Source organism: Rhinolophus sinicus, linkage group LG13, assembly GCF_036562045.2.
Source record: "Rhinolophus sinicus isolate RSC01 linkage group LG13, ASM3656204v1, whole genome shotgun sequence".
Lineage (NCBI taxonomy): Eukaryota > Metazoa > Chordata > Mammalia > Chiroptera > Rhinolophidae > Rhinolophus > Rhinolophus sinicus.
The window spans coordinates 13,913,979-14,035,874 of NC_133762.1; the positions used below are offsets into that span (position 1 = coordinate 13,913,979).

Consider the following 121,896-nt stretch of genomic DNA (forward strand, 5'->3'; position numbering starts at 1 on the left):
GAGCCACAGCGTGGTCTCAGAGGCTTTGCAGCCTGACTCCCAAACATTGCAATGGATGGATTGTAGGTGTTTGTGGGATGACACCTATCCACCACCCTGCATCGTCTCTGTATTCCCTTTATCTTTTCTGGCATAGGGAACCTTAGGCTTTGAACACAACTCTCCAAATCTGTGGCCCTCGCGCATTTCTTCCCTGTTGCGGGTCGCATCTGCAGCCATCGCTGTCCTCCTTCTTGAACAATGAAGACTCTCCTAACATCAACAGAAACATTGATGGCAGGACAGCCAGGTGGGGAATTTCTGTACCTGCAACAAATCACCTGTATAGCAGTCTTTTCCCAATCTGAGGAGAAAGAACTTGAAGAAACCTTTTCCCAAAATATTCCAAGAAAGAACTTGAAGAAACCTTTTCCCAAAATATTCCTAGCTGTGGGATTTCCTAAAAAACAAACTTTAAGTATAAACAACAGTAAAGAGATGGCCCTGAAATGGCCCCAGCCTTCTGGCACAGAAAGCTATTCTTTACAAAGCTTCTGTTTGAACTCACACCAGACTGTTTACATTGCCGAAAGAGTGCATACGTGTTTATTGTAAAAACAGCCCCCAAATATAAAGGAAAAGGCAAAAGTCCCCATTCTCCTTTCCAATTCCCTAAGGGTCATTACTGTTAGATCTTTAAGACAGTCTTCTATGCACATATCAATCTATGTCTTTATGTGTAGTGAGAACATTTTTTTTTTTAAACAAGAATGACGTTATTCTGAAATTTGCTTTATTGTCTCCGTAAGATGGTCCCTGTGTGGGTGCATAGGTCCATAGCCTTCCAGATCAATCCTTATAATTCTACCCCATTCTTTTAGTAGCTGAATAATGTTTCATATAGGGATAGGCCACAGTTATGGAACTATTCTATAATGACTGGACTTTGGCACTATTACAAAGAATGTTGTAAGGACCAGCTTTATACGTGTGTATAATTACGTGAGCACTCACGTGACTGTTGTTGTAGGAGAGTGAACCAGAAATGACATTTCTGGATCGAAGGATATATGTTAGATGATTTTATGAGCGTATGCCACTCACTTTTACTAACACTGGCTATTATCAGTCTTTTTGATTTTGGCCAAAATAGGAATCTTTAAAAAAATTTTCCATGTCCCTGATCACTAGCAGGGTTAAACATTTCCTCACATATTTATTCGCCATTATATAATATTTCTGCTTGTTTATAGGCTTTGCCTGTTTTTCTATAAGGTTGTCTTTGTATTGATTTGAACATGCTTGAATGTGTTTGTTTAGTCCAGTGGTTCTTAACTGCGGTGGTTCTATTGTCTTTGACTCTGGTAAAACTAAAACGTTGAGAATTTAGCAAGTAATAATTCACAAAATGTGGAGTTGTCTCTGTACAGCGAAATGGCTAGTTCCCATATCAACTCAGCATCTCTTCAAGACTGTGCTAATGACTTTCAGACAACTTTAATTCATTCTTTCATCTTTTTCCTTGGCGAACAGTCTAATCACAGTACAATTAGAAATGTCTGTACGAAGTGTTAACTTATAAAGCACTTCGGCTGAAGTGTGATGGATATACACGTTATAAAGTACAGTGTGGTAGTTGGCTCACAGTGAATGCAGTGGGGTCCCCATTTTAAAGTATGTGCACCTCTCCCATCTCATTTTGTGTTCACAGCCACCCTGGAGGTAGGCGAGACAGACAGTATTACTTCTAGTTCACGGCCAAGCAAACTGAAGCTCAGGCAGGTTAAATGGCTTGCGCAGAATCCCTCAGTGAGTAAGAGGCACAGTTGGGATTTGAACCCTGGTCTCTTGGCTCTCACTGTCAACCTCTGGTCTCCTTTTTTTAATGCTGGAGTAATGTATAAAAAGGAGAAAGAGTGAGGGAGAGGGAAGATGGAAAAGACCTTACTAAATCACAGTTCTGGGTGATGGGGCACCAAGGAGAATAATTTGTTTTCAGGAAACAAAAAAACTGGATATTCAGCACCATTGGACTTAACGTCAAAACCTCTTTCATTACATCTCACCGTTTTCTATAAACAGTAATTTGTCCTCAAATGTTCCCAGGGTGGAAGAGACACAGAACAAACACAGATGACAGGGACCAAAAAAAAAAGTAAGAATGCACGGGTTTTTTTTTCATGGAGGACTTAAAATTTGTAATGAGATAATATACATATGGCTGCATTTCAAGAGCAGTGTGGGGCCAGAGAGGAGGAAGAAATCACTTGCAGGGATATACCGTCAGGGCTCTGGAGGGGGGCTAGCGTGTGGGCTGGGCCTGAGAAGCATTTAATCTGAGAAAGTGGGGCAGGAGGTGGGGAAAGTCATGGGGATGCTTGTTATACAGCAGTGAGGGGTCAGTTTGGCTGAGACTCTGGGCTAACGAACACCGTGCTTTGGTTCTTCGGCACATTTGATTGCTTTGCGGGCCCTTGGGCTGGAGTTGTCTCTATACAGACCTTTGTTTATGCACTCTACCTTCTCCCAAGAAGCTCCCTGAGGGAACCGTGAAATTATGTACCTGGCAGTTTGAGAACAAAGGTAAACAGAGGGCAGACACAGCCTGAGGTCAGAGAGTGAGCTGGTAATCACAGATCGCAGATTCCTAAAGGGAAGGGTAGTTTGCTTGCAGCTGCAAACATCTATGGGGAGGAGACAGGCACTTGCCCGGGTTCCAATATAGTCTGTTTAATGTTTTTCTGACCATAGCAGGACATCTGGGTGTACAAATGGGTCCTTCCGTGCAGGCTGACCTGATTCTCAGTCAAGAGTCAAACGTACAAGGGTGCACCTGTCAGGGACCCGAGGACACCTGCAAATGGCCAATGTCATGGGCAAACAGGCTTCCTCCCCAGTTAAAACATCCTGCAATGGTTGCTAATTCTGGCTCCTTTGAGAAGATCACAATCTTTCTGGATGAAATTTGAGAACATCTGTACAGGTATGAAGGGAGTGCACGCAAGCGAGATAACAATGTATGTATATACCAGGCAGTGTGCGTTTCGTTTTAAGAACAGAAACTACCAGAGAACCCAGAGCTCAGTCACGTGGCCCATAATAAAATGTTAGCATGTCGAAGTTTTAACAGCATCAGAAACCAGATGTGGATAGCTTGTGTCTGTGTTCACAACAGAAAGTAAGCATCATGGGAGCCTGGCCTTCATTACCTGGTTTCCTACTGTGTCGCCAACGCCTAGAATAGTTCTGCTTCGTTTTTGCTTGAAATCCTGAGTAATGTAGTACGTAGAAGTGACCGGGGCTCTAGTCCTTTCCTGACTCCTGAGGCTGGCCAGAAGGTTTCAGTTAGAGTGGAACACATCCCCCTAGTCCCCTCACTCATGTTTTAACTCAGGGGTTTCCAGGCTTTTCCATGAGGAAACCGGTGTTTAGGAACATAAAAAAGCGTGTACACACAGACCTGCGTTCCCTCACTCTCCCCAAAAGGGTTTCAGAGACTGGTGTTATTTAGTCCCTCTGCTTCCAGGTTTGCATTACATTCTCCACGGCCCCGTGGGGGAAGCCTGCCTGGGATTCTTGCAGCGCTTGCTGCAGTCAGAGAGCCTGACTTGTGTGGTGACAAAAGCGGGAACACTCCAGAGCCAGAGAAAGTTCCCCTGTGCTTCATTCCGGGGTATGTGGGACGGAGATGCTCATCCGTGTTCGAGAAGCCACTTCTTCAACTTGGTGTCCCCAAGCCCAAGAGGTCCCCTGCTCTTTATTTTAAAACTAGTACAAATAAGTACACGTCTCACTGGATGTGTTCGTCTCTCACGTCATCCTGCAATTTGAGTTAGTGCACACAGCACAGCGTAATTACATGCAAAGTCAGCCCATCACCTCTCAGCTCAGCTGACACACCTTCCCCAGGTGAAGGGCCCACCAGGAGGGCTGAGGCAGGAAGGTGGAGAGGCATGGGTCTGGGGCTTTACCGTCAAAACCCTCACTTCCCCCTTCCCTCCTCCACCACCCTCTGTTCTTGTTGGGACTCTCTTAAAGCAAACACGTCTTCTATGGAAGGCAAGGCCTGTCTGGACACGAAGCAGCCACGGAAGGTCCTCCAGGCAAGGCTTCCCATAGACAATTTGGCTAAATTCATAAATTAAGTTGAAATTTGATCCTGCTTGCTGCCAAGTGGGGCTAATTAATTTCTATAGAGACTGATGAACAGGAAGCACATTATTCACATTATTTCATCAACAATTAATTCACTAAGCTCAGATTCATTAGTTTCCTGGCATTCGCCACTACACAGTGTTGGAAGGTGTGTGTGGAGGGAGCCCGGCTATTTTAAGCCTCCTGAAGAACACCTGAGGCTTAGCAGCCTCCTTGCAGGTGACTTCACCCTCCCCTGGAGAGGACTCATTAGGGAGTGTTTTGCAGCCCCGGGAGGCAGGCCTGGCGGGTGCTCCATTCCTCCCTGGGACGTTCTGGAACTTTGTGGGCTCCCTGGCAGGGAGAAGCCGTGCTCTGGGCCTCACAGTAATCTCTGCTTCACTAGTGAGCTTCACAAATGCCCCAGGCTGCTCCCAAGGACAGGAAGCTGGAAGGGGCTTCAGGTTGGTCTCCTCAGCCCCCCACCTCCGTCCGTCCCCCAACCCCATGTTATCTCCAGACCGAAGGCCCTGTGTTCTAGAGCAGAAGGTCCCAAGTCGGAGCCATTCATCAGCCAATCAGTAGGCACTGGATGCAGTCATGGGTGCAGACAGGAAGGCTTCCTGGAGGAAGGACAATATAAATGCTCCACAAGAATGTCAGCTCCACAAGGGCAGGGACCCTATCTGTTTTACCCAGCTCCTAGCACAGGTCCGGATGTATATAGTTAGGTGCCCAATAAATGTGAGACAAGAAGAAAGGCAGGGAGGAAGGGAGGAAAAAAGGAAGGACAGAAAGAAGAAAGGAAAAGTAACGACTAAGTCAAAAGCGGAGATGACTATGAGCTACCCCCTGATAGGAGAAGTGGGGGTGAAGATGTCAGTTAAAGCCATGCTGTACAGTTGTCCAGGTTGTGTACTGCACATTTCTGCACGTTCACATTGATGTAAATAGATCTAGAATTCTGTAGTCCACAACCTGCACAATTGTACACAGCAGTCCTAGCAACGGGGATAGAGAGAGTATTTCAGGCTAAGACCACAGCTTGGGCACAATTCTGGAATTAAAAAAAGGACAAGTATTGAGTAACTAAAAGAAGCTCAGATTACCTAGAAATCTCCTTGGGGGCGGAGACTGTATTTTCTACATCTTTGTGTCTTCCCCATGGTAGTTCACACACAGTGGCGGGTGAGGGGCGGTCCCTGGATGTAAGTAAACTTCAGGTTTCCTGCCAGAACAAAGGGAACCAGAGGTTGAGCCTCATGGCGATGCCCCTTTTAATTTCAGGTCAGCCTAAAGGTGGGCAAGGTGTGCTCAGTGGTTCTAAGCCTAGAGGTGCTGTCTGTTCTTGAGCCCTAAGGGACGCCATGCAGCTCCATCCTAGCCATGTGGCCCCTAGAACCTTCTCCTGCAAGTCTCTCAGTCTGAAAGAGCCTATGCAATGCGGACTGGCTGGATGTGCACTGTTGGAGAAAACAAGGTGAAGTGGTTTGAAGAGAGCCACATCCCCCCTGCCTTCCGCCCAAGGAGGCTGTATGTTGTGTGTCTACACAGGACAGGGACTTTGCCTGCAGACTTGGCTTGGTGACAATAGCACCTTTCATTCAGGCTGAGAAAGAAGCATAAAGAGCCCTGCAAAGACTCGCTTCCAAATGCCAGCCGTGGACGCCCACACCCAAAGGTGGTCAGGTCGGTTCACCTGGCCGGGCTCCTGCTCGTGAACGAGCAAAGGCCGAGAAGAACACCCGGCCAGGAGATTCTGGCTCTCATTCTTGGCAGCAGCCACACACTTGACAGTCTCTCTGTTCACGAATTTCCTTTTGAATCTGCACATAGTAAACTGTGGCTCAAGCAGGCTTTGGCCCACAGGGCAGACAAGTCAGCCTTTGGCGGCAGCCTCCTCAGAAGCCCTGACTTGCTGGGGCCCTGTATCACCCAGGAGAAACCACTCACATTTCAGCCTTCTGTGCTCTGATCCCAGGATGATTTTGCTCATTACTGCTTCCCTGCTTCCCCTGGGTGTTACCAAAAGCAGGATTTTACTGAGACTCCGATATTTGAAACATTTTGCCCAAAAATGTTAAATATTGCCCTCTCTCACAACTGCAAACAGGAAGAGAGATTTCGAAGTTGAAATACTTCACTTAAGAGTGTTTCCAGGTTGAACAAGCCAAACAAAATAACCCTACACTCAGTTTTTAGGGTAACATGGCCTCCTGTCACAACTCTAGATTAAATTATGGAAGATCCATAAACATGGGGGAAGTCTGCATTCATGCTAGAAGCTGGATAAGGGTGCCAAGCCCATGTCAGAAAACTTCAAGGAATTTCTGTTCCATTGAGAATAAATGGTACAGAATGAAAGTTGACCAAGTCCAACCTATAACTCAGCTTCTGGAGAAGGCAGCAAAGCCTCATGGGACAAGGGGAGCAGATCCTGAATGTCATGAATGTCTTCTGGTTTAAAAGGCTGAGAGATGGAGGAAGAGGCAGACCAGGGCTGGGGCCTGCGGTTTAGAAGCAGCACTAAGTTGGAGGCTTGCGGGAGTCGGGGAGGTGGGGAGGGTAGGTACCTGCTAAACAGCAAATGTGCAGCCAACAGCCCCTGGAGGCGAATCTGAGGGCTGCTGTGCTGGAAGTTCTGGTTCAAAGGCAGATTCTTCATCCAGCCTTAGACCCCTGGTGGCACCGGGGTGTAGTGAGAGCTGCTGGCAGAGGCCCAGGGTTGGAGGGTCCAAGGAGAGGCTCATCGTGAGGGCAGGAGGGGAGGGCTGTCTGTGAACTAGATGAGGGTCCGAGGTGGAGACTCTAGTAACAGAAACATCCAGATGCAAGGATCGCTGCTCTCTTTCCATGTTCTTGGGTGACTGGGCCACTGAACTGTCCTCTGTTTCAAGATCAAATAGAAAACCAAATCAAATAGAAACATTAAGGCCAAGCTGGGCAGGAGAGAGGATTCAAGAAGCACTGACCATCCAGTCTTGGTTTTTGTTTTATGGGGAGTGGGGAAATAGGTCTGAAGAAAACTCTCATTGTATACAGATGAGAAATACCCTAAGAAGAGAGTCAATGAAAAGAGTCTATAAAATAAGGATCTCCGTGACTGTAATAATATAAGAATAGCAACAGTAGTTAACATTTGTGAAACAGTTACGAAATGCCAGATACAAAGTTCTAAGTGCTTTCCTTCTCAGGAAAATCCCTTATGAGACTTACAATTATTATCCCGTTTTATAGATAGGGAAACAGAGGCTCAGAGAGATTGAGGAACGTGTCCAAGGTAGGAGAGCAAGAACACATTTCTGAAAAATATTTACTGCAAAAAAATACGTTTTATATGGCATCCGCTTTATTCTCTCTATAAAATTCAGGAATGCTTTCAAGACACAAAACCTGAATTAAGATGAAAGAAAAAATAGGAAGGAAGCCGGATGACTAATGATAAAATGATGTGAATCTAAAATGTTATGGTGGAATGTGAAGCCTTCGAAGCTGTAAAGAGCAGAATTTATACTGGAGAAAATGAAAATAGAATCTACCTCTTCATCTGTTGAAGGCATGGAGAGAAGGAGGGGTGAGAGGGGGTATTGTTAAGGTCCAGAATTATTAGATACCCAGGCTCAAGGCCTGATTCTTTCATTGGAAACATTTACACATTTCCATCCACCTGGAAAGCTCTGGATTTGATCCTGCCAAAAGAAAGAGGGTCAGACCAGATGACTTCTCTCCTTGCTTCCCAGCAGCCCCTTCCAATCTGTGAGTTTCTCTTCTATCAAACCACATAAATGGATCCTATCAGAAGTGAGGTTTGGGGTGTAGTGATTTTTGGAGAGTGAGAATCTTAGATCTGGTTATTTCTATTAAAAAACCCCTCTGGGACCTTGTTTTTTTTTTTTTCTGTGGGGTCCATACCCCACCCCCCTTTCTCAGCCTTGTACTTTATGCAGGTCTCCTAGGGTCGGCTATGGTGGTCTTCACTCTCTTTTCACTGTGGGATTTAAAGCTGAGCTGCAGCAGCTGCCTTCTGACCCCGAGGGGAGATACCGTCTGACAACAAAATCAACACACTGGAAGAACAGAACTCTACTGATTGCTAATAATATTGTGTGTCCCTGCATTCAGTTGCGCTGACACTTAGCCCTATGGCAGGACTGTCCAGGAACTAAGCCAATAAATCCCTTTTCTGCTTAAGCCAACTTGAGTTGGGGTTTCTAGCACTTATAACCAAAAGACTCCCAACTGCTTTGGTTAGACAGAATAAACCAACAACCATGCACTCTGAAGGCACCCCGATTTTCCTGAGAATCCGTGGGTGTTGGGTATTGCATTAATATTTACATCTTAAGATACTTTTGAAGAACCATCAACAGTTGGAAAATCAATAATCTGTACATAAAAGGCATGTACATAAACAGACGTTCTTCATTCCTGTGTACTTTTCGTATTTTAATTGTCCCGAGGGTTGCCTTTATAACCAGGTGAGTGACCCTCAGGGCTTCCAAGACCAAAGGAAAATAGAAGCTGAGTGAACTGAAGATGACATGACTTGTTTCCCTACCCCAACGCCAAGCCCACCCAGTCTGAAGACGAGCCTGCTGGGTTCCCAGACCGGCAGAAACACTCTCGGGAGACGTTCTGGCTACATTATGAGGGAAAGGTAAAGAGGAGAAAATCTTTTGTTCATCTAAGAACATTCCTGACTCTGTCACGGGGCTCTGGCCACACTGGCGCCTTCCAATTCCTTAAATTTGCCATGCTTTTTCCTGCTTTTCCTTCATATATGCTTTTCTTCAGAGCACCTGCCTCTGTCGGTCTTAAAATGCTTCCTGATGTTTGTTTGCTGAGCGTTACTCTCCCGTGGCTGTAAGGTCTGCCAAGGCAGTGGCCGTATAGGTTCACAGGGCAGCCCAGCAACAAAAGTGCTTGTTGGATAATGAATGACTGAAGGACTGAATGAATGAATGCGTGCTCGTTGCTTCTTTGAAGTAAAGAGGGATGAAGGCACGAGTTTGCTCCTACGTTACTTTGAACGGAGGTTTCTTTTTTTTTTCTTCTGAAGCTTTTTAAAAATAAAAGGTTGCTATATCATCAACTGATTTGTATCTTTGATTTCTTCAGAGGAGGGGAGGGCAGGTGGGGTTGTGGAGGAAGGAAGTGGAGATTTCGTGCTGCCTAGAAGCTGGTTCTGTGAGTTTACCTTTCGTTGGATGCGGGAGTGGGTGATGTAGAGGTGGGAATGAAAGCTAGGGTGGCTCTACGTCTGGGTGGGAGTCTAAGAGGTGCTGCCAGAAATCACGCAGGGATGGGTTCTGGTGGATGGCTCAAAGTCTTATTTCAGGTAACAGAACAGTAATACATCTCTCATGCCTAGAATTTTCCAATTTGCCATTATCTGGAGACCTTGGAGAACCACGAGGGGAGTGGAACGTGAAGCAAAGAAAAACAGGCTCTTTCTCTCTCTCTCTCTCTCTTTTAATTATTTAAAAGATGTGTCATCTGTGGGGGGAGTATTATGTCTCCATTACAATTGTTTATAATAATGTAAAACATGATTAGGCTATAGTATTAAGTCCAAAAACAAAAAAACTAACAAAAAGAGGCAGGAGCCAGTATGGTAGCTGCAGAATAATAACAATTTGGTTGATAAATCTTGCCTGGCAGGGCCTGGTTTACCTCCCCCAGAGCCTTATCACCCCTCCTGCTGGTGGCCCCTGCCCTCTACCCTCCAGCCACCCTAAACTCACATTTCACTCATGCCTTCCCCCCTTTACCACCCTCCCCTCTCCTGGACAAAGCCCCTGGATTCTTCAGGTCACTCTGACACTCTGTCCTAAACCCACAGTCTGAGGAAGTGCCCCAAGGTCACGTCCCTTCCCCCCACACGTACTTCCAGGTCATCACACGCAGTACAGGGTCTCTTTCTCTCACTAGGCTGTGAGTTCCGTGAAGGTAGCTGCTGTCACTCACAGCCCTGTCCCCAACACCCAGCCCAGGGGCTGGCACAGGGTCTTAGTAAGTATTTGTTGAACACATATCTGAAGGAAATAGGCCCAAATCGTTGCCTCTAATGTGAGGCAACTAATGCTGATTTGTTTTCCTTCTTACTACTTTTCTGTACAGCTCGGATTTTCGACAGTAAGCGTGGATTCCATTTATGATAGAAAATAACAGTAAACTATCTGGAGAGGGCAGACGAGGGGCAATATCAACCGCGTCTTCTTTTTTTTCATGCAACTTTTTCATAGGGATTTCATCTGCATTTTTGGGTCTTCTAGAAGCAACACATACAGGTGAATGAGGGAGTGTGAAGAGGTGAGCGGCCCCGCAGTGCTGGTAGACATTCTCTCAGGAAGCTTCCAGGCGAGCCTGGCGCTGGCAGGGACAGGCTTGGCACCTCCGCGTTTCCAGCAAAGGCTCAGGGCCTGGCACAGGGCAGGCACTTCCTTCGCAAATGCCTTGTGAATTCCTTGATACCAGTGTTAGGAATGAAACGAACATAGCCCGATGCCAAGAACAGTACTTCATGTGTTTCGTGCCATTGTCCTGGAAACTTGGGGATGCGTCATGGGGGAAATTGCGCTCTGCCGCGGGAACAGTAGCACAATTGGTAGGTGTGTAAATGCAGTTACACTCCACGCATCTAGAGGTACGACTTCAGGCAACCTCAATCTTCCAGATGATGATGAGAAACGTGCAGAAAAAGAAAGTAAGAAAAAGAAAGGACACTGCTTTGCATATCCTCAGAAGCTCACAAAGGCCGTCGTCTTCATGCCCAGGAAATCCCCAAGACCTTCGCAGAACCTCCCTCCGGGGAGCCTGTCTGTGGGGACATTGGGTATAGTTCTTTTTCTTTTCTTTAAAGTTTATTGGGACGACAATTATTAGTAAAGTTACATAGATTTCAGGTGTACAATTCTGTGATACATTATCTATGTCTCATATTGTGTGTTCACCACCCAGAGTTAGTTCTCTTTCCATCACCATATATTAGACCCCATTTTACCCTCTTCTAGAGCCCTGCTCCCCTCTACCCCCTTACCCTCTGGTAACCCCTAAACTATTATCTATGAGTTTTTGTTCTTTCAGTTGTTTGTCTTGTTCTTTTGTAGTTTTCGGTTTATATACCACATGTCAGTGAAATCATATGGTTCTCTACTTTTTCTGTCTGACTTATTTCACTTAGCATAATAATCTCAAGATCCATCCATGTTGTCACAATGGTCCTATTTCATCTTTTCTTACCGCCGAATAGTATTCCAGGGTATAGTTCTAATAAGCCGTCTTGAGCCTGGCAGGAGCCCCAAATTGTCATATACTAGGGTTATTTACCACAGGGACATACTACCTCCCACCTCCAAGGCTCCTGGGAGGTTGCTGATAGCACAACATAAAGGACACAGAAGTAGAAAAGGCCCTTCAAGAACACCTAGTGACGTCCACCCTCCTTTTACAGCCGAAGAAGAAGCACAGTTAGGAAACTTGATGAGTTTGCCCCCAGTCACACAGCAGTAAAAGTAAAACTGTGATATAAAATACATAACAAATAAACAAAAAACAGCCAGGCTCCGGGCTCCCTGTGCCCAGGGAGTAACTGTAACTGAGGGTCAGCATGACCAGGTAAGATCAAGGACGTCCAGGGACTGAGCCGTATATTTTAGACTGATTCCCAGCAAAATTTCTTTTGTAATTTTTAAATTGGTTCTGAAGAGTGATTATCCTCAGTTATCTGAAGTACTGATTTCTGGGCCCAATATTGCCAGACAGAATAAGAACTCCTTAACCGTAATTTATTTTTTCCATCTATTACTGCAAAATGGATTTGGTACCCCCTACCTGCCCCCAACAGGTTTCCGTGTCATTCCATTGGGCAGACTGGGCACTTTGTGAAGGCAGGCTCCAACTTGCCCGTTTTTTGTACAGTGCCTGGGGCAGTACTTTTTCTGGATGAATGAATAAACGAATGAACAAATGAATGAATGTTCAAGATGTAGTAGCCAAGCTGTCCTATTTAACTTTCAAGGTAGCACACCCATGTTTTGAGGCCAATTCTTGAAATCCACATTGTAGATGCATTCGGTATGACAGGAAGTAATTAAAACAAACCATAAGCACTGAGGGAACGGTTGTCAACGCTCATTTCTATAACCAGCCAACAATGTGGAAACTGCATTTTTGCCTGTAAATGGGGGCATGCTGACACGCGGAAATGCAAAGAACTCCAACACAACGTGTAAACTCTAGTCGAGAAGAAAGAAACCACAGAAAGTCGTGATCCTACTATTTTTGGTGCCAGATTTACGTACATGGAGTTTTGCGTTTCTTTTGCTAACTCACCTTCCCCTCCATGGACAACTGTTAAAATTATCCTCCCACTTAATTTCCTTATCTAGCACGTCCTTAAAAATTCAAGCTCTTGTTTCTTTCGGTGAGCAAAATTTGGGGGTATTCTCCTCCTCTGGGCACCTTCTCTGAGACTACAAATTAGCAGGATGCGTCTCATGTCTAGACACCCACAGGTGTCATTGGAATTGTGGATTTAAGCTGTTTACACCCCGCATTGTTTTATTTATCCTTCAACATCAGGTCTCTGTTTAATTAAAATTGATTTGGGTCCTCCTGGCGAGCGCAGACACTGTCTCCATTGCAGCACAGAAGTGGTTTTGCTCTTATTAATTCCATCTTTGCCTCTGTCTGCTTCTAACACAAGAACACTCTGACCACCCAAATCCCGAGCTTGCTTTCCCTGAGTCTTGAAAACCACAGGCGATTGCCAAGGATACCTCCCATTTACAAGCTGTTCTCCAGGCTAACGCTGATCTTCCCCAGACACTAAATCATAATCTTCGTGTTTTTCGTATTTCACATTCTAGCCACAATTTCAACATCCCATCCCCGTGACATTAGGGAATGATAAATCAGCGGGCGGGACAGCGCCCCTGCACAGACTGGTACCGGCGGACTGGGCTTTGCCAACGCCCTCACTCCTGCCAGATGTCAGCGCCCCGTGGGGTTAACCCTTTCCCGAAGCTCTGCCTTCCCCTGCGGCCAGAAGCTTCCCCAGGCAGCTATTTTTAACAGCGTAAAATAGCTTTTATCTATTTTCTTTTAAAACTTTCCTCCTTTTTTTCCTTTCCGTGCCTTTCCTTGCCTTGCCAAACCTAACAGTACTTTAAAGCAGCTAAAAATGCTGTCAAACCATAGACAGGATAAATGTATTTTTTTCTTAAATAAGTCTGCATTAAAACTTTTTGCTCCCTCCTCTTCACTGTATATTATTAGAGGAGGATGAGGGTGGAAAAAGCTTATTTTAGGGTGGAGAAATATTTAAGGCTGTGTTTTGTTGCTGTTGTTATTATTTATTTTTTTTAGCTTTATTGAAGTAAAATTTACATACCCTGAAATTCATCCATTTCACCTGTACAATTCAATGGTTTGGGGTATATTTATAGAATTGTGCAACCATAGCTGTAATCTAATTTGAGAACATTTCTATCGCCCCCAGGCCTCCCCCCAAATAACCCCTCAGTGGTCATTTGTAGTTACTTCTCCCTTCCGGCCCAGGTAACAACTAACTCACCTCTGTCTCTATAGATTTGCCTTTTCTGGGCATTTCATATGCATGGACTCGTACAGTTGGTGGTCTTTTATGTCTGGCTCCTTTCACTTAGCCTAATGCTTTTGAAGTTCAGTGCTAATGGCTTTTATCACATGGCAAAGCCGTTTGGAATGGCCAAACGGTCCCAGAAGACTACACGGTCTAATGTGTACATGCTAAGTGTGTGTGCTCTCAGAATACATGCCGCATAGACGTGTACCATACGTCGGGTGAGAACCTCCCTCTTCCGTTTAGGGTCAAGTTCTGAGGTGTGTGTACTGGGGAGGAGGAGGAGGGTCAGTCAAGGGCCATATGCAAATACAAAATATCTTAATTAGTAGTTGGTATCGGCCTTGTTGTAGAGAGAGAAAAACCCAAACCATTCGATTCAGCTGTGACTTCAATAACAGCTCAAGGTCATGTAACGTCATTAGATAAACACAAGGGCTTTTAAACTCTCTCCTTTTCATATTATCTAATGAGAACACGTATGTTACTTTGCATACGGAAATGATATGCTCACAGGGAAAGTATTTGTTTTATGGCAACTGACATTATCATTAAGGGAGCGAGAAAGAGAAAGTAAAAGATAAAGGCAAATCAAAGCAAGGTGAGTGAAAAAGCGACAGAGACTTGCGGGCTGGGGGAGCAGGGAAAGGCATACAGGAGAGTAACCTGTCTGTCCCTGCCCTCGTTATATTCGCCCCAGTTAGTGATACCTTTGCAGCTTTTTGGCAGCTCTTTCAAACTTTCATCACGGAATATTGACAAGAGCTGCCGTTGACAAGGAACCCTTCTCCTACCTGAGGATTATGGCGAGAGCATCGGTCTGCTGCCCTGGCTGCACATTGGAATCCCCTGGGGAGCTTTTAAACTACACCCATGCCCAGGCTCCCTCCTAAATCAGTTAGATCCACATCTCTGAAGGTAGGGCCTGGGCACAAGTGTTTTCGAAAAACTCTCCAGGTGATTCTACGTTAGGGCCAGGACTGAGAACCAGTGGGCTCCACAGAGCAATGCGTCCGGATCACCTAAGGATCTTGGGAAACTGCAGATTCCGAGTCAACGTGTCTGAAACCGAAGCCTGAGAGTCAGCTTTTAGAACAATCTCCCAGGTAATGCAGATGCCGCTGGCCCAGGACCACACTCACAAGGTGAGGAGCTAGAGAAAATTCCAGTTTTGTTTTTGGCATGCATGGGGTGTTCTATGGTCTGTTTGAGAAGCAGCATTAGCATCCTTTGAGAACTTGCTAGAAAAGGAACTCCTTGGACCTTACCCCAGATTTATTAAGTCAGAATCTCAGGGGGCACAGCCCAGTGATAAATTGTTTTAACACTCTCTTCCGGTGACACTGGTGCACCTTGAAATTTGATAGCCACGGATCCACTCGGATTTCCTAACCATGGGATGCCCCCCAAATGTGTATTGATTCTGGCTGGAGTACTTTTCTTCCCCCGATCTCCTCCATCCAAGGGTCTCCATCAAACTCTTATTCATCCTTCAAAACTCTTCGCTTCTGTGATACCTCCTACCCAGTGTTACCCTGCTAAAGGTTCGACCATCATCCCCTCCCGAACTCTGATTGATTGGCGTTTGTCAATTTCAGTCTTTCAAGTTCAGTGTGTTCATGTGAAGAAAGCAGTCAGGACGAGATGTACACTCACTAGCAAGAAAGGAGTTCTTGCCCACTGGCTCCAGCACCGTCACCTCTGTCCTATACTTAGCCCGCTGTGGGGACAGAGCCAGAAGTGCAGTTTTCAGGCTCTCAGCCTCATGTGGAAAGGTGCTGGCTCAGGTAGTAAATGGCCGTCAGCTGTGGCTAGTTGGCCGTCAGCTGTAACCAGTGAGCCACTGGCCACTAATATAACTGCCGAGGCTACGCTAGCAAAAAAATGGGGGCTACCAAGAAGATGGTGGCTGAGCTAGCAAGAGTGGATTGCAGCTAGCAAGTGAGGTTGGTTGGCAGAGAGAAGTGGACAGCAGGTTGCAGATCATGTGGCTCCTGCTTCCTGTGTCTCCAGCCCAGCCGCCAGTGAGAATAGAGTAGTATGACTCTCCTATGTATGACTCCGTGGGTGTTCCTTTTTGGCCTCACCATATCTTGCGTTCTTATGCGGGGAGTGGGACCAGAGACCCCAGATGGCACCTGCATGACACCCACTGTCTTAAGCATTTGGCTAGCTGGCTGTCTTCTCGCTGGATGGTGAGCTCCTTGAAGCCTGGGTCCATTCCTCTGCCTTCCTCCAGCATCTCTCCAATGGGGACTGCTCATAGAAGGTCCTTCTTAGATCTGTATGAAATTGAATCCAATCTCTCTATTGTGATAACATCCTACACCTACACCCATATACACAGCTGAAATTTTCAAAATGAAAAGTGTTCAATAGTGAGATAATTGTTTTAACCTTAAAAAAATTAATTGTAGATCGAGCATGATAAAATATATACCATCGATTATATTTTATTCCAGGATTTGGGCACATGGTGAAGTTAATTGGGATGGTGTCCATTAGAAACCTTGTGAATTAGAAATACCGGTTTTGTTTAGTTTAAAAGCATGCACAGAAGTGGAAGGCTCTAGATGGTGGCCTCACATCGGGGAGGGACCTGGGAGCCCCTGGGACGTGCTCCCAGCTCTGCCACTGACCTGGTCTCGGGGCTCCCCATCCTCAATACTCACCTGCAAAGGAAGGTGCTGTATTCCGTCGCTGGCTCTCAAGATCTATTCTATCTCTAATGGTTAAATTACAATTTAGGACTCCAAATGCTCTTTACCCTGAGAAGAAAACATCAATTCAGAAATTTTTTTTTTCCATTAAAAAAAAAAGCCTTTTTCTGTTATTGGAAAGGGTTAAGTACCTAATGTGCCCTAAAGACTTAAGGGCTTGTCTTGGCATCTTGTCCTCCTTTGTCCTGATGAATTGCCTGATACTTTCCTGATCCTGAAGCTCTTTTCTTTGGAAAATAACATTTGGTTCTAGTCATGGCAGAAGCCCAGGCTTTGCTGATTTAAGGCCATAAAGGAATGTGACAGCAAATTGAAATACTTTCATATCTATGAAAGCATGGGGTCCTGATTACACAAAACACTCTGCATTGGCTCCTTATGTATAATCATCAGTAGCTCAGTAATTATTTGTTTGTCTCTAATTCTCTTTGGGATAAGCAAACCTGTTATAATTTTCTATACTGCGAGACCATGTTAAGACTGAACTGTAATTTCAGGGTTCAGATTCCAATGGGTTAACTTTACAGCAGGAATGATTAGGAAACACTTTTTCTCTTATTACTATGATCTTGCATTTCAGTGATCACACCATGTTTCCCCGAAAATAAGGCCTAGCTGGACCGTCAGCTCTAATGCGTCTTTTGGAGCAAAAATTAATATAAGACCTGGTCTTGTTTTACTATAAGACCGGGTATAATGTAACGTAATATAATACTGGATCTTATATTAATTTTTGCTCCAAAAGACGCATTAGAGCTGATTTTCCGGCTATGTCTTATTTTGGGGGGAAACACAGCAGTATTGGTTCTGTAGAGAAGAAATTTATCAGTACATTATATTGTGTTACTGTAAGATACAAATAAAACAACGATGCCACTAAAAGAGACCCTTTTCAAAAGACTCTCCAAGAAGGCTTAAATCGTTTTGGCAAGTGGGAGGTAGGAGTTCAGAGGTAACTATTCCTTTTGCAATTCAAAAACATAAATTAGGATAATTGTTTTAGAAAATAGAGGAGATGTGCTGATAAATTTGAGCTCTAATTAGTAGCTTCTTTTTCAGCTCATGCTTTAATTTAACTCCAAATACTCTTCCCTTTTGCTAGTCAACACTAACACAGACCCATCTACTTTACGATCATTTATGTTATCCCTTCATTTGGGTTTACAACTTGGGTTTTAACAGTAGACAGAAGAAAAGAGTAAAAGATAGTTTTGAATTTAAACAAATAATGAATTTCAGAAAAATCTCAGCAATGTTTTTATTCATCTCCTACTGGGGTCTCTTTACCATGTCCAACTGAAGGTGTGACAACTGAATTAATTACCTTTACCCACAAAAATCCGTGAAGGTTCCTATAGTTCACGCACTGGTAAGTCCTTCTTCCAGGTTCAAACTCCAGACGGCTTCTCTTTCTTCCCTCTCCCTCACTTTCCCTCTCCAGACAATCATTGAATCCCACCAACTACTGCTTGTATGGTGTCTAGAATATATTCTCTTTTTCTCAACTTGACGCTGAACTTGGGAGTGCATTGTAATCACCTGGGGAGCTTCATAAAAGTGCACAGTTTGAGGACTTTCCCCCCATTCTGATTAGGTTGACTGAGGTGGGCCTTGAAAAACCTGCATTTCTAATAATGCAGCCAGGTGACTCGGTGACCTGGGAGGATGAACAGGAACCAGATTAAGAGGGAAGAAACCTGTTCCAGGTAGTGAGACCAGGAGTGAGAGCCCAGGGCAGGAGAGAGCTGATGAAAAGGAGGGATAGAAAGAAGGGCCGAGAGGCTGGGGACAGCCTGATGGCGCAGATCCAGTGTGGCGACCTCCTAGGACATATGAAACAGGTCTGCTTCGGACAAGTGGGGTCCGAGATGCCTGTAAGTCCCAACGGAAAATGTCATTTGGAAGCAGGAAATGAGGATTGATAGCGGAGGAGAGAGAGCTTGGCTGGATTTGATCATGAACTCTTGGGGAAAGAGCCTCTCAATTGTGATGAGAAGGGAATCAACATGAAACTCCATTTAAAGCAGGAAGATGAGGCAGCAAACAAGATACCGTGTTTCCCCGAAAATAAGACCTAGCCAGACAATCAGCTCTAATGCATCTTTTGGAGCAAAAAGTAATATAAGACCCAGTATTATATTGTATTATATTATATATTATATTGTATTATATTATATTATATTATATTATATTATATATTATATAAGACCCAGTCTTATAGTAAAATAAGACCCGTCTTATATTAATTTTTGCTCCAAAAGATGCATTAGAACTGATTATAATAAGACCAGGTCTTATATTAATTTTTGCTCCAAAAGACGTATTAGAGCTGATTGTCCGGCTAGGTCTTATTTTCGGGGAAGCAGGGTAGGAGGAAGAAAAAACAGCCAAGAAAAGAGAATTTTCAGAAAAGAGGAAGAAGTTGACTGTATCATAGTCACCCTAGTTTTTTCTTTTTGTGCCCCGAACAGAGCAGTTACATAATAATCATTTTCTGAATGGAATGGAAAGGCTGCTCAGGCGAGGGAAGGTAGAAATGGGTGACGTTGCTGAATGAAGCCATTAGAGGCGCCCTGTGTGACCTTGGCAAGGGCCGCCTCCACGGGGGGGGGGGGCAGGTGGGTGAGAGGGACTAAATGGTGGGATGTGTAGATGAGGGAGAGAGGGATGGGATGGCAGGTGGATAGGGCAGCAGGGGGTGGGGTGAGCGGGCTTTGCAGATAACGAAGCAGAAATGAAGGCTCCTCGATTTGTCCCTGGCTAGGTGACCTCCTTCCTTCTGAGATACATGTGATTTCAACACCCGAGCTATTGAGAGAGCTTCCCATCTTTGCGCTCTTTGGGGTTGTTCAAAATGTCATCGTCAAGATGTCCTTTTTTTGAAGAAACAGTTCCTTGTAGGGAAAAGCCGTGGTTCAAACTGTGCTTTCTCCAAAGTGTTTGGCACCTGCTTTCCTGACCCAGTGATTCATGCGCTCATGTTGTGCGATCGTGAAGTTGCTGTGTGAGCGGCCCTGTCTGCACGACCTCCTGTAGGTGGATGTCATTCTCCACACCCCTCCCATGAGGAAGCTGACCTGCAGTGTCCCCCCGCTGATAAGTGGTCAAGCTGGGAGGCCAGTCTCGTTCTGTCTGACTCAGAAGACTTGTTTCCCCACCCAGGCTGCCCTTGCTTCAACTGTATAAATTCCAAAATGACATGGCTGTTTTCCGCCCAAAGTTCCCGACCTTTCCACATTCCAGACGGTTCTTTATAATGGAGGTGTAGGTTCTTCAGTGGCTAAAAGCAGAGCCCTCGCCACTCTGCCCCCCAGCCTTTCCTGTCTGCCTCAGCCCGTCACAACCACACAGAGTCAGCAGAGAGGGGCTGCTGGCTGCTCAGCTCCCAGAACCACATGTCTGCCCTGCACCGGGCCTCCCGGATGCAGGAGCACGCCTAGGCCAGCCTTGTGTGTGGTCCCCCGGCTCCGACGAAGCCCCTTGCATCCTAGGGAGAGATCACATCCACGTAGCACCCTGTGGAAAGCCTCGGCAGTGGTGGGTGCCTGGTGGATGGTGCCTCGTTTCCTCCACCCGGTGCTGCAAGCTAGATGCTGGCATCTCCAGTGTGCAGTTGAGGTAACTGTGCCTCAGGGAGGGGAGGGGACTTCCCCGACAACGACTCAGGGAATGTCAGAGCTTGGACTTGGCCCGGGTCTACCTGCATCTTCAGACTTCCCTCCTCTCTTCGTCACAGTAGACGCCTCTTCAGGCTTAGAGCTGGACTGTTCCAGGAAGGAGGCAGACAGGAAGAATTAGGAAAAGTGGTTAAAATCATCCTTCATTACTTTGCGTGTTTTGGCGAGAATGTGACCATTTAAATGCGAACTCTATTAAATCCCACATATCCTGTAGAAAGGGTCCCACTTAGCGGTGCATGTCTTTGTGCCCTTTTTATATTAGTGTGTAATACCGTCACTAACATTTATTGGGTGTCTGGACCTGGGCTGAGCATTTCCCAGGAATTCTCTCAGTGTTATCCTCACACAAAACTAGGAGGAGGGCGTCACGTCCCTTGGGTAGACGAGAAATGAAAGCATAGGCGACGTACCTCACCCAGCTTCACACCAGGGTGGGGCTGGGATTCAAGCCCAGAGCTGCCTGGGACTCGCCAAGTCCTGCTCCTCAGCACTGGGTGACATGTCCTCGGCTCAGCCGGCCCCGGTCACCTGTGCCCTCCTGGGCATGCACACACCTCCTCTTGCCACACAATCAGCCCACTGACGACATCTGCCTCATTTCTTGTCTGTTTTCCCCACTGGACTGGGAGTTCCCAGAGGGCAGAGATTTTGCGGGGGAGGTGTTCTCCCCGGCACCTGCCATCCCTGTTGTGTTGGAGCCACCAGTGGTGTTTTAGTCACATCTGAGGGCATGAGAGGGAGTGAGACCCAGCAGAGAGCTGGGCTGAGTCGAGCACTGTTCCCAGCAAAGTGAGGTGTGCAGTGGCAGGTTTGGGGTTGACCTTCCTGCCCCATTCATTCATTCATTCATTCATTCATTCAACAGGTAGCTATTGAGTGTCTTCTGTGTGCCAGGCAATATTTTAGTTGCTGCAGACATAGCAGTGAGCAAAGCAGACAGGAAGCTGACATTCTAGGGGGTGCAGGCCAATGCTTTCTCTGGGCACTTTGCTCAGTTTCCAGTCCCTTTTTTTCCCTATTTTCCCTCAGTGCTGGGACATTTATAGGTGTCCATTGTCAAACTTTGTTGTATCTCCTGAGAATTATATCTTCTGTGTTCCTTCCTCAAGCTAAGTAGCTGAAGAACCACAAATAAAGACAAGTCCTGAACAGACAAACCTTGAAAGTCACCTCCCCCAAGCCCCTGCCAACTGTTGTCCTTCTCTAACCAGGCGCGTCCTGATCGGGTATCCCAGAGTTACAGGGAAGTCCCAGGTCTGGGGCAAGGGCTGAGTGTGAGCCCCACGTGCCTGGGGTCCCCACATGTTACCGACAGGCACCTGCCCCGCCCTCTGGTGAATTAGGGCCACTGTGGCCAAATCTGCTCCTCGACGGTGGGCCACCCCTCCCCCCTTGCATCCACGCCGCCAGCCCAGGAAGCCCACCCTGCCTCCACCCCATGTTCATAACTCCGTCCAGGGGCGGCTTGTGCTGGTGTGCGGACCTGGGCTCGAGGGGAACGGCTAGTTTACCGCCATGTGGGGCATGGGGTCTAGGCCCAAAACACCTAACACAGGGGATATAGGAAGGGGTTGGAAACTGTGTGGCCTGATGGTGAGGGATCCAGGCCCTGGAGTCTGCAAATTGCTTCAGACTTTCTGTGTGCCTCTCCCAGGGACCCCAGGTGGCGGCCTCAGGTGTCCTGAGATGGACATTGTGCTGCTCCCAGATTCAGCCCAGGGCAGGCTTTCCCTGCTCTGTCAGCATGAGGTCATCATACCGCTAGGAATTTCCTGTCCCTAAACACTGACTGGAGACGGTCCCACCCTCCCTGCCGTCTGTGGGCTCAGACTCTCACCTAATACCTTTGGTGTCCGTTGCCAGGTGCTGCCCTGCAGGCCTCCCCAGCACTGCAGACCTGGGACAGTTTTCACTGTCAGTTACAGAAAAGAAGCCACGTGGGGTGGCATGTTTGGTGAGAGGCGCTCTCTGCTCCAGACAAGCCAGCTTTCCTGAGTGGTGACCCCACTATGTCCCGTCTCGGTTTCATGCTCCCAGTGCTCTGTGGAGTTGGTGCAGGAACCCGGATCTCTGGGGAAACTGAGACCTGTTGATGACAAGGTACCCTAAGGGCCACTAAGGAGTGGGCCCCAGATGCCGTGAAGCAAGGAGGCTTCACATAGCAATTAGCAGGTGAATCTTAGGCTAAGAATGTGGGCACTCACCGCAAACTCTGTCTCTCCCTGGTCAGATGACGGTGACACAAACCTCCCTGCTGGGATGTGAGCCAGGGTGGCAGTGTCTGGGTGTCATGCCCATGTCAAACACGGTCTGCACACACAGGAGTGCAATAGACCTCTGTCCATTGTTAAAGCTGGGAAGACTCATCGTCTGGTGTTTCCCAGGGCGTGAGCCCAGCATACCTGGCTAAGGGCAGAGGAGGGGTCTTGAGCCAAGATGCGTGTGTGTGTGTGTGTGTGTGTGTATGTGTGTACAGCGGGGATGAGGGAGAGAGGGAGGCTAAGATGGGCTCAGAAACAATAGACTTTAATGGAACTGGATCAGGACCCCGTGCGAGGTTCACTAAGGGAAGGGCTGACAGCAGGAGTGGAGGGAGTGTTTGGGGAGGGATGAGGATTCTGGGGCAGACGGGGGTCTAAGTGTCAAAGTGCGTCCATGGCAGAGGGGGCTTCTCACTGTGCCAGAGGTCTCGCGCAGGACTTGCTATTGGGAGTTCTCAGGGATACTGTCCTGGGGTGTGAAGCCTGTCTGGGCAGGTCCCCTTGGTCACAGGTGCCCTCAAGTGGCTTCACAGCAGCAGACCTGAAGGAAGGGGATGGAACTCAAGAGGGTGAGCACCTGTGACACCCCTCCTTCTCCTTTCAAAACTTTTGGCGAGGATTTCAGGGAACCAGAAAGAAGGATAATGGGTCCTCATTTGTACCACAGGCTGGAGAGATCTGAGGGGACTGGAGGATTTAAAACTATGATATTTTATTTCTTGTAATTCTCATTTGTTCCCACCTGAAATAACATTTATCATGCGCCTTCTGATTACAAATCAGTATTTGTTCTCGAACAAAATTTGGACACTATAGAAAAACCACAAAAGGAAAAGCAAAATGAATCAGAAGCGGTTCCTCAGAGGTCACTATTCTTTATAGAATATTTACACGTATTGTTTTGTAATTTGCTTTAGCCACTTAAAAGTATATCATGAATCATCTCACATGTCAGTAAATGTTCTTTGACATTATTTTTTTTAATGCTAGTTTAGGATTCCTTTCTAGTTTAGGTCTGCCCCAAATTACTTAACCAGTTCTCCGATTGGAAGGCAGCTTACACCTGTTAGCCATACAATAAAGCTGTAAACTAATATACGCACACATGCCTACTGAGTTTCTTAGGATAAATTCCTAGGTAGATAATTAATTGCTGGTCACGTGGCGTGACGTTTTTAAGGCTTTAATATATGTTGGCAAATGGCCTTGCAGGAAGGTTCTTTCAACTTACATTCCAACCTACAAAGTATGAGAATGCCCGTTTCCTCAGACCCTCACCCAAATTTGGTATCACCACTCGTTGACCATCTTTGTCAATTTGAAAGTAGAAAGTGATAGTATTTAATTATTTAAATTCCAATTTCTTTGATTTTTAGTAAGCGTAAGTAAACATCTTTTCACTCTTCATTTCTTCTTATGTAAATTGTCTGTTTATGTCATGTTTATTTTATTGAAAGCTTATTATGAACCAGACATTGGGCATTTTTTAGCTTGGTGTGTTCAGCTTTTTCTCAATAATTTTCAGGAGGTCCTTATATAATGTTATTAGCCTCTTGCTAGCACATTATGAAGACTTCATTCCTGTTTGTCACGAAGCTTTTTTTGTGTGTGTGTGTGTCACAGAAAGTTTAAATGTTTATAGTCAAAATTGTCAACATTGGTGTTGCATCAAAAAAGTTTTTCTCCTTTTCAAAAATATAAAAACATTTATAATTGTCTCATTTGCATTTAAATCTTTAATTCCTCTTTCACGTCTGACATAGGTAAGGACCTAGTTTCAAAAGTTGGACTTATTTTCCTAACGTTGTTGATTGAGCACTCTATCTTTTCTCCAAAGATTTAACTATGCTTGTTTTGATTAATATTTTCTTGATTTTTCATATGTTTATTAGTCATTTGCATTTCTTCTTTAGTGAATGCTTTTGTCTTTCCTTCTTTAGTACCTTCCTCTCTTCTTATAGATTAGAAAGGACACTTTATATATTGAAGCCACAAATCTTTTGTGCTCATTTATCTTGCAAATAGTTTTCACCAGTTTTACCCCTATTTGTTAATTTTCATGCAATTTTTGGCATCAGAGGCTTTACATTTTCTCTAGTCATATTAATCTTTTAATGTATGTTTTCGGATTGGTTGTTGTGCATGCAAAAGCCTTCTTCGTGCTAAGGTCGTATAAATTGTCACGTGTAGTTAATTTTGTTTTCTTCCTTCTTTCGTTACTTCCTTTCACTTTCACCTCCAATTTACTTATTATGTATTTTGCTATGTTGCATTTTTTTCCCCAAATGAGTTACCGAATGGTCCTCCTATTGTTTATTGAATAATCTTTTATTTTCTTACTTGAAATGTCACCTTTATCATAAACTAAATTCTTACACGTGCCAGGCCCTGTTACTCACCAATATCCTGTCTCTGCCTTGTTTTTTCTATTTTTATTTTTCCATGATAGTTGACACACAATGTTAGATTAGTTTCAAGTATACGACATAGGGATGAGCATTTCTATAAGTTATGAAGTGATCACCCCGATAAGTCTAGTACCCATGTGACACTATCCATAGTTCTGACAATATTATTGTCTATATTCTCTGTGCTGTGTGTTACATCCCTGTGTGCTATCTCTATAACTAGCAATTTGTACTTCTTAATCCCTTCCCGTTTTTTATCCATCTCTCCAAACCGCCTACCCGCTGGCTACCATCAGTTTGTTCGCTGTATCTATGAGTTTATTTCTGTTCTGTTTGTTTATTGTGTATTTCAGATTCCACATATAAGTGAAATCATACAGTATTTGTCTTTCTCTGACTGAATTATATCACTGAGCATAATATACCCTAGGTCCATCCATGTCGTCACAAGTGACCTCTGCCATGTTTTTATTTCTGAGATTGCCACCCTACAAAACCCCAGTTCTGGATAGATCTGACTCTCCCCGTTCCTTCTCTCTGGCGCTGAGAACTGCTGGGGAAATCATTCAACTCTGCTGGTTGGTCCTGCTCCAAATTCACTGTCTTCAGCCTCAGCTGGGCCTTCCGCTTTGCCTTGCAGTCACATCAGCTCCGTTTCCCTGTTTTGTGACAGCCGTTTCAAACCTCCCACCTCCTTCATCCTCTACCCCATCACCAGCAGATAACCTCACTTTCTACCTGAAGACAAAATATAAGTTCCGTTGGCTCTTTCTCAATCTCCACCCACCTATCAACCTTCCCACCTGGAGGAACAATAGTCACCACTGTTTGCTGAGGGCTTACTCTGCTCCGGACACTGTTTTGACCACGTCCTCACGCCAGCTCTATAAAGTGGGCCCTATTAGTATCCTTCAATAACAGGGAAAGAAACGGAGGCCAAGTTATGTCAGTTGCCTCAAGTCACACTACTAGTAAGAGCTGAAAGGTGGGGTTCACCTCCTGGTAGTGACTTGAGAGCCCAAGTTCTTGACCGTTCCTCTGTGTGATTTTTTTCTCCCATCTAGTTGTGTCTCCACAGATGGGGAGACTGGATGACCTTGTTTCCCTCCTTTGTTGTCTGAAGTGGTACTAAAATCATTCACTTCTTCAGTTACTCCACTCTTTTACAAATATGTGATCCCCTCTATGTGCCAGCCACTGTGCCGGGGACATAGATGGCGGCAAAACCAGACACAGTTCCTGTCTTCCTGCAGCTGAATGGCTATTGGGGCTGCGACAGAAATGGACCGAAGACTCAGAACAACGCAAAACCACAGCCCCAGTAAACATTCTAAAGGAAAGGCATATAGTTCTATGAGAGTGGACAGTACAGGCTTGAGGCGTGGGCCAGAGGGTGTTAGGAGACAGCCTACCCATCTGTTTCACATGGCTTATATTTATCAATTGGTTCCATATTTGGGAGAGAGAGAAATAAAAAGGAACATTATTTATCGACTGCCCTTCCCCCCTACCCCCCACCTGGAGGACACATATTGAGAATATTTTCTCCGTTTAAGGCTTTGTGGTACTAAATCAACTTTGCTAACCAAATGCAGGTGGAGCCATCTTGAACTCAAGGCCCACTCCCGCCTTCCATCCCCTTACTTGGGAGGTACTGGAGGACCCGAACGGGTAGCCCGCTGACCTCAGTTCTAAGCTCCAGCAGTATGCCTGAGGCTAATTTCCAGGGCACACACCATTGCAAACATAGCAACACATGCATTAGCCCCACACAGACATTCCCTCCCTGAGCCACGATTCTGTGTCACCCATGCCTCTGCCGCCCTCCGTAATGCAGGCAGGGGGGAGACGCTATCTGTGGAGAAGGTTCCGGAGCTCACATTAGGTACAGAGAGTCCAAACTCACTGTGGCTGGGGATCCATCATCTCCACAGTGAAGCCCCCTGTCCAGTGACCCAAAGGTGTCATATCATCACTCAAAGTCCCCGCAGGTGTAGAAAGACCCGTCCCATGCCACTTGGTCCGACCTCAGCAGTTGCCAGCTGCCCCTCAGAGTTCTTACGGCTCCCATAGCAGAGACGGGGGCTGGCACTAGTGGCAGTCACCCCTCTGGGCACAGCAGCTGCCAGGGGAGGAGAATAAGACATGGTCCTTGAATAGAATCTTATGAGAAGGAGTAGGCACAGGGAGTCTGGATTCAGAAGGTGCTGTAGAGGGACAAAGGCGCCCCAGTCTCCTTCGTCAGTACCACCAGGTGCAGATGGGGCAGGAATAGCACCGAAACCTGGAGACAGCATTGTCTTGGGGCCCCTTTGCCAGTCTGCCTTTTGGTGATGTATTGTCTAGGAGAGGGACATTGAGGAGTTGAAGATGATTGTCAAGCCTGCATGCTTGGGAAAACCGTCTGTGTGGAAGTCGATTCTTGGTGATCTCCAAAGCTTTTGTGTTGGTACAGCTGGCAAGTGCAGACACATTACAGTAGTCATGGCTGGTGTTTCTGAAGCCTTAACAGTGTGCTAAGCAACGTCCTAAGCCATAAATTCCTGAAGGGATAGGGGAAGACGATGAGGGCTGAGGCCGAGGTTTAGCTGAAAATGCACTTTCAGGAGCAAGGATCCTGGCTTCTGCCCAGGGTGTCAGGGAAAGCCTGTCACTAACTCTTTATAGATGTCCGAACAGCTGCCAGTTCGAGGTGGCATGAAGGAAGGGCTCTGGGGACTGGCAGGCAGGGCTGTGTGATTGGAGGCCACAGAGGGGACCGTTAGAGGCATCTACTGAAGCTGCCAGCCTGTGCTCTACAATCCTGGAGGTTCTGAGTTCTCTCCCCACCCTGTCCCCTCCCAGACAGAATCAACGGGCCCACTGGCCCAGCAGAGGCTTGTCAGCTCCTCTCTTCAGCTTGCTGCAAACTCTCCCACTCTGGTACCTGTTTGCAAGCGTGCTTTCGGGAAATACAGAGTCTACTGCAGTTATCTTGATGCTACCCCTACCGTGACTGCCGAGGCCTTTGATAATCCCAGGATTCCCACAGGCCCCCCTGAATTCCTTCTTGGAAGAGAAATTTCTACCCCCACCTCCCCCGCCCATGCTCTGGAGGAAATGTGACCCTGCATTTCTGGAACCTTAACAAGCACACTTCGGTTCAAATTCAGGTTCAGGATTCAGCTCATCCTCTCAGCCAGAGAAGATAAAAGAGTCAAGATGGCAGGGAAATAGCCATGTCTTCGCTCGTCTTTATTTATTTTACAAACAGTTATCTTGGACCCCAGTGCTTATATTTTTTGAATCTGCTGCAAGGCTCTGGCATGGTCCCGGGTGTGCAAAATACACATGGTGGGAGGTTGTCTACAGAAGTGGGAAGTCATCTTAAGGGATTTAAGGAGAAGGTAGACCATAGGCCTTCTGAGACCTTAATTATCATTTATGGCTGGATTGCTGACGTGTCTGAGAAACAGCAGGGCTGCTGCTGCCAAACAAAGCCGAATTTATAAGCAAACGGGGCATTGCTATGACAATGTCAAATACTGGGCAAATGAAGCATATTGGGGAGCACTGAGTATCGCAGACCTTCGCCAAGGCTCCTCCCTCAAGTGTCTGCTCCCCAGACTCCGTCCAGCGCATTTCGCAAAGTGTACGTACGAGGAGGAAGTACTCCTAGTGCCCATCAAGGCTAAATGTCTAGTTTTGAATTTAGAGTTAAATATGTGATTTGTTTGCTTAGCACTGGTGTTTGATGGGCCTATTTATTTTGTCAGTGAAATGTTTGGAGGTATGAAATATCCTCAGAAGTCAACTGGACCTGTCTGTCTTCCAGGAAAGGAATCCCCTCTGCGGAAGTTCTGTTCAAGGTCAAGACACAGAAAACCCAACTCAAAATAGCTTAAACAATAAAGGGATTTACTGGCTCTTGTAACTTGACCAGAAGTAGTGGGGTGGGCTTCAGGACTGGTTTGATCCAGTGGCCTAGTGAGCCCATTAAGGATGGTGTTTCTTGCCATCTCTGTGCTCTGGCTTTATCCTTTCCAAAAGCTGCATCTGAAAGCTGGTCTCCCTCAGGGTGGCAAAATGGCTGTAGCAGTTCCTGGCTTCACATGGATACATCATGGCACCCAGAGATGGGAGTGTGTCCTTTCCCAAAGTGCTCTCAGAAAGGTCAGCATGCATTTTATTTTTCCTAAGTGCCTCACCTTGTGGCCCAGAGAACTGAATTCGGTCACATGCCCATTGGAGGACGCTCTCGGCTGACTGGCGCAGGGTGGCTTAGGCCAGAAAGAACCCGTCCTTGGAACGTTTATGTCACATGGCTGCTACACAGTGGAGTGTGGGTAAGGAGTGAGTGGGGAAGACATTAGCCCACAGTCTGCCATATCCCTTAGCATCCCTGGCCACTGGGTATTCAAGCTGTCATGCCCAGGATAGAAAGGCACGTCACTCCTGAGGCAGCTCATGCCGTCATAGGTCAGTGGTCACACGGTCCCTTCTTGTGTGAGACATAGCTGTCTCAAGAATCTGCTCCCACGTCTGGCATGTGAAGCCTCACACAAGAAAGCCAGTTCCTCTTTTAAGAGATGTCCATTCTTCTGAGCAAAGGAGGGCAAGATTTTTTTAGGCTCCGGAGGAAAATGAGTTGACTGTCCTTCTGTCCCCCAGGCTTTCCTCAGGGCTATGCCACAGAAGACCATTCTCGGAGCTGTGTCTTAAACCAGCAGCCGTGACAAAAGGAGGCGTATTCATGAGATCCTCAGAGAGGGTGGAGAAGATCTTGAAGACGTTTGCCTGCGGCTGATCTTTGTGGTTTCTCGTTCCAGTGCTGGCCGCCCTTTAGGATGCGATATGTCTTGCTTGTGTTTGAGTTGGAGTTCCTCTCCCAGAGGCAGGTCAGTGTGCATGAAGTTGTGGTGTCTTTAGATTATAAGTGTCCCCAAGGGGCAGGTCTCACCAGGCCTTGTATGTGCCATGTGAGCGGAATGTCTTCACTGTATTGTGAGTACTATTAATATAACTTCAGCAACAAAATTAGCTACTTCTTGTCCCAAATATCAACATACTGGCCTCGTGGTATGCCTGACCCCCTGTGCTACTGTGTTTCCCCGAAAATAAGATCTAGCTGGACAATCAGCTCTAATGCGTCTTTTGGAGCAAAAATTAATACAGGACCTCGTATTATATTATATATTATATTATATTATACCCGGTCTTATAGTAAAATAAGACTGGTCTTATATTAATTTTTGCTGCAAAAGACGCATTAGAGCTGATTGTCCGGCTAGGTTTTATTTTCGGGGAAACACAGTAATAACAAAGCATGCAATTAAGCCACCTGAAAATAATGATAGAGCTCAACTTTTATTTGTCTTCATTTCCCATTTCTTTTTCATGTCTCCTATAATGACATTAGAAGAAACTATCTAAATTAATAATAATGGTAAGTATTAGACAGGAAACTCCTTAAGAGCAGTTCTCATTTATGACTTTGTATCCCAGCACCTTGCATCGGGGACATAGTAGGGACATAGTAGAGAGACTGAACATACAAATGGACAATGGCCAGACCAAATATAAAACTAGAAGTCTGACCCACAACCCGCTCCCAGCTGCCCAGGAAACAACCCTTTTATCTATAATGATGAACCCAGGAAGCTGTCCTGCTATAAGCCGGACTTGCTCTCTTTAGCAACACTCCAAGAAGCTAAACTATAACTCTGTAACAATCTGTCCCAAATGGCCAGGACTTCATTAATAACTCACCGCTGCCATAGTTTTTGTCCTCGTTTCCCACTTAAAACCAACCAGAGAAAGTCAGATACATGCCCCTAACAATCACACAGGACGCCCCACCTCTAGCTAGCCACCCCCCCAGCTTCCCTGGCCCACAGCCTCCATCAGGCCACACCTGAGCCTTCCCTTGTCCACTGTGAGTTCCCCACTCCCCTGCTTGCCCTGGAGCCTCTGCCAAAACACAAGGGATGGTGGCCCTTACTACAGCAAACTCAGAATCAACAGCCTTTGCTTTTCTCCTTTGGTTGGGCTTCGTTTCTTTCCACATAGTAAATGCTCAATGATTATTGGAGGAAGAAAGAAAAGAATGAACAGTATTTAGGAAGCCTAAATGTATACGAGTGTTTCCAGCTTGATTGAGATGTAATTGACATGTAGTGTGTATTCATTGAATGTGCACAAAATGATGATTTGATGCACGTAAATATATACAGTTTCTATGTGTCCATCATGCCTCAATAAAGCTGGGGGTGGGGGGTGGGGAATAACATTTAAAGAAAAGAATGAAGAAGGGAAATAGAGAATCTCTGTTTTGTTCCTTTGCTTAGAGCAGGGGTGTCAAAACTGCGGCCCTCCAGTGAGTGGCCCGGCTGTTTGTATATTTTACCGCATATGGCCCTTGGTAAAAGACGTTGAAAAAAAAGTTTGGGCACCCCTGGCTTAGAGGGACTACTTCTTGCTTTTTGCCATTTGACATGATTTCAGCTTTAGTTTTGAAGTAGGCATGCTATAAAGTGTTAAGAAGTGCTTTTCATCATTATTTATTTATTTATTTAAAGGGAGTCCCTTGACTCCTGTAGAAATTGGCAGAGTAAAGTAAAAGCACCTGGGTTTCCTTTCTCGTATTTCTATTCAATATCCATGAAAATATGCAAATAGAAAAAGGTCTCCCCCAGCTTCAGGAACTCAGAATAAAATCAAGCATGTGGCAGAATCTGGGAGGGATTGGTATTGAATACAGTTCCAATGGGGCTGGATGAAGAGCTAATTCCTCTGTGCTTTTTAGTGTAAAACAACGCTAAGTGACCCCTCACCAACAGCCCCCCCACCCCAGGCACTGCTTCCCCGCAGGACTAACCAGAAGCATCTTGCCCCCTGGCTTCCCAGCAATACATAAATAGCTCCCCACCTCCCTTCCCACCCAAGAGATCCGGGAGATGGGAGGGGAAGACCCATCTCTTCAGTAGAGGACTCCAAGGCTGAGATGAAGGAGACAGCTCAACTCTCTCCTCGAAGCGTCCTCGCGGCTCCATGCACAGGTAGGACTTAAACTCTGGACCTGTGTTCTGCTTTCCTGTTCCTTATCCTCTGAAACAATGTGCGTCTCTCTTAGGTGTGCGGTCTTGGGGTTCTTGGAACTGCCTAGCGAACTGGGATGGGGCCCACCTAGAACATAGAACAGAAAGCCTGCTCTCAGCCACAGGTGTGAAAGGGGGCGGGAGCCTTCTGAGGACAACCCGTGCACACGAGCCACTCCACCTGCAGCTCTGTTTGTGAAAGGGTGGCACACCAGAGAACAGAGTGGATACGAGCTGTGTGGAAAAAAACTAAAATCTGCAGCCTTAGAAGACTGACAAAAAAGGCTTTCTCTGAATTCCATCTATTGCCATAGAATTTAGATCCCAAGGGGACAGACCCTTTTCCATTCACTGTTTCAGCCTAGCTCCCAGTGCTGGGTGTGACATGTGCTTGTCACTTAATTAATATATTTTGAAGAATGAGCATAAAACAGAAACAGTTCATGAGCTTTGAATTTTTAATCAATAGCAAGACATCATTTGTTCTGTTAAAAAATGATCAGGCTATGTAGAGCAAGAATCCAGAGCCTGAGCCCACCAGAACCATGACGTTAAAATGTGGGTTCTGCTTTGGTAGGGCTGGGCCCGGGCCTGGGAGTCTGCATTTCTAACAAGGTTCCATGGGAGCCCAGGGTGCTGGGCCCCTCACTTTAAGTAGTGAGAATTTAACAGTCTGGGAAGTAGCCTGCCCCATCTCTGAGCACCAACCTGGACAGCCGACATCTCATGAGATGCAGGAAGTACAAGTGACGGGCCCGTGTGGAAGCCGATTACTCTAGAAGTTCAGAAAAGAAAAAAAATAGAGAAAACAATGTACATTTTTGATTCAAAAAAAAAAAAAAAAGGAAAAGGAAATGATACTCTTGGGCAGCCTTGCTATTCAGAAACAAAAGCTTTTCATCATGCTTTGATTAAAGGTACGGCACGTTCTTCATCTAGATCCATCGACCCAACAGCTGACAAAACCCAGTTTGGAAAATGATTGCCAAATGTTGTGGAATCCCCCTCGCCATGCTGGTTCTACAGTTTGGTTGGAATTCTGCGCTTGGGACAGATGGATGTTTGGGGAATTACTTTGCTTCACTGAATGTTGCCGACCCTGTGACTCGTGCGTGATTATTACCCAAACCTCCGTTAACGAACACTTTTCCACATTATGACTCATTGCTCCGATCTGACTCTTCAGAGCGTCTGCTCCACTCTACCCGTCCTGATCACTCCTTTTGTCATCTGACGCGAAGACGGGTGCCTGATCTCCTTTGATATACTGTACATGACATCCTAACAAACCCTTCCCTTTAATCAAAGGAATCAGACATATGCCACCGTCAGAAGTCGGGTGGGGCGAGCAAGGAGCAGATGTGTTCCTGCAGGTCAGATGGAAGAGGTGGATTTGGAACATGCACTTGGCATAATCTTTAAATTAACCCTAGCATCTAATTTTAAAATAAAACCCCACATTTTTCACAGGCCAGAGACGTCGTAGCCAGCAGCTTTTAACAGCAGCAAGAAAGCAGAAGCCCTGAGATACCTTTCCATAAATCCATTTAGAAGGATAGCATTACCTATGAAAATTCTTGGCCCGCAGGGTCTCACATTTTTAAATATCTGAAGACAAAAACACCTCCATGTTCAAACACCAAAAGGGACGTATATCTATGGATTTCAAAGCAGCCTTGCCAATTAAGGCAAATATACAACTTGCCTGCACATATTAGTTTTGAAAACCTGTATATCCAGATGCATGCCCTCAGTGGGATAACAATCCATTAGCATTGTTTTTCTAACAATTGTGCAGGACTGTTTTCTTTCACAAGGGGATTAGGTGCTCAACAAAGGGTCTGTATTGATGGAAGTGCTCAAGAAGTGGTGGAATGAGAGGCAGATGGTGGGCCAGAGTGGACTAATTAGCTAGGAGTGGCGCTTTTAAGCCTGAGATGTCTGACACATCCATGCATTTCCTCCACTCTGGCTCAAGGCTGCTGCACCTGGCTGAGGAAGGGCCATGCCCGATGTGGCTACTTGGGTCCACTGCTCCCCACCCCCGAGTGCTGGACCCCCAGTGCTGCCTGCCATGCCTGTTCATAGCAGACATTTATCTTGCCCTGCACTGCCTCTTCCCCAGCCCAGCTTTCCTGCTAAATGCCACCTGCTTTGTCCCAGCCCTCCCTTTTGGCCATCAGTGTCATTTCTGGAAAATGGGAGACCAAATGAACTGCTCTGCTAGTAATAGAATTCCTCTCCCTTATCCACAAACAACCTTCTTCTTTTCATCGTTTTCACTTTGGGGAGTGAGAAAATGGAAAGTCTATGTTCTTTGTTTACATAGATTTGAATCCTAGCTCTGCCACGTACTGTCCAGTGCCCTTGAGAAAGCTGGTAAGTCTGTGGTGGTGGGGGTTTGTAGTCTGAAGAGCACCCTTTGCTCCAATGTGGAAACTAGATTTGGGGTAGGAGGTGGGGCAAGGGGTGTGGGAGGAGGCTGTTGTGTAGTGTAGGGGAAGAATCCTGGGGACTTTTTCAGGTAGACATGTAATGGAGTTGGAGAAAGCAGGTGTGTCTAAGAGAAAGTGAGGTAAGATCAACAAACCATTCCTGGAGTGTTGGAAGAAGAAATGAAAAGAGAAGCCGCTGACTCAGACGCCTTTGCTAAATTCACTCAGTCTCATAGGCAGAGTAGCTGCTAGGCATATATTCTACTTTCTTCTCTAAGCAAACTTGAGGGAACCAGCTTCTATCACATGGAAGCATTCCCAGGTTGCAAATGATTCCACGTAAACAAAAAGCGATTTGCTAATATAGCAAAATGCAATGGGGATTTCCCAATACTGCTAGAACTGCAAAACCTGTCTGAAAGGAAGTACCCCTATGATTTAAAGAAGAAAACCCATTCCCAGTGGAAGAGAGGAGGTAAGAAACAGGACGACAATCCTTCCGCTACTCTCAGCCCAGTGTCCGCCTCCTGCTGTATTTCTGTCCTATAGCAGCACCAGGAAGAGTTGTCTGCTCAGCGTCTCCGTGGGATTAAAACTGCAAACAAATGAATACAAACTCTCAACGCTCAGGTATTTTGTAGACAAGATGACACCTCAAGCTTTGGAATGGAGTGGGAGACCCAAGCATACTCATGTAAAAGCAGCGTATTTTTTTCTAGAAGACCACGGTCAATACTGGGAAATGCCCCCTGGCAGGAAGCTTTTAAATTCCCGAGGCCATTAGATACAGCAGACATGATTCGAACAAACATCTCAGCGTCAAAATATGAATGGATAATGGAATCTATGAAAGGAAGGATCAATGAGGCATTGCAATTTGCAAATAGAGAGATGGGCAAAGGCCTGGGGAGACAGCTGCCGGAGGGTGTGGGGGGCTGGGGGGGGGGTGTTACACCTCACCCAGGTTTTTACAAAAGCCTTGAAGTGGGAGAAAACAGACTGGCTATAAAGTGTAGCAGTTATAAAATACTTGATGTCTTTTGTAAGATGTAAGTTTAAGACAGTGGTTCTCAACCAGAGGCAATTTTGCCCCTGAGAGGACATCTGGCCCTATCTAGAGACATTTCTCTGGGGGGTGGGGCTGGAGAGCTTCTGGGAAAAGCCAGTGATGCAGCTAAACTTCCTACAACGGACAGAATCCCTTCCACTCTCTTACCCCTGCTCCCCACACACCCAACAACGAAGAATTATCCGGTCCAAATATCAGTAGTGTCAGGGTTGAGAAACACTGGTGTAAGAGAAAAATCTCATGAAAGATAAAAAGGGGCAATAATCCGTAATTCCTTGAAGCAGCATGAAGTTGGACTCTCCTGAGGATGAGGGAGGGAAGCTGTATTCGTGCTGTAAAACTTGCCTTCAAGACAAAGCAAGCAGGGAAGACTTGGCATCTCAGGCAGTCCTGTTAGCTGAATTCATCTAGTTCATCTCAGTCACCCTTTTTGTTGCTAGCTGGGTCTGATAAAATCAATGACTTTGAGAATCTTAAGTATGCAGTCAGGTGAGAGAGAAAAATGTATTAATAAAACATAAGGAAGGTTTCCGTCAGTCCACGTGGGCTGCTACAAATCTCTGGGGTCCAGGTTCAAAGGCAACGGAAGTGACGAGCTGGGTTACTGCCTTGCCCAGATTCCAAGACAAGTTGCGCATGGGCCATGGTATGGCAAAGGCTCACTGTTTTGGTGTTTGGTTCAGGGGCCCAGCCTAGACCTGTGACAAGAGCACTCTTCCTCCAACAAATGTCACGGGGTCTGCCCAACGCCACCTCTGGCTAGTACTGTCTTCTCTATCATGTGAAAGAAACTCATCTATGTTTACAAGTCATAAGTCAAACCAGGATGGGAAACTGCAGGCAGTTTTCTCCCAATTCAATATTTTACATGTTCAGATGTCTGCAAATAAGTTGTCTGATTTCACTGCTTCCTATTTAAAACTGATTTATCTACACTTTCCTGCTTAGCTCAGAAGAAGTGTGTGTACATCTTTCTAAGTCTACTCTCACGCGTGATTCTGAATGGAGTGTCTCTTGAGGCCTGTTATATGAACTCTTCTCTTTTCTGTAACTTCTCTTGTCCCCTCTCATGTCTTGGCCCTCATCCAGTGATTGGTTCGTGCAGGGACATAAAGGTCCAACCCCCTCGTCTGAACTCCGGGCATCTCTGACGGGCCATCCCAGCTCCTGAGTTCCCCAGGGGAAGAACTGAGGCTTTGTCAAGATAGCATTATGGTTCATTTCCTTTCCCTCCCTTCCACAGGTGTTGCTCTCCACTCCATGATAAAAGTCCTGCACCTTCAACTTTGTCTCAGATTCTGTTTTCAAGAAACCCAACTGGAGAAGCCTGTTTTGGCTCTCAGCATGATCTCTTGTCTCCATCCAGATTTCACACATTTGTGCAGCTTTGACTCATCAAAGATCACACCTGTTCTCTGTTTCCCATGAGTTTTGAAGTATGGGAAAGGAGTAAAAATACTTTCTTGCTTTCTATATTCCATAAGAATTCAGAGTCAAAATAACTAATCCTTAAAACTTAATTTGATAGAATTTCAAACTTGTAGGCAAGTTACAAAAGTAGTGCAAAGAATGTCTGTATACACTTTATCTAGATTCACCAATTGTTTGCGTATTGCCCCAATTTACTTCTTTGTCATTCTCTTTCTCTCTGTGTGTGTATACACATACATCTATATCACATATGTACGTGCATATTATTATTATTTGTGAAAAATTTGAGAGTAAGTAGCAACATTGGCGCCTGACGTAGACTGAATGTTTGTGTCCCTCCAAAATTCATGTTGACACCAAATCCCTAATGTGATGGTATTTGGAGGTGGGGCTTTGGGAGGTGATTAGGTCATGAGGATGGAGCCCTCGGGAATGGGATTAGTGCCCTTAGACGGAGACCCGAGAGGGTTCCCGTGCCCCTTCCACCATGCAAGGACACACTGAGAACTTATTCACTCCAGCCTCGAATACACAGACAAGAGCTTATGAATTGCTACCATATCCCACTGTGAAAAAGAAAACCTACTAACTAGAATGCAGTAGTTGTTCAAAGGTCGATTTCTTTTTTGAGTTAAAATTTACATACAATAAAATGCATAGATCTTAAGTATACAGTTTGTTGAGGTGTGATCAGTGTATACACCTACGTATACAATCAAGACAGCGTATTTCCCAGAAAGTTCTCTCATGCTCCCTTTTAGTTAATCCTGCACCCCAAGGGCAACAACTGTATTTCGTCACCTCAGATTCATTTTGTCAATTCTCAAACTTCAGATAAATGGAATATATAGTACATATGCTCTTGTGTTTGACCTTTTTTATGCAACATAATATTCTTGAGCTTCATTCATATTAGTGTATCAGCTCTTCATTCATTTTTATTGCTAAGAAGTAATCCATTCCTATGTATAGTAATATATTCACAACAACCTGTTGGGTATTTGAAGAGAGGTACTAATCTATGTTTTACAGATGAAGAAATTAAGAATTTGAATGAAGTGCGCCAGGCCCCATGGTTAGCACACGGACAAGTCCTTGCTCTACCCCCCACACTTCCTGGTCTCTCTGCATAGCACTGATCTATATTCACTTTAAATCTCACAGTCTTCATGCCCTTGAGACCTCATCATCCTGGGGAAAGCCCTGTTGATGTCTCATTTACCTTCTTGGCAACTTCTCTTCTCCATAAATCTCGACCAAGGCCAGGGTGAGCTTCTCTGTCAGATTCTGTCTCTGCCGTGCCTTAATTAGCCCAATGGAGATGGAACACCATGGCCATCAGGTCTGGAAATTAGACTTGGGAAATCCCTCGTGGTGTTTAGGCCATTATTACTCAGCCTGGGCTCGCTCCTGGGCTTTTAAGTGCATTAGAGCACTTTGCATTGACTTGACTGGCTGCTCCGTGCTGGCTGACTTGTCAAATTACCTCTCATTTGTACAGCTCACCTGATATTGTTGAAGCACTTTCCTGGCATTGGGAGCTGTTGGATCTTCCTGAGGGATCTGCGGACTAGTTCTACGGATGGGAAGCTGAGACTGGCTGTATTGAGTAAGTGTGTGTTTGGTCTCCTTCAAATGCTTCATGTTTGCAACTGGGGTGACTTTTTTCACATGGCTGGATCTAACGTTTCAATCTGGCAGTTTCATGAGCCTCTGAGTGAGGCTATGTTTGGGGCAGCAAAGAGGGTACTGGTTTCTTATTGTATATGGGCTCTGTAGACCACCCAAAGGAATATGTTGGATTTGGGGGTTGACTGTTTTTGTCTCAGTTATCTGGGTTCATGGGCTGGCGGTCTAAAGTTACACAGATGTCCATGTACTCTAACGGAAGTGGACCAGAGGCTGTGCACAAGTGACAGCAGACCCAAGACACACCTATGGTTTTGAGACTTTGCCTTGGATCAATATACTTCTCCACTCAGTGAAGAGAGGGGCAAGATGGAAGGGAAAGAACAACCCATCCATCTATCCATCCATCCATCATCCATCCATCATCCATCCACCCATCCATCTATCCATCCATTATCCATCCATCTATCCATCCATCCATCCATCATCCATCCATCCATCCTCATAATACCTATTATGTGCTAGGTTTGACTCTAGGCAGATGTGGGATGATGCTGATTGGATGGAATCTGAAAGAGATATGCTACCAGGCAGAGTCTCTAGAAGTGTTTCAGGCATAAAGAATCCCAACAGCCAGCAGCTGGGGCAAGGATCTCAGTCCCCCTGAAGCACTAGGAGAGACACACTTAAAGTGGGAGTCAAGGCAGCCCACCCTGTGAGCTGGATCTCATATTGGAAATAGAGCCAAGGTTGGCGAGACAGCCTTGTCCTGGGCCAGTTGGCCAGGAGCAGTGACCTAACTCCAAGTCCCTACCCACTGAGGACTTCCTACTTTGAGACTGTCGTTCTGGGGTGTAGGAGTCAGGCTGATCTTTTGAGTAGGGTCACCAGGAGACCAGGAATGGGGAGCTTGGAAGGGCCAAGGTCAGGGCATAAGACGGGCTCATGTGTAAAACTTCCCAGAGCTACTAAGTTTGAAAAATATTGCTCTTGACTGCTGTTCTGATGTTAAGAATCCCCCTCCAGCTATTATAGTTCTATCTACCTATCTCTCTCTGACGGCACAAACCTCCACTTCAGTCAAGTTCTAAAAATATTCTAAAGTTCTAAAAATGTAGGTATGTAAAAAGCATTGTGGGAAGCTGTGAAAATGCTCTTTCTTGAGCACTGGCCCTACAGATTTAGATGCAGTGGGTCTGGTGGGGGGAGGAGGCTCTGGATGAGGGGTAGCTAAAGAATCTGTATTTTAAACTCGCCAACCAGGAGATTCAGAGGCAGATGGAACTGTGGAGGCATTTTTAGAAACCACCAAATCCCACTGGCCCTCAGCTCTGGCCAGGACCAGATGCAGAAGGGCGACCCAGCATAACAGCCTCAGCCCAGGGTCGTCAGCCAGGTTGCTGCTGCCCAGACCAGTTACCCAGGCCCTCCCTAGACACTGGGCCAGTCTGAGGGTGCAGATTCTGCAGTTCGGGTCTCTTTCCTTTGTTCCTCAAATTCTTAGCCTTGATTCCTTTGGCGCAACCCCTTGCCCATTCCCCACCCTCCTTACCATCACCTGCCCCAGTTGCTCACCTGGAGCCTGACCACCTGTTGTCTTTATCTGTTCTTGGCCCCCTTCCCATGACTCCATCCTCATGGGTGACTAAACCACGGGAGGTTACGCTGCTCTTGTTTTTCAAGTAAAACCTGGAAATTCAGAAACTTCTGAAAGCCAGTGACCTGGGGGAAATAGGGCTTTTCTCCCCAGTTTTAAATTGGTGGTAGAACACGGAAGCTAAAATTTTGTGATGTTCCTCTGCCTTCCGCCTCTGGGGAACATTAGTTAAATTGTGGTACCAAGAGAGGGATAATTTCTAAGAATGTGTAAATCTGGCACTCCCTGGGTCCCTAGTTTGGGTATCGTCTAAATCAGAAGTCTCCATATTTATCTTGACTCCACATTTCCCATGAAGAGTTCCTTTCTTGGAACTCAAAGGCAGACGCAGCCCAGCAAAAGTTTTACATGTGTGAAACTCGTTTCTTGCCCCTCACTTCCCTCCGTTAGAACTATCATTTGGATTTTTCACACTCTCAGGACCCTCTGCTCGTTCATCCACAAAGAAAAAAAGGAAGCAACCAAGGCATGAAGAGCATAGCAACAATTAATTCAATGTATAGCTAGTATCAGGAGCATGTCTGTTTTTAAAGGGAGTCCAGGGTCCTTCTGGATGTACAGAGCCCATTGGGGAGTGTCAGCACATCTCGCATACAAGTGGCTCTGCTCAGGGTGACATTTGGGAAGGTCAAGAAGTGAGGAGCTTTAGGTGGGAACTCTGGCTCACTTTACATTAGCAAGATGGGTGGCAGGCAGCACCTTTGATCCGTCGACGGTGAGCCCATGATTCTGTCTGAGCCCGTCCTTCGAGACCATCCTCCTGGCCTCGCGTAATTGGTCCATTGATGGAGACTTGACTCATGTTGGGCCAATCTGAGCCCTTCCTAGTGGCCGTGTTTCTAGCCCCTCCTGAAGCTGGGCTGAGAGAAGGAAGCCAGCAGTTGGGAGAATCGTGAAGACGGAAGGTAACATAGAGTCTTCTGTAATTCTCTGGGTACAGAGGTGCTTCAGAGCTGTTTGGAGTTTTGCTAGGGCTGCCATCACCAGGTACCAAGGACTGGAGGCTTAAATAACAGACATTTATTGTCTCACAGTGCTGGAGGTGGGCAGTCTCAGATCACTGTGTTGGCTTCCTCTGGAAGAGCAGGTTTCTTCCAAGGTTTCCCTTTTTGTTTTGTAGACAGCCGTCTTCTCCCTGGGTCTTCATATGCTCTTCCTTTTCCATTTGGAATGCCTGTGTCCAAATGTCCTCTTCTTATAAAGACGTCTGTCAGACTGGATTAAGGCCCACCCTACCTAATGACCTCATTTTAACTTGATTACCCTTTTAAAGATCCTATCTCCAAATACAGTCTTTCTGAGGTGTCGGGGGTTAGGATGTCAACATATGAATTTGGGGGACACAATTTGGCTGATAACAAGGGCCTAGAGACAAAGCCTAGCACACAAATTTCCCTATTTGTACCTACAGCCCGCCTTTCTCTGGTACCCCAACGATCAGTGACTGCTATAAACGGTATCTTTTTTCCTAGTGTACGTCTACATGGATATTGCTGGTACATAGAATTTTGAGGGTCTTGCTGTATTAGGTATAGGAGCCCATTGTTTATGATAAAAGCTGTAGATGTTTTTTCCCAGTTTGTCATTTGCCTGTTTACTTAGCTCATTTTTAAAATCCTACAAATAAATAAATTATTGTTTCTGGATTTTGAGTGGTAGTTGAGTTTTCCCTTGTGATAGAGAGAAACGAGAAGGTAGGGAGATTGGCGTAGCTGGGGTGAGACTACCCGATGGACGCAGACCCGTGGCTGAAGCAGGTAAAACTCTTGGGGCCCCAATTTCCCATCTCCTGGATAGATGCTGTCCCCGCCCCACCTTCCCGTCCGTCTTCCCAAGCCCAGACTAAGAATAACCTTTGAGAAAAAAATAGCCCTAAACTTTCTAGTGCCCATATACAATTCTACATGGGAACATATAGAAAATCTGGGGATACAAACCACAAAGAACAATACAGTTAACAAGATGTCTAGATTTCCATCCGAGAAAAGTCTCTAGTTTTCCCTCCAAGAAAGCGTGGCCCAGAATACAGATCCTCTAATGCTGGGGTGGGGGTGGGGGAGGGGGAGGGCTGAGACTGAAAAATCATTAGTTGCCCTCTGAGATCGTCAGATCTGAGCAAAACTGGCCGGATGCCCTGTTCTCTGAAGTGGGCTCAGCTCAGGGAGAAATATTGATTCCGACCACGGCGATCCCTGTTTCAAAGTTATTGCATGTTTGAAAGGAGGGATAGAGTTGATGAAAGAAGATAAAAAATGCCTCTACATGATATGACTTAGTGTTCCTGAAACTGTGACCTTAACAGAATAACAGCCTGGAGTTTCGGTGACTGCATCTAAAACAGTCCCTTGGGAGGGGTCTGGATGTTAATCCCCAGAGGCTGGTTCATTCCTAAAATGCCTCCGTGAGAGTCATGTCCTTTGAATAATGTCCGTCCCCTTGGTGGGTGCAGGAGAATTTCTGAAACCACCCAGAGGCCTTTGGTAGCAGGTCGGCAGTCAGTCCTGCTCTTCTGAGTGGCAGAGGGAGCTGGTGGTGAAGTTAATGAAGCTTAAGCCTCAAAGCCCCTTGCTAGTGGGGGGGCGGTGGGCGGCGGCGGTGGGGGGGGGAGAGGCCCCTTTGCAGGATCAGCCGGTCCCCTCCAGGACAAAGGATGTCCTCCTTTACAGTGTCACACCCACTGTCCTTGCCTGCTTCCCTTCCACCTCCATGCCCCCCACTTAACAGCCAGTAGTACCCCATCCTGAAAAGTACCGACCCGACACCAAAGAAGATAGGAAAAGAGGAAAAAGGGAACAAAGAAAGAACAGATAGGAGAAATAGAAAACAAATAGCAAGATAGTCGATTTAAACCCAACCAGGTTTGCGCTTACATTCAATGTAGGGTCTAAGCAGTCAGAGGCTGTCAGATTGGATTTAAGAAATGATGTGCTATCTACAGGAAACCCACTTCAAAATAAAGACCCATATGGGGTTAAACCTAAAGGGTGAAAAGAGGGACCGTGCAAACACTGAAGAAGCACCCCAGAAGCCTGCCTCGTCTTGACAGCAGCAGGTGTGGCAGACCGGCTCCATTTGTCCCTGGATTTGCCATCCGGCCAGGCGCACCACCCAGTACCCAGTGAAGCTGTAGCCCCTGGTTTTTGTGGGCCACCTGCCTCCAGGTGGCCTGTGTGGGAGCATCTTCTATGCTGCAGAACAAGGTGTGAGCCCTGTCTGCAGGTGACCCATGCATTCCAGCAACTATGTCATCTCTTCTCCCCTCCAAGCAACGTTACCCCTTATGCTGGGGCCACTTTTATCCTCTGAAAACCATCCAGTGCAGCTGCCAAGGCAGACACCTCTTGGCCCTATTTTTATGGAATTCAAATGGGCGTTGCAAGGCCCTGCCTGGTCCCAGCAGCTGTGGCCTCTCATTGGAGGGGAGCGTGGGCAGCCACTAAAGCAAGTCGAGCTCACTGGTCAGCAGCGAGGTTGGCTCCAGGCAGTGGTCTGTTCTCATCCTTCTCTTATACTCTGGAGAAACCCACACATCTGCTGGTGATTAAGGGGGGCAAAGGGGTGGTCTCCTCGCTTCTCGACCAACAGCATGCACACACCTAATTCCAAAGAATGCCCAACGAATTCCTTTTAAAAATGTAATTTACTTCTTTCTAAAGCAATATGCGTACGTGATTGTTCAAAGCAAGTGATACGTCACAACTTAAAGGAGGAATTGGTTTCGGAGCCTCAGTTTCTGCTTCCCAGCTTCTCTAAACCTTGATATTTCTCCACACCATGCTCTTACTGCTAGTTACAATTTTTAAAATTTTAGAAGTCATCTATTGAAATCCTAGTCTGTTTTCTAAATGGCCATATGGCCCCCTTCTTCCCAGCTTCGCAATTTAGTTATATCATGGTTGTTGTTGTTTTTTTGTCAAATTAGTATTTTGCATTGCCACCATTAGGGTTATGCAAATATGTCTCACAGCTATAACATACCCTGGATTCTGATTTTATTTCCCTTATTGTACCACTTTTAATCATTACCTTTTTTTGGTTTACTTAGTTTTATAGCGACTCATTAGCACGGATTCAGCCCCAAACATCATGAAAGAATTCTAATGCTCCTCGTATGCAAACACACCAACTGACCTCTCAGCTCCTTGGTTCTGTCCACCCCCCCCCCCCCGCCATCAAGTGGGAGGGGGCGATGCAAGGAGGCCCTTTCTGTGCTGAGCTGCCTTTCACTTCTCCACTCTCAACCAGAGTTTCTCTGGTCCAGCTCCTGGAGAATAAGTCTTCTCTCTTCTGCAAAGAGAAGCAGGGTCATTCCATGGCCGCGTGGGCTGGGCTTGGAATCTGGGGCCGTACTACTCCTTCTTCGGACTTTCAACCACTCCTGCTTTCCGCCCTGCGTGACTGAGCAGTTCTCTCTCTTTGAAGGTGCCTGGGCCTTGATTCCCAAAACCCCCCAGGCTTCTGGACCCCCGAATCAGCTTTTTCACATTTCAGGCGGTCAGATTTCTGCTTTCACAGCTAGGTCAGCACCATTTATTCAACTGTTTTCAATTTTACCCAATTTGGTTGACATCTCTGGTCTGTCACCTCTTCTCTCATTCCCTTCCTTATACCTTTCGTGTCCTTCTGTGTGATTTGGGGAAGAGGTGGAGATAAACGTGTTATGTCGACCTTGTTTAGCTGAAAACATCCTTCAATCAATTCCTAACTTTATCTCCAAGGGATAGATAGGATCGATCTGTTTGGAGTAAAAAGGGGTGGTAGGGATTAGTCTACCCAGCTCATCCCCACATACCATCCCTGAGGGGCAGGTCTTATTCCATGAGTTTTAGGGCACCCTTTAGGGACAATCACGTGTATGTGTCTTCTCAGTCTCTCTTCCACACTTGTCCTCAGCCTGTAAGAATCCTGCTCAGCGCACGTGCAGGAAGCGTTCCCTTTGGAATTCTTCCCTGCCACTCAGCACCCCCAGGCCAGTCCTTTTACAGCCGTTATCTTCTCCCTGACATGGCCGCTTGTGGCCGTGGCCTTGGGGACGTACTGTTGGTGTGTGGACGGGGCCTGTGGAGTGGATTTCTCCCTTTCGCCCAGACCTGATGCTGGAGACAGAGTGGAGGGAACCTCAGCTCATCTGGCCTCCAGGTGGATTATCTACAATAGATCAGATAGCTTGTGCGGTTGGCACATCTCCTGTATTTTATTATCCTGAAGACTGTCTGCCTTCTTCCCAGGCTTGGGTGACGTGAGGAGCACGTTTTGCAATGGTCTTAGCTTTGGAAGGCACAGGCTCTAGGAAGAGAACGGAGGAGAGAAAAACCGCAAAAAAAATTTCTTAAACTCAAGCAAATAAAGTTGGATGTATTCATTAGCATTATGTGATCCCTAATCCTTTATTTATTTATACAGTTTTAAAAACAGTGCAGTGGAGCTTAACACACTTGTGTTGTAGCTCTTGCCTCTTTTCATTCTAACCATCTGGGCAGGTCTCGCTAATTTAGCTTAAACCCTCTGTATGCTATAATTTGCTTAATAATTCCCTGTGGTGTACCAAGATCTGTAAAACCCAGTTTTACACAGTAAAGTAGAATTAAGACATTTCAAAGTGATAAATCTGATAGCTTGGGTACAAATTCTGGGAATTTGTTAAATACATACTGGAAACAAGAAAATAAAGTTGAAATGTCCTTAGAAGGAATGGCTGAAAAATAGGTACTGATGTGATCAAAAGTAGAGGAAGCAGAAAGCTGTCAAAAGCTTCCCAAAGCATCTCCAGACGTGTAGACAGGGGGCCATGGACAGTTGTGCCGGCTGTGGCCTCCCTCTTCTGAGGGAGCTTGTACTCTGCTCCCCAGGTTAGGTGCCCGTGGGATGGCTCAGATGCTGGAGAGAGGCTGAAGGCAGCCCTGAGAGCAGAGGCACTGTATCTCCTGTGCACTGGACCAGAGCATACAACTATGAATTCTGGGACAGGGTACTTCTAAGGGATTGATGCTTTGGCTTTAGGCAAATGGAGCTTCTCCGGGACCCTCCAGCAGTTGGGGAACCCGGTGGGGTGGCACCTGGTGCCTCCTGGTAGACACTTTATGTGTGTCTTGTGGGGGACAGAAAGGCAAGGCCTAGACCTCCCACTCTCAGACTGCATAGCTGAAGGTTCTAGAAGGTTCTAGGTATTCAGAGAAACTCAAGCGTTTCCATCTGTTCAATTAGAATATTTGCAATAGACTGAACATCTAACCTTCCAAAGGCACTTAAAATTAGGCCCCACATATGTCTGGAAATTAAGGAAATGAAAGACAACTTGCCAAGGGTCAAGATCAAATAAAAGGATCTCACCAACCTCCTGTTCTTTTACGAAATTGAAGACCTTGGAAGTGACCGGGGCCAGGTCTGGAATATCCAGCCTTTGCTGCCTGGGTGGGGGCAGGGAGGGCCCCCTCCTGGAGGCTTGTGTCAGGGTCACATGGTGGGGAGTTAGCTGCACCAAGGCCAGGAGGAGAGAGGGCCCCTTTCCTTCCCAAACAGAGGGAAATATGGAAGGAAAATGTGGGTCCCCGGATTTATTCAAGTGGAGATGAGGGGGTTGGGGGAGCTAACACCAGATGGACTCAATTTTCTATGTAAAAATCAGGTGAGGTCATCCAGCAAGTGTCAGTTGTGGGGGGGAGGGCAAACGCAGAATGGAAAACAGAGAGAAGACGGCTGTTTTTGAAGTTTTTAGCCTTAAATGTGTTGCATGGGGGGTGGCCAGGATTAGGTAATTGGCGATTTGTTTTGTTTTTAAGCAGAAGTGATGGATCCACAAAGGAGAAAATTCAGGCCATTTGTTCATCGTCACTGATCTAAGCATTATAATTTCATTCCTGTTTTTAAAATCACTGCTATGCATAGTCAGAATCTTTCAAAGTATGACTTCATGTAATTTCTTCTTGCATCTAGAAAAGTGCACATAGTTTAAGGGTATGGCTTAATGTACTTTTCACAAAGTGAACGCTCTCACGTGCCCTGCACCCGGGCTGGGAAATAGAACATTAGCCGTCCCCAGAAGCCTCGTTTTGACCCCTTCCAGTCATGACGGCTCCTCCCAAGGGGGACCAGAGTCCTCATTTCTAACAGCTTAGATCAGATTTGCCTAAAACAAAATGAATTTTAAATGCTCAATCCATTCCTGCTCCATAAACCCACGGAGAAGATCTTAAGTCATTCATTTATGTCTCAGATGTTGTGGGGTGGCAGAGCTCATCGGATTCTGTACCCAATGTGTGTGTGTGTGTGTGTGTGTGTGTGTGTGTGGAAATGGGCCAGACAAGCTTCGTCTTGCAGGAGCTTGATGGAGGTGAGCTCAGAGTCTAGGAGGAGACCCTGTGACAGGTGTGCACATGTCGGTGGCTCCAATCGTTCTCCATCACTTCAGCTGCATCGGCGCTTGTCCCCCACATAGATGGGCAGAGGATGCATGCACATAAGAGTCAGGAGTCAGGAGAAGTCCCAGGATGGGATGGTGCCAGTTGAGACAATACGTGCTCACTAAGCCGTTTTCCCAGCTCAGAGTCTGGTAGGGAGAAGAACGGCACAACTAACTAAAATGAAATAAGGGCCACAGTCGGGCACAAAGTAATCCCGTCTCCATGTACACACCATGCAATACCAAACACATAGTCCTGCATAACCTGGCTCAGGGAAAAGCATCTCAAGAGGCCAGTGGAAGAGACATTATAAATTGAGAAGTGCTGCTCTAGAGAGCTGGGGAATCACACAGCCTTGTGGCTAATGCTGCTGTTTCATTTTGTGGTCTTTGCTGCCATTTAGTGGCCATATTCATAACAGCATTGAACTAATTTTTAAAATACAAGTCAATCCAGGGAGTGATACTGTATAAAGTTTTCTTGTGGGAGTAGAGAGGCACATACAGGACAAGTGGGAGAGTCTTGAAATGCCACATGCGAAGGGCATTGCTGCTACATTTGTAAACACAGCAAAATCCTACACTTAACCGGAATCGACCACCGTATCTTCTCACCAGGGCAGTAAAAAGAGAAATTGGAAGTCAATGTCTGTGTCTTCTTTTTTGGTTTTCTTAGAGTCACTCAGTGATCTATAATTCCACAGCTATTACCTCTAAGTCCTGAGAATTGATGTCTTTAATGTATTCATTTAGCCCATTTTATAAAAGGACTTGGACATGTTTTCTTCCCCAAGGGGCACGGGGACAAGGGGCACCGTTAGAACATTAATCCCAGTTGGTACCTGGAGACAAGACATGTACAAACTTGGACTGATGGGCTCTGGAGCCAGAATCTCCTGGCCAGTGAAGGCTCTGATGCAATCCTGAGCGGGGACCACAAGAGGAATCCAGCATGTGTAATAGTGATACGAATAGAAATATCTCGTGTATTTAAAAAACCTTCTCTGTATCCTGTGAGGTCAGTGCTATCAAACTCATGGTCCCCTTAAAGGAGCTGGGGCTCTCGAAAGATCAAGGACAAGGCCACACCCGGTAGGAATTCGCTGTCCACTGTGACAGCACCGCTATGGACACCCACCAGATGTGCCCCTGGGGAAACCCTGTTTCCTGTGCTCCCGCCTCTGCTGGCCATGCAAGCAGGACTCCTGGCCCGTAGTCCAACCTCTGGCTGCAGAGTTGACTGACACATTCCGTGGAAGTCAGTACTAGTAGGACCCTACCTCCCTTCACCTTCAAAATGCAACGTGACCGACCCCTCACATGTGCTTGGCCCTTTAACTCCATCTTCTTTTACCACAACTCCTGCCTCATCATCACCCCCAGCTTCTTCCTAATCTAGGTCCTCATCTGCCATCTTCATAGTCTCTTACTTATTCATTAAATGAATATTTGTGTTTATGAGGCGGCTCTGACAATCCAGGTGCTCTGCTGGTATGGGGGGCAGAGTAAATACACAGAAGAATCTCTAGTCCTGCACTGCACGCACAGTAGCCACCAACCACATGTGCTATTTATGACTTAATTAAAATGAAATAAAATTAAAAATCAAGAGCTGCAGTTGCCACCTTTTAAGTGATTAATAGCTACTGTTGGCTACAGATACAGAAATTTCCACTTATCGCAGAAAGCTCTATAGGGACAGAGCTGCCTTAGAGCTTTCATTCATTCTGGTAGTGGGGGTAAATGGCAAAAAATGTTCTTAAATAGATATTATTAAAATATAGGTCGATAAAGAGCTATGAGGGAAAATAAAGGGATACATAGTGATGGAATCGGGATGCAGGGCCTGCTATTATGACAACTGGCTCTGAGGGCCACTTCTCCTTTCTTGAAATTCCTCCTTTGGCACCATGACATAGTTCTCTATTTGTTCTTCTCCTACCTATCGGGCCAATGCCATGGTGGTGGTCAGCCCTTCTTGACTTTCTTACATGACATACAACAAGCGTCCCCCTGATGAACTAAAGTCCAGATGGGATTCAGGACCTTGAGATATCCAGACTGTAGCAACATTTGTACACTCAACGCCATTCAAATGAGCATCGGTGACAAGACTAAAGGTGCCAGTGTGCTTTTCAAAAAACGTTAAAATATGAGTAAATATTGTGCAACTAACCATTGCCTAGCTTGCTTACGATTGCTGCAGGATTGCCTCTGCCATTCCTCAGTATCACCACGAGGTGGCAGCATTAGTTTACAAATGGAACTGGCTGACAGAGCTCACCGCTGCTATGTCTGTATATGACCACGAGGTGGCAGCATTAGCTTACAAAATCTGCCCTCATTGATTACTAATACCCAGCACAAGCTTCGAGCATGAATTTATTAGAAGTCAAAAGTAAATCCTCTGGGGTAACTGTGAAAAATGAAAACAGCCCCTATGTAATTAACAAAGGCTCATTAGAATTACAGCATGACCCAGAGTTCTAACTGAATGTTTATAGAGCCCAGAATAATGGGGTCGTGTATGGCAGTTAACTCTGACCTGCATTAATTCACTAGTGAATTATATTTCCTTTCACTGTTGAGATGGTGCCGTTCCCCCAATGCTCATTTTAACATACATGAAAATACTTCAGTTTTTTTCTCTGCATTTTAAAATGAAAAGATTCCTCCGGCCTTTACTTGGCTGATCAATTGATTTTCCATCAGCTTCAGGTAAAACAATAAGTGAAAAAAATCTATACATTTGTCCCCAGTGGTGCTCCTGCAAGTTCAAGGCAAATTGCCATGTTCAGCATCTGGGATTTATTATGTCTGGTCTGTTGTTACCTCATCGATGGGCACACATCTTTCCCAGATGTGCAAATTATAAAAGACCCATGGAGTTACAGGACAGCAATTCAGGCTTAACATAAAAAAAAAAAAAAATCCAATTGAAAAATAGGCAGAGGACTTGAATAGACATTTCTCCCAAGAAGATATACAGATGACCAAAAGACATATGGAAAGATGCTCAACATCACTAATCATATGGGAAATGCAAATTAAAACCACAATGAGATACCACCTCACTCCTGTCAGAATGGCTATCATCAATAAGCCAACAAATAACAAGTGTTGACGAGGCTGTGGAGAAAAGCGAGCCCTCATGCCCTGTTGATAAGATTGCAAATTGGTTCAGCCACCATGGAAAATAGTATGGAGGTTCCTCAAAAAATTAAAACTAGAATTACCTTATGACCCAGCAATTCTACTCTTGGATATTTATCACAAGAAATCCAAAACACTTATTTGAAAAGACATATGCACCCCTATGTTCCTTGCAGCATTATTTACAGTAGCCAAGAAATGGAAGCAACCTAAATGTCCATCAATAGACAGCTAAAGAAAAGGTGGTATATATATATACAATGGAATATTATTCAGCCATAAAAAAGAAATCTGCCGTTTGTGACAGCAGGGATAGACTTGAGGGTATTATGCTAAGTGAAATAAGCCAGACAGAGAAAGACAACATATGTCTTCCCCTATATGTGGAATTTAAAAAACAAAATATATGAACAAACAAAACAGAAAGAAACTCATACAGAGAACAAACTGATGGTTGGTTGCCTGATGGGGGTTGGAATTGGAGTCATAGGTGGAAAAGGTGAAGGGATTAAGAAGTACAAACTACCAGTTATGAGAACAGTCACAGGGATGTAAAGTACAACACAGGGAATGTGGTCAATAATATTGTAATAACTACTGATGATGTCAGGTGCGTACTAAACTTATTGAGGTGATCACTTCCTAAGTTACATAAATGTCTAATCACTATGTTGTACACCTGAAACTAATATACAGTAGTACCTCGATTTTTGAATGTTGCTGTTGACGAACATTTCAGTTTACGAAGGCCGTACACCCGGAAGTAAATGCTTCGGTTTTCGAGCACGCCTGGGAAGTCGAACATGTCACTCGGCTTCCGCTGAGTGCAAGATCCTGAGGCCTAGCTGTCGGCTGCTTTCAAACGTTTCAGAACTCGAACGGTATTCCGGAATGGCTGACTTTCAAAAACCGAGGTACCACTGTAATATTTAATGCCACTGTAATTAAAAAATAGGCCAAAATCTAAAACAACAGAAAGATCAACCAACCAAGCAAACAAACAAAATGGCATCAAAGTGACCACGGTCTAATAATGCTTATGGTTGATGCAATGTTGTCTATGCCATTCCTCAGAATCACCACGAGGTGGCAGCATTAGCTTACAAATGGAACTGGCTGACAGAGATCACCGCTGCTATGTCTCTGTATCACCACGAGGCGGCAGCATTACCTTACAAAATCGGTCCTCATTGCTCAATACCAAGCATAAGCTTTGAGCATGTATTTATTAAAAATGAAAAATAAAACACTGGGGAAAATACGAAAAATGAAAACAGCCCCTATATAATTAACTAAGACTCATCAGAATTACAGCATGACACAGAATTCTAACGGAATGGTTGTAGAGGCCAGAATAATGGCATCATGTATGGTAGATAACTCTGGTCTGCATTAATTTACGAGTGAATTATATTTCCTTTCACTGTTGAGATAGTACCCTTTACCCAACAATGCTCATTTTAAAATACATGAAAATACTACCTTATGACCCAGCAATTCCACTCCTGGGTATTTGTCACAAGAAATCCAAAACACTGTTTTAAAAAGACATATGCACCCCTGTGTTCCTTGCAGCATTATTTACAATATCCAAGATACGGAAGCAATCTAAGTGTCCATCAATAGACGTATGGCTAAAGGAAAGGTGGTACATATATGCAATGGGATATTATTCAGCTATAAAAAAGAAACCTGCCATTTGTGACAGCATGGATAGACCTAGAGGGTATTACACTAAGTGAAATAAGCCAGCCAGAGAAAGACAGATACCATATGTTTCCCCTCTATGTGGAATGTAAAAAACAAAATATATGAAGAAACAAAAGAGAAACAAACTCGTAGATACAGAGAACAAACTGATGGTTGTCTGATGGGAGGGAAATGGGGGCATGAGTGGAAAAGGTGAAGGGATTAAGTACACATTGCCGGTTATGAGAACAGTCACAGGGATGTAAAGTACAGCATAGGGAATATGGTCAATAATACTGTAAAAACTATGGATGGTATGTGTAGGGACAGAGCCAGAAGTGCAGTTTTCAGGCTCTCGGTCTCACAGGGTAACATGCTGGCTCAGTAGTAAATGGCCATCAGCTGTGATTGCATGGCCATCAGATGTGGCTAGTTGGCCATCAGCTGTAACCAGTGAGCCATTGGCCAGTAATATAACTGCCGTGGCTACGCTAGCAGCAAATGGGGGGCTAGCAAGAAGATGGTGGCTGAGCTAGCAAGTAAGGATTGCAGTTAGCAAGTGGGGTTGGTTGGTTGGCAGAGAAGCGGATGGCAGGTTGCGGATCGTGTAGTTCCTGCTTTCTGTGTCTCCAACCCAGCCGCCAACGAGACTATAGTGGTGTGACTCCCCTACCTATGGCTTCGTGGGTGTTCCTTTTTGGCCTCACCATATACTGCGTTCTTATGTGGGGAGCGGGACCAGAGACCCTGCTTGACACCCTGCAGGACAGTGTCTGATGGATACTAGATTTATTGAGGTGATCACTTTGTAAATTGCATAAATGTCTAATCACTATGTTGTACACCTGAAACTAACATAATATTGTATGTCACTGTAATTGAAAGGTAAAAAAGAAAGTTATTTAAACAACAGAAGGACCAACCAACCAAGGAAACATACAAAAATGGCCTGAAAGTGACCACTAATATATTTATGGTTGCTGCAGGATTGCCTCTGCCATTCCTCAGTATGACCACGAGGTGGCAGCATTGGTTTACAAATGGAACTGGCTGCCCTAGCTCACCGCTGCTATGTCTCTATATCACCACGAGGTGGCAGCATTAGCTTACAAAAATCGGCCTTCATTGCTCATTAATACCCAGCACAAGCTTTGAGCATGTATTTATTAAAAATGAAAAACAACCCCTATGTAATTAACAAAGACTCACTAGAATTATAGCATGATCCAGAGTTCTAACTGAATCGTTGTAGAGGCCAGAATAATGGCATCATGTATGGCAGATAACTCTGGTCTGCAGTAATTTACTAGTGAATTATATTTCCTTTCACTGTTGAGATGGTACCCTTTACCCAACAATGCTCATTTTAAAATACATGAAAATACTTCAATTTTTTTCCCCTCTGCATTTTAAAATGAAAAGATCTCTCTGGCCTTTACTTCACTGATCAATTGATTTCCCACCAGCTCAGGTAAAACAATAGTGAAAGAAATCTATACATTTTTCCCCAGTGGTGCTCCTACAAGTTCAAAGCAAATTGCCATGTTCTGCATCTGGGGTTTATTATATTTGCACATCTTTCCCAGACGTGCAAGCTATAAAACACCTATGGAGTTACAGGACAGCAATTCAGGCTTAACATAAAAAACAAACAAACAAACAAAAAATGATTAAAATGTGGGCAGAGGTCTTGAATAGACATTTCTCCCAAGAAGATATACAGATGACCAAAAGACATATGGAAAGATGCTCAACATCACTAATCATATGGGAAATGCAAATTAAAACCACAATGAGATACCACCTCACACCCATCAAAATGGCTGTCATCAATAAACCCATGCACAACAAGTGTTGGCGAGGATGTGGATAAAAGGGAGCCCTCGTGCACTGTCAGTGGGATTACAGGTTGGTGCAGACACTATGGAAAACAGTATGGAGGCTCCTCAAAAAATTAAAAATAGAACTACCTTATGACCCAGCAATTCCACTCCTGGGTATTTGTCACAAGAAATCCAAAACACTATTTTAAAAAGACATATGCACCCCTGTGTTCTTTGCAGCATTATTTACAATATCCAAGATATGGAAGTAACCTAAGTTTCCTTTAGACAGATGCCTAAAGGAAATGTGGTACATATATGCAATGGGATATTATTCAGCTATAAAAAAGAAACCTGCCATTTATGACAGCATGGATAGACCTAGAGGGTATTATACTAAGTGAAACAAGCCAGCCAGAGAAAGACAAATGCCATATGTTTTCCCCTCTATGTGGAATGTAAAAAACAAAATATATGAAGAAACAAAAGAGAAACAAACTCGTAGATACAGAGAACAAACTGATGGTTGTCTGATGGGAGGGAAATGGGGGCATGGGTGGAAAAGGTGAAGGGATTAAGTACACATTGCCCATTATGAGAACAGTCACAGGGATGTAAAGTACAGCATAGGAAATATGGTCAATAATACTGTAATAACTATGGATGGCGTGTGTGGGGACGGAGCCAGAAGTGCAGTTTTCAGGCTCTTGGTCTCACAGGGAAACATGCTGGCTCAGGTAGTAAATGGCCATCAACTGTGATTGGATGGCCATCAGCTATGGCTAGTTGGCCGTCAGCTGTAACCAGTGAGCCATTGGCCAGTAATATAACTGCCGTGGCTGCGCTAGCAGCAAATGGGGGGCTAGCAAGAAGTTGGTGGCTGAGCTAGCAAGTGCGGATTGCAGCTAGTAAGTGGGGTTGGTTGGTTGGCAGAGAGGCGCATGGCAGGTTGCGGATCGTGTAGTTCCTGCTTTCTGTGTCTCCAACCCAGCTGCCAGCGAGACTATAGTGGTGTGACTCCCCTACCTATGGCTTCGTGGGTGTTCCTTTTTGGCCTCACCGTATCCTGCGTTCTTATGTGGGGAGCGGGACCAGAGACCCTGCATGACACCCTGCATGACAGTGTCTGATGGATACTAGATTTATTGAGGTGATCACTTTGTAAATTGCATAAATGTCTAATCACTATGTTGTACACCTGAAACTAAAATAATTTTGTATATCACTGTAATTGAAAGGTAAAAAAGAAAGTTATTTAAACAACAGAAGGACCAACCAACCAAGGAAACATACAAAAATGGCCTGAAAGTGAACACTAATATATTTATGGTTGCTGCAGGATTGCCTCTGCCATTCCTCAGTATGACCACGAGGTGGCAGCATTGGCTTACAAATGGAACTGGCTGCCCTAGCTCACCGCTGCTATGTCTCTATATCACCACGAGATGGCAGCATTGGCCTACAAATGGACCTGGCTACCCTAGCTCACCGCTGCTATGTCTCTATATCACCACGAGATGGCAGCATTGGCCTACAAATGGAACTGGCTGCCATCGATCACCGCTGCTATGTCTCTATATCACCACGAGATGGCAGCATTGGCTTACAAATGGAACTGGCAAGCCTAGCTCACCGCTGCTATATCTGTATGTGACCACGAGATGGCAGCACTAGCTTACAATTTCTGTCCTCATTGCTCAATACCCAGCACAAGCTTTGAGCATGTACTTATTAGAAATGAAAAATAAATTCTCTCGGGTACATGTGAAAAATGAAAACAGCTCCTATATAATTAACAAAGACTCATTAGAATTACAGCATGACCCAGACTTCTAATGGAATGTTTATAGAACCCAGAATAATGGCGTCATGTATGGTTGATAACTCATATCTGCATTGATTTACTAGTGAATCATGTTTCCTTTCACTATTGAGATGGTACCCTTCACCCAATGCTCCTTTTGACATACATTAATATACTTCAGTTTTTTTTCTCTGCATTTTAAAATTAACAGTTTTCTTGCCTTTTCTTAAACTTATCAACTGATTTTTTTTTTTTTTTAATCTGTTTCAGGTAAAACAATGTGAAAAAAAGCTATACATTTGTCCCCAGTATCCTGCAAGTTCAAGGCAAATTGCCATGTTCAGCGTCTGGGATTCCTCATGTCTGCTCTGTTGTTACCTCATCGATGGGCACACATCTTTCCCAGATGTGCAAATTATAAAAGACCCATGGAGTTACAGGACAGCAATTCAGTCTCCACCTTCTCAACTTTCTGCAGCAGCCAGGTATGTGGGGATATTAAACCGAGAGAAAGAATGCTTTTAGATCTGCTTTATCTAAACACTTGGCACACTGCAGAATTTCTATGTACCGGGCCCAAAACCGTTCTCTTTTGTGCATGAGCAACCCAGGATACCTCCCCAGAAGGGAATTGGGTGAGAGCATTTTTTTTAAAGGGGACAATAGAGAGACAAAGTTACCAGCTAAGAAGTCTGGTTACGCTGACATTTTAGGATTAGTGAAGACATCAGTATTTGACCTCAGCGCTCCAAGGACTGCCCAGAACTGCCCTGTGGAGCTGTATCAGCCACAGGTTTGATGACAGAGACCATCACAGCCTCCCTCCTGCCATCGCCCTGTGATGACTCCCGAACCCAAAGATCCTTCAGGTTAGAGCGATGCTTGTTTGTACCTCACCCCCAACCCCCCTCTGGTTTCATTCCACGTAGACGGCTCTGTCCAATAGCTCAGGACATTGGTATACTCCTTCCTTCCTAAACAGACTGAAGAGCTACGGGTCCTTGGGTCACTGAAGGGGTGACAGTGATGTGAAGGGGAAGGCTTCAACAGGCCGACATGGCTCCAGCTCGCAGGGGTTTAAATCTCCCTCGGAGCTATTTGCTGTGGTAGAACACATCCTCCTGTTACACATGAACTGAAAACTGTCCCCTAGACACTCAGAATATACCTGATTTAAATGGTACAGTCGTAAAAGGTAACATAGTAGGCCATGTGAAAAAGAAACTTCAAGATGTGACAATGGTACCACACGTCTAGAATTTAATAGACAATGAATAGAAGAAATCAAACCACCTAGAGAAGATTTTAAAAAATCGTCCCAAATAACATTTGGATCAAAAAGGAAATTAAAACTGCAATGACAAGTTTATTAAGAAAATCATCAGGAGAACTACATACATTGCATGATGAAAACGAGGTATGATGAAAACAAAGCCATACTCAGGAGGAAAATTCATAGTAATATAAGTGCTGTTTATACAACAAAGAAGAATAAAAATAAACCACACATTCCAATGGAGAGGTTCGGGAGCCCCTGACCAGTATTTGTGTTGCTACTGTTTTTAGGTCCGTTGTTTGGCTGCCTGGCCTCCGAAGCTTCTTCCTCAGGTGTGGATCTGACACATCCAGAGCCTGGGCAGGTCATCTAGACTGAGCCAGTCAGACGCAGCCTGGGACTGGAGTCCTCAGTGAGTACCTGAAAGAAGCAGGAACAGTTTAGCCTTCCTTCTAGTGCCCGAAGCCAGTGTCCGGTGGCTGAGCCAGCACCTCCCATGAGTGGGCACGGGACATGCTGGGGATCTGACCACTCAGATTCCCGGTTAGTGCTCAAGGCCCCACCTGGCCCCCTAATCCCTAATCCCTCGGAGTCTCTGAACTTCTGATATCCTCGCCAGACATTCTTTTCCAGTTTATGTTAACCAGGGTCAGTTTCCTTTGTTAATAACTTCGATCCCCTGAACAAAAGGGAAGGAATGTATCATAAAGAAATTAATGAGACAAAATAAAAACGATGGCAATGATGAATATGCTCATGAAATATCTTAAAAACCAATCAAGTTGGCAAATCACTGAAAAAAATTAAGAAAAACAAATAGTTTTGCAAAAGAAAAAAAATGTCTATGAAAGATTTTGAAGTTTAGAATTTATGAGATTCTAATGTGCAACTTTACACTTGATTAAATGAAGAGATAAATTCCCAAAATTAATTGAAGTAGAGAAGTTGAATATTCTATCAACCATGGGGGGAAAAAATGCCAAAAAGTTAAAACAAAAACAAAAACAAACCCACCCACCCTCTTCCCAAAGTGCACAGCAGACTGGTTTAGGGGGGAGTTTCTTCAGACCTGTGCTGTTTAAACAACTCTTGGACATAGAGAAGGAAGGCAAGTGAGCATGCTCCAGGCGGCCCTGGACCAGCCCAGGACACGGGGGACCCTGACCCCAGTCCTGGAGCCCAGCTGCCTCTGCCTTAGTGCTGCAGTTGCCCTGGGGGGAGCCTGCTGTTGTGTGGACAGGCCAGCTTGCTGTGCTGTTCTGACGCAAGCGTCATCACCCTCACATCTTCCACTTACCTACCTGTGGCTGGTGTCAGCCCCAAGCCATCATAGTTAATTCTCCGATGGCCACTAAGGTCATTCATTTCCTCCCACATCGGGGGGAGAATGGTTCTGCTCGCTCCTGTCTACTCTTTCTAAGGGAAAGTGAGGAAACTGAGGCACCGGGCGGTGTAGTTACCAGCCCAGTCCTCACTTGATGAGGCAGGAATAAAGGACGTGGGAGCTAAGGAGAGGCTGTGTGACTTCTGTCCTGGAGAAAAGCAGATGCCAGCGGTGGACGCCAGGGCACAGGCAGGAACCGGGGCAAACCTGGGCTTTTGGTCGCCACAGATGGCATCGGTGGAGGGCCCAAAAGGGGAGCGTCTTTCTTTTAGGCGGAGCCTGGAGTTGCCACAAGTTTCTGCCTGTGAAGCGTTTCTAAGAAGGGGCTGTAGGTCTTGGGAACCCTCGGGGCCTTTGGGGGCCAGATGAAGCACGGATGCCGACGTTCTGGGAGCAGCTCGAATGGACGGGGCAGCAACGGGAGGCTCCAGGCCCCTCCCTGGCTGGGCCTCGGCTGTGGATACACAGGCTTTTGGCCCCTGTGCAAAATGACACTAACTGACACAGCTGGTAGGAGTTACCCAGGCAGCTGGGTCTCGCGTCTCACGAATTCCCCAGGGACGGAGCGCGCTGTTGATGGCTCCTTGGAGATAGCTGCTGTTAATGCCGAGTGCTCCGGGGAGACAAGAACCATATTTACCAGCAAATTACCCGGTGACTCGGCCTCCTGGAGGACCCAAATCATTTGGGCAGATTGTACCCAGAGCACGGCGTGGGGCGCGAACAAACAGCCTCGCCGCCCACAGGCCGCTTCCTCCTACCACAGGTCCCCGGTCCTGTTGCATTTCTCCCCCTACGCGCATTTTGGGGCGTCCCTTTCTTAAAGCAGAAACCTACCCAAATGCGCCAGAGGGAGGCGATGTCGCCTGTGCGTAAAAGCAGGTGACGTACAAGTGCCAGAAGCTTAGCGAGATGATCCCTCTCCCACCACCCGAGGCCAATGGAAAGCCGGGCGCCTCTCATCCTGCGCGCAGCCAGAGCGCGGTGCGGCTCTGCGCTCTGCCCTCGCCGACCTCCCCACGCCCAGCTCCGCAGGCGGCTCTTCCCTGCAGCTGGGGTCCTCCGGGTCTCCACGCAACAATGAAGCGTGGGCGGCCCCGGCGGCCTCATTTGCATACCGCCGCGGCTCGGCCAATGGGCTGTGCGGGGGCTTTGGCACGCCGTGTTGCCAGCTGCGTGCGCGCGTGTGTGCGAGTGTGACAGCGGCTGTGGCCGTGGCCGTGGGAGGCGGGCCCGGCGGAGCCCTGCGCGCGGGGACCGGGCTCCCCCAGCGCGTCGTGGCCGCGTGGCCCGGCCGAGCCCAGAGACCGTCCACCCCCGGCCGGGCGCCGCCGCGATGTCGGTGGCGGGGCTGAAGAAGCAGTTCCACAAAGCCAGCCAGGTAGGGGGCACGGGGCAGAGAGGGCAGACTGGGCACCGCGGTCCCCGAGGCTCCGGGGCCTCTGGGGCTCTGGCGCCCTGAGGGACCTGTCTGGGGCTCCCTGTCTTCCCGCCTGGGTGGAGCGCGGGCCGCCGGCTCGCTCCCCGGCTGCGTGGCGCCTCGTCCTCCCCAGCCCCCGGCCCGCGCTCCACCCCCGCGGGAGCCGCTGTAATTCTGAGGGTCTGAGCGGGGCAGAGGAGGTGGCGGCGGCGGGGTCTTCGCGCCGGAGAGCTTGGGCTTCCGGAGGCCTGGAGGCTCGGCTGGTGCCTCTCCCGCCCGTCGCTGGAAGGAGGACCCGAGGAGCGAGGTGCGTGCGCGGACGCCCGCAGGCCCCGGGATGCCGTGTGCTCGGCACCGGCTGGGGCCCCTGCGCTCCCGGCGCGCGCCTCGCAGCGGACCCGCCGGACGGCGCCCCGCTCCGGCCTTCCTCCCCCACAGCCTTCCCGGGGTTCGCTGGGACTGGGCACCAGGCTCCTGGAGCTGGCACAGGGCTGCCAGTCTGGTGGAAAGACACCGAGACAGACACGTAAACAAACAGTGCTATACATACCTCCACGCGCAGAGGGTGGCAGACAACACCGTGGGGGCCTCTGGGAAAGCTCCTTGGAGGAGGAGACCTCCTTGGAGAATTAAATAGGAGGAGGAATTACGGTTGGAGGTTGGGAGGAAAGGAGGAAGGGCGTGCTGAGCAGAGGAAACGGGAAAACAGGGAAGGAGGCGTGAAATTGGGGTGTGTGTTGAGAAACAAATTTGTATTCCCGGAGAGCAGCCTCCAGCTGTGGCACAGCGGCCATTGTAAAACCCATCCTACACCCCATGCCTGCACCCCTGGACCTGTTGCTCCATCCCTCCTTCAGCCCCAGTTTTGCTAGAACCAGGTGGACAGATGAGGAGGTCTCATCCTGCTCTTCCCACAAATTAGCGCCCCCGAAGCAGCTGGAGTTAGAGGAGTCTCTTCTTGTTGCCTCAGCCCTAGGCTGAAAGGCACGGCTGTCCCCTCACTCCCCTTCCATGAAGAAACTGGGTGATGGCCAGTTTCTGGCCGGGGCCGCTGCGTGGGCAGTGGTGCTATTCGGGGTGGTAGGCAGCCCTGCAGGAGGGGCCAGCTGGCAGATTCACTGCTGACCCCGAGCACTGGGAGGGGTCTGTGGGACACTCAAGTGTCACCAGCCTGGCGGCAGGTGCCTATCCGGACCTGGGGCTCGGGATGAGGCAGGGACTGGGCCTATAGGCTGTTTGGCATTTCCAGACTAACTGGAGATTAAACAATATACGTGCAAATGAAAGTGAGAGAATACACAGTGAGCAAAATACCGACTCCAGGGAGCAGCCACGTTTAGGGACAGGGTCTAGCCCAGTACTTGATAAGCAATGGCCACGCAGTGTGTGTTTATTGAATAAATGAAACTATTGGGGTGGAGGAGAAGAGGAAGGAAGGAACTAGTAGAACTCAGGGCAGAGATGAGTGCCGCGGAAACCTGGGGTGGGGGTGGGGGGGTGTTTAAAGGCCAGAGCCAGCAGTTAGTGTTGCGGTGAGCTAGGACCTGAGGGGTGCTGTCAGCCTGGGCGGCTAGGAGGCCAGTGTCAGGGTAGGTCGGCAGTGCCAGAGGCTTGTTACACTGGCCTCCTTCGAATGGGTAGGGAACTAACCTTTTTTTATGGAAAATTTTCTTGTACTGATTATAAACTTCACAGGAGCAGATCTCAGAGATGACCCTTGGATGATTCAGCGGGTTGGTTTCTGACCACTAACCGGCGTGACGAAGGGTTGAAATCTTAGGAAGTTATTGATATTGGAAAACTATTATGGTAGTGAGGGGGTCATTTGGTTTAACCACCCATAATCAGTCCATTACAGATGAAATGAGCAGAGGGTCTACTTTAGCTTTCTTTTGCATGAGCTGAACTCTTTTGTGACTTTATCTGGAAAGCAAGCTATCACAGGTTCTCTCTGGGCTTGACAAACCACCTTTTGTGTTCAAAGTGCCCCTTGGATACATTTTTATCTGTTCTAGAAGTCTTTCTAAGAACTCGTGTAATGTGACAGAGTTGGTATAGAAATTAGACTGGGTTCGATATAATAAGAGGAAGCACGATAATAAAAAAAATGCCAGATCTTTTTCTCAGGCAACATTTTAACAGCAGGTTTTAATTCATGTAGAACTTTCCCAGGTCAGGGGAAGGGAGTCCCGGATGATGTCAGTGGCTTAATTATCCCCAGAGACCCAGGCCTGGCTTTGCCACCAGCCAGCTCTGTGACCTTGGGAACGTGACTCATTTAATAACCCATGTGGACCTTGGTTTCCCTCTGTGTGATGGGTTAGAGGATTTAGAAGCTATGTCTGTTCTAAAATTGATTGTGGCGATGGTTGCCCAACTCGGTGAATATACGAAAAACCACTGAATTGCACACTTTAATGGCTGAATTGTGTGGCATGCGAATTATATCTCAATAAGGTACGTGTGTGGGTGTGTGTATGTATCAATTCTGAAATTCTTAGGTAATTCACTTAAAATATTTCATAGAAAGACAAAGTTGTTAAGGTTATCTTTTACCAGGAACCAGAACCATGACAAACTGAGGTGACCTTTCTCAGTGGTAGGCAAGGTAAAATAACTTTATAACCTCCCTTCTTTCCTGACACCTTACCTATCTCTGAGGGAAAAAAGTCCCCTGACTTGACTGAGAATGAAAAAATTGTAAACCCAGGGATTATGCATCATGTTGGAAACCAACAGGAAAGAGGAAGGAATAAACTAAAATGAGACAAGTACACGTTCAAAACAAAATGTAATTAATTATTCCCCTCAGCATCTGGGGCTAGAACCCAAGTGTCCCAAGTTCGTAATTCAATACCCTTTTTCTTCTCAAGATTTTGTAATAGAGCCATTTACTCTCCTCTTGGTAGGGCGCTGCTTGAGCTGTTAGAGACACACACACATGGCTTAGAGAGGGTTCTGTGGTTTCTTGGGAAACGGGCCTGACCAAAATGAATATAACTTACAGTAATGACACTAGTGTCATCACCCCGTGATTTGTAGCAATCGTGCTCATTTCATAGGCGTTCTCTGGACAGCAGTTGTTGGGGGTGCAGCTTGCTTAGGCCACCCCTCTGCTTGCCCTGACCTGGGTAAGCCAGAGTCTGTCTCTTTCTGGACTTCCTGGAGCCTTGTTCCCCATCCCACGAGTGTAGGGAAAACACTTTCATCTTGCCTCTTTGTCTTCTTCTCTCGGAACTAACCATATACTGGTGACCTTAGATGGTGATGACATTTGTGGGCTTCATGGTAAATTGATTTCTTTTTGCCCTTATGGAGGTGTGCCCTTTAACCTCTGTCATGGGACCCAGCTAAGGGCCGTGGGAATGTAACCAAGGTTGTTTTTGGGTAACGTTTCCCCCTTTCTCTTTTAATGCATTAACCGGAAAAATGATGAGCGGTCACAAGGGGCATGGACATTTACCCCGTAATGACAGGCTGGCCATTTATGGGGAAACGCTTCAGAGAAGGATATTCTCTGTAAATTATGAGAATCTCTAGGGAAGCAATGAAGGTCTCTTGTTACACTTTGTCATTAGAGAGAAAGAGAAAAATGCACTTTGCAAAATCCATACTGATTTAGTTTTTTCTCTTAGATGCATCAGAAAATATGATAAGCTAAAAACATTCTTGCTCCTTTCTACATGGATTTCTTGATAAATGAATTGGTAAATCTATGCAGTAATTATTTTTTAAAGCAAGGTGCTAGAGTTAAATGGTCAAACCTGATTGATTTTGATTTTTATAGTATCTGAAGGACACAATAAAACCCAAACATTTCTTACTTTAGGTGACTTACTTTCTCTAAAGTAAATGTAACTTAGGGTATCACTTGGGATTCGATGTAAAAATGCACGTTCACACACGGATTTAAAAAAAAAAATTTTTTTTTTGGTGATTTTTTTTCAGATTAAATTTTCAGCTTTATTGATAAATGGAATGTAAATTATGTTTCCCAAAATTAAGTGGGGAGCATATTATGTGTATTTGGGGGAGCTAGTGTTGGCATGCTTTACCCAGAAAATAAAATTGCCAGTTAACAGTACCGTACACTATTTTATTTGGCTCAATAATAAGTGAATGTATGCTGGAGAGTCTCCGTCAGCAAAACGTGGATAATTAGGTTTTGCTTTTCAGTGGAAACCTGGGAAAGTGTTGAATTGGGGGGATGGGTCTGGAGGAAGCAGTAGGGTGCGATGGATTAGGGACCCCCTGGAATAGTTCTGACTGTTCCAGGGCTTCTGTGAAATGCCTTCCCAGGGTCATCCCCACACGTTTTGACCACAGCACCTGCGGCAGTCACCTTCCTAAGTCCGGTGTTGTCCCTTTCGACTTTCTTTCCAATCCGACAGATGGTGGCGTCTTTCCCTCTGGCATCGCATAAATCCTTCCCAAATATGCGTGCCACCAAGTGCTCCGGCTGCTGAAATCATCCATCACGGGACAGGCGGCTGCTCATTCAGGCTGGATGACGTGGGTGCCCCCGGCAAACCTGACATAGGAGTCATATCTCCTCATCCACGGCCGTGTTCTTTCTTCCTTCCGGGCCATTGTTCAAAAGTCTGGAGGCGGGTAATCCACCAGCGGAGGCGGTGTGAGTGTGCCTCTGTCTCTCCTGGTGTAACAAGGTGCTGACACCTCGCTGGTCTCTCCGCTGTGTCTCAAGTCCATCTACTCTCATTTTCTCAGGGATTTTGCTCCCATCGGGGCACCTCTCTCCCGCACTACATTTTCTTGTTTCCTGGCTCACCGCCCTCGGCATATGGAGGAACGGGGTCAAGTACTTCCAATCCACTGCACCTTGCTAAAGTGGACGTCCTCTGTGGTACCCACTTCTTGTCCTGTTTATCCCTTATGACAGCCTCAGACTTGTAAACTCTGCCTGGCACATAGTAGGTGCTCAGCAACCATCTGCTCATGTTGAATAAACACCCAGCAGGACAGTGACTCGCGGCCTGGATGGTCTGTTTAACTCCAACTTATTGTTGGTCTAGATCCTCTTGATTTGGGGGGCAGGATGTTCCAAACCCAGATCTCATAATAAAATGTCCTACTTTTGAAAGATTGGCAGTGGATGGAACATTTTAAAAAGCTGTGCAGGCCAAAAGGAACACGTGGGAGACGAATTAATATGGTCGACTTTTCAAATCGGTACCCAGTTTTCCTTCCAGACCAGGTGTGCGTGGCTTGAGTGTTTCATCTGCAGGGTAACTTTTTCTCCAGTTCGAATAGTTGTAGGGTGATTCCTGGTCATCCCGTGCGTGGCCAGTTCTTGCTTAGGAGCAAACGACGGTCTCTGTGCAGACAGCTCTGGGCTTTGCGTCAAGGATGTGCCTGGAAGCCTTGTTGGATGAACTGAGCGTTTGCCCCTGTGCGGTTGTGTTGGGCTCTTTGAAGGGGCTTGGCTGGTGTGATGTGGGAACTGGGGGGTGATCAGGTGTGAGGGCAGGCGGCCGTGAGGGCAGGCGGCCGTGAGGGCAGGCGGCCGTGAGGGCAGGCGGCCGTGAGGGCAGGCGGCCGTGAGGCCACCATAGAGATGCAGCAGTGCCCGGGGGGCAGAGCAGCAGAAGCAGGCGTTGGAAACGGTGGGCAGCCTTGCAGGTCTGTGCAAATCCTGGCAAGATGTGGGGGTGGGGAGAGCGAATACGAACTATTTGGGAAGATGCTGAGAAGAGGAAGCCACAATAGGGAGTTTCTGCAACAGTCTACGGCGGCCATAACCCCTTCCTTGGTGCTCTCGTTGAGCCTTAGCATGTCCCAAATAAAAGCTATGTATCTAAAAACCGATTTTCATGCATTTTATGGAACTCGCACAATTTGTTTAAAAAACGGTTCACCAAATCCTTGAATTTTTTCCATCCTGGATCCCTACTATTCCAATTGATGTCTCAGACCAAGTGCTTTTTCCAAGAAAAGACAGAGCCATTACCTAAAACAAATGGTCTTGTCCTTTTAAGGGTTGATTTCTCATTAGGATGAGATTTGGCCCCATCATGCCCCTTGCAGACTCGCCATGGGGTTCCTGGAGGCGCAGGGTAGGCTCTCAGTTTACTTTGGTGCGTGATCTTCCCTGCGGCCCCAGCTCCTTCCAGCAGCCCTCAGCCTCCCTTCTGCAGCAGCCTGGGCTCACTCACTCCTTTGCCTGTTCATTACTTTTCCTGGAAAGCCTTCCCCCCTCCCCCCACCAACCTTCTGAGCCTGGAGAACGCCAGCTCACCCAGCTCCCTGTGTTCTTGTCTTTCTTCTCCAAAGCTGTCGCTTCTGCTCCCTGAACCCTGGGTATTGGCACATCAATAAAATCATGTTTATTGTGTTGAGATCATTGTGGTTACTTCTTGGGCCCTCCTATTCGATACTGTAAACTGCTGCTCACGCAGGAGTCTTCACAAATGCTTGTTAAGTGAAGGAGCAGCTGTTGATGCTTGCTTTCTCGTTTCATGACTTGGAGCGCACGACTTCGGGAGAAATCGGAGGTGTCCAGATTTCCAGTAGCAGAATAACTGAGACGTTGCACCCAAGTTAAAATTCCCTTTTATTGTTGTATTAGTTTTGTGTTTCACCCTGGCATTTACTTCATTTTGAGCTTCAGTTTTTAGAAATTAGGAGTCAGAATTTCTAAAAATCCAGGAAAAAAGGCTTTGCTGTCAGCCACGAGCATTATCGTAAAGCTAATTAATTAGCTTTATTTTGCAGAGGTGCTGGGAGCGGTGCAAAGTGTTTTTAGAGGCAGGATCACATTTCCTCCTCAGCTACCTTTATCAAGAAGATACTATTCTTATCCGCCTTTTACAAAGGAGGGAATTAAGGCTTCAAGGTTAAGTAAAACTTGCTCAAGGTCATATAGCTGGCGAGTGGTCTTATGAGGACTCCAGGACAGGCCCGTCTCATTCTAAGACAAGTGCAGTGCAGTACTTGTTCCCATTGCATGAGCAAAATCCATTGCTATCCTTCTGCTTGACTTTTCATCTTTGTGTCACTTCAGGGTACCTTCATCATTCATTTGAACCAGATGTCACCTGTTTAGACTCTGTATTCCAACCAGGGGTTGGAAGCTATGGCCTGTGTGACAAATACAGCCCGTCCCTTATGTTTTCATACAGCCTGTGACCTAATAATTTTTACTGTTTTTTCATGGCTGAAAAAAAAAATCGAGAGACTACTATTTCATGACACATGATAATTACCATTCAGATTTCACGTCCATAAATAAAGTTTTCTTGGAACTCAGCCATGCTCATTTGCATACGTGTTATCTGTGGGCACTTTTGCCTGGTAACCACTGAGTTGCACAGTTGTGACAAGAGACAGTATGCAGCACAAAGCCTGAAATATGACTGTCTGGCCCTTTCCAGAAAAAGTTTGCGGACCTCTGCTCCGAACCGTCCGCTTGGGGAATTTATGGATGCTGGTATACATATTTCTCAGTCATCCTGGTGACTTGGGAATACCTTCTGGTATTCATACAGCGCTGTAATGAGCGCCTTTGTAGTTCAGGAGACTCCTGGACCCAAAAGTCACCTCAGCTCATGCCTCCCTGGCTGTTTGTCACACACTGAGCTCCTCTGTCCAGAGTTTGCGGTGCTGGAGAAGAATGGCTATAGTCTGATTACGTGCATGGGAAATCGGGAACTTTTCTGCTTACAGGTTGCTTGGCGTTTTGCATGTGTCCCATTGTAATTCCTCCCTAGGGAAACAGTGCTTGCTCGCTCCCCTGCTGGGTTCGTTCCACTTCCATCATTGTTCCCTTCTTGTTTTAATCATTCCAACTTTATTTTGCCTTCTCCTTGGCTTCATTTTGAAAGAGCCCCAGTTTGCTTTTCGTGCCAGTTCCCTACGTACTTTTCCCAGGGCTCAAAAATAAGTCCGGAGTGTGATGTCATTTTCATGTTTATCTTTCCTCTCTAGCATGACTTTGATTAAATACGTGTATTTTAATTTGTAAGGCCTGTTCTGAGGGAGTTGGTCATTGGCTCCCCAAGGCCAGTTTCAGCATCAGTTAACCTGAGTCCGTTTGTACAATGGGAATGGAATGTTCTGCCTTCTTTTGCACCGGGAGTGGATCATATATGTTTTATAGGCTTTAGAGAAACTTCATGCAGAAATTATGTGAACCAGATGGTACCCTTTCGAGTTGCCAGACAGGCATATTTGAAAGAAATACGGTGTAGTTTTTCTCCTTGGGAGATTTAGAGGGAGTTCTTGGGGAATGGAAATCAGCTGAAATTGCCATACTTAAAAATTCTTTGGAGTTCGTCAAAATAAGGAGTGCAATATCAGAAGACCAGCGTAGATGGTTAAGGAACAAATGTTAGTGGATTTACTTGATTTACTTCTCTGAGAATGAAAAGCCCCAGAGACTTCGGTAAAAGAAGGTATAATCCACAATATGTTTTCTTCTTTGATAAGGCTATTCCTTTGCTCCCTTAGATCTCTTTGGTGGTATCTGGAGTTGTGAGAGTAGGTGGGTGTGAGGTGAGGGAGATCGCGTGGGCCCAGACGGTGAACCCAGCGGGGATTGCAAAGGAGGGGGCTGGGTCTCTCTGCAAATATGAAGACCATCATGGAACCCAGGAGGCCCCGCCCAGTGGGGAGAGCTGGTTGGGGTCTCAGCTGAGCCATTTAGTAGGCGTGTGACCTTAGACAAGTCACTTGCCTTCTGTGAGCCTCAGCATCCTGTTTTCTGCTGTGGGGAGAATCCCGTCGCCAGCACAGTGGACTCAGGATTCAGTGAGCGAACGCATGTGTAGGGCTGAGTGCAGTAAACGCTAGCTGGTAAGGGTACCGACCCTTCCAGGTAAGGGACCCAAACCCCGGTCCGTGTTTCTTCCCAGTGCCGTCTTTCACGCTAATAGAATGAGACTGAGTCGAGATAGCAGAGCAGAAAGTGCATTCTTTAGGCCGTGAGGACCCTCTTCTGGGTCCCTGGGGAGCAGAAGGCCCCTCAATTCCCACCAGCCCCTCCAAATGCCGCGTGGTTCCATACTGCACACACTGAGATCTGTACTTAACAATTCGTGATGTAAGGGCTCGGCGTCATTTTCAGCATCCCTCCAAGGTGAGCACGTTGGGACCCACATTGCAGGAGCGCCCCTGTTGTTTCATGTATAGTGAGGTGGGAGGGCCCAGTGGTTAGAGTGTTTGGGGGTGTGGGTAGTAGCGCTGGACTGTGTATGGTGTTTTTGGGTCAGAGGCCCCCGTAAGCAGACTTTGAGACAGGAATTGGTGGAGACGTTGTTTCTTGGGTTGTTGGTTTTCAGGAGACCCCAGGAAAACCATTGGGGGATGGGGACGAGAGATAGGGAAGAGAAGGAAGCCCATAGTTACCTCTGAGGGCACCTGGTCTCAGTCCGGCTGGGGAACTCTTAGAGACACCCGAGAGTTATCCTAACCAGAGGGAGGAGGCTGGGGCGTTAACCTACTAACTGCCTGGCCATCATTGGCTGAGGGCTGCTCCTGGTGGCACTGATTATCTATGTGGCACTTCCAGTGTGTCTGCCACATTGGCTGGTGGTCATGTAGCTGGAGAACACACACACACACACACACACTCACACCTCAGTCTGAAAGTTGCGGGTGTGGGGGCACTGACAGCATCTGCCACCTACCAGCTCTGTGATCGTTGGTATTCTACTTAGTAGTGTGCCTTGGTTTTCTCATCTGTAAAATGGGTAATGGCACCTCCTTCTTTGACTTGTGGTGAGGACGAATTGCACAGATATGTGCAAGGCTTTTGGTGGCGTCCTTGCCACCTAGTAATTGCTAAATACACGCGAGCTTTTATTAGTATGTGATTATTTGTTGAGTTTTTTCAGGTTCTTTGGCAGTGTGATGACAGTTCCCATGTTCGTTGTGATGTAAGAGGAAAGTCCTTTGAAGGAAAATTCATTTTTAGTTTTTTGGGGCATCAAAATTATTTCTCCAATTTTTATTTATTTTAAAACTATTACAACACAAATGAAAGAAAATAAGGTTAAAAATAATCCCAGTTACTACTACCACCCTTCTGTTAATATTTTATTTTTCTTTTCCTTTGGAGTCTGTCCACTCACATATCTACACTGTCGTAATAATTAATGACAAACTCCACGTTTATCACTGATCTAATAATAACAACCAGGCACACTTTGCAGGCTTATCTTAGACAATTCTCACAAATCTGTGAAGAAGGTGCTGCTACTGTCTCTATTTGACAGATGAGGAAACTGAGGCACACAGAGATTATGCAACTTTTTTCAAGCACAAAGCTGGTACTTAGTGGGGCCGGAATAAGCCTGGGAGATGGCCCAGCTTGCGTCTGCCTTTGCCTTGTGATGGGTGAGATGGGTCACCTTGAAAGGATGTTCATTGGAACGTGCTGTCTTTCCTGGCGCCCGTTCATTTGTTCTTTGTGGAATAAGGGAACTAATTCCTATCATGGAGAATAGAAACATGCTGAACGTATTGTTCGATGGATGGTTTTGGAACCGGGGGTGATGCGATGATGGGAGATTAGGCGGGCATTGGATTTCCAGTATTTGTCAGTTTTTCTCTGCTGAGGTGGAACTGCATTTCAACTATGTCCATCCTCTCTCCCCCTTTGATATAGTTCACTTAAGAAACGGCTTCGTTTGTTTTTGACTTGAGTTTCATGAAACCTGTCAAACATATTGTTCAAGATCTGAAGGTTCAGGCTGACAAAGGATGCGAGGACGTGGTTTTCTTTAATCGTGCAGAGCCGAGCACAGGGTCATTTTGGGGGACGCCAAGTTGATCATTTTTTCTGACGAAAATACCTCCTTTGACTTGTGCAGAGAAATATGTGGCTTGGGTAATGCAGAAAGCAAGCTACACCTGTTATTTCCGTCTTTCAGACGTGCTCTTGGATTTGATATTTTCCACCTGAGATAGATCTACCTGAGAGACAAATACATGTATTGCATAAAGCTACTAGAGGGACGTCCCCCCTTTTGTGGGGAAAGGAGTTAATTTTTTAATTAAAAGAAGATGGCATTAAAGAGGGGGGGCGTTATTCCAATTTATTACCTGACAAACATATTATTATAATTTATCCTGTCACCTAGTGGTGTTTGAGAGTGGCTGTTTGTCATGTCCTTGCCAACACTGGGTATTGTTATTCTTTTTAAATTTTGTCATCGTGATAAATTTAAAAACATGTTTCGATTTGTATATATTGACTTCATATATGTGCTGGCCATTTGCGTTTTTTCTTTTGTAAAGTACCTCCTAATATTTTCCTTTTTTTTTTTTCTGCTTGATTGCCAAGTAGAATCAAATCAAACAAAAAATTTCAAATTTATCTTCATATATATTAAGTATATTAATTCATCATCTTATATCTTGTGAACGATTGCTGTAGCTAACCTTCTGTGGGTAGACATTGATGTTGTTTTCCTGCTTGTAGTTCTTAGTACAAATTATGTCCAAATATTTTGGGATGTAAAATTGTCTTTCCTTTTTACATATTCTGTTCTCTATCCTTGTGGAATTCTTATTATTATGCGTACTGCTAAGTTACGTATAATGATTACTCTCCCTCCTAGGTTTGTTGTCCACATTATCTTTTCTTTCTACAAACATGGTAATCTCTTGACATTTTTCTTGGAGTTCTGAGAGAATTTTCTCGGGTTTGTCTTCTGTGTCTTTGGTTGGTTTCCTTTGATATACAAGCTGACTTTTCAGCGCTGTTCAGTTTTTAATTGACTTTTCAGTGCTGTTCAGTTATGTTTTTCTGTGGGTAGAAATCTTGGTCTCAGTTGCTCTCTTTCCCAGAGATGCGACATCATCACACATCCTCCCTGGGGATAGAAATAAGGAAACTCTTCACATTTTCTTCCATTGCTTTCTGGTTCTGATGGGCATTCGTACTTTCATTTCTCGGATTGGTTCTGTTATTTTGAACTGCCAACTTTCCTCCTGTGGCAGATGACTTTTCCTCGTGCTGTTACTGTGTCTAGTTTCAGCAGCTGAGGTGCTGCGCTCTGTCTGTCAGCCCAGAAGGGGTGGCGAGGGACAGGCTTGGGCTCATCGTGGAGCTTTCTCAAAGGAAGAGTGCATTTGCCTTGAAAGGCCTTTTTAGACCAACACTGCCTGTAACACCTTTCTTGATGATAGAATGTTCTAGAATCTGAGCTGGTGGATATGATGGCCACTAGCCAAGCCACACATCGCTACTGGGCACTTGAAATGTGGCTGTGGTAACTGAGTTAGAGATCTAAAATTTTATTTTAATCAATTGCAATTTACATGTAAATGGCCACGTGTGGCCAGTGGGTAGGTACTGGATGGATAGCATAGCCACCGTGAGGTTAGGAACCACGTGTGTTCTGTTTACTGCTGTTCCCAGTCCCAGAGTCACATAGTAGATACCTGATATTTGTGGAAATGATGAATGCAGCCCGAGGAACTCTCTGGCAGAACCTCTGTAATTGCTGTGTGAACGGTTCCTTTCTGTGTGTCTGCCCATAGTTAGGTAAGGCACTTCCCTCCATTTGTAACTGTCACAAGTGCTGTTTTAAGGGCCTCTGTGTGACTGCCACCCCCATGGCCCCGTATTTATCCCAGGATATGTGTCAGTCTGACCGGGGAGCAGGGCACCTGTCTGTCCTTGCCTCGGGCATTCTCGTCTCTTCTGTGTCTTTCAGGAATTTCTCAGAGTTGCTCCCAGGTGAATGGGAGTTGCCCCAATTTCTAAGGCTGATCGAGTCCCAATTTCATAGTCCTTTGATCAACCATTGGTTGAAGAGACTGTCTTTGCTCCATCGTGTTGCCATTGCTCCGTTGTCGCAGATCAGTTGACTACATTTATGGGGGTCTCTTTCTGGGCTCTCTGTTCTGTTGGGTTGATCTGTGTGTCTAGTCTTTCCAATACCATGATTATCGTAACTGTAGAGGAAGGTCTTAACATCAGGTACTGTCAGTCCTCTCACCTATGCTGTTCGCCTTCAGTATCGTGTTGGCTGTTCTGGGTCTGTTGTCTCTCCATGTAAAACTTTAGAGTCAGTTTGTCAATCTCCACCGAGTAACTTGCTGGGATTTTGATTGGGAGTTTTTTTTTAATCCTTTCTTATGAAAAAATTCATACGTACATAAACCTACAGGGAGAAATACAGTAACCACCGCCACCCCCTCACGTACATCTCACAATTGTTAACATTTTGTCACCTTTGCCTCATCTTTTCTTTTTTCCTGAACTATGTTAACAGACATCATAACATTATATTCTGAAAAATAAGGGCATTTTCTACTTAAGTATGCGATCGCCAGCACACCGAAATGCATTCAGACTTCCCTGATGGTCCCCAAATGTCTTTTATAGTTGGCCTGCATAAGCCAGCATCTAATCGAGGACCACACATGGCATTTGGTGGTTATGCGTCTTGAATTTCTCTTTTTCTTAAAAGAAACAAACTTGAGATGAAATGCACATACGTGAAATAAATCATTTTAAAGTGAACAATTCAGCAGCGTTTAGTTCAGTCACAGTGTTGTGTAACCATATCTCTGTCTAGTTTCAAACCGTTTTCGTCACTCCAGCGTGAAACTCCACACCCTTTAAAGCAGTTTCTCCCCATCCCCTGGTGACTGCCAATCTGCTTTCTGTCTCGATGGATTTCCCGACTCTGGGAATTTCATATCAGTGGAGTCGCACCGCGTGTGACTTTCTTTCTGGCTCCTTTTACTTAGCATGAGGTTTTGGAAGTTGAACCACATTGGAGCATGTGTTGGTGGTTTATTCCTTTTCATGGCTGAATAATATTCCATTGTACATATTTACCTCCGTTTGTTTCTGCATGTATCCGTAGATGGCCATGGGGCTTTGTGCCTTTTGGCTGTTGTCATTATGACACTATGAATACTTAGTCAGCGTGGGCTGTTATAACAAAAGGCCAGAGACTGGGTGGCTTAAACAACATTTCTTTCTCACAGTTGTGGAGGTTGGAAGTCCAAGAGCAAGGTGCCAGCAGACTGGTTCTTGGTGATGGCCCTCGTCCTGGCTTGCAGGCGGTCACCTTGCTGTGTCCTCCTTACACAGTGAAGAGTGAGCTCTGGTCTGTCTTCGTCTTGTCATAAGGACACTAACGCCATCACTTGGACCCCACTCTCGTGACTTCCTGTAAACCTAATTCCCTCCCAAATGCTCTACCTCCAAATATCATCACATAGGGGGGTGACTGCTTCAACATACGAGTTGGGGTGGGAGGACCCACACATTCAGGACGCAGCAATACTCGTGTACAAGTATTTGAGTACTTTTTCAATTCCTTTGGTTATATACCTCTGCGTGGAATTGCTGGGTCATTTGTAAATCTCGTAAAATCTAGAGGCATTCTCTTCACCTTCACCTGATGGCTTCTTGGTTTTCTTCTTGTCCTTCTCCCCATGACGTCAGACTGTGGAAATGACCAGGCCAGCTGTCCCACCCTTCGGCTGTGTCTAGTTTCCTCATGCTGGTGTTAGCATCTTTCTCTCTGCCTCCCGTTTCCTATAATTGGGCTACAGGATTTTAATTTTCTCTGCAGTCTCCTCTTTTCTCACTTTATTCTGGTGGGGATATTTGCCTCTTCTATTTCGTATGTGCCCCCCCCCCATTGTGGGGGAATGTACCCTAATTTCCTATTGCAGTTTCTATTCCTGGTGCATCAAGTTTTGTGCCAGAAGGTCTGAGTTTGTTCCTCGAGGAACCATTTTTCTTCTCTTATGCTTCCAGGTCTGGCCACAGGCCTCCGACTGTTGTGTTTTGTTTACTTCTCCGTGACAAGCACCAGTGTTGGCGCATGGACGTGACAGGCTGTCCTCTCACGTGCCCTCCCTGTCCTCACAGACTGTGGCCAGGGCCAACCTGGTGTCTCCAGTGGGGGCACTTCTGGTCTGTGGCTCCTCGCGGCACCTCTTTCTGGCAGACGTAATTTCCCTCTTTTTCTGTCCCCATCCATTTTCTGACACGTGATACAATGGATGTTGGCCCTAAGGCCTGAGGCCACCTCTGACCCGTCTTTCATGGCATGAAGATTTACACCTGCCCGTAGGTAGGCGCTGTCCCCAGGTGAGGGGCCACGCACCTGGGAATGCAGTTAGTCTGGTCGTTTCTGCATCACGTGGGTGGCTCCCGGGAGCTGTAGAATCAGGACAGATGAGGCACTGATGAGACGTAAGGACTTGGGATCCCAGCACTGTGGGCAGTTATGTGGGTTGGATTGAATATCTCGAGGCTTTTGTGTTGGAGCAGCCGGTGTGTGTACCATGTGTCGATGGGTCACTGGTAACCCACGTGGTGCTTTCTGTGTGAATTAGAAAATGGTGCGTGTTCCTCAAGACCCACGTTAGAGCAGGTCATCTGCCTGCCACTTGCTAGAAAATTGTATGATAAATACACAAGCCTACAACGTGCTGAAAGGGGTGTGTGTGCTCTGCTCAGCTGTGCCCTGCAGCCACTTGGGTTTTCTGGCTGGTGTTCACTGGTCAGCAGCTCTGCACTTGAATTCCTTCCCATCAGTAGAAGGTCCTTCTGCTGTTGGTGTATGGCGTATGGACGCTTAGCTTTTTTAGACCTGTTGCTATCCCCTCCCTGCTCCCCTTCGTTAGTTTTCGTGGGGATGTCAGTGGCATCCAGGCCGTGAAGCACTTGCCTCCCTGACGTAGAAGACCCACGCGACTTCCTGACAAAGATCCTGGCCGGCTCTGAAGCTGTAATCCTGTGCCCCAGGGTTGAATGGGCGCCCATAACCCCAGCACTGCTTGTACTGGCAGATGGGGCGCCTTATAAATAGCCGTCTGTTTTGTGGTTTCATTTCTTCTGACGGCATGCTCCAGGCAGATGTTACATCTTGTAGGATTCCCAGGACATGAGGCTGGTTCCTGAGTGCGACTTTCCCTGATTAAGATGGTAAATGCCTACATGTGCAGAAAACTGAAGCAGCATGGCAAAGCGAAGGGCGGAAGGTAAAAAACCACCTCCAATTCCCATTGTCCAGAGTCAACTGCTGTTACTTCCATTTCTCCAGTTTTCACCATCATCCAGTTGACTTCTCCGGGATGTTTACTGCCCCCAGGATTGGGGGAGGCTTCTGCAGATCACACCTGCCCCTCCCTCCCCCAACTGCTTTTCTATTACCCACTCCTTAGGCAGAGTTCATAGCCCAGGGCCAGTTTGAAGAATTTGTAAGCTGCATTATTCTCCGTAACTACAAACCCAAAGTTCCTTTCAACTTGAATGGTCCGGTAACCCTGGGGCACAACAGTTTTAGATTTCAATCTACCACTGCTGTGTGATCTCAGGAAAGTCTCTTAACCCCTCTGGGCCTTCACCTCTGTTTAAAAAGAAGAGTATGAACTAAAATGCCACTTCCAAATGAGATCAAGCAGGGGAATTTTAGGCCAATTTGAGAGAAAACAGCCTATGGGGCAGGTTTGTACCTGTTAGTGGAGTCTGGCAAGAGTTGTCTAAAGAGATAAAGGAAATAGCTAACTAGACAGACAGATACAAGCAGATAGATAAAAGGGAACCAGACCCTGTCGCGATGGCCAGGGGCATTTTTTGCCAGGTGTGGGAATAGGATCTTTGGGGACAGAACTGAATGGTCCACAGCTGTCTGCTATGAGATTGGGAAGAGATTGATGGCTTCCAGGGAGAAGGACGGGGTTGGGGCCCTCCAGAGGTCTCCATGCTCGGCTAACCTGGCCTCCTCTGCGCTGTGCTAGTGTGTGAACATTGCCCGTTCGTGAACGCTTTGTGCTTGGTGTTTTGTTGTTTTCAGAGGACCTTGGTCAGCAGAGGCTTTGCTCTTTCTACGCCCTGCATTGTCCCAGGTGACTCTTCTATGCTGGTCCTTGGTGGAGAAAGCCCAGAAAAGCCATTGGGATGGCTCAGCCTCCAGGTGGACCGGAAGCCAAGGACGCCAGTTGGGTCATCTCCTGGGGATAACAGTCTGTTTTCTGGTGGTAAATGTAGTGAGTAGAAAATATGTATAGGTTTGAAATGTCTGCCACAAGCATCGTGAGGTGGGAGAGGGTGCTCTAAAGACAAGTAGGAAACCGGTGCTCACTTCTCGGCCCAGAAGCGGTGCTTCTCTGATGCCGCAGTTGGCTCGGCTGCATAACCTGGTTCAGCTGAAGGCAGCCGTGTGGAGCACCTTGCCCTTGGTGGTCTGTCCAGGTGGGATTGCACCTGAACATCAGGTGGGACAGACTCAGCTCTCAAGAGCTGCACCATCCTTTGATAATTGTTGTCTTCATTACAAATTAGCCAGGAGTTTTTAATAGGACCAGTTTCCCAAGAAGCAGTGTTCTGAGCACTGAAACCCTCTAAAATCAGACTAAGAATGAACGGATGGCCTCTTGGTTGGGATAACGTGTAAACTACCTGTGCCTTACCTGGACCCACCGGCAGGTAATGATGGACAGAAGTTGAGGGAGGTGTTGGGGAAGAAAGGTAAACTTTGAGAAACCATTTTTCATCAGCATGGAAGCACTGAAGGAGCAGACGTCGTTGCAGACCTTAGTGGCGGACGTGGGAATGATGACTGACTGAGGACCTACTGTGTGCTGGCTCTGAGATCCCGTGGGTACAGAGAAAAGCAAGACATGGTACCTGCCTTTGAGAAGTCCCAGTGTGCGTGTCGGGACTGAAGTGGGCAGTTCCAGTGTGAGGGGAGGAGTCTGTGATGAGACGGACAGGGCTGTGGCCCTTGGCCAGAATGAATGAGGCCCCATAGACCACTGGGCTGTGCTTTGCATCACAAGGCGTCTTGGTGACATAATTTAGTCAGACACTGTTAGCATATATGCAACACCCATAGTGTCTGGCATAGAAGACAAATATAAATACTTGGTGACTGTCCCTATTTCCTGATGCATAGCTCCTAAAACAGGGGTGTCCAAACTGCGGCCCGCGGGCCAACTGTGGCCCGCAATCCATTGTTAATTGGCCCGCAGCAAATTCAAAAAATATATTTAATTCACTTAAATAAACCAGGTGAGGCAATACGTACTTCACCTTGAGTGAGTGGCCCGGCTGTGTGTATTTTACTGCATATAGCCCTTGGTGAAAAACGTTGAAAAAAGTTTGGACACCCCTGTCCTAAAACCTTTGGGATCCAGAGAGTGAAAGAGTATCTTACATGCTAATGATTCCTAGGTGACATTGGCTCCTAGATAGTTGCAGAATGGAGACCAAAGCCTGACAGAGACTTGGAACTTGTAGCCCCATCCCCTGACTTCCTAGAAAGGGGAGGGGGAGGGGCCTGAGTTTATCACCAGTGGTCGATCAGTCATGCCTAGTACCTGATTACACCTCCACAACAACCCTTAAATGAAGGGGGTTGGAGAGCTCCTGGGTGGGGAACACACTGAGGTGCTGGGAGGGTGGTGTGCCCCGAGAGGGCATGGAAGGTCCGTGTCCCCAATTTACTTCCTGGCTTTCTGCGTCTCTTCCACTTGGCTGTTGCTAAGTTGTGTCTTGAGAATAAACCGGAGGGACCGTGGTGCCTTCCTGAGTTCTGTAAACCGTTCTAGCCCATTATCAAACCTGAGGAGCAGATTGTGGGAAGCCCTCACTTTGTAGCCAAGTCACATAGAAGTGTGGGTAACCTGGGGCCCCGAAACCTGTAACTGGCTTCTGAGGTGAGGGCAGTCTCGTGGGACGGACGGAGCCTTTCAGCCTCTGGAGCCAGAGGCCAACTCAGGTGGATCGTGTCAGAATTGAATTGGTTGTCGGGTGGAGGAAAAACCCACAAATTTGGTGTCGGAGTGTTGTGAGTAGAAGCTGGTCACGCGCTGGTGGCTTTAAGAAGACGTATAGGCTGGAACATTGTTAGTCTGGGGGGATGTTGGAGGAACTGGCATCACAGAGATCAAGAGAAATGCCTTCCCACCAGTGGTGGGCAGCGTTCCTGAGCTCACATGGTCAGTACGTGTTTCTGGATGAGTGATGTGGACGACAGGACTCCACTCTGGAGAAAGTTTGATGGCGCAAGAAGTGACCTTGGATGGTCAAACAAAATCCAGTGACGCTCTTTCCCCAGCACCAGTGGCTGAAGACCGTCTCCTTGTTGGTATTGCAGGCCATTCTCTGAATTTAAGGTTAGCATTCCTTCAGGGGCCTTGGCCTGTTTCTTTAGCAGGAACCCTATGGGTGTGACAACCCAGGAAGGCAGACTTTGCTTGGGAAATGGTGTAGATGTGGTGAGAAGATCTGGACGTCTGTTTGCTTTGGACTCGGGTGAAGCTGAATTGTCAACAGTCACACACCCAAACTTCTGAGTCAGGGAAATACCCGTGGTGCTTCCGCTGTTCTGTTGTTGATTTCAAAGGGAGCTCGGTGTTCGAAAGGGGTACTAGTGAGAGGGAGGAAGTGATATCTTCAGGTGTGTCTTCCAAGTTGCCAGCACACCCTGCTTGAAATGTTCCAGCAAGGCCTTTAGTGACACAGAGCCTGACTGGTCCCCTTCCTGTTGGCCCAGTGAGAGAGGATGGCCCACTTGGGAATATGCTGAATTAAGTAACACAACCAACTGATAAAAGGGGGAGACCTTTAGCTCGGAGAGGCCCTTTCTTCCCTGATGTAATTGGATGTGATGTTATTGGAAGGACACGGCATCGCCTCTAGGTATTCTTGTCAAAAAATGGAATCAGGATCTGATCAATCTTCTAAGGAGTTAGTTTGCGATAAATATAGAAGACAGGGGAACACGTTAAATGACACCATGGGGACACAAGCTGCCATATCTGGAGTGTGGCAGATGACACCTTTTCTCCAGGAAATAAATGGCAAAGAAGGAGATGGGGGAATGTAGGTGAAAGAGATTTTTACGAGACTGGGGTAGATACAGCTGGTGCCACATTCATTCCATTTCTGTCTCTACAACCTGCTGGAGGCTGCTTGCTGGCAAGTCTGTGAGCCTCTGCCTGTGGGCTTCTCTTCTGTCTGCGAGATGATGCGTGGCAGGCAGAGCAGAGTGCCAGAGAATTAATGGCCTGGAGAGTTAATGTCCCTGGGAGCTGTCCTCAGCCTGTGCTGGGTGGAGACGTGGATAAAGAGCCCCTTCCCCCATCTCCTGGGGTTGTGATAATGCTGGGGGTGGGGGTGCCCCTCACCATCTCCTGAATGGTCTGTGCTCCATTTGTCCCCAGGGGCACACTCGATTTGCTGGCTTTCTTCCCTTCCTTGGCTCATTTCCCTATTTTCCCACCAACTTGGCTGGTATCACCTCCCAATAAACTATTTGCGCTTAAATCATCGCTTCGGGGCCTGTTTCTGGGGGAAACCAAACTAAGACAGGGACAAATCAATCCAATGCAATATGTGGGCCTTACTTGCATCCTATTTCAAACAAAACGTCTGCAAAAGGGCATGAGTCTATTGGGGAAATAGGATTGCCAAGTGGCTGTCAGATGATTTTAAGCAATTATTAATTTTTCTAGGTGTGAACATTGTGTTTTGCTTATGTTGAAAGAGGGCTTATCTCTTAGAGATACAGATGGAAGTATTTGCAAATGAAATTATGTGATGTCTGGGATTTGCTTTAAAATAATCAGTATGGTGGGGAGATGCGGGTGGGGGGCGGGGAGAGACTGGTGAAATAAGATGGGCAAAATTTCAACAATTGTTGAAGCTACATGGTGATTCATTGCACTGTTTGTCTACTTTTGTGATATGTTCACACATTTCCAAAATAAAATGTTAACAGAAATGGGTGAGTTGTGATCCTTGCCGCACTGGCAGCCGTCATTCCCCCCAAGGTGCCCACCTTCTCCCACCACCAGACTAGAGACTTTAGCTTCACCCCAAAATCTTAAATTCATCTTGCGAGAGTCTGCTCTGAAGTGAGCCTGTTCCCCTGGTCGTGGGGCATCTGCGTTTCAGTCTGTGGTGCTCTCCCTCCCCACATGGTCTTGACCTATGGGCCAGGGCTGCTGGAGCAAAGGGATGGGCCCAGGGGTCAGGCCAGGTTGTGGGGCGTCTCCTTTGGAGTGGTAACTCTAGTCTGGAGTCAGTGTAGAATCAGCAGCTCTAGTCCAGGGTGCTAAGTGTTGGGGCAAGAGAGAGGGAAATGCCACAGTCGTTCTAAGAGGAGGAATGGAGAAATCGGCTTAGGTCATGCCCTACTGAAAGTCCTGCAGTGGCCTCTCAGGATAAACTTCCACGGCCTCCCATTGCTGCCATTCCCGGCCCCCCCATCCTCCCCCCCTGCCCCCTATGTCTGCTGACCCAGCTTCCACCATCCAGAACCCCTTGCAGGTGGTACACCAGGCCCTGTTGGGCTATGCATTGGACCACGTCCATGCCCCCCCCCCCCACTCTGCTGGCACATGCTCCCTTTCAGCCTCCCTCCGTTGTCCACACGTGTCCCTCCATTGTCCACGTGTCCCCCACTGTGTCACTTGCTCCATCCCCAAAATGCTCGTCTAGCATTTTGTACCTCCCTGGCCTGTCGTGACCCGGAAGCTCTGTCTTTTCTTTGTTTTCTTGTCCCTTTGTTTTTAGTGTTCGAGGGCTCAGAAAGGGAGATTTATGATCAACCTGTATTTTATCCAATGTTTAATTCATGAAAGTCATAAATGTAAACACCGATTCTACCTTCAACTTTTAAAAACAACAAACTTGTAAAGTCATTTGTAAGCCTAGTAATATTTGTGTTAAAATGAAAAGCACTCATTTCATTGGAATAATTCTCAATATACCAATTTAACCAATTCAGTCCCTCAAAACAATATCATTTATACATTCTGTTAATTAATTTATCTTAAACATTTTAAAAATATAGTCACACGTTAAACGTATATGATTCTTATAAGGCTATGGATTCTGGCTTTAATTTTGTTTATGTTTTCTGCCATTTCATTTTTTACTAGCTATTCACCCAGGAGACCAGAGCTTCTCAGTGATTTGTTGCTCAGTAGTAGAAGTTACAAAGAACTTTGTTTTTAAGTGAAGACTTCATATTTCAAATTCAGTTTTATTGGTGTGATAAATGTTGGCTTCTGTTAAATTTAACGGGTGGGTCAGTGTTGGTTCCTGTTAAATTTAAGAACTATATTAACACTTTTAAGAAGGTGATTTAAGAAAGAGGGCGAAGTTCTTCGAAGACTATGCTCTTTTTATAATGCCTCCTTAATTCTCTAGAAATATGAATAATTCAGGGATTTAACCCTAGAATAGGTAGAAATCAGCCGATCATTGTCTCGAAGGAGTTTGCAGTCCCTTTGGAGGGCTTCTTCCCCACCCCAACTTCTTTCACAAAACCTATTTTAAATTCTACCTTTGGAAAAAATTCAACCAAAAGCAGTGCTCAAAATATTTGGTGTGCATTTCCTGTTTCTTTTCTTTGGTCCTTTCACTCTGGCCCACACACTTTCTCTGTCCCTATGGAGCATGCCCAGTGCTGGGGTCCAGTGAACCCATTAATGTATGGGTTTGCCCACCAAAGCCTTGTGAGGAGGGGAAAACAGAAGAGAGTGTCATGGAAGGCGTAAGGCTATTTTTTTCTTATTTGGTAATACAAAGTGCTTTTTGTTGTTAATGCATGTGCAGTCATCGGACAACTCGATCCAGTATGCACAGCAGTTCTGTAATATGGCTCTGCCTGGTGCAAAATACCTCATTTTGTATAGAAATGCAGAATTGCTTCATGTAGATAGAATAGAAGGAATCTGTGCTTCATTCACACATACATAAAACGTCTTTGTTCATGTACGAGAAAAGTGCCTCTTATTGTTTGAAAGCTGTGTGAATTTTAAATTAAGCCGATGGCCACTATATTATATCTTTCAGGGAAAATAATTAGCTATGCTTATACATAGCCCCCGGTATCCTCGGGGGACATGTTCCAAGACCCCCAGGGGATGGCCTGAAACTGTGCCTAGTACTCAACCCTATATATACTGCTTTTTCCGAAACATACATCACCTTTTCACTTAAAGGAAGCACTTTCTGGCTTCCCTTTGGCGTGTCCGAATGGTCTGCGTCACTACTCTTGAGCTTTGGGGCCATTAGGAAGGAAAATCAGGCAGATTTGAGCTCAATCACTGCCATATCTGACAGTTGCTCTGATAATGGACGTGGCTACTCCATGACTTAGGGGTGGGGAGTGTGTACAGCCCTGGAGAAGCTGGACCAGGGACGATTCACGTCCTGGGCAGGATGGAGCCGGATGGCACTCGATTCTTTGTCATGCCACTCAGAGTGGCACAATTTACAACTTATGAATCGTCTGTTTCTGGAACTTTCCATTTAATAGTTTCAGACCATGGTTGACCATGGGTAACTGACTATACAAATTGGACCCCCCCTTGCCTAATCTGGACGTATAAATGGTTTTTGCTTTGCAGTTTGGTTATTATGTAAAAGGCAGTATGTTTATCTTGACCCTTGCCTTTTGGTGAATTGCTTTAGCAAAACTTTATAATTTTAACTTAAAAAGTATGTCTGTTTATATTCTCTTGTCCTACAAGGGGTCTGAAGCAGCATGTAAGAAATTCAAAAAGTAAAATGTTAATAAGAATAATAAATACATCATGATCAGGAAAAATATCAGTACGCTGTGTGGTAAAGTCAAGGCTCCTGGAGGTCTGTGGGAGTCTGTTCACATGTAAACATACACGTAGAAAGGTCGGTGGCATTGCTGTTGTGCATTTGATGTTGAGCTTCCTGGCAGCCAGAGTGAAAAGAGGGAAGTGATTAGTTAATCCTTTCTCTGGCTCTGCAGAGGCCTACCTCCAGGCAGGGGTGTGGCCTTCAGGCTTTCCCAGGAGCTAACCGGCCGTCAGAAGAGCACGCGTAGTAGAGGGGTGCTGTGGCTGCTGGACCCCGGCGGCTGTGGTGGGGCTTGCTCCTTCGAGATGGCACCTCCCCTGCATGGCCCCCTGCAGGACTGCCAGCACACGTGGGGCACCACTGGCCGCAGGGCCTGGTGTCCGAGTCACGCCAGCTCGGCAGCTCCTCCTGCGGACTTCTGGCTTTCTTCAAAGTGCTCACTGGTACTTGGCAAAATGAGGAAATACAAGGACAAGTAAGGGGCGAAAAGTGAGTCTCTGTCAACTCAGAATTTACTTGATTACAGAGATGTGTTCTTCCTATATTTTCAGTATTTAAAGGTCCTTCTTAAAATAAAACAACAGCAATAGAGAAAAAGAAAAGAAAAAGTCCTTTGCTAGAAAAACGAAAAGTTGCAAACACTTTGTTATATAGTAATGATAATAGTCATTATTAATAATTGTATTTTTATTGTTTTATGAAAATATTTTGTAACTTATAAAATCATAATTAATTTATAATAAAATATAATCTATATGACAAATATGTATAAGGGTGATTCTTGCATCATTAACAGCCTTTCGTTTCACCAAAGGATTCTTTGATGATGCCTTTAAATGGGCAAACTTCTAAAGTGAAGTCAAAATAGGTTTTGAATGATGAAAACCAGATTTACATGTAATTTTTCAGGGACATGTCTTGGAAAGGAAGTGCAGTTGCAAAGTATTGAGCAAGGCTGGTGGACGTTTTCATGGGAAGGAAAAGAATGGAACGTTTATTTCTACTTTTTCTTTTATCATCATCTCAGAATAGACCAATGGTGGATTTTATTGTTACTGTTTGTTTGCTACCATCTCCGTGATGTCTCACTTAGGTCCTTTAGCTGTGAAAACAAATGCGTACTTTAAGAGTTTGGAAGGGCAGGGTTCTGGGGGAGGGGTTGGGGGAGGGGGCGCCCAGGAGAGGAGTGAGGCTGTTTAGAGACCAGAGAGGAGAAGGAACGGAATGCACCTGCCAGGAACCCGAGACCCAGACCAGCTGTTCTTTAAGGGCCCTGGGCAGAAGGGAGTGGGCGGAGTGCTGGCCTGCAGCCATTCCAAGCACCACCGAGGCTGTCTCACCTTAACTTTTGAGTTGTGACTTAGTTCACGTTTGCAAGTTTTGGCTCCCCATGGCCACGCTTAGGAGTGCTTACGAAATACTGAAAACATTCTGGCCCTCAGCAGATGCAGACCCGCATTAATTTGTGCATCTGGTGTGGGTTCCTTCCTTCCTTCCTTCCTTTGTGATTATTCTTCTCATCGCTTAGTGGCCTCACGTCTCCAAAACCTACTCACTGTCACATCACCTAGGATTGTCCCTGAGACCCATACGCTGAACTAAACCTCTATTAATCGGACATCACCAAAGCTTTCCAACAGAATCAGATGGGGAAGGAAGGTCACATTTGGTGTTCAATGTTAAGTTTACGGCCGAGGCAGAGGATGTGATGACAGAGGTTATACCCCGGACATTAAGGGGACCCACAGCGGGGGCACCTGACTAGGAGTCAGGCCAAACATCCCGGGGACACTGGAGCTGAGCCTGAAGGGTGAAGGTCAGCTCGGTGGGAGCAGCCTCCCGGGGGCCGGGAGACGGTTGGAGGCAGGACAGTACAGGGAGCTTCTGAGCCGACAGTTCCGGGTGGAGGAGTGTGGGTGCATCGAGAGAGGCCGTGAATGGGCCTGGAGAGAGCTGAGGGGTGCACTGAGTTAAGGGGGGTGGGTCAGTGTCGGGGTGACCTTTTCAGTTGGAGGAGCAACCTGAGGAGCCCAGGTAGGAGGCTGTCAGAGTAGTTCAGGGTGAGGGATGGTGTCTGAGCTGAGGGGTGTGCAGGGGGTGGGGAGGATGACGTGGGATTGAGAGCTGCATGGGGTGTAGTGTGAGTAAGCCTTGGTGGCTCGGTTTTGTAATTTGTATTCCATTTCCCTTCCCTTGCTAGCGGCATCCTGAGGATTATTTGAAAAGCAATCCTAGAGATTACCACATGCTTATTTTTTTTCGTGGTGGAGTCTGTCTTACATGAGTACTTTATTGCTTCCAAGCCATAGAAGAATTCACGACAATTTACCTACCTCTTTTGTGGTGGCTTTTGGGCCACTGTTTTCGTGTTTTAAAATTCCTCATATAGTTAACGCCTCACAAGATATTGTTGTTTTCAGCTGTCAGTATTCACTTAGATTTATCTTTCTGATCATTTAGATGTATCTCATTTCTACCCACATGTCCTTGGTGAAGGGTGTATTCACCAAGAATAGATTTGTAGGTTGGCAGGTAGTTTCCGTCAGCCCTTTCAAGATGTGATTTTATTGTCTTTTAGCTTCTGTGATTTCTGGGACAACGTCAGCTAACAATCTTCTTTCGCTGCTTTTTGGAATGCAAGGTCTGTGTTTTTTCTTTGGTTGTTCTTAGGTTTCCCTGTCTTCGGTCTTCAGCAAAAGACTTGTGCCTAACTGTGCTTTCCTGCACGTCTAGCCCGCTTGAGTTCATAGAAGAGCTTCCATCTGTAGCTTGATGTCTTTCCACTCTATTGGACGGTTCTTAACCGTTCTCTTCCCACATTGCCTCCTTCCCATTTCTTGGTCCTCTCATTCTGGAACTCTAGAATACCTCTATTGTAGGTGTTTCCCTGTGTCTGCTCGCCCTTTGTTGGGCAGTCCTGAAATCCAATTTTGTCTCTTCACCGCTGTGCTCCTGCAGCAATCTGTACTTAGAGCTTTAGCCCCAAAGAACCATGTGATTTCACTGATATGTGGTATACGAACCAAAAACAACAAAAGAACAAGACAAACAAATGAGAAACAGAAACTCATAGACACAGACAATAGTTTAGTGGTTACCAGAGGGTAAGGGGGGTGGGGGGTGGGAGATGAGGGTAAGGGGGATCAAATATATGGTGATGGAAGGAGAACTGACTCTGGGTGGTGAACACACAAATGGGATTTATAGATGATGTAATACAGAATTGTACACCTGAAATCTGCAATTTTACTAACAATTGTCACCCCAATAAATTAAAAAAAAAAAAAAAAAAGAAGCTTCTTTGTACTGGTGTCTTAGCATCTGAGGAATTGTCAAAAGCCCCAAGAGGAACCTACACATAACCTGTCAGGTTTACTTCTTTGTTTCCCTTTTGTTCCTGGGATCCGGGCCTCTTCCAGCCTCCGTTTCCTAGGCTACAGCACACTCCAGTTCCTGTCTCCCCAGCCCAGTAAGACGGAGGCGGATACCGGCTGCTGCTCTGCTCAAACTCCATGTCCGGTGTCGCAAGGCAAACATTTCCCCAAAAGGGAAAGCAGCTGTGGAAGTGTGGCTGTTCTCGGGGCGGGTCCCTTCTTTCCGATTTTGCCTCCTCAGATCCTGGCTGCCTAGTTGCTCTGTGATGCCTCAGAGATTTTCGACAGTTTTTCATTTGGGAGTAATTTTTCACGTACAGAAAAGTTGCAAAGCGAGTACAGAGAGCTCACCTTCTCCTGATGTTAACCACTGACAAGTAGCTTTAACTGTTTGTATTTGTAACTGAGTGTTGCCGTGTTTCCCAAGCTGACAGAGGGTGACATTTTTGGTGCAGGGCTTCTGAGATGGCTCCTCTTTTGGGCTTTCTCCTCCTGTGAGACGTATGGCCTCCTCATGGTGGGAGATGCTATTATACATCTTCTGTGTACCTCCTTGGAAATCCACAACGCCCATTTTCACTTTAAAGCCTCTGAAGGTGTTTTAAGTGAAGAACTCTGCTTAATGTTGTGTATCCCAGTATTTCCCAATTTCTATGGTTCAGGAGCTGTTCTTTCACCTGACTCTTAACTCACATCCCCTGTAACTTGTAGCTCACGTATTGGAAATACTGTTCTGGAGGAATTTCTCAAACCCTTAGGTATGAATTTTGCTTTTTTCCATGTTCTCCTAGGTTGTGGCTTTCTTGCTGTTTAATTTCTTGCTTCCTAAAAGGGAAGAAGATGGAGAAACTGAGTTTTCTTTGAAAACATATTTGCCCAAGAAGGCCGAGGCGTGTTAATAACATTTACCATGAAACCCCCAACACATGCGGATAAAAGGCCACGTGCCAAAGCTGCACGTTTCCCAAATCTTTTTTTCCCCCCATGTACATCACTTCTCTGTTGTAGCCTTTGAAATGGTTTTTATTTTTTGGTGATAGATGAGATTGGAGCCTGCTGAGAAGGAAGGCCCTGGTGCGAGTGGATTTGCTCTCTGACCGTAGCCCCACGGCCACCTGAAGGAGGCGTCACATGCAGTATAATCCTTTTCCACTGGGGAGCCCACGGGAGCCACACTCATCACATTTGCATTTTAGATTTGCGACTTCTGTCTGGGAGCCCGCATCACATGCCGTGTTCGTGACGGGGGAGCTGCATAGGTGAGGGCAGCTCGTGTTTGCAGGTGAAGAGGTCGTTAGGAGAGTTTTAGAGTGAAATTTGGACACTTCCCCAGGCTGCCTGCTCATATAGGGCAAGTCCCTGATTACCTTCCGGTGAATCTCCTTGCCTGCCTTTTGCTCTCCTCCACTGCTGTTCTCTAGCGGCCCCTTGAGTGATCTTCCTGAAACGCAGACCTGATTACCTGCTTAGGAATCTCCGCTGCCCACGCGAGTCAGCTCGGCCTCATGATCATCCGGCCCCACCCGTAATGCTTGCACGTTCATTTTCATTTGGGTCAGCCTTTCATATCAGTTCTCGTTACCGAATTGTGAGGCTGTTTCCTGAATGCCTGCATATATCTTTTTTTAATAAGTTACGTCTTTGTCTGTGTTACTTTCTGTGCCAGAAATGCCACTTCCTCTCTCATCTCCTTGCTGCACTGCATATATCATTCTAGGCTCTGTTCTGGAACTTTCTTGGCACCGTCTCATCCATATCATTTGCTTCCTCCCATCTGGGTTCTCACAGCAAATTCTGCACCTCTCTGTTATGGAAAAGTACAGTCTCATTGTGTTACGGCCTTTTGCTTCTGCTTCTCAGTGGGCTGGTGAGCTGTTGGAATGTAGAGTCATTGGTCTTTGTATCCAGCCTGCTGATGCAGTTGGAAGACTTTTTGGTGTTTGTTGAATTCGATTGAATGACATTGTGTCACTTGGAAGCTTAAGTTGAAGTGTTGGGCTTTTATAAAATGAATGTAGTGTTATACATTGAGTTCTAAATACCGCTTGCTCTCTTTCTTAAGTAACAGTTTAGGGAGACATAGGATTTTCACAGATTCCTTCTCAGCACTTTGAATCTGTTCCTTCACTGTCACTTGGTATCCGCTGTAGCCAAAGAGAAATCTGCTGTCAATCTTACTGTTGCTTTGGCTGTTTTTTTGTCTCTCCCCCGCCCCTCCACTCGCCATGGTAGCTTTAGAATTCTTTTTTCTTGAGATCTTGATATGTCTAGGTGTGAGTTAATATTTACCTTTCTTAGCACTCGAGTGCACTTCCAAACGGTAGACTAACACTTTCCTTCAATTGTAGGAAAAAAAGCTATTAACGCTTAAAACATTGATTCTCCTATATTCTGTCCTTTCTTCTGGAATGCCTGTCAGATATATCTTGGAGAGTCTCACTAATCCTCCATATTGATCAACCGATATTTCATATTTAAAACCAAAAAACCAAAATACTGTGTCCTTTAAATTTTTTTTTGTTCTTTGGGTAAGTTCCTTACTTATATTTTCCAGTATATCAGTTTTCTCCCTGATTATGTCCAATTTGGAGTTTATCCCACCTATTGAATTATTTTTTTATTTTCATGACTATATTATCTCCAAAGTTAATAATCAACATTTAAAATGATTTCACTACTGAACAAAAAGATATTTGGGGGAACGTAATTGATGGATACACTTGTTTAAAACACTGCTTGGTGTGTGGCAGTGGGATTCTGGATTATTGAAGGTTATACCTTGTATCTAGGAATTAGGATAATCCTCTCTGACTTCTTTACTGAGCCTGAAAAACAGGGACTGCTGTCTAGTGTCCCAGTGAGTGTCTACTGAGTAACAAAGCACTCCAACATTTAGTGGTCTAACACAACCGCCGTTTTATTTGACCTGTTTCCATGGGTCAGCGACTGGGCTGGTCTCATGTGTCTGCAGGTCAGCTAGGGGCTTTATTCTGGGGATTCACTGGTTTTCCTGCCGGCGGTGTCTGGGCCACTTGTCTCTCACCACCCAGCAAATTAGTTGGGGCCTGTTCACCTGGTGGCAGCCAGGTTTCAAGAGAATGAGTGAAAACACGCAAGATTTGGTAAATCCTAGACTTGTATTGGTGGGTCAAACAAGTCACAAGCCCAGGCCAGATTCAGTCAACTCCAGTTGTAGAGAGAAGTACCCACAAAGACAGATCCAGGGAAGATGGGGGACCATGGCCGTTTTGCTAATCATCCCTTTTACTGTCTTTAAGTAATTCCTTCTGATTAAGGAATTCCTTCAAGTTTTAAATACTATTTGCACGTACATTCCTCCCTATTAAATAGTCGTACTGTGTGTGCCAGAGTAGTAGTGTGACTAGTATCAGAAAACCATACTCAATTCACTTAAAACAACCTGCAGTCCTTTTACCATTAATTGGTGGTACCCACTCCGTTCCCTGATTTTTATGTTCATGTACATCTTTGAAGGGCCTAAACAAATTATGTTGATGTGCTTTTCTAAAGTGATGGAAGGTATTTTCTGCTTCCATTCCATTTTCCTGGTTCTCTAATCCTGCGTACACTGGAGCCAAACTCGCTGTTCTACAAGCTCTCTCTACCTGCATTGTGTTTGATGAAGAGCTTTAGGGACCTCCCAACCCTCCCCTTTACCTTGGCATTCGGGAATCTGGGCGACGCCGCCTCTGCCGACTTTTCAGCGTTTATTTTCCTCCTTTTCTCATTGAAAACTACTCATTACACTTAAACCAAGTTCCAGGCTGTTTCTTGAGTGCATTTGATCTACAGTGGTTCTCAACTGTCCAGAGACGTTTTGGGTGTCACCGGTGTGTGTGTGTGTGTGTGTGTGTGTGTGTGTGTGTGTGTGTGTGTTGCTGGCCTCTAGTGGTTGGAGGCAAGGGGTGCTGTGAAACATCCTGCAATGCACAGGACGGCCCCTGCCACAAAGAATGACCCGGTCTGAGTATCACAGCGCCGACCTCGAGAACCTGTCCCGCATCTGTTGCCTCTGGGTATTTTCTAATGCTTCCTTGTGCTGGAAGGCCTTTCTGTCAGCGCTGCATGCTGAAATGTCCCTTATCCTTAAAAAGCCCGCTCAAATGCCAGGCTTCTAGGGACCAGGTCCTGGATGTCGCCCAGCCCTCACCCCCACACTGCAGACTCTCCGGATTCTTTCTGTGAATCAGTCACATGCCTGTCACTAGTATATATTCACTCTAATGCTGAACTCTGGGTTCCTGGAGGACAAAGATCCCGTCTTATTTATCTTGTTCCTGCTAGAACACCTACCATGTGCTGTACCTATAATAGATGCATAATAAATAACTAACTGCTGAGTGAGATTGTGTATCTTCCCAGGGCGTTAGATATGCTTATTCTTTCCAGTGATTTTCCTAAAGGACTTAGTCCAAACAAATCCAGTAACCTGAATCTGAGGGGTTTTGTGTGTATGTGTGTGCTTGTGATAGTTTGGGTCAGAAACTGTGATAACACATCATTGTACAATGTGATTATTTGTGCTTATTTCTGCAGCTGTTCAGTGAAAAAATAAGTGGCGTCGAAGGAACGAAACTAGATGATGAATTTCTTGACATGGAAAGGGTAAGAGAGCTTTTCAATGTAAATCGTATTGCAGATTTGACTTTCATTGTGATGGAAGGTACAGCAATACTGTAATGGACCTTGGAGTGGGAGGCTAGGATGGCTGCGTACGGGTGTGGCTTATGGAACTCAAAAGGCACTTTTTTCCACAGTTCTAAGCCCAAATAATGACCCTTGATGATGGCAACGGGAAACGGTTAACTGGTCCCCTCTAGTGGACCAAAGTCAGAATGCTCAAAAGATGGTCCATCTTGGCAAACAGTTAACAAAGGCCAGTCATTGTGACTCTATATCTTGGAGAGTCAAAATGTATTTCTGGGACGAGACCCTTCAAATACATCAGCATTGATTCCCCATGTGGAAACCTCTGATTCTGTTTCCCTGTGTTGCAACAGCTGCAGAACAAATAACTTTTATCCTGGTTCCACCCTAGGACCAGCCATGTGAACGTGGATAAGCTATTTCATCTTTTCTGACTATGATGCAAGGATGATAACGTGTGCCCTGCTTGCCTCACATGGGGGTTGTGAGAATCATGCAAAAAATTAATGTATATGAAAGCATTTCGAAAACTATGACGGGCTTGTTACAGAAATGACCGTAAATGCTCTAAAGGAAGGTTGTAGAATCTCTGTCCCTTAACATATTTCCTGGTCCCCTGTGTGCAGTGGCTTGGGGGGCGGGCGGAGGGGCAAAACTGGGGTCACCAGTAATGGCCCGCTTCCTCAGTTTCCCTCCCTTTGTCTTGAACAAAAAGTACTTTTCTCTGTGTTTTTCTGTGAATTCGTCATTTACCAACATTTTATTTTATTTTTAAGAAAATAGATATCACCAATAAAGCTGTTGCAGAAATTCTTTCAAAAGCCACAGAATATCTTCAGCCAAATCCAGGTAAAGTTAGAAAATGTCTTGAAATATTCTGTTACTCATTCACTGTTCCAGACCCTCATGACCCATATTCGCTTGCCTCATGGTTGACGTACTCTAGATACAATGTTCCCTGTGTCCCCATAATGAAATTCAGTTGTTTTCAAGTTAAGTCTCCAGTAACTCAGTAGCCTTCATGCATGCCAGCTGATGACACACCGAGCAGACACTCCTGTGAACTGTGGTGACATTCTTTGGGCGAAATCTCGACCCGTCAGCCAGGCACTGCTAAGCAGACATTTTTTTTATGAGATACTTTAGAAACCCACTCGACACGGTGTAAATGTTTCCTTATTCAGTCATTTTAAAAACATTTCTGCCATCCTGTTGTAAAGGTATATGTTAATTTGAAATGGCTTTCACCTTGTGGCTCAAATGCTAAAGAAATCAGACATGAGGACATGAAAAGCAGCCCAAGGTCCAGTGCTGTACCAGCTTCTCGACAGGATGGTTCTGATTCCTGGGTCACGAAGCAGCACCCTTGATGAGCTGGTCCTAGGTTGTAAAGTATGGAAGTTGATAGAGGGCGTCCACTCCTTGAGTTCTGTGGAATTTATTTTTTACATGTAGTTACTGTGATTCTCTTGGCTGTAGGAATCAGCACAGACTGAACTATCTGAAAATCTAGAAAGTAAAAAATTAAAAACACTCGTTTTATAAAAATTTTGTCTAAGGAGGTTGCTGGGTATAGAAATATTTAGAATTGTGTAGATGGTTATAGTTTTAAAAACTATCATAATAGATCTCTTCCGTGGCCTCACCAATGATTAAGAAAACCATATGTGTTCCTTTTCCTGATAAATCAGTCCACACATATTTAGCAAGTACTTCCTGGTTTCTGGGACATACTGTTAAGTTGGACCGAGAGCCTTTCGTTAAAGAACTGACATTGGAATGGGTCAGGGAGAGGGCGATGCCGGCCAACCATGAGAGTGTCACCTGCTCAGAGGCCTCGGGGTTCCCAGGGAAGAGGAAAGGGGGCCTCGCAGCCTCTAATCCAGTTAATGCCCCCAGTCACAGGCCTGTCACATCCCCCTTTCTATCCTGAGAGTGGGAAAGAGGAGGAGGAGAGAGAGAGACAGAGAGATTGAGAGAATGTGTGTGTGTGTGTGTGTGTGTGTGTGTGTGTGTGTGTGGAGAGTGAAGCCTTTCTGCCTGGGGCCCAGGAAGATAAGAGTTTTGAGGCTGAGATGGGCAAGATTCAAAAGGCTGGCACCGGGAATGCCTGGAGCTCACTATTCCAAGTGTGGCCCAAGGGCCGGCAGGAACAGCAGCCCCCGACACTGGGAAATGCAGACCTGGGCCCGTCTCAGACTGACTGACTCAGACTCCGCATTTTAACAGGATCCCTGGGTGATTTGTATGCACATTACAGTTTGAGGAGCACTGATCTAAAATATATGAAAACAAATAGTAATTATTAAAATAAAATATTTTACTGCCTAAAATAATTTCAAACACCACAAGTGCGTATGTGATTCAGCCCATGGGATGAAATCCCAAATCCTTAGGTTGGTGTTCAATTCGCAGTCACATTTTCCCTTCCACGTTGCCCTGGATTATTTTCCTCTTAGGTCCCACCGGCCTACTCTTTATCTGTTGTTAAATACCAGAGCATTCTCTCCTCTGCATCGCGCATTTCTGTACTTTTTAGAGGCGTCTCCCTGTCTTTATTCAGCATGTTGCTGTAATTTCCTTTCCCTACACCCCACCAAACTTCATTCACATAATTGTACCTTGCACATTCTGCCTTTCGGTAACTAGGCTGTGAGCTCCGTGAGGGCAGACGCTGTCCCAGGTCACGGTAGCCCTGGTTACTGTTACTTGGCATCAACAATGTGTGCAGATTTCTGTTTTCCACCAGGACTGCGCTCAGCACCCACCTCAGAAAAGAACCTGGAAAATTGCCCGAGAAGCTACATAGGTGACCCAGGGCCCTTTCGTGCCTCCGGTCTCTGGCATTTGGTCTAGGGTGACCTTGATTTCTCCGGCCGCGTTTGTGACACGCTCTGTGCCTGTCGCTCTGCCTGGTCACTTTAAGGCATTACAAATGACAATGTTTTTAAGCATACAGAGCTAAGCTGGGAATGCTCAACACTGTATCGAAGATCCGAGGGCAGGTGAAAACCACCGGCTACCCCCAGACGGAAGGCTTGCTGGGAGACTGCATGCTCAAGTATGGGAAGGAGCTTGGGGAAGCTTCCACCTTTGGTGAGTGTCGCTGGTCCCTGGGACAGCCGGGAACATGTCCGCTGTTGATTGTAGGTCACGTCCAAGGCTTTCTAACAACACGTGTTGGATTTTGTACTGTCAAAATAATACACACTCATTGCAGGCAGTTGAGAAAACCCATGCAAGTAAAGTAAAGGAAAATGCTAACATCACCATAATCACGTGTCTCGTGATAGGTACAATTGCACTCTGCCGCATATCCTTTATACCTTGTGTGTTCTTAAATATGTTCACGTGCACATTTAAAACGTTAAAATGGTGTTAGGATATATATACCATCTGGCCCTTTGGATTTCCACTGACTATGTCATCATCCATGTCATAAAATAATTAACTTCTATGATGTTGTTTGTTAGAGGTTGCATACTATTCCGTGTATCATAGTTTATTTAGCCAATCCCACTTACTGGATATTTAGTTTTTCTTCAGATAAAAGTTTTCTACATAGCATCTATAGTCACCGTTTTCATAGGTACATCTTTGGGAAAATCCAAGATTATGTTCTTAGATGAACTACCTACTCGTGAAATTTCCGGGTCAAGAATTTGCCTACTTTTCAAGTTTTTGACGTTATCTTCAGAAAGGTTGTACCCATGGGACACGCCTGCCGGGAGTGTGTGTGAGAGAGTGTTTCCCAGCACAGTCACTGCTTTTGTAGTTGACTTTTAAATAACTGGCCATTTGATATGTCGTGTAGGAAACTATTATCATGGTGCTGCCTGCACTTCACTTTTTGGATTATGCATGAGGTAGATGTTTTTCGTGTTTCTTATCATTTTTGTGAATTGTACATTAGTATCCTTTGCCTGTTTTTCTATTAAGGTGGCCATTTTTTTCCTTACTGGTTTGAGCTCTTTCAATGGTCAGAATAGTTGCCCTTTGTCTTCTGTGTTGAAGAAGATCGCCCCAGGTTGGAGTTTACCTTATGACCTTCTAGGTGGAGGTCATTGTGATGGAGAAATATTTTTGCTTTTTATGCAGTGGGCTCACTGTTTTCCTTAATCATTTATGGCTTTGGTGTCAAGTTTAGAAAAACTTCCCACCCCACCCCAACTAATGCTGCGAATATTTATTTAGACTTTCTCTTCATCCCTTTGCTTTTTTCCTTTAAATTTCCAAGCTTCCTAGTTTAATGCACGGATATGGTGCAAGAGGATTCTAATTTTGTTTTCTCACAAATAAATAGCCAGTTGTCTGAATACATTCAGCCCTTCCCTGCTGACTTGAAACACCCCTTCTGTTCTCAGTGAAATTACTATGTTTTATGTTTGTTTCTGATCTTTCCTGTTTTCTTGATCTGTACTGTTTTGATCAATTGTCATATGTTTTAAGTATTGACATTTAAAAATATACTTTAATATATTTAACTGAAATTTCCCCTAGATATTGTGAAGATTTCATACATACCTGTTTTATTTTTGCAGATAAAACTTAGAGTCGTTGTAAGTCCCCTCTACTGAAAAACAAAGAGCTCATTAACTTTTGATTGAGGTTGCTTTAAATTAATAAATTAAATGGGAGGTGAATTGAGTTTCATAGATTCAGTGCTCCAGGAGAATTTGGTACATTTGCTATTTACGTCATGGTAACAATGCAGGATATGGAAATTGAGAATTCAAATATTTGGCCATAGTAATTCATCTAGGAAATTGGGGGGAAAATTCTTTTGAAAACTTAAAAAAATGCCAAATGTTAAAACACTAGTGAGTCACAGAGGGTAGCAGTGTATGCCAGAGCCGTATCATGTGGGTTTTATTTTGTTCGATGTGGGTGGAGATAGTCCTCCTGCAGGCAGACCTGTTGGGCAGCCGGAGAGGCTGTCAATGCAGGCTCTGACATCTAGGGACATTTCTGCTGTGCTGCCTTGGTGACAAGGCAGAGGGGCCTTGGACGGGCAGACCACTCAGGTGCCCAGGCGCCTTGCAGCGTAAGGAACCTTGGGATAAGGAAGCAAGCTGGTTTCAAGAGGGCATCAGGGACACGTGGGTCGCATGTTGTTCTGGGGAAGAGGCTGTATTGTCGGAGGCTTTCTTCGTGGGGCCATGCAGTGAGCCCTAGCTAAGAGGCAGACACCTAGGGGTGGAGGCTGAGCCCCACATCCTCGGGATTGCAAGCACTTCTATTGGGCAAGCAGAGGGAATGTCCAATCCATGCAGGTGACAGCCAGTATTCAGAATGTCATCTCTGGAGTCTTCCTAGGAATATACTTGGAAATGTTTTTGTCGAAGCCGAATTAACTGACCTTCTGGGGTACAGGACCGGTGGCAGAGGGAGTGGTGGTGTCAGAAGCAGTACCCTCCATTTCTGACTAATTGGGCAGGAAAGAGTCCCCAGGCTAGGAAAGGATATCTCATCTCCATCTCAGAATGGTTTAGAAGCAGCAGACTGTGGACAGTTAGTTAGGGAAAGTCAGCATCCCAGGAGAAATGAAACTACCAGTGGGTCAGAAAGGAGTCCCGGCCAGCTCTCGTTCAGAGTAACATTTTCCACTTATATTTGCAAAGTCCTGTAACACACACTATCCAGTTTATTTCTTTAAAGAAAAAAAGTGAGGCGAGGCAAGGCGATAGCAACACCCCTGCCTCACAGGTGGATTGACCATGCATGGCCTAGACCAATAGGTGAAACTACCCGAAGGGCAGAATTTGTTCGAAATGCAAATTCTTGGGCTGGCCTAGGCTCTTCTTCAAGCCCGGGAGTGGAAAGACGCTAAACTCTCCCTTTTTACCTGCTCAACTTGGAAAACTCCCAATACAGGAAAAATAGTTCAGTCCAGTGCCGCACGTCCCAGAGATGTTTTCTCGAGCACCTGCCACCTCAGGTGCACAGCTACCTGGGCTCCCACTTGCAAATTGCTGTGTATTAGCTGGTGCCCACATAACGGGGTGCAATCCAGCCAAAGCTGCCCCTCGCTGCCCAAGCCTAGCATAGCTGGCCTGGAGCAGGTCACTGCAAGAGCAGGTCCTGCCCACCCTGCTGAGAGCCTTCCCATGAGACCCTGCCAGGCTGTCATTGACGTCAGAGAAGATAGGGTGCATTACAACCATCTAACGGACGCGGGGAGTGGCCTCAGGAAGATCTGGCAGCAAAAGCTGAGATGAGGTTTTGTTCATTTATTTCTATTGTAATCTTTATTGGTTGGTGCTTAGCCTGATGACTCAGTCCTTTCATTGTTTACAAAGAGGGACTTTGTTCTGGAGCTTCTAAGAAACCTTTGGTGCCAGTTCACAAAAAGACCAGTTTTTACCATGGAGCTTTAGCCCCATCTAGTGGCCAACATGGTAAATGCCTCGGTCTGTCAGCCTCCGAGTTTTATTTTACTTAGTGAAGAACGAAGAGAAGAAAATGTAGAAAATAGGAAGACCTTTTTTTTTTCTTTCTTTCTGTTTTCTTTTGAGTCTGGATTCAAAGATCCCTTAGCGAGGACCTTGTTACACCAGCATCCACAAACTTTTGGGAAAGAAGTAAATGTCACTGTCAACCTTAGAGTACTCTGCTAAAGACCCTTGTTCTGTTTGTATTTTCCATTCCAGGCAATGCATTGATAGAAGTTGGCGAATCCATGAAACTCATGGCTGAGGTGAAAGACTCTCTGGATATTAACGTAAAGCAAACTTTTATTGATCCACTTCAGTTACTACAAGACAAAGACTTAAAAGAGATTGGGGTACGTTTTCTCGGCTATAAATCTACCTGTTGCTACTTAAAATGGTGTTCGTATTTATAACCAATAAGACGTTTCTGTCGGGACCCAGTGAAAGCATCATCTAATTGTGAAAAAAAATCACTCCTTTATGTCCACCTGGCTCCCTGGGAAACGGTCCCAGGTCCAGTGAGCCCTTTATTCTGTAGCTTATGGAAGCCAGTTTCTGAGAAGCCGAGCTAAAGATATGTATTTCCACAGCATTTTTCACGTAAAGTGATTCCATAACTGCAGTGGATGTTTGAGCATCAAAATCACACCGTATTAGTGGTGGCTTTTGATACGTTGCAGGAGTGGTCATTATTTTCCATGACTTCTCCAGCAAATCAGTATCTAGGATTCAACATTTTCTATTTGGGAAATGATTAAAAATGGCCTTCTGGGGGTATACACATGGAGGAGGTGTGTATCACATTCATGGAGAGCATTTGTTTAACTTGTTCTGTCGTTGGGGAACTTTGTGGAAGATGCATAAGTATCCTAGAGGACACTAGAAATTTGTTTTTATAATCCCCATCTTAGTGAGAGTTGGCAATAGTGCCAAAATAAATATTCCTGTTTTTGGTATAATTTGGTTGGAAATTATCCGGACAATAACAGAGCTGGAGTGAAGGGTCCTGTAAAGAACTTTGGAAAACGGAATCTGAGTACTGCTACTGTGTCCTTAGGTTCCATGTAGACTTTCATTCACCATCCGTCCATCCCACAAATATTCCTTGAGGACATGCAGTGAAGGGAGCCTCTAATAGATGCTGAGCTGCACACACATGCGTGCGTACACACACACACACATACACACACACACACACACACACACACACACACAGTAAGATGGGTTCCTGCCCCCAGGAATTTAGGCTGGGAAAAAGCAATGACTGTTTTCCTAGGAATAGCGACGGTTTCTGTGTGCCGTGTTTTAAGGGTAGCATTTCTGAAAGTCTCCTCTGTCTCTTAGCACCACCTGAAAAAGCTGGAAGGCCGCCGCCTGGATTACGATTATAAAAAGAAGCGAGTAGGTAAGATACCAGATGAAGAAGTCAGACAAGCAGTAGAAAAATTTGAAGAGTCAAAGGAGTTGGCTGAAAGAAGCATGTTTAATTTTTTAGAAAATGATGTAAGTATTTCAACCAACCAGGACACTTTCCTGTGAATGAAAACATTGCCTGTATAAACCAGCGCCTGTATGTAGAGAAGGTCCAGAGCCTTAGTTATTACAAAACTTGCCGGAACTTTCTGTAACCATTTCCCCCTGCCTCAGCGATAGGTAGCTTCAGGCACTGAGCAGGTCCCAGCTCAAATCTCAACGCTGGGGACGCCCAGTTTATCCCGGATTGCTTCCAAGCTGTGCTGCAGTTGGCCTTGAGGAGGTGGGGTGTCTTGGGAATTACAGTTGCCCAGCCTCTGGATTTGAGGCCTTAGCATTTGTGGTTTTGCAGAACGGAAAGCCCATGGCCCGTGGTAGTTTGCAGTTTTGCTAAGACCATGAAAAGCACGCTGTGAGGCAGATGTTGGATTAGGAGCAGCTCTCTTGGCTGGTGGGAGAGCCTCACACACCAGCCAGCGCTCTGACGCCTTCACTCATCGTCGTGAACATTTGGAGCTTCAAAGCGTGACCGGAATTTTTCAGCTGTGCCATAGTAGTGTTTTTGAGCTACTATACGGATATTCTGTCGTACTGTGATTCTCGCCCACGGCTTTATTTCTCCAAGAAAAGTTAGAGTACCTGATACCAAGGGGGATGGTGACCCCCAGCTGGGCAGCGGGAAGGATGAAGGTTCCCTGCTCAGTGTTGGTGACAAGGCATCATTTGGCCTTTTTCACTGCCTGAGTGGAAGAGCCTTCCGTCCCCTGCGTCCCTCCAGAGTCCCTGCCCTAAGCCTGGCCTCAGGGATTCCGGGAGCCATCTCAGCCTAGCACTTGCTGTGGACCTATTTGTTAAACTTTCAAATCTGTGGGGACAAATCTGAGGATTTGTTTATCTGCAAAACCACGTTCTACTTTATAATAGTTCATTAAAAGGTATATTGAGGCCTTGCAGCTTTTGAGTCAAGTCAAACTCATGGGACTGAGCGCCTTTTATTAGCCAGTGAGGGGTGGGGGTTAGGGGTTATGTCCAGTGTTAACAAGATACTAATGCTGGAGGAAACAATTTGAAATTCCCATGTCCGTTAAACCTGAGCACTGACAAGCACACTCTATTTTGGTTCTCCTTTTAAATATTTTATTAGGTTTTTTACATTTCTCCTCTTGAAATTATCCCTAAGCAATAGGCAGCTTTGGTTTGGCTTTGTCTCAGATTGCCATATTTGATTTTTGGATGGATTTGGAAAGTGTTTTTGATGCACTTTGTTTTTTATGTGTATCAGATGCACGTATTGCCTGTTGGGCCACAGCAAACGTCTCTCTCAGCCCCATGTCTGTTGGTGGTGGGTTAACCTCTCAGGTTGAATTGTATCGGACAAGCTGCCTAACCCCGTGTCTCATTCATCACCGTCATTCATGAGCTGTGACGATGGGATTTTGCAGCGTGCTCCACCAGGGAAGCCTGCGTCCATTGCTCTGGCCTTGGCAGTTGCTCCGACAGACCTCAGTTTCCCCTTCGGTGTCAGTCAAAAGTCAGAAATGATCCTTCCTTATAAAAAGTCAGTCCTTGGTCCATTTGTGACAGTGACACTGCTCTGCTTGTCACAGATGAGCTAACCCCCTCCCACCCCACCCTGGCAGAAAGCAGTAAGAGCTAGTTCTCAGCCCGAGCCCAGGTCTCAGCTGGAAGTGGACCAAGCCTTTTGTCTCATCCCAGGTGACCCTCCCGATGCAGCAGGCAGAGTTGCCAAAGAGGGGTGCGGCCAGTGGAGGAAATGTTTTACCTTCTGACAGGCCTGGGCTCTTGCAAGGCCTAAGTTTATTGCTACCTTGGTTCTACCTTGTCTGGGTGTTTGAAATGGGATAAGTGGGTAAGGAGAATGAAAGTCTAGGCAGTGACGGCATGGTTTATAACAGCAGATGACAACAGTTTGCATGCTTGAGGTGAATGCGGCCCCGGTGGGTTCTGCAAGGTGAGTCCGCAGGGGCAAGAGAGCAGGGCCGACTTTGTCCCAAAGCTGATGAGTAAATGAAGTAAGGCAGGGGCGCAGAGGCTTGGGGGAGCGTGGGGACGGGTGTGGTTTTGTTTAGTGTCTTTGTCTGGGTCTGGGGTTCATGGGATTTGTGCTGGGGTCCCCAGCACCTCAACCCAAGGATCCTGCCTTGTGAGCTTCATCAGCCTCTCTTTTCTGTAGCAGCCCCTCAGACGTGTGGGCTCCAGGGTGGTCGGGCCAGCTGGAGACTTCTTTTCCTCACACTGTGTGTCCCCAGGTTTTCCGGGCTTTCTTATGGGACCTGGGTTTGTTTGTTTGTTTGTTTTTTTACGTCCACTGTAATTTAGTCACAAATTTCACGGATGTCTGGATTCATGGGAAAAGGAGATGCCACAGCCTTTATAGTTCAGTCCTTTCGGCTGTCTGTTTCAGGGAAAGAATTTTGTTCCTATTGCAACAACAACATGTGGGGGTCCGGCAAGGCTTTGCCCCGGCTCTCCTCTCACCTGAACCTGTTTTGCCAGCATCTCTAGCTTTCTGCCAGAACCTGTGTGGTGGTGACCAGGGCTCCGGGATGAAATCTGATGAAATGGACCAGAGCCGAGGCAGACACGAGGCTTCCCTGCAGAGCTGGGTCTGTGTGGCTGGTCCTCTCTCTCGACATTCCAGGTTCTGGCCTCCATGGAGTCATTTTCCCTTCTGCTGCAGGTAGAACAAGTTAGCCAGTTGGCTGTGTTTATTGAGGCAGCTTTAGATTATCACAGACAGTCCACGGAGATTCTGCAGGAGCTCCACAGCAAGCTGCAGATACGGTAAGAGGCCCCGTGCCCTCCCGGCCCAGGGCTGCACAGTTACAATCAGAGGAAATGAATCTCTCTGTCAGTCTGTCTGTCTGTCTGTCTCTCCCTTCCCACAGCCCCATTCTGTTTTGAATTTCCTTTACCTGGTTTCACGGCTGGTTGTGGGATAGCCCCAAGATGGCCAGTAGGACAGAACTGGGAAAAAAGAACTGGCCGCTTTTCTCCTTTTGCTTTTCACTGAAGCCCTTTCTCGTGCCCGGGGTAACCGGGAAGCAGAGCTGCTCAGCCACCTTCAGTTCAGCCCCTACAGATGTGTCCTGCCTCATTGCTGCTTGATGAGAGTTTAGCTCCCCATTTATAAACCGGGGGTGGTCATCACTCATACCCGCGCCCCGACATCTGAGGATGTGGAGGAGAGTGAGATGATACTCAGGAATTATTTCAATATCTGGGGAACAATGGGTATTTACCTCACCACTACAGATCTCGTCAGGTCGTGTTCATAATATTGACTCTGAGAGGTACTGAGAGTTAGAAATACCTTCTCAGTGATCAGAGGTTGCTGTGTTCCTTATGGCTTTCATGATAAAGGTATTCTGGACTTTTCTGAAAATTAGTGATATCATACGTAGTGTGCCCGATGAAAGACCCTATTCATGAAAATAATGGGTTAAAAAAACCTACCCTATATATATATTTAATTTTTATTGGGGAATAGCGTGCTTTTCAGGACCCATCAGCTCCAAGTCAAGTTGTTGTTTTCAGTCTCGTTGTGGAGGACGCAGTTCACTGGCCCATGTGGGACTCGAACTGGTGACCTTGGTGTTATGAGCACTGTGCTCTAACCAAATGAGCCAACCGGCCCCCCAAATAAGCCTATTTTTTGACCAGGTTTAGTAATAAAATTGTCTTACACAGGGTTCTTATAATGAATAAATTTGGAGGGATTTTTGCTTAGGTCCATGCCATAAATATGGAGGGCAGACAAAAGGTGTGTCCAGTCTCTGAGACGTCCACTCTGTAGGCAGGAGTTCCCCTGCAGCTGACATGGGCACGTTTCCACATCCCACCTCTGTGTGAGGAGAAGGAGTGAGGGCAGCTCACGTCGTCGAGTGCCTGGTGTGCCCCTGGCATTGCTAGGTGCCTCAGGGACTTGATGAGATAAACACTTTACAAACCCATAGTTGAAACACTGCATTTGGGATATGGCCTCTGTGACTTTGAACTACTTGAGAGTCTGTGTCAAAGTCACCCTCTTCGTGACCACTGCCTGTCCCTGGAGTTTGAAGGCTCATTACGGCAGAGTCAGTGTGTGTGGGTGGCTGTGCTGCCTCCTCAGATGTCTGACTCATCTTTACATGTGTTACAGAATATCGGATGCGTCCATGCTGCCCAAACGAGAATACAAGCCACGACCCCTAAAAAGGAGCCCCAGTGAGCTCAACGGGATGCCCACCACCTCATCAGCCACCTTGTCAGCCAAGCCGACAGGTGAGATGACCGTTTTGTCTGCTAGGTGTGCCCTGCGGTCGGGCTCGTAGAATTCAGTGTGTTTCTTCCTGAAATTCAGGAATTTCTTTTTTGGTTGTTTGGTGAATCCCTTGTATTGTCCCAAGAACGCCCCTTTTCCTGCTCCTGGTTTCGGGTACTTACATCAAATTTTTGAAAACCAGCACCAGGAAGAATTAATTCCATTGCTCATTGCCTTCTAATGTGTGACATCTTGGCCATAGGACCATCGTGCCCCACTATTCTTTATACTTAACGTTTTCAACTCTCTCAAAATATTGTACTAATTTTTAAAAGTTTTAATTGGCATTTACAACACCTGCTGTGTGCAAGGCACTGTATTAAGTGCTGTATCGTTTTTTAATTAGACAAATGGCAAACATATTTGTGAATAAAATGATCAAACTGAGAACAGCATTCAAGTGGTATAAATATCACTGTGGTTTCCTGGGATCACCCATTCCACTCCAGCCCCCTTCGTAGAAGTGGCCACTGTTAATAATTTGGTATGAACACTGTCATATCTATTTGTGTGTGTGTGTGTGTGTGTGTACTATAGTCACACTGTTTTAGGTTATTTTATGCTTTTCAAATACAAGATCATAGTAGTTGTATTGTTCTAGCTTGCTTTTGTAAATGGATCACTGTTTCTTGGAGTTAGTTCCTTGACGTACATGTACAAGTAGATCTTCCCACTATTTTTATGAACAGCTTCATAGTTTTCCATTCTATGTACATTTCCCTTTTAATGGACCTGAAGGTTGTTTCTAGTTATTTGTTAAAAGGAATATCCTATATCTATAAAATGTTCTATATATATATGCTGATGGGCAAGTCTTTCTTGAAATGAAATTGCTGAGTTAGAATGAATGCAAATTTTAAACGGTAGTGGGTATTGCCAAATTACCCTCCCAGATGCGATAATGTAGTAAAACCTGCTTCCTCAAACCCATGTCACTAGAGTTCAATTTTTGCCACGCATTCATGGGTAAAAAATGGTATTCAGTCTTAATTTGCCTTTCTGCATTAACTAGTGAGGTTGAACATTCTTTCTATATTGCATTTGCCATTTGTGCTTTCTCATGTCTGAATTATCTGTTCACATAATTGATTCGTTTTTTTTTTCCTTTTGGTAGTTTACTTTTTCTTATTGAGTCATAAGAATTCTTTACATGTGGGGAGTTTGATAGTTTTCCCCCCCACTTTGTTGTTGAGTTTTTACCATTCTTTATATATTCCAAATACAAGTCCTTTGACATATATGTGGTTTACAAATATTTTCTTTCACTGTATAGCTTCTCTTTGATCTTTTTACAGCATTGACAGATCAAAGGTTTTTAATTTTGATGAAGTCCGATTTATCAATTTTTTCCTTGTAAGATCATGCTTTTGATGCGAAGTCTGAGAATTCTTTGCCTAGCCCTAGATCCTGAAGTTTTCCTCCCATGTTTGTTCCCAAGAGTTTTACACTTACACATTTTACATTTCAGTCCATGACCCACTTGGAGTTAGTTTTTGTGGAAGTACGAAACTTCAGTTGAAGTTCACCTACTTTGCTCATGGATTTGAAATTGCTTCTCCATAACACACACTGCCACATAAGCTGTGCTGTCTGACTTTTCTTCCAACACGAGTGCTATTCTTTACGTTTTTTTCCTATTAAAATAAAAATGATTGGAGTAATATGTATACTGTGTTGCCCCGAAAATAAGACGTAGCTGGACCATCAGCTCTAATGCATCTTTTGGAGCAAAAATTAATATAAGACCCAGTCTGATTTATTATATTATATTATATTATATTATATTATATTATATTATATTATATTATATTATAGACCCATTCTTATATTACAGTAAAATAATACTGGGTCTTATATTAATTTTTGCTCTAAAAGACACATTAGAGCTGATGGTCCAGCTACGTCTTATTTTTGGGGAAACACGGTATATAGTTTTAAAACAAAAATGGTACTATGAGGTTTTCATGAAAAACAGCACTCTCCCCTTCTACTCCTCTTCCAATCTTTGTTTCCTACTCTCACTGTAAACTCTTCTTGCTATTTGTTTGGTATTTAGCTCCATTGTTCTAAATAATAGGCTTCTATTGCTATTTCCTGATTTTTCGGTGTTGGATAGTACCTAAATTCCTGAGCTGGGAGAAGAGTCTTTAGCCCCTTGTCTTATCCATCCGTCTCCCATATACTTCTTCCCTACCCTCCCAGTTTACTTACGGTCACTATTATTGTGAAATAAATACTCATTGTGTCACCATCACTCTGATCATGCAAGACTCTTAGAATGCCTTTCCCCCCTTCCTGCTGCTGTTTAAATGTAGTTGTGTGGACTTTCGGATGAAGACATGGGCAGGCCCCAGAACCTTTCTGCTTCCTCTTGGGTAACAGAAGTTCTCCAGTCTCTTGAGTGTGGACTGCAGGCTCTTTCTTAGACAAAGCACTCCAGACCGCTTTCTTTCTTTCCTTTCTTGAGGGGCCCTTGCTTCCCTCTCTGAACTTACGTAGGCTACCTTGAGGTCGTCTGAGACAGCAGACGGGAGTGGAAGGGCAGTCGACCGCTTGGATTTAATCTCCTCTGCAGCCCTGGGTGCATTTGTTTGCTTTGGAGCGGTCTCTGAGCAAGACTTGGAGTAACAGCCTACTTATCTTTGGGGACATAGAAGCCGTTAGCTGTTCTAACGTGCTGAGACCCAACCTCTGATTTTTCTCTCTTTTATTTTTGCTTGAAACTGGGCCGTTCTCATCTTTTTGGTAATGAGTTGCTGGATGCACCCAGGACGAGCTAACGCACACTAACATTCTGTTTATCCAGCTTTTCTTTAGAGTTTACTGGTATGTGGTTTGCTTTCAAAGGCATCACTGGCAAAAGTTTTACCAAATGGTTTGCCGTGCCCTAACAAGAGTCGCCAGTCTTTTACGCCCGTTTTTTCTGTTTCTTCTTCATGGCTGGCCATGGAGTCAGTCCCTCTAATTTTAGGTTGCACTTTGACAACACCCCACTTCTGGAACCAGTTTCTGCATCCCTTAGGGAAGTGGTAGCTACTGTTCCACAGAGACGTGAGAAAACAATGGTTCAAAGAGACAGAAATTAAGAATGGAAGTTCAGGCCCAGAGATACCCTCTTAAGGAAATGAGCCTAAAGTGGCTCAGGTCACTTCTGCTTCCATCCTGCTGGAAAAGCTCAGTCATGACTTCATCAGGCTGCACCGGCTGGGGTCACAGGGAGCTGGGGAGTCACATCCTACCGATCGGTTACTATGGAAGAAAGGAAGGGTGGGGTGGGCATTGGATGGCCAGTTTGCAGTTTCTACCATACCTACTCCAAACTTGTTGTGGAATAAAATGTCTGCCCTGTCACCCTCTGACCTGTCTAGATTCCCACACGGTTCATTTCTGTTAGAATGTGGTACCAGGGACATTCCTACGTTAGGGCACGCTTTTTCTGCAGAGGGCTGAATATCGAATGCTTTAAGCTCTGTGGGCTCTGTGGGCTCTTGCAGCTGCTCTGCTCTGTTGTTTCAGTGGAAAAGCAGCCACAGGCAGTTCGGACATGAGTGGGCATGGCTGGGATCCATAAACCACAGTTGACCCACCTCTGGGTTCACTCATTGGGAAATCCGCTTAGCAGCACCTGTGAAAATGAATCAGAATGTTTATACACTCTCCGAGGCTTCATTCCTGAAAATGTAGTGTAAAGAAATAATTTCAGCAAAAGCGTAATCTTCTATCTGTTGTAGCAATCTAGGGAAACAAAAAATTAGAGGTGGGAACAACCTTATGACCAATATTTATTTATATATATTTGTTAATCGTAGGTAATGGTTAAGTAGATAAGCTATACCAGGTGGAATGTTATACAGCTACTTAAAGTTATTAATATGGAAATTATGTAGAAACACAGCAGTGTTTATAGTCTGATATTAAGTAGAGAAGAAAGATGCAAAGTTGTAACCATCCTATGATTACACCTCTGTGAATCTAGCTGTATGTACTGCAGGCTAAGCGGTAGGCTTTATGGGCAGTATTTTTCTTCTTTTCATGCTATTCTTTAAGTTGTATTTCAATAACAATATTTGAGTGAACAAAAAATGTATTTAATAACAGGGAAATTGATAGCTCTCAAAGAACAAGTATACTTCTTTCTTTAAAGAAATGGTGGACCCGATTCTAGTCCCCTGGCCCCCAGGAAGCTCCATGTCACATGTGAGGTTTAGGTACAGCAGCCGTGCAGATGACAGCAGCTGGCGTCTGTGTCCCCCTTCCCCTTGGACGAGGGTGACCTGCACCCTAGTTTGCTTGGGACAGCCCCATTTTGTACAGTTTCTAATAGTGACCCACTCTTTCTCTCAAAAATTTTTATTTGGATGACAATACATTGTTTCCCTAGTTTTTATGGCTTTCCTATTTCTGGCCTGGGAAAACTTTATTCTGAATATTATTGTAAGCCACTTCAAAATTTTGGTTTAGAAAGAAGCTGGATGTCAGCAAACTAACTCAAAACTTTGAAAATGAGTCCAAGCCCAGCCTCCGTCTCCCTCAGTATCTTCTATCTGAATGAAGCAGAAACAGCGACCCCAGCACCCCAGGGCCCTATCCCTACCCACTTTCCCTGCCTTCCGGCCTGCTTCCAAATCAGGGGAGTTCTTGGAAACAGGACGTCAGGTCACGCACCCAACACTCCGTGTTCTCATCTGCTTCCTTTGATGAAAGGGTCTCCATCTGCCACAGGAATACTAAGTTTGACCCCTCAGACTGGCGGCTGTACTCCATAAAAATGACAGGGTATTTTAAGTAAAATATCACTCAAGGGCATAAGGACGTTGCATTTGAGTGTCGAAAATATGTCAGGTACTGTTATTTGATGCTTTATATACACAACTCATTTCATCCTCATAGCAATAGTGCAAAGAAATGATAATATCAAATGACTGTAATAAGTAATCATATAGCAGTCACACTTACTGAGTCCTTACTGTGAGGCAGGTAATGTACTAAATGGTTCGTAAACATTTCCAGTACTATTATGATTCCCATGTTAACAGATGAGTAAGTGGAGATTCAAGGGGTTGAGATTTTCTCAAGGTCACAGAGAGCCAGTAAGTAGCAGAGCTGGGTACTTGACCTTCTTGGCAGTTCATAGTATATCATTCAGAAGGAATACTGGGGTGTGGGGGTGTGCTATACAGTGGTCAAGAGCCTCAGGAATGAATTTATTTCCAAGATTCTTGGCCACAGGGAATCCATGGCTGGCAAGGGGTCGCAAAGGGAGACTGTTGTACGCGTCTGACTTGGAAGGAGAAAACCCTGACAGGACAGTGAGTGCTTTGGCTTCCTCCAGCACTGTGCGTGTCAGTGCTTTGTCCCCTCTTTCTTGGCCAGTAGCGCAGTCCCCAGGCAGATTCAGTTGTTGGAAGGGTGATGGTCAGCGAGAGATCACAGATGTGTGAAAGATGGCTTTGAAGAAACTCAGGGTCCAGTAACTAGAGCCTCACTGCTGCAAACTCCACTTTCGGCCACTGTCTGACACGGATGGTCCTGTGCCTCCGAAATGTCCTCAGCTGCCTCCCCTAAATTGCCCTTGGAGGTAGCTTTAGTCCCCAACTCTTAACACTCTAACACAGCATCAGGCTTCCTTGATTTGTGGGTGGAATTTGTGAGTGTAAAGGGGTCCTGTACTGTTTGTTTCTAAGGCACGGTTTCAGAAGAAAATGGCATTTTATAGCCTACATTAATGGGAAATTACTTTCCATTAGGATTCTGAATGATTTGCACATAATGTTTATAAAGTGAAGGAAAAATGTCAAGCATTTCACTAACAATTTAAAGCAAAGCTCACAGGGCTTTGCCAGAAATGAATTCCAAGAACGTTTTCTTCACCATTTCTTCTTTCTAAAGAAAAAAAAAAGCGGGGAGATGAAAGGACGTAGGTCAATTAGGCAGAATCCATTGTGAGACTGAGATGGAATCTTTGATAATATCATTTCTAGGTACTTAAGAGAACAAACAGAATGAGCCAAAAATGGAGAAGGGGGGCGGGGAGTGGAAATCACATCTTGAAATGATGGATTGCAGACAAAATCCAAGTGTAGGCTCTGGCTAGCAGGAACCACCACCCGTCCAAGCCTGTGAGTTTGGGGTCATGACACTTCATCAGTGCATGTTGTCCCTGCGTCCCCCAAAAAGAAAAGGAGGCCAAGAAACGTCCTTGCGCTGAAATGTGTGCCTAGGTAGTTCCCCCAAAACCGTTGGTTTTGAAGGAAATCATGTAGGAACGGGTGATCTCTGCTCAAGTGTTTTCCCTACCCAGGGCCGTTTTTATCAGGCCCCAACTTGTCCCTTAGTGAATTAGAAATTTAAAGACTGGAGGACAGAGTATATTTCAAGTTTTTTATCAGCTCATTTATTTATGAAGGTCTTTTTTTTCCCACTGAAGTTCTTAAAGAGGGTACCACTTTATATAATCACAACTAAGGGTTAATAGGCTCCAAACTGGGATCCACTTTAAAAATGTGAGAGGCTGAGGTTAGCGAACAAATGTGGGTTCCAAATGTCTGCTACAGGCCCGTTGCAGAGGCGTTGCAGAGCGAGGCAAAATAAATCTCTCAAATGGCTATATTAAGACATTCTAGCTCCCTTTATGTATAAAAGAGACTTTTATAAATTTCTTGATACTTCTAAGGGGCTAGAAGTATTGGAAATAATGTCGAGAGCCTAAGTCATTCCCCTCATTGGAGCAAAATCTCTAGGATTACATTAGAAAATAAAAAGTATTTAAAAGTAAAGTGTGAAGTTTGAAAATTAGAAAAGACAAGAACTTTGCAGATAGGCATATATGCATTTTTTTTTTTTTTTTTTTAAAGATTTTATTGGGGAAGGGGAACAGGATTTTATTGGGGAACAATGGTCAAATTGTTGTCCTTTCAGTCTTAGTTGTGGAGGGTTCTGTTCAGCTTCAAGTTGTTGTTCTTGCAGTCTTAGTTGTGGAGGGCGCAGCTCAGCTCCAAGTCCAGTTGCCGTTGCTAGTTGCAGGGGGCACAGCCCACCATCCCTTGCGGGAGTCGAACCGGCAACCTTGTGGTTGAGAGGACAGGCTCCAACCAACTGAGCCATCCGGGAGCTCAGCGGCAGCTCAGCTCAAGGTGCCGTGTTCAAGCTTAGTTGCAGGGGGCAGAGCCCACCATCCCTTGCGGGACTCGAGGAATTGAACTGGCAACCTTGTGGTTGAGAGCCCGTGCTCCAACCAACAACTGAGCCATCTGGGAGGCAGCTCAGCTCAAGGTGCCATGTTCAATCTTAGTTGCAGGGGGCAGAGCCCACCATCCCTTGCGGGACTCGAGGAATTGAACTGGCAACCTTGTGGTTGAGAGCCCACTGGCCCATGTGGGAATCGAACCGGCAGCCTGCATGGAGCTCTAACCGCCTGAGCCACCGGGCCGGCCCCCTATATGCATTTTTTTTAAATCTACATTTCCAAAGAGGAAATTAAAATTTCAGAGAGCAGTGGCAATGGTGATTGCTCAGTCGGGGGTTATTTCTTTTCTCTTCTTTCCTTCCCACTCCTTTTTTCCTCTTTTTGGTGGTGGTGTTTTTTGTTTTCCCTGCTGCCCTCCTCCTCCCAATGCATTTCTGTATATTATCAGTGCTGGTTCAGAGTCAGAGTTATTGACAAAAGAGAAATACAGACAAGGAAACAGGAGTCCCTCAATATAGTAGTTCAAATGCTGGCACTTACTCGCTGTGTGACTTTGAGTAAATTTCTTGATGTCTCTGGACTGATTGGAACATGTCCGTAAATGAAGTGATTGGACTACGTTTCAGGGTTCTTTTCCAGCTCTAAATTCTGTGGCTGCAATATTTATTATTTATAAGTACTTAGCATTCTTAGAAATTTGAAAAGTGCATGGGTTGCACATTTTCTATTTTGTATATTTAAAAAATACTCAAAAAATAACGTGAACTGTGATTATTATTGTTTATTGGTAGCTATTGATGTGGGAAAAGGGGACTAGAACTTTTTCTTGTTTTTCAATCTGAAGGACGCTTTAGAGCGACCAGTTTTCTCACTGCAAGGAATGGTTTCCTGGGCTCTTTCTAAGTAGTCTGTCAAGAGAGTTTTCGAAAAGCCTGTAAGACGTAACTTCTTACTTAGTTGTGGGCATTTTAATACTACTTGGCTGAAATGGTGATATGATCATATTCTCTCAAATGCATATTTAAATATCTTACTATGTATCCTACGATAGTAATATGTTTGGTCTTTAAGCTAAAATTTAAAATATTGTCACCTAACTATTAAGTACTATTACATATATAATTAAGTTTTTGTTTTTTTTTAAAAAAAGCACAGAAGTCTGTTGTTTCCAGGGTTTACACACAGGGAAGCTATGTACCCAACTGCAGAGGACCTTCTTAGTGACATCCATTGGGGTTGTCCAGTGGATGTGGCCTCAGGTGCAAACCCTACTGCCAGATTTTGGGAACGAGAAACATAGGAAAGTGTAAGAAAACAGTGCAAGGCCAGTGACAAATGGCTGACACATCAGACTCCAAGGCAGGAGTGTGCCAGGGAGAGGTGGGTCTGTAGCCAACTAGAGAACGCTGCCCTATCCCAAGTGGGCAACCGTTGTCAACGCAGCTGCTGCTTACCGAGAATGTGGGTCCAGGGAAGCCAGCCTTTCGGATTTTTTTCACCCGAAGCCAGAAACCATCTATTTAGGTGCATTCTCCTGATTTTTAAATATTGGCAACTAAGCCACACTGTACAAAGCAAGGAGCCAGCCAAACAAAACACCCTCTGCAAGCTGAGCCCTATGGCAGTGGCCAGGAAGCCACCTCTGATTAAGGCTGTCATTTGTCTTCCTCCTTTCCCTTAACACAGAATGGCAGAGGCAACCCACAAGCACTGGACCTGGCTAGGGTAGAGGGGCCACCTCCCGGGATAAATAAATGGGCCGCAGCTCCTGACATAGCTGCAGAAGTCACCTCAGTATGGCAGGTCCTTGAATAATGTCCTTTCGTTCAACCTCACTTCTTTATAACGTCGATGAGAGGCTGTAGGACCTCAACTCTTGTTTATAAAAGGAGCCTATGATAACATTGGTTTCCTTATACGTCATTTCTCTTAAAGTTGCAACACCTGTCGATGACATTAACTGAGGACTTACTGTACGTAAGTCAAGGCTTTGGAAAGTGGAGGGCACAGACTTTACTAGTTAAACCAACTTCCTATAGCCTGTGTAAGGTCTGGAGTATTGGTATTAAGATTAAAACAAATCACATACATTTATTTTTAAACATGATTGATTATAAGGTTAAAGTTGAGTTCAGTTGACAAGTAATTTCAATAAATCACGCCTATGGGTAAATAGAGGGTTCTTTCGCTATAAAGATAGTTCATAGACTTTTACTAAACTTAACTGAGTAGTTTGCTACTTACCTGTGTCAGCCTGCTTGGGCTGCTATAACAGACGGCCGTGGACTAAGTGGCTTAAACAACCAACCTCTATTTCTTACAGTTCTGGAGGCTGCGGAGTTCAAGATCAAGGTGCTAGTAGATTCAATGTCTGGTGAGGGCCTGCTACCTGGTTGGCAGGTGGCTATCTACTCCTTTGCCCTCACATGGTGTCACTGTCCCACACGTGAGGGCTGTACCCTCATGACCGGACGCATCTCAAAGGCTCAACCTCCAAACACCATTGATTGGGGATCAGGGCTTCAACACATGACTTCCGGCGACACAGACCTTCAATCCACGGCATGCATTGGCCATAGATTAATACTTACATTTTGCTGAGAAGGAAATCATGACCCAGAGGTGACCTAATGCAGAGCTAGAACCCAAGGATCAAAAATCTTATTTTACAAAAATATTATTGTAGAGATCTTGACCAAAATGGTATTTGTGGTGTTTATCAGAATTATGCACCGATCCTTTGTCTGGGTCATCTGAAGGGAATGTGTTAGTTTCAAAAAAAATTTTTGCTACAAGAGTTTGAGATTTTAAATTGGAAAAAAGAAGTGACTTTTGAAGGATACTTGAACGGGATTTGCTTGTTCTAATTCAAAAGACAGGGTATATAATCAGCGGAGCTTTGGCCCAGAGTATTCCCTCAGTAAGTAATGAAGAATGAACGTGAACCAGAAGTAAACTTGAAAGTCCCAGTTGCTTTTTTTTTTTTTTTGCCCCAACGTGTTAAGAGACGAACTCTCTAGTCAGATGGTGCAGGGGACAGTCAAACCTCATGGTGACATTGGGTCCCATTGCTGTTCCTGGCACCTTCCTCTCTGCTCCCTAGTGGCCCCATAGGTGGCATCAGCAATAAGGAAAGACTTCTGAACTTCTGGATGACAGACCAGGAAGTGAGCAGAAAATGAGCCCACGCAGCCAAGACGGGTGTCACCTCCGGTCCTTCCTGTTAAGGGGGCTTTGGAGTCAGAGGGAGGCCCAAACCCTGGTGCCATACCTGGATCTGGCTATCGAATTCATCACCAACAGAATGGGGATTGTCCTCCAACCACGCAGGGCTCTCCTAAGGAGGAAATCAGCTCCTGTAAATTAGAGGTGCTGAGCGCGCATGGTACTTGCGACTGAGTAAGAGTCCGCAAGACAGCTACCATCAATGTTACATAATCGGTTATCTGATTTCCCAGCCTACAGCAGACTGGAGACAGCAGATTAGAGAGGCCTGAGGGACTCTTCAGGAAGGCCCACTGACAGCAGGAGCAGTGGCTACAAGGGAGGCAAGAGAAAGACTATAAAAAGCAGGAACACACCCTCAAAAGGCACAGCAATCGGGGGCATTTACTAAAAGACAAGAGTCCTCCGCAGGTCAGTAGCTTCTTCCGTGGGACACCATGCCTATACCCTGGTAGGGACTCTTGTTGATAGAAGTTGTGCGAGTTACTTCTCTCTCTACCCCTCTGTCCCTCAAAAAAGTAGGTGTGTGTGTGTGGGGGTCTGGTTTGCACTTCAGTGGGGATGCTTTGACCAAATGCTTCAAGGTAAGGGAGTGCAGGGGGCTCCTTTGGTGGTCTGAGAACGACTCAAATTCAAATACAACAGAGAGCTGTGATTTTTAGTGCGACAGAGAGAAGGATGCCTCCCTCCCACGGACTCCTTCCACTTCCATCTCCCTCCCAGTCAGGCTAGAAAGACAGCCCTTGAGAACAGATTCCCAGATCCTGGCACATGGCAGAGAGAGAGAGAGAGGAAAAGAGAGAGCACATGAGAGGGGTAGGCTGCAGAGGTGCCAGTCCCATCAGACTCCATCTCCTCTCGGGTGTCTAATCCACCCCTGGAGTGGGCACCATTTTTCTGGTTTGGGTTTTTGTTGTTTGTTTTTCAATTGAAGCCTTGAGCCCCTCACTTTGAGGCAGGCGCTCCAGCTGGGGAAAGCCGGACTGAGAATGCGTTACCTGAATGATATCCCTCAAGCGTCACTGGCAGGGGCTCAGGAAGGATTTCGATGGAGAACGCTCGCTCTCAGAGAACTTTCTAGGGCCTGGGAGCTCCCTGGGGCAAGCCCGGCTGACGGACCACCCCCTTGGCTGGTGTGGGCTCAGAAATTGTGAGGGGGTTATTCAGAAGAGAGGGATTTTCCGAGTGGGTATGTGACAGTGACCAAGAGCGCAGACTCTCCACCTCGATGGGGTCACTGTTGCTTCATTGCTTGAGCCTCTGCGTGCTGTGGTCTCCATCCCATCAAGTTGGGGGAAATAACGGTACCTCATCAGAGGGCTCCTCGGAGAATTAAATCCACTCAGATCTCTGAGGCACTTAGAATATTGTCCTGACACGTGGCAAACACTAAAAACCAAGGGTTATTATTTCATCCTCATAACTGATGGGGGCTCCAGAATGGTGGGGCTGCTGCTACCGAAATAAAATGTGCTCAGCATTTCTGTGTGTGTAAATGGCCCTTTGCATCAGGGACACAGGGGATCAAAAGGTGAGATGGGGGAAGGGCACTCTGAGGAATTTCCCTGCTGCGAAGATAAGCGGGGATCCAATATTGTTAGAAACTGGACTATATTATTGCCAAGAGGAGAACATGATTCTCCTACCTGGCCTCTTGTGTTAGGGTCCCCTTTCGTCTTTTTTTCCTAATGGTGTGCAATAGAGCTCAAATAATAAATATTTAACAGGGAAACTCCCTTTTCTCTGTTAAAATCATCTTTGTGTCGATGCTTTCACAAGGTGTTTTCCCCACCTCTGCTCTCATATTACGTGAAGCCAGGTCTCAGGAGTAAGAGAAAATAAACATGAGCTCCTCGGCCAGGCAAGGACGCAGACTTCTCACTGGACAGCACGAGGTTGGGATTTCAGCCGTCTGCTCTACGTACGGCACACACGTCCACGTCAGCCAGCCAGGGACTCGTTCGTGGGCACTTAGTCACAGAAGTTTCAGGTGCCAGCTACTGAACACGAGTGAGCATGGAGGCGGAGGTGGTCCACTGGGGAGGACCCATCTTTTTTTATGGGAAGATTTTGGCAGAGGTGCTGGCTTCTTCTCATCATGGGAAGTTAGGCGTTCAGCCACCTTGCACGTGTTTGGTCTATGTAACCCAGTTAGAAAGGTCCCACTGGGGAATGTAGCTGATTCTGCCTGGGCTTTGGGGCTCTGTCCGTGGTGACAATTGACTCATCTTTTGTTGAAGGGAAAGTTCACACAGTCACTGAGGTGGGCAGAAACTGTATTTGTCTTTAACTGAACTGAACTTGCATATGAGCCTCCATTTAGACCAATGGCGGAAACAACTTAATCTTTTTTCCATTTCTACAGTTGGCCAAAAAGAAAAAAAGAAAAACTAATCTTTTTTCCATTTCTTCTAATGGTGGAAAAAAGTGTAATCTTGCCATTTCAAGGTAACTCAGTCTCTTCCAATAGAAAGCGTAGACTGTCCATTTATTACTTTGTCAATTCAGGATTTAAGCCCAGTTCAGTTGAAATTCCTTGTCAGGGCTGTTGGGTTTTCCTCAAAGGTTCTGTCGTCCCACTTTTCTACCCCAAGATGTTGCCTAGATGCAACGGGGAGTTTATAGAGTATCATGGTGGCAGGTGAGACTTGTCTGGGTCCTAACTGCTTCCACAGCTGAGATGGCTTGTCACCTCAGGTGCCGGATGTCTTTATTCTGAGCCCACCCCCGGCCATCTGTGGTCCAACGGCCCCCTCTCCCTGCTGGGACTCAAGAAGGTTTGTTTCTAGTTCATGGGGAGCCAGGGTGGCTCGCTCACCCCCCACCCCCGCCCCGGGTGCTGATACCACTTACAATCTCCACCGTGCTCAGCCCACCATGTTGCTCTACAGCACTTGGGAGCCTGTCTTCTCCCAGAGATCCAGTGGGAAGTGGGGCCCCAGACACTGGAACCCAGGGACCATTTCAGCCTTCTTGCCCACCTTCTTCCCGCTCCAGGCCCCTTGCCCACCACCAGCAAGAGCTTGCATCTCTCCTCTGGGTGGCAGGAAACAGCCCTTCCCTCTCCACAGCCTGTAATAAAATCTCTATGCTCTGAGTTCTTCAGGCTCTGGGTCCTTGGAACCCAGAAGAGATCTCCCTCTCCCTTCCCCCTCACCTTCTCCCTCACCCTCTCCCTCATCTCATAAAAGCCTCTCTGGCTCTGGCACAAAAGGCAGAAAGCCTTGGCTCCCACCACCTTTCACAACTGAAATGGTATTACTTTGGAGCTAAAATGCTTAACATTGATTGCTTTGCTCATGTGTAGGTTCCACCCTCTCCCTAAAGTAAGGGAGGCCACAGCTACTTGAGTTGAGGGCCCCAGTGTGACAAATGCAAAAGTGACCCAGTGTGACAAATGCATTGGATGATATTTCAGAATATGGGTCCTGCTGCCTGTGTACCCGGGACAGCCAGCCGGAGCCCTGGTGGGTGTGGATTTACTCGGTGTCTGTACTGGTGAGAACTGCTGGGTGCCGGGCAGCACAGAGGCAGCTGGAGAGCTGGGTGCTGAGCCTTCCCCGAGGCAGGGAATGCTACAGGGTGGGGGTCTCACCGCTCAGCGGTCTCGCGAGAGATGCCGTGTTTCGGGTTCCTTCGCTGATGGAGTGTGATAGGAGTCCTGGTCGCTTTCCAGCTCTTAGACGGTCCAAGTACGTAGTGTGGCCGTGGCCCCTTGCTCGGAATAAATGAAGTGAGAAGCGAGTGGTGTGTCTTTCCCCTGATTTGTTCCGTGTGTGCGCGTGGGGGGAATGCCCGCCTGTGCACACGTCGGCGGTGGCTGGGATAAGTGCAGGCTTGCCATGTGGTATTTATTTTAGTCACTGCAGGTAGCTTACAGAGTAAATGGGAGGGAAAATGTATACAATTAGGCCTGCACTCAGTATTGTAGTGCCTTGGCAACCCTGCGCAGTGTCATAGATCATGGAGGAGATGACATCAAGAGGGCAGGTTCCAGGCCGGGGTCTGGAGCCCCTCGTGGAGGAATTGTTGCCTCCTCTTCAAAAGGAGGAAGGTTCATGGAAGAGTGCCACATACCATTCCGGTGTCAACAGTTTCTTGGGAAGCGATACTTCCCAAGATTGCACTGTGGTTCGGAACCCTGGGAACCACTGAGGCCCCGTGTCCCCCTTGGGGTCCATAGCGAGCTGGAGTGGGGTGACCACAGGTTTCCAGACATACTAAGTCACTGTCATAACCTATCCTAGAAAGCATTCTATATGTTCAGAAATCCATAGGCCTAGATCATGGGGGGCAAATTTTTCTTTTTCAAATCTTCAAGGTTGACTATTTTAGAAAATAGAAAAGAGTTTATTTGACACAGCGAATGTACTCTGATACCAAAACCTGACCAGGAATCAAGAGGAAATAGTAATAATTTCATTTTTAAATACATTTTTAAATAGTAACAAACTCAGTCTAGCCATAGGATACAAAGTATAGCCCGTAAATACGTGTGGTTTCGTCAAGGCACGCAATGGCCATGCACTTAAAAAACTCTTACGAAATTAATCTTGTGACTCGAAAAATAGGATCCAGTTAAAATAGAAATGAGATTTTGTGGGGGGAAACTAGATGTACTGATACTAAAGTTTACCTTGTTGAATGATTTCATGAGAATAGGAAATTTTGGGCTAGAAGAGTAATGATAAGGAACTTGCTTTAGTAGTTGTTAGCATTTATTTTACAGCTACAGTATTTTAAACGATACAGTACAGTTATTGAAATGGATCACTGGACCAAAATAGAAAATTCCTAAAAGAGATCCAAGTGTGCAGGATAATTAAATGTATAAAAAAGATAAAAGTAGTGCTTGAAATCAGTGGAGAAAGAATGGTTTCTTTAATCAACTGTGTGGAGATAACTGCTAACACATTATTAAAAACAAACCTTTGTTTGCCAATCCACATGAGTTAAAAGAAAAAATTTCATGTGAAAAAATTAAATTAAGAAAAGACTGAGATGAACTTATGAAAAGTTTTGATCAACGTGACTGCTTATGCTGTTTAAAATTTCTGTATGTCCAAAAAAAAATAAAAAAAATATCTGTATGTGCCAAAACAAAACAGAAGTCGCTTGCCTGACCCATTCCCAGGACACACTCCAAGAAACAAAATAAAGAAAACATGCTTGTATCAAAATGGCAGATAAAGGGTTAATATTTACAGTATAATAGCGGCTCCTAAAACTTTTAAGATAAAGAATGAAAGAAAAATAAGTTGATAGTAAATGTTAAAAGTCCTGGGAAAATTTATGTTCTGTGAATAGCAAGTTCCCTTCTAGACGTTTACCCTCAGGAAATTAATTGTACACATTTGTAAATACACATATATTAGGATAGTTTTCAGAGTTCTCTATGAGCGCCAGGAGAAAACAAAAGGAAAAAAAAAGGAAGTAATGAAGAAAGGAAGAAGGAGGAAGGAAGGATTTTAAATACCCAACAATAGATTGATTAAAGAAATTATGTTCTAGTAATATAGTTGACAACTGGTCAATAATTAAGTGTAATCTGGAAAGAAGTTTACTATAAAGTATATAGTTAAGATTCTTTTATGAAAATTATATGTAAATACATACACCAATATATTCATAAGGGTATCTGGAAGCTTCTATGACAAAATGTTACTTCAACCTTGGTTATCTCTGGGTTAGTGGGTTACAGCTGAATTTTCTCAATTTTGCATATATGTCTTTTTTTTTTTTTTTTTTTTTTTTTTTTTTACCATGACCATGGTTTAGTTTAAAAATAAAAAAATAATTATTAAAAAAAAATGTTATTCTGAGAACTCTGGGTTAGTACAATAACTCCAAGACGTGAGTTTAGTGTAAATATTCAAGCTCCTAGTCACCAGATCCGGGAAGATGTCCCCCACCACCCAGGCCTTTTTTGCTTCCTACTCTGAGCTTTTGAGCAATAAGTGATTCACTACCAGTAAATGGTTTCACGAGTATTGTCCGGTCTCCACAGAGAAACTGTAAGTTCCCTGAGGGCAGGGGTTGGGGCCTTGTTATTCTTTATGTCCCTTGGGTTCCAGGCAGAGCTGCGTAGCAAAGAAACGTACTCGGCCAGAATTCTCTGGCTGGGAGGACTGATGGGAAAAGCCATGGGCCCCAGAGGCCAGTGGGGGCATCACCGTCTGGCTATGGGCAGCTGGGATTGACGAGGAGAGCAGAGGCCACAGCCCAGCCCCAGGGAGCCGAGGCGTGTTCATGGTCTCACCAACTCTCCACCTTTCTGATTCTCCATGGACAATGCGTCATGTTAACTTCTGCTTTTTGTCTCCATGTGGCGTGGACAGGTTTTAATGTTCCCCTGGACCAGCCCTGCTGCCGTGGCCTCTATGACTTTGAGCCAGAAAACCAAGGAGAACTAGGATTTAAAGAAGGGGACGTCATTACATTAACCAATCAGATAGATGAAAACTGGTATGAAGGAATGCTACACGGGGAGTCCGGGTTCTTCCCCATTAATTACGTTGACGTCATTGTGCCTCTACCTCAGTAAACGTGTAACTCACACTCTGGACAAACTTGCGTAACTGAAATGAATTCACACCAGTGTTCTCTCCGTGCGGTGGTATGTGACATCCTTGCTCTTGGACCAACTTCATGACTTTTGTATGTTGTGTTCCCTTTTTAATGTATTTTATATCAAGTTAATTTGTACAAATGATTTTCTTGTCGTAGCTACGTGAAAATATAGTTTTCCTTTTTGCTTATTGTCCTAAAAGTCTGTTGGTTAAATTAACGGATGTGCTTCTTATTGCTAAAAATAAATCGCACCTATTGCAGGTATGTCAATGAATTGTCTGCTGCAAAATTCAAAACGAAGAAATGCTAAATATTTAGTATCTTCCCATGGTTGATAGCATCTGGTCTTTTCCCTTCGTCGTGTTTTAGCTGACCTGTGACTAGCCCAATAAATATGACACACCATATTGGCAAAAGACCTTGGTTATTATGCATGTGAAATTGATTTTGAAGTGCAGTCTTCCACCTGCAAATGCGTCCTCTGCCCCATGACTGACCAGGGGGTCCCAGCATGTTTGCGCCTGACCACGTCAGCAGGCCTGAGAGTGAGCCTTCCCTTTCCACATGGCTCAGCCGTGGCACAGCCTCCTTCCAGTTTGGGGATGGAAAACCCTTCCATGCACTGTCAAGTTTATTTGTAAAACAGGCTAACTCAGACTTCTCTAACTTCCTCCTGGAGCAGAAGTGACAGTCTGATCCATGAGTTTAGAGAGAGGAGTATGTGTCGACCAGTGCCTTCCTCTCTTCCTCATAGGATGTGGCCTGTGCAGAGAGGACGTGTTCTGACCTCCTGGCTATGCTGTGTGCGTAAAGACCCTGTCCTGGGTGAGACCCAGGGTGCTGTGGGGCCTTTAGGGGCTGGGGGGGTACTCCGTCTGCTTGTAGGGCTCAGAGTGAGGCAGCCTCTGGCCCGCAGATCTGTGCTGCCTTCTCCAATACTAAGGTGATGTTTTGGTTTCCATATGTCTCACCTTTAGTCTTACTTCTCAGTTGGCTCTTCAAATGTCAGCGTCTGGCATATTTTGCAGGAACTTGGAAAATCAGG

At 45.7% G+C, this 121,896-nt stretch overlaps 1 protein-coding gene across 3 annotated transcripts; it reads left to right on the top strand.

Annotated features, from left to right (window-relative positions):
• The first annotated feature begins 59,555 nt into the window (after positions 1-59,555).
• On the top strand, positions 59,556-121,269 carry SH3GL3 (SH3 domain containing GRB2 like 3, endophilin A3). 3 transcript variants are annotated; one of them, XM_019743532.2, is made up of 9 exons: positions 59,556-59,992; positions 91,532-91,600; positions 92,419-92,491; positions 94,595-94,738; positions 98,293-98,426; positions 99,418-99,576; positions 102,248-102,351; positions 103,709-103,830; positions 120,620-121,269. In XM_019743532.2, exons 1-9 carry the CDS (start codon positions 59,948-59,950, stop codon positions 120,823-120,825), a joined length of 1,056 nt encoding a protein of 351 aa, XP_019599091.1. In that variant the 5' UTR covers positions 59,556-59,947; the 3' UTR covers positions 120,826-121,269. The 3 variants fall into 3 exon arrangements, with proteins under 3 accessions (XP_019599091.1, XP_074173613.1, XP_019599092.1); XM_074317512.1 differs by lacking the exon at positions 120,620-121,269 and adding an exon at positions 114,515-114,687 and having other exon boundaries at positions 59,804-59,992; XM_019743533.2 differs by lacking the exon at positions 59,556-59,992 and having other exon boundaries at positions 91,534-91,600; positions 94,602-94,738.
• Positions 121,270-121,896: the final 627 nt, after the last annotated feature.

Excerpts from the sequence above, each read along its gene's own strand:
- SH3GL3 (XM_019743532.2), top strand. The coding sequence starts at position 59,948 with ATGTCGGTGGCGGGGCTGAAGAAGCAGTTCCACAAAGCCAGCCAG. Across the intron at positions 99,577-102,247 it reads TTAATTTTTTAGAAAATGAT|GTAGAACAAGTTAGCCAGTT; the intron begins GTAAGTATTTCA and ends CTTCTGCTGCAG. Across the intron at positions 102,352-103,708 it reads CACAGCAAGCTGCAGATACG|AATATCGGATGCGTCCATGC; the intron begins GTAAGAGGCCCC and ends CATGTGTTACAG.